This window comes from Trichosurus vulpecula, chromosome 3, assembly GCF_011100635.1.
Source record: "Trichosurus vulpecula isolate mTriVul1 chromosome 3, mTriVul1.pri, whole genome shotgun sequence".
Taxonomy (NCBI): Eukaryota; Metazoa; Chordata; class Mammalia; order Diprotodontia; family Phalangeridae; genus Trichosurus; species Trichosurus vulpecula.
Genome location: NC_050575.1, coordinates 261,766,885 through 261,911,063, shown reverse-complemented (window position 1 = coordinate 261,911,063; position 144,179 = coordinate 261,766,885). Strand labels below are relative to the sequence as shown.

Below are 144,179 nucleotides of genomic sequence, written 5' to 3'. Positions count from 1 at the left end.
TAAAAAAGTACCAATTAAACAACAAAATATAGATCCTTAGAAGTCAGAGATCGACAAAATCGAATGTGAAACAAAACTGAAAAAGTAAAATTAAAATGTTTTAAATAGATCAATCATATGCTAATTTGATTTTTTGAAAGAAAAACATTTATAGTATAAAGAACTTAAAAGGTAAATTCATAACAAATGAAGTTGTTAAAAAGTATTTTGCACAGTCGTATGACAACCAAACAGACAATATAAATGAATCAGATGAATAGTCAAAAAATGTAAAATGTTTAGATTGAGAAAGCAACAAATAGAGGACTTAAATTACCCAATCTCAGCAGGAAAAAAACCTGAAGACACATGAATGAATTTCTGAAAGAGGAAAAATAGAACCAGAAGGTTTTATAAGTAAGTTCTATCAATAATTAAAGAAAAAATGATTCTAATACTCTATCAGCTGTTTGGAAAAATATGAAAAGAAGGGATTCCAACAAATTCATTCTATGATAGGTATAGTACCATGACACCTAAACCAGGGATAGTCAAAACAGAGGAAAAAAAAACTATTTGGAACAATATATTTAATGAATATTATTTCAAAAATTTTAAATGAATTTTTAGCATGGAGACTACAGCGCCATAACATGAAGATTATATATTGTGACCAATTTGGGTTTATACAAGAAATGAAAGATTGGTTAAATACTAAGAGAACTTTCAACATAATAAACCAGAATCATAACAAGAACAAAAATCAAATAATTATATCAAAATCAAATTATATCAAAAATCAAATAATTAGATAAATGTAATAGGTTAAAAAAAACTTTTGCTGAGTATAACACCTATGTCTCTTTCTACCAAAAACTACATGAGATACTAACAAAGCTACAAGAGATAGAAAGAGAAATTCCATTTAAAGTTACTGTAGACACTATAAAATATTTGGGGGTCTACCTGCCAAGACAAATCCAGGGCCTATATGAACATAATTATGAAACACTTTTCACACAAATAAGGTCAGATCTAAATAAATGGAAAGCCATCAGTTGCTCATGGTTAGGTCAAGCTAATATAATAAAAATGACAGTTTTACCTAAATTAATTTACTTATTCAGTGCCATACCAATTGAACTACCAAAAAATTATTTTACAGAGTTAGATAAAATAATAACAAAATTTATCTGGAAGAATAAGAGGTCCAGAATATCTAGGAAATTAATGAAAAAAATGCCAGGGAAGGTGGCCTAGCCATACCAGATATTAAACTGTACTATAAAGCAGCAGTCATCAAAGTACTTAGTACTGGCTAAGAAACAGAGTGGTGGATCAGTGGAATAGGTTAGGTACCCAAGACACAGTAGTCAATGACTATAGCAATCTACTCTTCGATAAACCCAAAGAGGCCAGCTTCTGGGCTAAGAATTCAGTATTTCACAAAAATTTCTGGGAAAATTGGAAAATGGTAGGGCAGAAACTGAGCATATACCAATATCTTACACCATATACCAAAATGAAGTCAAAATGGGTTCTTGATTTAGGAATAAAGTCTGATGCTATAAGCAATTTGGGAGAGCAAGGAATAGTTTACCTATCAGATTTATGGAAAAGCAAAGAATTCATGACACAACAGGAGATAGCATTACAAAATACAAAATGGATAATTTTGATTATGTTAAATTGAAAAGTTTTGGTATAAACAAAGCCAATGCAACAAAGATTAGAAGGGAAGCAGAAAATTGGGAGAAAATCTTTACAACCAGTGTCTCTGATAAAGGCCTCATCTCTAAAATATACAGGGAACTGCTGCCAGCTGCTGTGGTGTTGAAATGGCCGGAGATGGCCAAATGCCGTGGAGAGTAAAAAGAAAAACACAAAACATGGGCCAGGCAGAAGAGTAAAGAACAGCTCCATTTATTAATATGAGGGACAGGGCTTATGTACCTTTTAGGCAAGCAGAATCAACAAATCCACGTGCGAGGCATTTGCATAATACATGACTTCCTCCTACTTTTGCTCCCCTTTTGCCCTAAACAATATTGTGTTAATAGCCCACAGGTGGTATTTAGCACATGTGTGCCTTGGGGGTTTTGGAGAAAGCAGGTGTGTACTGAGGAGGCTTGAAGAGCCTTCATCCTGGGCAGCACATGCCTGTATCTTATCCCAGAATGGACTTTCTCAGAGCTGGCCCTCTACAGGGAACTGAGCAAAATTTATAGGAATACAAGTCATTCCCCAATTGAGAAATGATCAAAGAATATGAACAGCAGTTTTCAGAAGAAGAAATTAAAGATATATATATAGGCATATGAAAAAATGTTCTAAATCACTATTAATTAAAGAAACAAAACAACTCTTAGGTGCCACATCTCTCTTGCCAGATTGGCTAACATGACAAAACAGGAAAATGATAAATGTTGGAGAGGATGTAGGAAAATTGAAACACTGTTACATTATTGGTGGAGTTGTGAACTGATCCAGCCATTTTGGAGTACAATTTGGAACTATGCCCAAACTGCTATAAAAATGTGCATACCCTTTGACCCAGCAATGCCACTTCTAGGGCTGTATGCCAGCGAGATCACACAAACAGGAAAGGGACCCGTATGTGTGAAAATATTTATAGCCACTCTTTTTGTGATAGCAAACAATTGGAAATCAAGGGGATGCCCTTCAATTGGGGAATGACTAAACAACTTGTGGTAGATGAATATGATGGAATACTATTGTGCTATAAGAAATGGGGAAGATATGGACTTCATAATAACCTGGAAAGACCTACATGATATAATGCTGAGTGAGCAGAGCAGAACCAGGAGAACATTATACACAACCACAGATATACTGATTCTGTGATGACTAACTTCAATAGACTTGGCTCTTCTCAGCAATACAAGGTTCAAAGACAACTCCAAAGGACTCATGATGGAGAGAACTATCTACATCTAGAGAAAGAACAATGGCGTCTGAATGCAGATTGAGGCAAACTATTTGCTCTCCTTTTTTTTCTCTTTTGTTTTTGTTTTAGTTTTTTTTTGGTTTTATTTATTCTTTCTCATGATTCATTCCATTGGACATAATTCTTCTTTACAACTTGACTATTGTGTAAATAGGTTTAATGCGAAGTTACATGTAGAAGATATATCAGATTCCATGCCATCTTGGGGAGGAGTGGGGGGGGTGCGGAGAAAATCTGGAACTCAAAATCATGCAGAACTGAGTGTTATAAACCAAAAACAAAGCAATCTTAATTTAAAAAAAAAGTTAGGACAAGCTTATATGAAAACATTCTAAGTGGAAAATTTAAAATAAATATAAGGTGACTCATAAAAAACTGCATGAGAAAAAACAGATCTTTTCTTAACAGAGTCAGTATAAAACCAACAGGCAACATTAAATATAATAAGAATAAAGTAAGTAAATTGGCCTTTCAAATAAGATCAGGGGTAAAGCAAGGATGTCCACGATCACTTTTAGTGTCTAATATAGTACTAGGAACTCTAGGTAAAATGATAATACAAGAAAAAGAAACTGAGAGAATAAGCATAGGCAAAGACGAAACAAAATCATTACATTTGTAGATGACATGATGGTTTTCTTAGGGAACCCTTAGGTCAACTAAAAAACAATTGAAATAATAACTTCAGCAAAGTTATAGGATATAAAATAAACCTAGATAAATCATCAGGATTTCTGTATATAACCAATAAAACCCATAATAAAAAGGCTGAAAAATAAATTAAATGTATATAACTACGGGATATATAAAACTATCTATCTATCAAGACTGTCTACCTATCAAGACAAATAAAGGCATTGTATGAGTACAACTAGAAAACATTCTTCATATAAAGATGTATAAATAATTGGCAAAATATTACTTGCTCATGGGGAGACTGAGTCAATATAATAAAAATAACATTATCTAAATTAACTTACTCATTCAAAGCCATATCAATCAAATTAACAAAGGATTGCTTAAGAGAACTAGAAAAATAATAATGAAATTCATTTGGAGGAACAGAAGGTCAAGAATTTCAAAGGAAATAATGAAAAAAGTGGAAATTAAGGGGCTTCAGTAGTACTAAATCTCAAGCTATATGACAAAGTAGTAATCATCAAAATAATTTGGCATTGATTAGGACATAGAGAGCACAATTAGTGAAATAGATGGGAAGCACAACAGACAAATGAAAAAAAAACAAACAAACAAACCATAGCGTGGGGTTTGATAAGCCCAAAGAGCCTAGCTATTGAGATAATCAGTAGAACAGTGGTTGAACCAAAAAAAATATATCCTTAGAAAATAACATCTGGCAGAAACATGGTATAGACCAATATTTCATTCCATATTCTAGGAAAAGCTACAAATGGGTTCATATCTTAAAAACAAAAGGTAATAGCTTAATCAAATCAGAGGAAAAAGAAATTATCCTTCAGATATCTTATAGGAGAAGAATTCATGAAAAGTCATGGAATAGAAAATCAAGGAATGTAAAATAGACAATTTTTAATAAAGGGTTTTTTTGCACAAACAAAACTGATGAAGCTAAAATTGGAAGAGTAACAGATGACTGGAGAAAATTCTTCTTCTATCAAGTTTTTCTGATAAAGTTTCATATAAACATATAGAAGGAATTGATTCAAATTTGTAAGTAAAAAATCCACTCCCTGACTGAAAAAAAAGATCAAAGTACATGAAGAGGCAGTTTCCAGAGGAGGAAGTACAAATTATAAAAAGCCATGCAAAAATATGTTCCAAATCACTAAAAATTAAAGAAATGAAAAATAAAGGAATTCTGAGTTTTTACTTAAAACTCATAGTATTTGTAAATTAAATAAAATAAAATTGATAAATTCTGGAGGGGATATGGGAAAACTGGCATATTAATGCACTATTGTGATGCCAATGAACTGGTCCAAGTATTCTTCCCCCCAAAATTAAACTGTTAATACCCTTTGACATAATGATATCACTACTACTTGTCAACCCAAAATAGATCAAATAAAGAGGAAAGAGACTCATCTGTTGTTCAGTCATGTCCAACTCTTCATGATTGCATGAACCATAGCACATCAGGCCTTTTTATTGTTTACTATCTCTCAAAGTCTGTCAAAGTTTATTTTCATTATTTACATGATCCTATCCATACCTCATCCTCTGCCATCTCCTTTTCCTATTGCCTTCAGTCCTTCCCAATGTACAGGCATTTTTTCAATGAGTCTTTTCATTATGTGGCCAAAGTATTTAAGCTTTGACTTTAGTATTTGGACTTTCAGTGAATAGCCTGAAATAATTTAAATATTGACTGATTTGACCTCCTTCTTGTCCAAAGGACACTCAAAAGTCTTCTCCAGCACCACAATTTGAAAGCATCAATTCTGAGGGGCTCAGTTTTCCTTATATTCTAACACTCACAGTCATACATTGCTACTAGAAAAACCATAGTTTTGACTATATGAACCTTTGTCAGCAAGGAGGTATCTCTGCTTTTTAGTACGCTGTTGAGATTTGCCATAGCTTTCCTTCAAAGGAGCAAGGGTTTTTGAATTTCATGGCTGCAGTAATCATCTGGAGTGCTCTTTAAGCCCAAGAATGTAAAATCTGATGCTGCTTCCATTTCTTCTCCCTGTATTTGCCAGGAAATGATGGGACAAGTTGGCAAAATCTTAATTTTTTTAATGTTAAGCTTCAAGCCAGCTGTTATATTTTCCTCTTTCATCCTCAACAAAAAGGTTTCTTCCTCTTCACTTTCTGCCATCAGAGTGGTAATGTCTGTATATCAGAGATTGTTGATGTTTCTCCCAGCAACCTTAATTCCAGCTTTTCATGCATCCTGCCTGGCATTTTGCATCATGTACCCTGCATATAAGTTAAATAAACAGAGTAACGAAATACAGCTTTGTAGTACTTCTTTTCCAATCTTAAACAAATTGGGTTTTTCATGTTTAGTGCTAACTATTGCTTCTTGGCACACATACAGGTTCCTCAGAAAAGTAAGATGATATGGTACTTCCATGTCTTTGAGGACTTATCACAATTTTCTGTGATCCACGCAGTGAAAGGCTTTAATGTTCTCAATGAAGTGGAAGTGGATGTTTTTCTGGAACTCCCTCGCTTTATCCATAATCCAGTGAATGTTGGCAATTTGGTCTCTAATTCCTCTGCCTCTTCAAAAACCAGCATGCTCTTCTGTTAATTCTTGGTTCATGCCTTGTTTGCAGACTCTTAAGCATAACCTTTCTGGTATATGAAATGAACATAATTTGTTCAGTAATTTCAACATTTCTTGGCATTGTCCTTCTTCAGGATTGGATGTAAACTGATGTTTTCCAATCCAGTGGCCAATGTTGTATTTTCCAAATATTGAGTGCAGCACTTTAACAGTATCATCTTTTAGGATTTTAAATAGCTCAGATGGAATTCCATCACTTCTACTATCCTTATTGTTAGCAATGCTTCCTAAGGCCCACTTGACTTCATTCTCAAGGATATCTGGTTTTAGATTAGTTACCACACCATCACGGTTTTCAGTGATGTTAAGATCTTGTATAGTTTTTTGTGTCTTATTTCCATCTCTTCTGAATCTTTTCTGCTTCTGTTAAATCCCTATCATTTTTGTCTTTTTATGCCAATTTTTTTCATGAAACTTGCCCTTGATATCTTTAGTTTTCTTGATGAGATATCTTGTCTTTCCCAATCCATTATTTTCTTCTATTTCTTTGCATTGCTCATTTAAGAAAACCTTATCTCTCCTTGCTATTCTCTGTAGTTCTGCATTCAGTTCTTTCCTTTTCTCCTTTCCCTTTCTCTTTACTTCTTTCTTCAGCTATTTGTAAAAGCTCATCAGATAGCCATTTTGTTTACTTGCTCTTCTTTATCTCTGAATTTCTTGTTGTTGTTGTTGCTGCTTCCTATACAATATTAAAAACCTCTGTCCATAGTTCTTCAAGCACTCTATCTACCAGATCTAATCCTTTAAATCTATTCATCATCTGTACTTTGTATTCATAAGGGATGTTATTTAGGTCATACCTATATGGTGTGATGGTTTTCTCTACTTTCTTCAGTTTAAGCCTGAAATTTACAATAAGAAACCCATGATCTGAGCCATGTACAAAATACTCAAGCCACTTCTTGTTTTAACTGACTGTATAGAGCTCCACCTTTTGCCTGCAAAGAATGTAATTAACATGATATCTATATTGACCATCTGGTGATGTCCACGTATAGAGTCACCTTTTGAGGGGTTGAAATACAGTGTTTGTTATAACCAGTAAGTTATCTTGACAAGCCTCTGTTAGTCTCTGCCCTTCTTTTTGTATTCCAAGGTTAAACTTGCCTCTTATTCCAATTATCTTTTGATTTCCTACTTTAGTATCCCAATCTCCCATGATAAATGTGACATTTTGGGGTGTAATTTCTAGAAGATTTTGTAGGTCTTCATAGAACTGATTAACTTTGTCCTCTGATATGAGTGGTCAGAGCATAGAATTGTATTAGGTCATACTGGAGACTTCTGACAAAAGATGATCCACTGGAGAAGAAAATGGCAAACCACTCCAGTATCTTTGCAAAGAAAACCCCATGAACAGTATTAAAATGATAAAAGAGATGCCATCAGAAGATAAGTCCCTCATATCAGGAGGTGTCCAATATGCTACTGGGGAAGAATGGAAGATAACTTTAAGTATCTCTGGTGGCTGAGCCAAAGCTGAAAGGAAGATCAGCTGCAGATGCATCTAGTGATGAAAGGAAATTCCAGTGCTATAAAGATCAATATTGTAGAGGAAGCTGAAATGTAAGATCTATGAACCAAAGTAAGCTATATGAAGCCAAACAGGAGATAGAAAGATTAAACATCAACATCTTGGGTGTCATTGAACTTAAATGTATGGGAATGGGTGAATTTAATTCAGATGATATATCATTAAGGCAGAATTCATGACTTCAAAGATAACCATGAATATGCCTGAATGGTCCAGAATCACAGGATATAAGGAATTCTCTAAGTATAAGGCAGAGGAGTTAAAGCATTTATTGAAACTCAAAAGTAGCAGACCCACAGACCAGTGTCCCCAATTCAACATCCTGGCGAGAACCTTCCAAAACCAGTATGCCCATCTCACAATAGTGACCAGGAGGCTACAGAAAAACATTATGGCAGCAAGCCAAGCCATACTGGTGCTTCCCCCCAATGCTAGGGCCCTCCAGCATCAAGACCACCCACTGGCCTCAAGCCCCTGCTCAGCACTCTCCGGTCTCCATGAAGGTCAGTCCTGCTTTTTTGTAGCATCTGTTGCCATTGCTGCTGCTTCTGCTGCAATCTCCAAGCTGTGTTCCAGCTAGCTGACTGCTTCCTCTCTCCTTCAGCTCTTAACTGCTCTCACCAACTGCCTCTTAGCTCTGCTCCAACCGTTCAGCAAGCCCCTCCCACCACAGGCTTCATGTCATCATGTGGACCAGAACTCAGGTGCCTACCATTGGTCCTAGCCACTCCCCCCAGGACCCTGAGAGCCCCAATGCCAGAGCCCAGTGAATGGGCGGGAAAGACCTTCCCGTTCACTGATTGCCTTTACAGATGATCATTACATATGTTACTGTGAGTAATACCTTAGAAGAAATGGAATAGCATTCATAGTCAATAAAAGAGCAAGAAAAGCAATACTGAAATATAATCTTTAAAAAGAACTAATACATATAAAATAATTTATAAGTAGCTTTTTTGTGATGGCAGAGAATTAGAAAATAATGCTCATCAATCAGAGTAATGGATGAACAAAGTCAGGTATGTGAATGTGGTGAGATAATACTGTGCTTATAAGAAATGACGAAGTGGTTGGTTTAAGAAAAAACTTGAGAAGACTTATATGAACTGATGCAGAATGGAGGGAGTTAAACCAGAACAAATTGCATGATAACAAAATCTTTAAAAGATTAGGAACTCTGATTAACACAATGACTAACCACAGTATCAGATGACTCATAATGAAACATACTACCCAACTCCTAAAGGAGAGGTAATGGTAGGGTTCAGAGTGAGACATATATTTTGAGGGCATTACTAATGTGGGAAATTGTTTTGCTTGACTTAACTACTATGATGATTTTATTTTTCTTTCTCTTTCAGTTGAAGGTTGTATATGAGAGAGAGAAGGTAAATTTTTATTAATTGAAAAAAAATGAAGTGGAATTTTCAAAAGAATACATCTCTTACCCATCCTTTGCTCTGTTTCTCTTCTAAATTTTATGGTATGATCTTTAATGTTAATTTAATATATTTATTTTGACTTTATTGTGGATTATGCCATAAAATATTGACCTAAATGTGATTTCTGCAGTTTCCAGAACTGCTCTCCAGTTTTTCCCCACAGCTCTTCTCAGATAGGTGGTTCTTTCCCAAGTAATTTGTGTTTTGAGATTCATGGAACAATAGGCCAAGTTCCATTGTTTTGGAGTCCTTCTTGTTTGGTCTGTTATATCCATTTACTTCTGTACTTTTTGACTGGTTGTGATGAGTGATGCTTTGTATTATAGTTTGAGATCTAGTTGTGATATTCCCCCGTCAGATTTTTTTTTGGTTGTTATTTCCACTCATATGCTAGATCTTTTGCTCTTTCAAATGACTTGGGTTATTATTCTATACATATTTATAAAGTATCTCTGCTAATTTGTTATAGCATTAAGAATCTTCATTAGCAATGGGAGCATTGTCATTTTTATTATATTATATTTTTATTACATTCATATTACATTTTTATTATATTTTCAATATGATTACTAGTAGGCTATGACTCCTGAATATTCTACCATCTATTTAAGTTGTTCTTCATTCCTTTTTGTTTTTTTGTTTTGAAAGTGACTTTCCCTATTTTGTCCTGGCTGGAAGATTAGTGATGAATTAAGGTCCAGATCTCAATATTGAATGAGATTGAAGCTTTAACCAACTCTGTTTTTCTTACCTGGGTTGCTTCATCCTTACGCAGGCAGCTTAGTGTTTCTCTGTGCTTGACTTAGTGTAGAGTCCCAAATGACTTTTGCCCTACTGTACTTCAAAATTCCCAAACTCAAGCAATTCATCAGATTAAGTCTCCCCAGCAGACTATTATTTCTTCATAACTGGATAAATTTTTAAAGCATTTTGTGTGTTTTGGTTGAATGGCTCTCAAATATTATATGCATTTTATAACTAATTTTATTGAAAGTGCTTTTTTAACTTTGCTATTTGGGTTTTTTTCTTATCCTAAAGAAATGCCTTTGATTTTTGTGGTTTATTTTGTAGCCTACAACTGGGCTGAAGCTATTGTCTCAAACAGTTTTTGTTGTTCATGTTGTTGTTTTGGGGGATTTTTTGTTTATGGTTTGTTTTTGTTTGTTTGGAAATACCATAGGATTTAATGGGAAGTTGATTTTTCAAACCCTGTTGTAGAACTGTTTGTCTCTAAGGAAGCTAGGTGGTAGACAGAGCGCAAAGCCTAGAATCAACAAAGACCTGAGTTCAAGTCCACCTTCAAACACTTCCTAGCTATGTGACTCTGAGCAAGTCATTTAATCCTGTTTGTCTCAGCTGCTCCTTGTAAAATGATCCGGGGAAGGAAATGACTAATCACTCTGATATCTTCGCCAAGTAAATTCCAAATGGGATCACAAAGAGTTATGCTCAACTGAAACGACTCAACAATAATGACAAGAATGCTTTCTGCTTAGAATTATAATGGTTGATTATGTCATTTCTTTTGCTTATTCCCCCTTTTCATTTTTAATAGCTTTAATACCTTTGCATAACTCAGAGTTAAATTTTAATCTCATAATATATTCTTTCTCCTTTATTATAATTTCTGATCTTAGTTCTAATGAATGAAAGTATTCATAGTGCGTAGATGTCTAAACCAGGGATGATTCCCTTATTCTTATTAAGGCTTTTCCTATTTGTTAAAATATAATTACTAACTAAATTATTGAACTACCCAGTTTTGCTCTTATTCTAATTGTTTGGTGTTTACCATATCGAGGACCTTGCCAAATTTTACTTTTTAAAAATGAAGTGTTCAAAATAGGTGTAAGCCTTCTGTATAATCTATATGTCTTTGGTTTGTCTCATTTTTCCCATCCTCACTTTTTTCCTGCCTTAGTGTAGAAGTTAGAAAGTACCTACCTGGACATTATTATCAAATCTTTCATAGAATTTCTCTACTACTTTGTTCTCAGCAATTGATATTGGTGTATAATCTGCAATTATTTTCATGGTGATCCTTTTGCAAAGACTTATCATTAGTGTGAAATATATGATGATCAAATGTCAGCAAAATGATAGTTCTTGTACATTTTGGGTGTATGATAAAACCCACTCCTCCAACTCTTGTCATTGTCTATCCAAGGAGTACATCTGAGTTATCCTTCCATTTAGCTAGAAATTCCTTCTTTCTTGTGGTTTCATTTATAACAAGAGTCTCAAGATTGATATAATTCAGCTCCTCCAACAATGTATCCACTCAAGGAGTAGCCTCAGATTGTAGGAGTGAAAAGAAGCAGCACAATCTAACTCCTCACTATTACTTCAATGCACCAATTTATCAAACACACAGACCAAAATCTGATCATAAAAACCAAGAACAATTCACAGTCAGAAATCTTTCAAGCACTTGTGAGTTAGAAAGGCAGACAGGTCCGTTTCCTATTCCAGTGAATAGGGTCTGGCCAGGAGCACTCACATATCCATGGCAGTGATGAGTCCCAGCGTCCACAGGCTGAAAAGAGGCTGAGAAAAGACACAAGGGCAGAAAGAGATCCCAGGGTGTCCCTCATTAGTATCAGATGCCAGAATAAACACTCTCTGGCAGATCTGTCACCCACTAAACAGCTCCTGGTGAGAGGTCAAGGGAAGAGCAATGGTTAACATGGGCCCTAGCTGTGGACTGAAGAAGGAACAAGTTCCAAAAAACATAGTTATGTGGCTCTGATCCCAGGAGCAGAGAGGTGACACAGTTCTAGCCTTTAGCTAACTGTCTAAGCCTAGAGTGGAATAACAAGAGGCGTCCCAGACCAAAGTGGAAGCTAGCAGCTCATCACTCTGAATGTGCAAAACCTCCCAGCAGATTAACAATGCCTAAGTCTAGCAGCAATCTACTGAAACTCTCAGGCAATAACAGATGCAAACCTGGGTAGGAACCGATATAGATCAGACCAGAAGGACAGTAAACAGACTCTACCGACCACTTTTGAAGCATTGAAAATTTTCAGAGCCTCAGTTGGAGCTTAGAAAACAGCAGAAGAATGTAAAAGGACAGAAGTTTGGGGCAGACACCCTTCCTCCTCCCCCATCCACAATTGCTCAACACCTAGCAACAACATAAAATCAAAATTAAGAAGTAGCCTGGAATAATGAGCAAACAAAAAGAATAGCATTATTAAGAGATTTTATGGCAACAGAAAATCTCAAGTCACAAACACAGAAGAGAATGACACAAAAATGTCTATAAGAATGATGCAAAAATGTCAAAGAAAAATGTAGATAGGACACAGTTACAATAAGAATTTTAGGAAGAGTTTAAAAAAGAGAGCTAACATAACTCTTAAAATCAGTGAGAATAGTAGACAAAAATGGGACAGGAAGTGAGAGCTAGGATAAAAAGATATGAAAAGCTTGCGGAAATAGGCACAAAATCTTACTGAAGAAAATAACTCTGAAAATTAGAATTGGCTAAATGGAAATTACTGATTTCATGAAACATAAAAAAGAGTCAAAAGGCTAAAACAATTGAAGAAAATGTGAAATAACTCATAGGAAAAACAACAGACATTGAAAACAGATCAAGGAGAGATAATTTAATAATCACCAGACTACTTGAAAGCCATGAATAAATAAAAAAGATATATTTCCAGAAATCATATGCCCAGATATCTTAGGCAAAAAAGGGCAAAATAGATATAGAAAGAATCCCCCAGTCATTACCTGAAAGAAAGCCTAGAATGAAAACTCCCAAAACTATTATAGTCAATATCAAGAACTCTTAGGTAAAAGAAATACTACAAATAGCTAGAAAGAAAGAATTCAAGTACCAAAGAGTCACGTAAGATACCAAAGAGATCACCAGAGATTTAGCAGTTACTTCTATAAAGATAGAGACCTTAGAATATGATATTCTAGAAGACAAAGAATGTAGACTTACAACCAAGAATAATCTACTCAACAAAACTTAATATAATACTATAGGAGAAAAAATGGATCTTTAATGGAATAGAGGACTCCCCAATATTATTGAAAAAAAGGACAGAGCTAAGTAAAAAAAACTGACATGCAAGCATAAAGAGAAGCATAAAAAGATAAACAAAGTGAGAAATGATAAGGAACAAAATAACATTAACTATTCTTATGTGATGAGATTACACATGTAGCTCTATAAAACTTTATCATCACCAGAGGTCATAGAGGGAGTCTAATTTGACAGATGACCTGGATGTGACTCAGTTCTTTTGGTTTATCTTAAAAGAGGAATGGAAAGGGTGACAAAGAGGTATGCACTGGGAACATGGGAAAGGAGAGGAAGAATGGGGAAAATTATCTCATGTAAGGAGTGCATGAGGAGGAATGTATCCAACAAAGACAGGACCCAGAGAGGAACCTCCCTTTCATCTGAATTGATTAAAGGAGGGAAGAATGCATATACGCACAATTGAGTAAAGAAACACATCTTACTCAACAGGGAAACTAGAAGAAAAGAGAATAAGGGAAAGGGGAGGAATAATTAAGAAATTATTACTGTTATAAACAACAATGTTTTTAAAAAATTAGGGACACATCTGAAACAGAAAAATACACACAGAGATAAATAAAAGGATAGAGCAGAATCTATTATGCTTCAGCTAAAGTGAAAAAAAAGGCAAGGGGTAGTAATTATGATCTAAGACAAAGCAAAAGCAAAAACAGACTTAACTGAAAGAGATAAACAGGGAAACTATATTTTGCTAAAATGTACCGTAGACAATGAATTAATATTAATCATATACCCACCAAATAGCACGCCACCTAATTTTTAAAAGAAAAAGTTAAATAAATTACAAGAAAAAATAGACTACAAAACTATAATAGTTTAAATTACAATACTACAACAGGACCTCAATGTACCACTCTCAGACCTAGATAAAACTAACGAAAAAATAAACAAGAAAGAAGTTAAGGACCTAATAGAATTTTAGAAAAGTTAGATAAGATAGAGTTCTAGAAAATAATGAATGGGAATGGGAAGGAGTGTAATTATTCATCAACTGTGCAAGGTACCTTCAAAAACCTCACAAGGAATTAAGACATTAAAAACCTCACAAAGAAAAGAAGAAATGTTAAATGGATCTTTTACCAACCATAATATGATAAAAAAAAAATTTCTTCAGTAAAGGACCTTGGAAGCAAATGACAAAATTAATTAGGAACTAGATACTTTTAATCCTAACCAATAGGCAGGTCAAAGGACAAAATCTAGAAACAATAAATAATTCCATTAATGGTAGTGACAATGAGACAACATACCAAATTTGGGTGATGCAGTCAAAGCAGTATATGGGGGGGGGGGGGAGAAATTACTACATCTAAATGGTTTCATCAATAAAAGGAGCAGCTAGGTGGTGCAGTGAATGATGATGTATAGGGCTGGGAGTCAGGAAGATCTGAGTTCAAATCTAACATCAGACACTTAGTAGCTATCTGTGTGACCCTGGGCAAGTCACTCCCTATTTGCCTCAGTTTCTTCATCTACAAAGTGGGGTTGTTATGAGTATCATATGAGATAAAAATTTTAAAGAACTTTTAAAAGCAGCTCAATGAATTGGGCATACAACTAAAAGAAAAAAACTAGAAACCTAACAAATTTAAAACTGTCCAGTAAAACACCAAAATAAAAATCCTGAAAATCAAAAGAGAAATTTACAAAATTGAAAGTTAAAAAAGCCATAGAACTAATAAATAAAAGTAGTAGTTTCTTTTTTAAATAAAAGCCTAATAAAATTGATAAGCAATTAGCTAATTTGATTTTTAATAAAGAAAAATTCAAATTATAAGCATCAAATAAGAAAAATAAATGAGTCCACAAAAAATGGAGAAGAAATAGAAGTGATTATTTGGAGCTATTTTGGACAATTACAAACCAAGATAACTTACATTCTAAATAATTAGATAAATATTTACCAGAATATAGTAGTAGTCTTGGTAGTAGCACTAGAACTAGTACTAGTAGTACTAGCAGAAGCAGCAGATAACATTTATATAGCACTTCCTATTTGTACTTTATTATTATTAACTTGCCCAGATTAACAGAAAAAGAAATAAAATATTAAAAACCTCTGTCTTAGAAAAAAGAAATTGCAAATGCCATAAATAAACTGACAAATGAAAAAAAAAGACCACCCAGAACCAGATGAATTCACAAGCTAATTATATCAAACACTTAAAGAAAAATTAATTTTAATACTAAATAAACTGTGGGGGCAGCTATGTGGCAGAGTGAGTAGAACACCGGCCCTGGAGTCAGGAGGACCTGAGTTCAAATCTGGCCTCAGACACTTGACACACTTACTAACTGTGTGACCTTGGGAAAGTCACTTAGCCCCAATTGCCTTGCCTTCCCCCCCCTGCAACAATAAATAAATAAATAAACTGAGAAAATTAGGTAAAGGGATCATAGCATACTCCTTTTGTTATGCGAATATGGTCATGATATCTAAATGAGTAAGTCAAAAAACAGAAAGAAAACTATTGATCAGTTTCCCTAATGAATATTGACACAAACCTTCTAAATAAAATACTAGTATGGAGTCTACAAAGTGCATGATCACAAAGATGATACACTAAAACAAGGCTGGATTTATGCCAGGAATGCAGGACTGGTTCAATATTAGGAAAATTATAAAGAATTGACCAAATTAAAAAAAAAAACAAAACAAAAATGGCAATTCGAATAGATGCAGAAAAACTTTGAACAAAACAAAATACCCATCCCTATTAAAAATCACTGGAAAGTATAGGAATTAATGGAGCTTTCCTCAAAATGATAAATAGAATCTAACTAAAATTGCCAACTTTATCTGTAATGGTGACAAGCTAGAAGTATTTCCAACAAAAACAAGAATGAAACTAGGATGTCAATTTTCACAATTATTATTTAGTTTTTATTAGAAATAATAGTTATAGTAGTAACAGAAGAAAAAATAGATTAAAGAATAAGTAAAGACCAAAAGGAAACAAAATTATCATATTTTTGCGGATGATATTATAGTGTACTTAGAGAATTCTAGGCACAACTGAAAAAACTCATCAAAACAATGAACAACATCAACAACGTTGTAGGACATAAAACAAACCCACACAAATTGTCAACATTTCTGTATGTTATGAACAGAATCCAAGAGAAATAGATAGAAAAATTCCATTTAAATTAACTACAAACAGATTTTATATTTGGGAATCTACCCGCCAAAAGACACAGAAGAACTCTGTGAATGCAATTACAAAATATTCTTCATAAAAATAAATACAAGACACTCCTTATACAGAACTAAATAATTGGAGAAGGATTCATTGCTCAAGGGCAGGCCAAATTAATATAATAATGATGATAATACCATTTAAATTAATTTACTCATTCACTGGCAAACTACCAAAGGATTACTTTGTAGACCAAAAAAAAATCATCCGGAGAAAAAAAAGTTGATGATATCAAGAGAATCAACGGAAAACAATGGGAAGGAAGTATTTTAGCAACATCTGATTTTAAACAATACTACAAAGATGTAATCATCAAATGATTTGGTACTGGATAAGAAATAGTGGTTAACCTGTGGAATATATGAAGTCCCTACGATATAAGAACAAAAAAGGTCAGTAATATACCTTTCAATAAGCCCAAAGATTGAAATAAGAACTCACTATTTGACAAAAACTGTTGGGAAAACTAGAAAGTACTCTGTCAGAAACTAGAAATAGACTAACCTCATAAAATATACCAAGGTAAATTCCAAGTAGGTATTTATGTACATATGAAAAGTGACATTATAAGTAAATTAGAGGATCATGCAAGAAATCTATAGATGGGGAATCAGATCTATAGATGGGGAAGACTTCATGTCCACAGAAAAGATAGAAAGGTTCATGGGAAATAAAATAGACAATTTTGATTTTAAAAGTTTTTGCACAAACAAAACCAATGCAGCCAGAATTAGAAGAAAATTAGAAAATTGGAGGGAAATTTGTAGGAAATGTCTCTGATGAAGGTCTCATTTCTAAAATATGAAGGGAATAGAGTCAAATTTCTAAGAATAAAAGTCATTCCCCAATTGATAAGTGGTCAAAGGATTAGAATACAAAGTTTTCAGAGAAACAAATTCAAGCTATCAATAGCCATATAAAAATACTATAAATCACAAATAATTGGAGGAATGCAAATTAAAACAATTATGACATATTATCTCATGCCTATCATATTAGCTAATGTAACAAAAAAATGGAAAATAAAAAAAAAATCTGAATGGGTGGCAGGAAAGAAGGTACTTGAATGCTCTCTGTTTGTAGACCTGTGCATTAGGCCAAAGATTCTGGAAAGCAAACTGGACTTATCCTCCTAAAGTTATTCAGCTTTTCATAATCTTTAACATAGTGATACCTCTACTAGGTCTATAGCTCAAAGACATCAAAAGAGAGAGGACTGGGAGAAAACCTATATGTCCAAATATATTTATAGCAACTCTTTTTGTGGTAGCAAAACATTGGAAACTGAGAAGATGCCCAATGAGGAAAGGCCAAACAAGTTGTAGCCTATTAATGTGATGGAATACTATTGCGTTGTAAGAAATGATGAAGAGGATGGTTTCAGAAAAAATCGGAGAAGATTCGTATGAATGGATGCAATGTGAAGTGAGCAGAACTAAGAGAACAATGCAAAAGCAACAATATCATAAAGATAATCAACTTCAAAAGACTTGGGAACTCTGATCAGTGCAATGATCAGCTACAACTCCAAAGGATTCATGTTAAAACCCCTTATTCACCTCCAGATAGAGAGCTGATAGAATCAGAGTGCAGACTGAGTCATATTATTTTCTTTCTTTTCTTTCATTCTCTTTTTTGGATATAGCTAATGTGGGAATGTGTTTTGCATGATCATATGTATTTGTAATGTGTTTTGTTTTTCTTACCTTCTCAATGGGTAAGTGAGAGTTTGGGGGGAGGGAAAGAATAGATAAAATTGAATTTAAAAAGAAAAATATCAACTCATTGATCACTAATCAAGGATCTCATATTTTCGAGTACCAACGCTCAAATTCAAGTTTGTTGATATTCTAAAAGCTAAGTGATCCCAAGCATCCTCTACTCCCTTCCCTTCACTTCTGCCACTAACACTGCAGAAATAGGAAGTGCCTGCATTTCTGTGACCAACAGAAGGTGAATCCTGGGTCATTTAAACATTTTCCTGTTTCATGGATTGCTATTATCAAAAAAAAATTGTCATCAAATGAGCAGCCTACTGGTAATAGGCCTCTCTGGGATTAGTTTAACCTGCTGTCAGAAAACAGACTGCATCTATTTCTGGTCTGTACTTGAAATCTTTTCCAGTATGGTTGAACCTTTCAGAGTTTATGCATTGCTGGCATGGCCTTCAAGCACCAAGGGCCACCTCCACACCATGATGAGGCATTGGAAAATGAGATCTCAGGAGTTTTAAGATATCACAAATAGCAGAATTAATATCTTTGAAAATAAAATGGTTTTTATTTATTAACAAAGATCTTTAATAAAACAAGACCCTCTTGTTGAATCTATTAGATTATGTAACAAGCATCTAAGTGCAAATAAGTCAGCTTTCTAATTCTTCTTCTTGCCTTTAATCATCAGTCGCTATCCAATACTCCAGCATGGCATATACATAATTGTATCCATAGATTCATTTTGTGACCTTGGGGGTATCGTCGATTCTTCTTTATTACCCTTTATATACAATCAGTTACAAATCCTACAGATTCCATCTTGACAAAACCTTTTTAATTCATCCCTCTTTTTTCTCTAGTCCCAATGACACCATGCTAAACCAGGTCCTCATTGATACATGAGTGAAATATTACAGAATACTGGATACACAAGGGACCTTAAAGGCAATCTAGTCCACCCAATACATCAATAAGTAAAGGCAGCTAGGTGGCACAGTAGAGAGAGTGCTAGGCCGGGAGTCAAAAAGACCTGAGATCATCAAATCTGCTCTCAGACACTTATTAGCTATGTGACTCTGGGCAAATCCTTTAACCTGTATTTATCTAGAAGTCCTCAAATATAAAAGGGGAATAATTAGCATCTAAAGGCAGCTATGTGGCACAATGGATAGAGTATAGAGCCTGGACTCAGGAAGACATCTTCCTGAGTTCAAATCTGGTCTCAGACACCGTGTGACCCTGAGCAAGTCTCTTAACCTTATTTGCCTCAGTTTTCTCATCTGTAAAATGAATTGTACCCTAGCACTAGAAGTCAGCAGGCAAGGGATGCTCTATAGGAATTCTCTTTTACATTAAATTAGTCAATGTCCCTCTCTCTTTGAGCTCCCCTCTCTGAATGTCCTCACCAGGGAACTAGATTCACAATAAAAAAATCTGAGAAGTTGTTCATAGTTGACGGATAATTCAGTCATGAGCTAATGAAATAGATTAAATGAATTAAAAAAATTTATTAAGCACCAACTATCTACTATGACCTGTGCTAAGCACTGGGAATTCAAAAACAAGAAGCAAGCAAGATAGTTCCTGTGATTGTGGGCCAGGATATTGGTAGAATAAGGAGGCATAAGTTAAACCCCCACTTTCCCATAACATCAGTGGGGAATGTTGAAAGCAAGGAAATTGTGGTTCAGACAGGGGCAATTTGGTTTAGCTTTGCTGCCAGGGCAATTGGTTTGGGACCTAGTTGTAGGCCCTTTGGGCAAGAAGGGCGTAAAAGCAGTTTTAGAATTTTGATGGAGAGCTTCTAAGAGTTGTGGAAACTTACATGTCAATTGCTTTTTATCACCGTGCCTACGGCTACTATTTGTTTTTATTTTCCTGAAATGCTTTTTAATGCCTAGATAACTGCTTCTACCTGAGGGTGTTAAAATACATTTTTGATAAATAAATATTTGACATAATAAACAAATAGATAGATAGATATGGGAAATTGTTTGAACCATTTGGTTCTGAATGAGCCATTGCACCAGACTCAGAACAGCTACCAGGAAACCACCTAATGGAAAGAGGCAACATGCGAACAAGGGAGTATGCTTTTGAAATGGCCAGGCAATTAATCTGGCTTCCAGCAAGGGGGAAGAAAAGTGAAAGCTCATCTACCAGTGCATGCCCAGCCTGTGTATGAAGACAAGTCGAAGATAAACTCTCTTCCCAGAGCAACAGTTAAATGTCAGCAGGATGGAAGTGTTACCAAGGTCTTGGCAGAGACAGATTCATCTCCTCCAAGGTAGAATAGCAGAATAAGGCTGGGCAAGAGACCCTTTCCACCACAGCTCAAGTTTTCAGCAATGAACTTAGAACTAGGTCTTCAAATCATAGTATCTATAATGTGTTAAACCAAGGTTTTCCTAAGTAAGGAAGTTTATTCAATTATATAGCTCTCACATATAAAAACTTTTTAAAAGTGCAAAAAAATTTTGCAACTTTAAATATTATTTAATTTATCTTTATCTCATCCTTTAAAATATGTGTGTGCTTTATCATTGGCAGACTAACCTAGTATAGTAGTACATGCATAGGAACTGGACCTATCATTTCATTGATCCAGGGTACTCTTAGTTAAGAAATTTCTTTTAAAAAATTTATTTATTTCATTAAACATTTCCTAGTTACATGTAAAAAATTAATATTCCTTCCTTTTAAATTTTGAGTTCCAAATTCTCTCCCTCCTTCTTTCCACCTCCTTCACCCTTTGAGAAAGCAAGCAATATGATAGTGATTATTCTTGTGAAATCGTGCAAAAAATTCTATATTAATGTATTATTATATTAATATATTTATTATATCATAATTATATGTAGCATACAATTTATTAGTATATAATATCATCTATATATGTTGTAGATAATACTATATATAAATTATGTAATATTAAGAAAACAAACACAAAATTAAAAACCAAGTAAAATAAAGTTTTAAAAGTGTATGGTTCATTCTGCCCCAGAGTTCATCAGCTCTCTCTCTGGAGGCAGATAGCGCTTTTCATCATTGTTCCTTTGGAATTGTCTTGGGTCATTTTCTTGATCAAAGTGTCTAAGTCTTTCACAATAGAATACCATTACAATATTACTTTTACGGTGTGCAATGTTCTCCTGTTTCTGCTCGCTTCACTTTGCATCAGTTCATACAAGTTTTCCCAGGTTTTTCTGAAACCATCCTGCATGTTATTTCTTATAGACCAATAGTATTCCATAACAATTGTACACCAAAATTTGTTCAGCCATTTCCCAATTGATAAGCATCCCTTAAACTTCTAATTTTGCCACCACAAAAAGAGCTGCTATAAATATTTTTTGCTGCAAAAAAGTCCTTTTCCCTTTTCTTTGATGTCTTTGGGATACTGACCTAGTAATGGTATTTCAGGGTCAAAGGGTATGCACAGTTTTATAGCCCTTTGGGCAAAGTTCACTGGCTCCTTGTTTATTAACTCCACCCTCTTCCTTTATTTTGAAATTCTCCCATGCTATAGCACCATCTTTCAAAGTTCAGTACCCTGCCTAGTTCATTTGGGCCTTATGACTTGAACTCATCAGGGATAACTAAGCACTCTCTTACAATCTCCCTACTTATCTTGGTTTTAATCCCCTATTAACTTTTTTTTAGCCTCAGCATAAAGATTGTTCTTCCTGCCAGAGAAAATAGATATAAAGTAAGAGTTAATCAATTCCTGAAGATTCCAGCTTGGCCTTCTCTCTGGTATCTCTTATCATCATCCTGTCCCTCAGTCATGATCCTATGCCTCCTTTGATCCTCCTTTTGTTCCCTTATATAGGTTAAAAAAAACCAACTTTTTTTTGGTCCCTCACTTTCCTTACTAGCCTCAGCTCATTCTGAGCTTTAGTTCATCTGACATTTAATTTAATTTGCTAAAAGTAGTACTTATTAAGCACCCATGTTGGGCGGAGCACTGTGCTAGGCACTTGGGGGTGCAAAGGCAAAGAGTAAATAGCTCTTTCTCTCAAAGAGTTTCCATTTTACTGGAAGGAAAATCATAAAAACCTACTAACAACAACAACCAATATAACTATACACAAGCCTGGTCCTTGAAGGTAGTTAGCAGTTCCACGATGTAGCAATGAGGCTGTAGAACAAACCAAGAATGCAAAGGCATAAATGAAAATAGGACATTCAGTGCCATGCAGGGGGATCCACAAATAGTTCAGTTTGGCTCAAACTAGCCTTTGGTATATTTTATGCACACAGAAGGGAATAATGTGAAATCAATCTGGAAAAATATAGACAGACAGATTGGGAAGGCCTTTGAGTTCTATAGAGAGGTTATATTTTTATCATAGGAATAATAGATGTTTCTTGAGCAGAAAACAACATCACTAGACTTGTGCTTTAGGAGTATCAATGTGGTATCTTTGAGGATAGGTTTTTGAAGAAGACAGACTAGAGTCTAGCAGACTTATTAGATAGATATAATCTGGGCAAAGAATGATGAGGGCTTAGAGAATGAAACTTAAATAGAAGGGAGAGGATGGAGAGGAGAGAAAGAGTAGAGGTAGAATCAGTAAGAATTGGCAAGTCATTGGCTATGGGCTCGGCTGGGGCCAGGGGCTGGGGGGTGGGGGGGGGGGAGTCCAGAAAGAGTCATAGAGGACCTTATTCTTACAGGATATTGCCATGCTTTTATATTCATCCTCTTTCACCTGCCCATGCTTTCATCTTTTATACATGAGTTTTTAAAATCTAAGTGGTGTGAAGAGCTCCTAGTGTTTGAGCAGCCTGTGGGCCTTCTTTTCCCCCTCAAGGCTGTAATTCTTTCATACCTCAGCTTCACCTCTTAAAATCTCTAGCTTCCTTTAAGATTTTGCACACATGCCTCCTGTAGGCGGCCTTTTGCAGTTCTCCTGTGGGGTCACCTTCTGATTGATCTCTGTGTGCCCTGTATATAACTATTTAGATGCTTATTGTCTCCCCTCATTAGAATGGAAACTCCTTAAAGGCTGGGGCTGTCTTTGTTTTTTGTTTTTTGATCATTTGGCTTTTTTTTCTGTGAATCACCAACCTTAGCATGGTACCTGACACAGAGTAAGCATTTAATAAATGCTTGTTGATTATCTTTGTTAGGTAACTCCCCACTTTATTCTTTGAAATTTTCAAAATTCTAATTGTTATTGCCTCCTAAGAGATCTTGCTGCCTTGCTGACCTCTTCTCTTTCCAACCTGTCCTACATATTGCTTTCATAATAAGCCTTTCACGTGCATAGATCTGGTCATGTCTATGTCTGTGCAAAAGTCTCGAGGGATTCTCTATTGCTTCCTATATAAAATTCAAACTCTTCAGCTTGGCAATCTGTCGATGATAAATGCCAGACACTGTACAAAGTACTGAAGATACAAAGAAAGACAAAAACATAATCTCTGCCCTCAAGGAGAATACATTTCAATAGGGGAGAGAGCATGCAACAAGTTATACAAACTATATACAATGGAAAAGAAAGGTTAGTCAGAAGTTTTAAGTCAAAAGGAACTAGTGTGGGGGAGGTGGTAAATGCCTTCCTCAATCTGGCACCACCCTACCTTTCTAGACCTATCTAATGTAATTCCTCTACATGCAACCTATGACCCTTACAGAGAGGACTACCCTCTGTCATCTCTAAATATGCTTTACACTCTCCCACCTTCACGTTTTCATTAATGTGGTTCTCCAGGCCTGGAATGTCCTCATTATTGAATCACTACCTACCTTTCAAGCTCAACTTAGATTCTGCTTTCTCCACAAAGCCCTTTGTGTTCCTCTTACCTGGTAATTAATCTTTCTCCTCAGATCTCATATAACTGCTTGTTTTTCAGCTCTCTAATAAAGTTACCAGTTATATTATATGTTATAGTTATCTATGTGTTTCTGTCTTATCCTCCCTCCCCCCCGCCAAATCCTAAGCTGCATGAACACAGGGACTACATTATCTAACTTTGTCTCTCTTCTAGAAACTAGCACTGTGTGGCACTCAATGTTTGTTGACTCAGATGGATGAATGAAGGAATAGAGATAATTACATGTATTGTTATGAAATGGAAATATTTTTAACTTAAAATATTTCTGTCAATGGGCCATCTAATCTCTTTGTCCAAACCATTTTTCACATCAACTGCCTCATTTTTCAACAACCTGCCTGGCCTTCATGATATTAAACTTCCTTCTTATTCTAGTTTGAACCTGCTACTTCTAATACAACCTGCAGTAATTATACTGGATAAAGGATCTCTCACTAGCTTCCCCACATCTCACTTCTCTTTTTTTTCCTATTCTTGCTTCTTGGGAACAGACCAAATGACAGGAAGTGTGATCCTTGCTTATCTATAGTCATAAATCTTGGAAAGTTCAGATAGGATTTGTTTTTAAGAGAACTCTTGAATTTTCTCTGGGCCTCTTTACAATAGGCTAAAGTCTTATTTTCTCTTCTTTATGGCTCAATGAATATGCCATCTCTCTGGGAAGCCCCAGTCCAGGAAGATCCTGAATGCATCTCTTGGATAGCACCTTCCCATTCCTCTCTTTATCTGTCTTTCTGTCTCTCTGTCTCTTGTCTGTCTCTGTCTCTCTCTGTCTCTATTTCTCCCTCTCTCTTTGTCTCTTCCTCTCTGACTGTCTCTCTATGTGTCTGTCTCTGTCTGTCAGTCTCTGTCTCTATGTATCTCTGTCTCTGTCGGTCCCTGTCTCTATGTATCTCTGTCTCTGTCGGTCTCTGTCTCTATGTATCTCTGTCTCTGTCTCACTCTGTCTCTGTCTCTCTCTGTCTCTCTGTCTCTCTCTCTCTGTCTCTCTCTCTCTCTCTTTCCCTCTCTCTCTCTGTCTCTCTCTCTCTCTCTCTCTCTCTCTCACACACACACACACACACACACACACACACACACACATAAAATCTGTGCTAGGAGAGGGTTTTCCATTCTGTTTCCATGTGCTGTAGAATCTCTCTGTCCTGACTTATAGACTACATTTTTACACGTTAAGGAATCCAGAGCACAATATCATTCACTTGCCTAAACTCACCCCCACCAAAGTTAAAGGGGTGGTGGGAGGAAGGCTGTGATGAGCTTCCTTCCATTTGGTGGAAGGTATTTAATCATTTTCCCCAAGATATCTTCAAGATATGAATGGTAACAGGATGTTTATAGCAGAGATAAGACTGGGCTGAAATCCTATTCTACTCTGGGAGCTAATAAAAGTAAAGATTGGGACTTAAGTATCACTTTCTCCTAGAAGCACACGAACAAGGAAATGGGGGTCAAAAGGGCAAGTTACAACATTGTAGGCACTTTATCTGAAACATAAACATTACTAGAGTGCATTTTGGACCAAATTAACTCTCTCAGATCTGAGATGTTAGCATTCCTGAAGTATTTAGGCATGCCAATTTTACTACTGCTTTGACTGAGGGGACTGCCTTCTCAGTGGGCTAGGGTGGACACTTGAGAAAAAGGCCCTTACCTCAAGAGCTAGGAGACCGCAGGCAATTAAAAGGCAACCCACAGAGAAGAACCTCATAAAGCCAAAATCATTGGAGCAGAGGCCCCCATAAATATTATAGGAGTAAGGAACAGGTATTAGTTTCCTTTTGAAGGCACATCCATCTTTCTCTTTTAAGAAGGTACAGATTATGCATATGGTGCACACTGGAACGCTAGGGGAGGGGAAGAAGGTAGAAAGAGAGCCCACAAAGACCTGAATATGTCTCTCTAGAACACACACACACACACACACACACACAAACACACACGAGTGCACACATGCATACACACAAAAATCAGTGTTTGTTGCTTCACTAGGTATGGAAGCTTTCTAAACTCTGTTAGCTGTTTTAAATCCCAAGAAATATCTCCTTGAAAGAGTTTTTGTTTTGTTTTGTTTGGTTCTTTTTAAAGAATGAAGCATGAGGTAGCCACCTGAAAGAAGAGGAAATCTGTTTGATTTTGAGTTTTCCAGTAATGATTCTTACACCAAAGACTCATATCTCTGGTTGCAACATGAATGTATCTGGATCCTGGTTCAGTGCTGGAATTTTCTACCCTCCCCCCAGATTCACAATGAAATCCTGTGGTCAAAACAACAGTCTCTTTTTCTCCTGAAATCAACTCAAATCTGAAATCATAATTTTCTAGTCTAGTTTGGGGTTCAGAAGATTGTATTTTCCCTCCTCCATCATCAAAAAGAAACCCCAAAACTTTTAATGCTAAGGTTTCCCCCCACCCCTAGTCTACAAAATAACCTCTCCTTGCAGACTAAGCTTCCATACGCTTTCTATTAGAATGTCATTGACCAAGAGAGCAGACAAGGGGCATTTACAAATTAGGCAGAAGCAATTAAAAGAGTTTAAAATTCCTTTTAAATGTTGTGCTAATCTAAGATTTCAGCACCTTATATTCTTACTGCCTGGACTCCCTAATTTGTGCATTGAAGTTCAGTTGCAAGCCTTCCTAATAGGCCGGGAAGGGGGCAATTGCCTTGAAACCTGAACTTTGTGAAGCCGTAAATTAAGTGTGAGTGCTGCTTCCAACATGAGCAGCCAAAAGGTTGCTCAGCCAGTTGTCTCTTTTCCTCATTTTGTCTTTTTTTTCTGACCCAGTCTGGAAATGCTTCCTATTGGAGCTATGCCTCTTGGACTAAGAGTGTTGGTTAACCAGGCTATTACTTGCTACAAAATATAGGAATTCTAGGAAATGAAGACTTTGCAAACAAACACAGATTTTAGTGGGGGAAGTAAGTGCAAGTGCCTATCTACAAAAGCATCGACTGGAACTTGTGCATTTTTTAAAGCAAAGACAAGATTATTCTGTTAATATTTCAGACACTGAAAATAACCATGGAGCTCTTTAATTTTGATCTATTTACTTTAAAATAAGGAACCTTTTTGTTTCTACTGCTTTCCCTTATACCTTATAGAATTATAGATTGCAGAGCTGAAAGGTGCTTCAGTGGTCATTGATCTCTCATTTTAAAGATGAAATTGAGGCTCAGAGAGCTTAAGACTTGGTCAAGGTCATACAGCCAGGACTGGAACTCAGGTCTTTCTATTTCTAATCTAGTGCCCTATTTACTCTCTTTAGCTGCCTTTTAAACCTCATACTGCTTCCTTTGAGCATTCTACAACTTATTTTGTTGTTGTTTTTAAATATTAGAATTATGTTTATACTGTCACAACAATAAGCTGACTTGGAAAACATAAATAGGCAACCCTCATCTTCATGGAGAAGCAGCTACATAGTTCAGTGGATATATCACTGGGCCCGGATTTGGGAAGACTTGAGTTCAAATTCGGCCTCAGATACTCGCTAACTGTATGACCGTGTGCAAGTTCCCTACCCTCTCCCTGCATAAAACTGGAAATGAAAAAATACTCCAGTATCTTTGCCAAGAGAATCCCATACAGGGTCATGAGTCAGATACAGCTGAACAACAACCATAAACATCTTCATTCTGATTTTCTTTTGGGTAAATACCTATATTCACACATTAGTTATTTCTTTGATCTGCAAGCTGATTACCTATGAAATCCTATAGGAATGCTGTGTTTAGCACAGAAAAATCTGGATCTGTGCCTTCTAGTACACCTATGTACTTTTCTATTGTTTCCACCCAATATTTTCTCCATCAGAACAAGTGGCCAGTCCTTTGCACAGTTTCACTTTGTCCTGTCTGAGTGGCAGCCCTTGGCCTCTGTGCTTAGCTCTATATATCTTGTGTCCCACCCTGGGGCAGGTAGAGAGGAGAATGCTTGGGGGATGCAGGTCACACACATTAGACTTGCCTTCTGGAATTCATTGTCGTGATGGAAAATCCCATTCCCTGTCAGTCAACACCGTTTATTGAAGCAGCCCCTCCTGCGTACAGAGTCTGGTACTAGGTGCTGAGAGGAGATACCAAAGCCCCCGAGGAGTTTACAACTTAATGAGAGAGACAGGACAAACACGTATAAAAATGGCCTAAGAACACTTACAAGGAAGCATAAACAAGTTCAAATTAATACCTTGCCTAGTATCTAAATAAATTCTGAGAAGTTACAGAGTAATGGGAAGTAGGAAATTAAAGAGTGGGGGGTTGGGGAGAATGGAGAAAATAATTTTAGACTGATCAAGTTTGGGGCAGATTTAGTTTATATGTCAAAGAGCCTTCTATCAGTCTTGAAAGATTAAGCCACAAAAAAACAATGGGGAAACCCCCTGGGAGAAGCTCTTTTGTCTAGTTCAGTGATAAAAATAATCAATATACAGGATCTGTTCTAACAGCGTAAAATATAAATGTTGTTATGATCTAGGATAGAAAGATGGGGCAGTGGCTAGGGAAGGAATGATAGTGGCAGCAATGAGTTCATTCTAAGTGTTTTGTACATTGCCTTGCTAGAGATCTTTAGATGGAAATTCTGCACAGGGAAATATTTGGAAACAATAAACATATTCATAAATAGACATACATATATGTGTATATAATATATCTGTTCATATTTATGTACATGAGTATAAAGATACACATGTGTATAGGTGCATATCGTATACATATGTTAGAACCTAGCTACGTATCTGTGTGTATGATTGTGTGTGTATATATTAGAAAAGCTTAGGAGCAAACAAGCCAGTACACCTAGGGTAATTATCCAATATAAACAGTTAAATGATGTGGCATTGAAAAAAAACACATGAAATAGCTATCTACCTGAATATACTCTGTTGACATCTCTAAATATCCTTCTGTTTATCCTTATTTTCCTTGCCCCTGTCATTTATGTGGCTACGAAAAAAGAAACGGAAAAGGAAAGGAAAAAAAAACGAAAAGGAACAGGAAAAGGAAAAGGAAAGGAAAGGAAAGGAAAATGATTAGGATGCAAAGCCCAAACTATAGTAGCACTGCAGGCCCTGAACCCTGTTATTTGATCCTTAGCCTTTTAAACTAATTTCCCCTTAAATAACTAACTTGCTTCTTTGCCTCAGCTGGAGAGGATCAGACCCTGGTCATTTCTCTGACTTTATTTTTTAAAAAATGGGAGCTGGGGGCAGGGTGCACTTTCCCCACCTCCCCACACACAAAAAAGAATGTTTGCAAAACCAGACAGCTACAACAAAGTGCTCTAATGGTCCAGGAAATTGAGGAAGAAGGAATGACTAGTTTGGTTTGACCAACTCAAGTGATTCATACAAAAGCAATGGATTTAGAATCCTAAATAGAGCTAAAAGCAACCTTTGGAATCCTTATTTTATAGATGAGGAAACAAAACCACAGATAAAAATATAATAAAAATTTAAAAATTAAAAATAACACCACTTTATGGCTTACACCCAAAGTGAACTGGCAAGCAACAGAAGTGGGATTTGAACCTAGGACTTCTGGAGACAAGTTCGAGGCACTTTCCAAGGTGTTAAAAACTCTGTTACATAATCAAATAATAATCTGTGCATCAAGCCAAGAACTCCAAAATCATCCACCCATTTTAACGATGACAAGTGGAATGGTCCAATGAGAATCAGAAGCAATTCAACAAAGTGACTTGGCAGCCACCAAACCAAAGTGCATAAACTATTGGGATAAGGACTCCTTTCTTCACAAAAAACAAAACAAAACAAAAAACCTTTGCTGCAAACAGAAAGTATCCTGCCAGAAATTAGGTTTACATCAATACCTTATAAAAGGAGACTTTGCCCAGACTACCCCATTCATGGTGACCAATCATCTCACAAGCACTTTCTGTATTAAACTTCTGTGTTAAAATTGTTATATGCAACAGAAGAGTCTGAAAAGGTGGCACCTCTAATCCGTGGAAGAATGCTGACTCTTAAAGGGGGAATACTTTTTTTGATGTTTAACTATAAGATAATATGCATTTTAAATAAACATTTCTTCTGGACAATCAGTTCCAAACCTCGCTGCCTCTGTTCTGTCCATCATTCAAACAGGAACTCAGACTTTAGCCAGAGACCAAACTCACTTCTGATAGATGAGTTTTTCCCTTATCTTTCCAGGAACCAGAATTCCATTTCATTCTCTGACCTCCAACTCCAAACAATGCTTGAGATTCAAGCACCCCTTCCCTTTCAGACTGCCCTTCATCTTTTGTCTGCCTCTCCCACCCCACTAGACTAGAATGTTATCTCATTTTATTCTCACAAAAACCTTGGGAGATGGGTGCAGTTATTATCCCAATTTTACAGATGAGAAAACTGAGGCAAACAAAAGTTAAGTGACTTGCCCAGGTTTACACAGCCAGTAAATGTCTGAGGCCATATTCAAACTCAAGTTTTCCTGATTCCAATCCTAATTAGATCCTTACAGGCAGGATCTATCTTACTTGTATTTGTATTTTCAGCAGCTAGCACAATGCCTGACGCACACCAAGCACTTAAGGCATGATTCATCTACCTATGTATCTTAGAGCAGTATCTCTAATAATTGAGCTTACCAAACCAGTTTCATTTACTCAGGTGAAAGCAATCAACATTTGCTGTGGATAAAAGTGACTCTTGAAAGACTTGACAAACTACATGTGCATCATGAAAGTACAGTGGGAATATTTTGAACATTCTGTTAAATAAATATTTATTGATGGCTAAATAGGTAGATAAAGCATCGATTAAGTACTTGCTATTTGTCAGGTACTGGGTTAAGCTAAAGATACAAAAACAAGAAGACAAGATGGTCACCAATCACAAGGAGCATACATGGAGGGAAGGAGGGTCCATGCCTGGCAGCCAATGCAGGGTAATAAAGCACCTGGGTGATAATGGAGCAGCCCAGAAGCTGAGTTGGAAGTGAGGGGTGAGCAATGTGGCTAGGCCCTCTAATAAGACAACAAATCCAGACGGAATCACCAGTCACTAGGCTGCCCAAGGGGTGGAGTTGTCTTTAGGGGAACAGACAGCTTTGTGAAGGCTGAACAGACCCCAGACCTGTGCTAGCAGCCCTCTTGCGTGCTGATGTTGTCAGTCTTTTTCCACAACAGTTGCTAGCAACATTGTTGTTACAAAGTGTTATTTTGATACCTCATTTTGATGTAAAAGTGACTTTGTTTATTTTTTATTTATAGGTTTTAAGTGATGAGAATAAGTTCTAGAAGGTTTTTTTGTTTGTTTTACCAAAAATGGGAATAGTTACTGATTTTACTTCTTTCTAATGACCCACCTAAGTATAGAAAGCTACTGTTGTAAATTGGGTAATAGGTTGGGTTTTTTTGTTATTTTTTTTACTTTGGCAATCCATAAAGCAATTAAAAATTTAAAGTGATGTAATGTATGGTCCCCTTCCATTTTCACTGTGAAAAAGAATGAAGGAAAAGGGATAGAAGGTACTAAATTCTTAGATCACTGGCAAACTTTAATTGTAGATACTCTTCACATGCATTCTTTGTCCAACATCTAATTAGTTTATAACACTATTGGAACAGATTAAAGTATTCATATTGAAATTTTTCTATACTATACAAGGAGGAAAGAAGAAGTTATAGATAAATGGAAGAATCAATTAAAAATAAACAAATAATATAATAATTAATAGTTTTTTAAAGTTATTTGATGAAATCCCATTTTTTGCTCAAAGACAATAAGAAACATATCTATAGAAACTTGATCAACTTTCACAGTTAAAAATGAGTAGACACTGTGGAGATAACTGAAGCTCACTTTTCATCTTTGCACATATAGGAATTGGATGAAATGCATCCTGAATTCATCGTTATTAGAATAGTTGGATTAAGTCAGATTAATGTCAATGCTTTATATCTCTCAAATACTTTAGAGTTCAAAATTAATAAAGAATTTGTAAGATCCTCTAAACTAAGTTCATAGTTAGCTTAATACCCAGATACTTCAAGTCAAAGGGAAACACAGGGTAGGGCAACAGAAACTCACTGTTTGAAAAAGTCTCAGAGTTTAGAGGTTCTCCAGAAGCCTCAGGCCTGCACACCATCAACTCCTTCTCAAAAATGAAAAGTCAGACTCTGTGGGTTGTGACAGGAACTGCATGACTTCAAGACTTCGATGGTACTATAGGTTCATTGCTATGGCCACTCCCTTCAGCAAAGGAGATTGCAACCCATTCCTGTTTATTCACTGTCTGAGGTTTGTCCATGTCCTTTCTACATTGTCTTTCTCTATAGAATTTATGTGATATAATAGCTGCCTTCCTCTAGATTTTTTTTTAGTTCTATGGGAATCACTGGAACCTTCCACCTGGCCACCTACAACTCCTTGTTTTGCTTTCCCAAGCATATATATGTCATGTATGATGTCTTTGATAGCATATTGAAACTTATGCATTGCTGCTTATGCCCAACATATATCTCTCCATTGCCTTTTGGGTCATCATAATTTTTTATTCTCCCAAGACAAGACTGTAAACATACATGTCTGACTCTTCATGACCCCAATTGGGATTTTCTTGGCAGAGATACTGGAGTATTTCACCATTTCCTTCTCCAGCTCATTTTATAGATGAGAAAACTGAGGCAAGCAGGCTTGTTACTTGCCTGGGGTCACACACCTAGTAAGTGTCTAAGGCTGGATTTGAACTCAGGAAGATAAGTCTTCCTTACTGCAGGCCTGCACTTTAGCTGCTCTGCCACCTAGCTATTCCAACTGAAGCAGACAGGGCTAAGTGACTTACCCAAGATCCCACAGCTAGTAAATACCTGAGGCCAGATTTGAGTTTAGGTCTTCCTGATCCCAGGCCCAGCATTCTATCCACTGAGCTATAACCATATAGTAGCATCAAGAGAATACTGATTGTAAAAAAGTGAATTTTTTGAGGAAGGAAACAGCTTATAATCGGTGAAATTGCCAGACAATTTCCCAAAAGCAACCTAGCTGTCTCTCTTTCAGTTGTTAAATTCTTGTCTCAAAACAGTGTCCATCTACAGCATCTGATACATGCTGTGAAATTAACTCAAGTGGATGCCATTCCAACTTCGTTTCACAGACTGCTAAATCTTTATGAAACTTTTCCCCCATATGAATTGTTAGCAGATTGTTTTTTTTAAATAATCTTGGATCTCATTGAGAAAACTCATAATAATATAAGATTTCATGTAATAAATACAATACATGTTGATTTGATCAGATATTTATAGGCCTAGAGTATTCAGAGAAGGGTAATAAGAATAGTAATAGTACCAATAATAATGGTGATAGCTTGACTTTACATAGTGCTTTAAGGTTTGCAAAGCATTTTGCCTATATTAACTCAAAGCATCCTCCAACAACCCTATGAAGTAGGTACCATAATTATTCCTGACTGACAGATGAGGAAGTTAAGGCCCAGAGAGCTTAGATGAGCTGTCCAGTCACTCTTCTAGGGAATGTTTGCGGTGGTCTATGAACTCAGATCTTCCTGACTCCCAGTCCTCTGTCCTGAAAACTTGGCCAATTGGCTGCCTAACTTCACCATGAGGAGGGCAACCCCTATGGAACAGGATCCTGAATTCAAGTCACAGAAAATTGATTGAAGTAGCTAGGGATACTTTTCCTGCAGGAGAGAAGACTTGGGTGAGGGTGATAGTTGATTTCAAGTATCTGAAGGTTTATTATTGGTATAAAAAAAAGAGAGAGAGATTATATTTGTCTTCTTTTGCTCCAGAAGGGGAAAAAGCTAGGAACATGAATCAATCACCCCACCCCACCTAGTGAAACTAATTTAATTATATCTCTGTTGAATCAATCACTCCATCAAAAGCATTAAACTAGATATGAAAAACCCATAGTCATTTTGGAAGGAGTGAAAACCATGGGTTGAAATGAAATGTTATTACATAGAAAGTGTATTAATATTATCTGAAGAAACAGCCACACCCTGTGAGGGTTTTATAAAGTAGCAGGCCAAATCAGAACCTAGGATTTAAATAGTAGGCCAGCTTAGTGGTAAAAGCCATTCTAGCCATGCCCTGACAATGAATTGCTTGGAAAGAGGTAAAAAGTCTGTCTCCTCCCCACCACTTGACCAGGGGAAGATGTTGAGAACTGAGAGACTTGGACTTCTCCTTTTTACCCTATCAGTGTCCCTGGAACAGTGATGACTTAAGGCAGTGTCTAAATCATGAGCCAATGGCAAATGGGTGACACTAAAGAAAGGCAGTATTAGAATTCTACAAGGCTCTAAACCTTGGGCCCAAAAGAAAGCTATAGCATACCAAAGAGGGACATCATAAGGATTCCATCATCAGGAAGGGAGGAACTTCCAACAAAAGGACTTCAACGACTATGAATTATCCTCTTTCTATTGTGTTTTCTATCTGACCTTGAACCCATTTTCTCCTTGATTTTGAATGTACTTGTGTGAGAGAGTATAATACCCTTAGTTTGTGAAGAGTTTTGGACTAACTGCTCTAATTATGCTACCTTAGTAAATATTAATTTCTAAAAGCCAATTAAATACATTTGGCTAATTAATATAAATGAATAATCAGGGGGAAGCATATCAGTGGGAGCCCATGAGCTGTAGTACTAGAAAACCCTCTCCTGTGCCTCCATATTACCCTTAAAATGCTGAGGGGAGAGGTAGCTTTTTCTGGGGACCCAAACTGTCACTGCATATGGAGTTTTGGAACTTGAGCCCCATGAGGAAGTGGCAAAAGAGGCTCCATAAAGAGATAATTCCCAACAATTAAAGGCATCCCAAAGTTGAGTAAACTGCATGGTAAACAATGGCTTTTCTCTCATTTGAGGTCTTCAGATAAAGGCTAGATGACCACTTGTTAGGCTTGTTGTAGTGGCAAGTCTTTTTTCAGGTACAGGTTGGAATAAATGACTACTGAAGTTCCTTCCCACTCTGAAATTCTGTGATTCTGTAATGCCACCTGCATACAGAAGCATCAGTAGGTTATCACCATGCTTAGGGAATCCCTTTTCCACTTGACTTCTGAACATGAAATCCTTCTTGACAGTGGTAGACACTTAAAACAAGCATTCTTCTCCCTTTTTACATCTCATTTCATACCAAGGCAGGATTATTAAGCAAGTAATGTTTGTGACTGCAACTATCAAGAATTTTTCATGTAGGAACCTAGACATATAAACATTCATGGAACACCTTGTTGAAAAGAGAAATTAAGTGTGATTTCTTTTAACAAACCTAATGCTTATTAAAATTAATAAACAGTAACATTAAGTCATAGAATCTTGTATTCTCTACACCTTTCTTTCATTGAACTGTAATACTGAAATTGGGTCGACTGCAAAAAAAATGATTTGCAAAAACCTGCCTATCTCTTTCTCATATTTTCAGGAATCATATCTGATATATGTTTATCCATTTTTATAAGTACTTTATAGAGATTAGTACATAAGTATATGTTTCTGTTCATAAAAAAGTTGCTAACAGTTTGCAGATTAGACATCCCTTCAACAGATTATGTCTGTTTCATTGCTCAAAAAATCTTTTATTTTTATGGAACTCAATTTGTACTTATAGTTGACATAAATCATAGATTTCTTGATAGGTAAAACCATTGTTATATTAATTGAGCATTTTCTTCCTTATTCCTCCTTCTATGGCAGTAACACACAAAAGACCTGATGATTTTGTGGATTTATTTTCTATCCTGCTACTCTAATGAAGCTCTCATTTGTCTTGATTTCATTGATATTCTAAGATTTGTAAAAAATTAAGTTAGATCAATTTGACAAATATATGCAGAGTCAATAAGTCAGTAAGCATTTATTAAGTACATGCCATGTTCCAAGCACTGAGGATTTTTAAAATTACCAAATATGTAGGCTCTGGGGAGAAAAAAAACCACAAAAACAAAACAATTCCTGCCCTCAAGTAGCTCCCATTCTATTTGGAGGGGAAAAATGCATATCCACCTACAATAGTGACTACTACTACTATCACTAAATAACTAACATTTATGTAGCCCTTTAAAATTTGCAAAGAACTTTTATAATATTATCTCATTTTACCCTCACAGCAATTCTGGGAGGTAAGAGCTATTATTATTCCCCTTTTCAGGTAAGGAAGTAGATGGACACAGTGTTTAATTACCCTGCTCAGAGTCATACAGCTAATAAGCAACTGAAGCCAAATTCAAGCTAAGGTTTTCTGATTTCAGGTCTAACACTCTATCCATTGTGCCACCTAACTGCTTGTATATACTATATTACATATAGTCTTCCTATGGGAGGTGGAAGAGGATATGTGCTTTGAAGGAAACTAAAGATGCTGTGAGGCAAAGAGTGTTCCTAACAGATATGAGGGACAGGTTTTTCACCAGCATGGAAGTAAGAGGGGAGAAATGTTGGGTACAGAGAATGGTAAGTAAGCCAGTTTGTCTGGAATATCGGGTAGATAAGGAAGAGTGATATGATAAGTAATTCTTCATTGTTTATGTTGATGTTTATTCTAGTAATTTCCCTTTTGGTCTTATTGTTCTAGCTAGCATGCATAGCAACATTTCTAATAAGAGCGGAAACAATGGGAATTCTTGCTTCATCCTCCAAACATATTGGAAAAAAACTTCAGAGTTTCTTGATGATGAATACTCTTCCTTAGTAATTTTATACTATTTTATCATATATTTTATTCTTATGAATAGTTTTAACTTTAGTGAGTGACATATTTTGTTCTAAATCACATAATTACAGTCAAAACTATATAATCATAAGTCAGCATTGTCACTTTGTCAAAGTAAAGCAGCTACCTGATAGAGTGGATGGAGGACTAGACATGGAGTTGGGAAGACCTGAGTCCAAATTCTATGTGACCCTGGGCAAATAGTCTATTAACCTCCCTCAGCCTTAGTTTCTTAATTTCTAAAGTGGAGATAATAACAGCACCTATCTCCCAAGGTTATTGTGAGGAAAAAAAAAACAAGAAAAAAAAATTATAAAGTCCTTGGCAAACCTTAAAGCTCTACATAGAAGCTAGCTTTTATTATCATTATTTTAAAAGTCCTGCATCAAGATTCAGGGAACCTGAGCTCCAGGCTTAAATTAGCTGCTGGCCACATCAATGAAAAGTAAGTGCTGACAAATATCAATATTACATGTGTGTCATATAAATATAAAATACAGTATAATGTAAACATTCATAATATATTTATAAATCATATGTTAGTTTCTCAATAGAAAACCTATATTTATTTTTCCCATTTTTCACACAAAATTCTGTATTTACTCACAGGTATAGATATATAAACATGTATACACATACACATATATGGGAAACTATATCAAAAATGTTTCTATTCAGAAAATGAATAAATTTCTCATTGTAATCAGCAGCTGTTCATCCTACAGTAAATGACTCCCACTCCATGTAGCAATAATGGACACCATTATTTTAGCTGGCTTGAACTAAAGTTACCCTCCCTGGTGGGAGGTTAGTGCCTCATTTGTTTTACTCTTCAGTAGTTTGAATATATTTTTTAAACAACAAAACAAAATATCTCCTTTTATTGGCTGGAAGGGAGTAGTTCATCTTTTTAAATATTACTGTAAAACCAGAATTGGTTTTGATACTCAGAAGCTGAGGGTGGAAGAAAAGGGAAAGAAAAAAAAGCAACCAAAAATATGCAAACAGGTCTGGAACCTAGTGACTAAAAGTAGAATCCTTCTCCTTACTAAGATTTCCCTGAATTCTACTGTAACTGAGTTGATTTTTATCTATGAACATATATTGCTTTAAATATTCTATTCCATTCCAGTCTATCCCAGACGCAACTTTTGACCCTTTTCTAACCTAGTCCATGAGAACAAGAATATTGGAGGGAAAGACCATTAAATTCATGAAGCAAAATAATACCTGAAGGTACTATATTTCTCTTGCTGATACCAGCACACTGAATCAGAGGAGTCAGCTCAAGGTTTTGCTTGGCATCTCTGGCTGGTTTGCTATGAGAAATAAAAGTCTGGCCTGGAGGCGGCTGCAGCAAGACCCTCAGAAATTACATCACTTAACAGTGGTGTTCCCAGAAAAGGGAAACATGGCATGAAAATATAATTGACCTGTCTTAATAACATATGTAGAAATTAGAGCCAAGAAATTCATTCTGGCTGTACTTAAGACATCAACCATTGCTTCCATCATCTCTGATCACTTGATTGACTTTGCAAAGGAATACAATTTCCACTTCACAGTAGAATGGGGTGGGGGGAGGAAATCCAAGTGAGACTAGGAGTTAGGTCCCCTCAAAGTGGAAGAATATATTTACTATGTGCTGGTAAAATTACCCATCAGCATCTAGGTTCCACATCTTTATGCCAAATTTGGGAGAATTAACATAGTATTCTGTAGACCTGGGCTTTCTGTTAGCTTCTTGCTGAGTGTTGAAACTGCTTTTCTTCAGTCTATCATCAGTGTAGGTAACTCACAGTTAGGAGAACACCTTCCACTAGCACAGATTACAACTCTAGATATTGAGGTTACATACTGCCAGAGAAGATATGCAAAATCAGTTTTTCCTGAGTCTGTGTTCTACAATGGATCTATTCCTTGTTGCCTCTACATTGGCTTGAAGTAAATGTTAAATAAATGTTTGGTAATTAACTGACCTAGACCTAGGGCATGGTCTAATCACCAAGTCAGTTATAAGTTTCTCAGTTTGTAGGTGTCTACTCTTTCAAGACACTAAGGTATTATTTCTTTATTTTATTTTATTTTTAATTTATGGAGTAAACAAACATTTCCATAACAGTACAACAAAAAAGATGATTGCACATGAAACTGCAAATCTACTATGCACAACTTGCTATTCCTTTCAAATCTCCAAATTATCATCTAAATTTCTTTTTTTCTTCCCTGCCCCCTACTTCCCACCCTAGAGATGGCTACCATTAGACACAAATATATATATATATATATATATATATATATATATATATATATATATACACACACATATATATGTAAAATTATTCTATACATACTTCTATTTATCAGTTCTTTCTCTGGATGCAGATAATATCTTTGTTCATATGTCCTTTATAGTTAATTTGGGTATTTATAATAGTCAAAATAAAGGATATTATTTCCACATCAGCACAGGGACTATACATGATAAATCACTATTGAAGCTAATTAACAATATTAATGTGATGCACTTAAAGATGGTGAAATTGAGTCCCCCAGGGGGTCTTGATAGGTTCTGGGAAACAATTCTGAATGACTTTCCAACCCATGGGTCAGCCAGGAGATTTCATCACTTTTTTCATACAAATTCAATACTATATTAGACTATTAATTGCATTGAAAGTAAATACACTGAAATATAAAGATCAGAAGCAATGTCTTAAAGAATATAGCTTAAGCTCTTTTTTAATAAAATGTTCTTTAGAAACAATTAGCTAATTAATCACTCCAAGGGCTGCAGGAGGAAACAACGACTAATTATCCTCATTATATGAATTTGAATATGAGCAAAGGAGTTTGTTCAAGACTACAGAGGAAGTCTGTGTTGGCTCTAGGATTAGAACTCCCATCTTCTAGCCTTTGAGCCTCATGGCTAAGTGATTTCAAAATAGGTTTATATCTGCTATTTTGGCTTTCCTCCCACATTAAAGGATAACTGGATGACATTATGCAGGTCCCTCATTCATTTTCACTGTTTGAGCTTTCCATTTGGGGAATGTCTAGTTCTTTCAGAAGAAAGCCGGACTACTTTCTGGAGTTGATAAATCTTTATTTTGACAAGCCATATCTTAGGACAAATGTTAGTTCCCCAAAGACCAATTTAATAAAGCCTAAATTTACCCCAGTGAAGATGAGGAAACTGAGTACTTTTAATAACTTTATTGCTATGTGTGTCTTTTCTCCTCAAAAATGATCCATTTAGAGGACAAATCAATTAAACCTCATTTTTCAAGTGATAAAATCCTTTTGTGGCACTTTGTAAAATGAGAAATATGCTAACTATCCTTGGTCCTAGTTTAGGGAGAGAGAGAGAGAAAGAGAGAGAGAGAGAGAGAGAGAGAGAGAGAGAGAGAGAGAGAGAGAGAGATTAGTGAAGCATTAATTATAGGTGATTAATAGTATGTCAATCCATCAGCAAACATTTATTAAGCACCTGCTATGTGTTAGACACCATACTAAATTCTGAGGATACAAAAAGAGGCAAAAAGACAGTTCCTGCCCTCAAGGAGCTTAAAATCCAATAGGGGAAGACAACAAACATATATGTACAAGCAAGCTATATACAAGATAAATAGGAAATAATTAACAGGAAAGTCACTTGAATTAAAAAGGGTCAGGAAAGGCATCTGTAAAAGGTAGGATCTTAGCTGGAACTTGGAAGAAGCCAGACGGTAGCGGTGGAGAGAGGCGAGCATTGCATGGAAAGGGTGGAAATATCTTGAACTGAGTCATGAGATCTGAGTTCTAGTCCCTGCTTTGTCATCAACACATTATGATGTTGGGCAAGTCACTTCTATAGCACTCCAAATTATTGGGTTTTTTTAAATTTCCAAAATGCAGGATTTTTATCACATGACTCCTACCTATAGGAGTTCTAACTTTAACACTCTATGTTTCTGTGAACTAGATTTATGGCTTTTGGTAAGTTACCACTTTCTAGGGACTCAATTTCTTCATCCTTGAATAGGTTTTAGACTTACATGATATCTCAGATTATTTCTATAACTATATCATTTTTACACTATTTAGGAAGTCACAGATTAATATATCTCAAAAATTTCTAAGAAAGAAATTTCAAAAGTATGCAAATAATAAACCAGATGTCTCAGATCAAAATTATTAATTTTGTAAATCTAGCCCTGTAAGTTTTAGTAAACTAACTTCTATTTTTTTTTTTGGCACTATTCCTTTCTGACAGATATTCCTAACCTTACAAAGAATTCTCACTGAGAAAAGTGCCTCTACATGAATGAATTATGAGCAGTATCTTTGGGAAGGCAGAATACAGGTAATTTGTTAATGGTGAGAGAGGGGGAAAATGGATTTTCCATCTGCTAGTTTTAGAACATGTCCTCCCATGTGGACGGAAGTAGGGGCATGCACTCCACTTGGGGTTTTATTTCATAACATGAAATAGAGTACAATGGCCATCTCAGTAATCATGGACAGGCAATCAAGCACCATTGTCTCGAAATTGCAAAGAATGTTTGCAGAGAAGAATATGCTGGTGAGTCAGCTCCTGATAAAGCCAGATGCCAACCTTGCAAAGCTTCCAGCCTTCTCAAATACTGTGACTTTGCAGCGTTCCATTTTCACCATTATAACACTGATACAGATAGAACAAAGTACAAAGTGTAACTTGTATTCTATCTGAGTATTATTCCAGCTAGGTCATAGCATTTGCAATAGACCTCATGAAATCTTACAAAAAAAAGTAAAATGAGATTCCATTTCTTTATATAATCTTCCAAATACTTGATTGTAGCAAAAGGGACTCTGGAATCTCCAAGCCTTAATTGCTCTCTGGTATTAGGTTGGGTGTTTCAAGAGACTATGATACATACTGCAGGATAATATGGCTCCTCGGGTCCCTTTCTAACCCTAAATCTAAGAATCTATGGTTTCTGAGTCTATAGAAAATCTAAATTGAACATATAGAGATGTTGCCAATATTCTTCTAGTGGTTGGGGGTTGTTACAGAGACACCATAATCATCTATGTTATGGCCAAGGAACTAACTACCTGGAATTTTAGCCCTGGTAAAAATCAAAATCCTTCAACAACTCTTCCTCTCTGAATTCAGAATTTGCTCAGTACATTAGACTCAAACCCATTGTTTCCAGATGCCCATGAGTTTCCCTCTTTTCCCTTCGTACATTCCCCAATCGAAAGCCTCTTTAGGCTAGACCAGTGATCCTTTTCAACTGAACTTGACCCGGCAGGATGCCTAAAAGTGGTATGTTGGAAAGCATTTTAGGTAATTAGAGATCTAGACCTGTATGGTTTGAACAGGGAATTCAACTGGCTGTTAAATAATCATCTAATTGTCTCTGTGGAGAGGACATTGAGAAGTCAAACAGAAACAAATGTCCCCCATTTAGAATCGAGATGAATTATATGTCCATAAACTCTGAAGTTCATATCAAGTTACTCATTAAGATACTTAAAGAATCAAGGAAACTGAATGAGCATTGCAGAAACTTAGGAGAATTCATAAAATTAAGGCTCATCTGTTTGAAAAACAACTCTGAGCAGACATTGAATACCTGTTATTATGCCTGCAGTAGGATAATTCTGATTTGAGTGGAATGCTTTTGTATACAGTGTTAGCTGATATAATGTCTTTTCTTAAATTTTCACAAATTAGGTTTTCTAAACAAGCTTGATTTAGATCTATCCTCTGTCATTATCACAGTGTCCTAGCAGAATAAGATGGATTTAAGAAAGAAAGGAATATGCAGAGTAGGGGAAAGGGGAAGGAGAGGGAGAGCAAGCAAAACCACCAATAAGACATGGAGAACACTGGAGTTTGGGTATGGTAAATGATAGAGATCTGTCTCTATTTTGTAAATTCCCAGATTTAAGAATATGACTGTTAAGGGTCAAAGCAGAATTCTTCAAAGGGTATCCAAATGAACCTGATTTTTTTATTCCAACTTGAAGTGAGGAGGCCTTTTGTTATTTTGTGTGTTTGGTTGTTTCTTACACTCCTAAAACAAAAGAAAAGCCTCAGTTACTTCTTGTTTGGGCATGCTATGGCACTTTTTAGTATTTGTCAGGTGTAGAAATAGAAATCTGGCCCCTTTCTCCTGTGATTTTCATACTAACTCCTACCTAATCCAATTTAGAGCACATAAACAACTCAAATTTTCAGACATGCAACAGGATCTATCATTTCTCACAGGATTGAGGGAGTCCTGCAATAGAAGTTACAAGCTTGAAAACTTTTTGGCCCCAAAGTCAACTTCACTTGAGACTGGTACTAAAGTTGAATCTAGTCTGTTAAAGTGATAATAACTATACTTTTGAAAAAGGAACCGGTGGCTATTTGCTGTTGAGATGTATGCAAAAATTTTAACAAAGGAGTCGACTGTAACTTTTTATCAAATTATCTATCTCAAGACATTATGAGTAGATTTCAAATCAAAGTAGTCTAATTTACTGGCCAGCCTGGATAAATTCCAATTTGTCTTGAATATTTCTCTAGGCTCCCTACAGATAAGCAACATTGAAGGAGATTTAAAATTAGAGAACTATACTTAGTACTATATCTAAATGGTTAAATCCTTGAAGTACTATAGGAACAATTCAATCCAAAATGGTGTTCATTACTAGTTATAGTTTCCATTTAATCTACCAATGAGGATAGACCACAAACCAAAGTCGAAAGATATTAATAATGATAATTAATGATAATGGTAGAAAGCAGTTACATAACTCTTTAAAATTTGCAAAGCACTTTGCTTACATTACCTCGTTTGTTTATGTGAAAGATGGGATATACATACACGTTTACATGTATATGTGTATATATATGCATATATACATATACGTACATGCATAAACACACACCTACACAAACAGAAGAGGGAGAGTTGTACAGACTTAGATTCTTTTGGTGATGGAGTCAGGAGATCTGCTTATTCACACAGTCCCCACCACCATCCCTACAACCTCCCAGCCTCAGCATAGAAGGAGTTGAGACACAAGAGCAGAGGGAAGGAGTTCCTAGAAGAGGAATATACCTTGAAGAAGGAGCCACATGGCTTGAGGGAAAGAAGTGACTGAAAGCAGAGATCCAGCAGTGAAAAGTCTTAAAACAAGACTCCAGGAGAGAGAAAAGGTCTTTCTGGACAACCCAATACAAGGAAAAGATCATTAATAAATGATAAGCGAAAGCAAGGCTCTATGCTAGGTGCTAGAGATAAAAGGATAAAATGGAAAAGTCACTGCCTGTGTTATACCTGAGAGTACAATATGTATGTAAGAACTGTCAAATTTGTGGACACACCTGCCTGAAGAAAAAAGGAGGTTTTTTCAGGAACTCTTGGCCATACCCTCTACATAAAATCATCTGTGCTTGATTCTTACCCTCTACTGGGTTGCAAGTTCCATGAAGGCAAGGACTTGGTTTTACCTAAATTTGAATTCTTTTTATTTGGAAGCAAATTGGCCATTCTAGTCTTTCTTTGCTTCCCATCATCCCTATCCTTAATCTACTCTGCTTTTCCAATTACCATGGTTTTACTTATCTATTAACATGATAATGATAAGTTCATAGATGAAATAAAATGTCTCCCTTGTTTCTTTGTTACCACCAGTACTTAACATTCTGCTTTGCATATAGTAGGTGCTTAATAATTTTTGAATTTATTTTTGAATTTAAATGTTTTTTTCAACTATCAAAAAAGAAAATTACATTAAAAAATAAGTGCTTAACATAAATTTGTTGTGCTGTTAAATGGCCATTTTCCTGATTAAGGCAAAATCTAAAATGGAATTTGTTAAAAAAAAATAAAGACCTGGCAATATAGAAACAAACAAATTTAGTTTAATCATCAATCTATCTGCAAATATAACTTAGCAGGTCAGGCATTCAGCTTTGTTTGCTGAGATAAATCTATTAATGAAGCAATATATAATTTGAAAGAAAAATCAAGTATTATTTCATTATTGCTAAGTTCATCTTATTAACAACTAGCTTCACAATTACCTGAAATATCTATCTTCATTTAGGAAGCCACAAAGGAATCTAAGGGAATGGTGCATGGATAAGAAAATAGCATTTTCAAAATACTAATGATTTACTGATCAGTGATACAAATGCATATGTAAAGAATAGCTAGGACATTCATAAGACCAAAAATCAGTCTCATTACATTACAATCACTCACTGTGTATAAAAGGGAATGGATCAAGGACAGGACAAAACACATTTGGGAAGAGAAATAAATTAGAATATGAAGAAGAAAGGAGATATAAGTGAAGGTGTGATGGAGTTGGGGAGGGTGATGAAAAGAGGTCTTCAAAGCTTCAGCCTTTCTCTTCCTCAGAAGTACAATTAGGTGTGCTAGGCTGTGGATGAATAGCTGGCTTCAGGTGAAAATATATTATATATGATGGAATAGGGCCTTTTGATACCCTTGCCCTTGATGCATTGCCAATTACCTGGCAACATTAAATTGCCTGGCTTGTTTCAAGGCAGTAGTCTGACTCTTAGGGGGTGGAGGGCTTTTGACTAGTAAAGGAAAGCCCTGGTTTTTCTCACAAAGGGAAGGGCCCTTAAAGCAACACTTGGCAAAAAGGTGAGACGGAGGAAAACATGTCTGCCAACCTCTTTTTTTCTGAGTGCCCCCACTACTTTGACTTCATTTCTCAGGTAGCAAGGGAAATAGAAGTGGCAGATGCCAAACAACACATGCTCTTAAGAAGTCAGATATAATAAGAGCAAGGTTTATTGGGAGTCCATCAATCAGATCTCCCTACTGGGGGACAGTTATTCACATCTATAGGATAACAATAACCAAGGTGTATTATGATAACCAGTTGACCTGCAGAGTCCTGACGTGCTCTCCTGAATCAGCAAAGAAAAATTACATTCTTTCCAGCTGAGTATATTGAATTCTAAAGAGGGATCCACATATGGTTTACATAGTTGCACGATTAATTAGAATATCACCCCATTCCTCTTTACATTCACCAACCAGGCTGAATAATAGACAATTTCCTTTTATGCTGATCAAGGCTGCAATTGATGTATCAGCATTGGACTAATGCTCCAGATTCTGTCTTCCATTTCTTTATTAAGGCATTTGTATGCTTCTCATGAAAAGCCATAACGAAGAATGAAATATATTCTCTTTCCCTGATGATTAATGTGAGCTTAACACAATCCGAGGTCTGCTTCCATCACTGCCACCTGGGACCTCTAGAGCTTGACAGCGAAAACATGCTCCAGCTGTGCCACTGCTGTCAAAGTAGACCACTCTCCAGCAATTGTTTACATATTTTTGTGGCTCAAGGATCTTTAATGTTTCTCATATTTTCTATTGGCTTTGTCATAAGAACCCAGAGAGATTATGGGTAAAGTTACCATTTTATTTAGAAAGGACTGTTATCTTGAGTAGTAGAAATACCAAGCCTTTACAAGTGGGGTGCAAAATGCTATGGGCTCCTCCTGCCCTTCTAAGTCTTCTCTTGAGTCAATCAACAAACTTTTATATGTCAGGAAGTGTGCTAATTTTTGAAGACATACATACAAAAAAGGGAACAATCTTTACTCTCAAAGAACTTACATTATATCAAGAGTTTGCATTCTCTCAGGCACCCCTTTCCTACACATACAATTTAATACAGAGGAAATCAGGTTAAAATGAACAGAGGTACATCGTGCAAAGAAGAAACAAGTCACAGAAAAGCAACCTGTATAACATGGGGCTTAACAGCCCCTTCTATGTCTTCTTAATGATATAACAGGATGATAGGTTTCAAGGTGTGAGATCCTTTTGATATCATATAGTCTAACCTCCTTCTTTTAAAACCTAGGAAACTGAGGCACTTCGGGATGGTAAAGTGAGTTGCCCAAGGTCACACAAGCCTTGTGTATAAGAGTCAGGATTCTAATGTAAGTGCTATGACTCCAAGTTCAGTTTTCTTTGCACTGAATAATATAATCTATAAGACTAAGTTCTGTCCTCTGCCCTCGTCAGACTACACCTGGTATAACTGAGTTCTTTGGTGGGTGCTTCATTTCCAGAAAAATGCTGAAAGTATCAAAAGGTGGTCAGCCTGGTTTGGAGAAGGGCTTTGAAATTATGACACATGAGGCTTGGTTGAAGAAACTTAGTATGTTTAGCTTAGGAAAGAGAAGAATTTGTAGGAGCATAATTGATGTCTTCAAGTATTTGAAAGAATGCTTTGTGGAAGGGGGGACAGTTAAATTTATTCTGCTTTGTCCCAAAGGGTAAGACAAGAGCAATAATTGGAAGATGCAAAAAGATAAATTTAGAGCTCTCTGAAATTGGAAGGGTCCTTCTAGCAGATAATGGATTCTCTCTACCTGTTAGTCTTCAAGCAAAAGCTGCATTACTACATTTGAGTTATGGTGTAGAAGACAATGTTAGGGTTTATAAGGTGTTAAGAAGGACAAACACCTCTAGTGCGAAGGCCTCACCATTTTCCGGCCTGCTCATCCATCTCTGGTGTCCACTTCTTACCCAACTATCACCTGTGGCTCCAAGAAACAGTGACATGTGCAGTGGCCACACCCTGGTAAGACTGTCTTAGCAGACAAACTAAACCAGGTTGAGGGTGACCGAACTGGTCAGTGAGTTAGGAGAGTATCTACCCCAAGTATGTGAAGACTTCCCCCAATGGAAAGAATGGATGAGAATTATTTGTTCCAACTGTCATGAAGAGCCTGAAGCAGGAGCTGTGGAGCTCTTAGAGCCTGATCAGACTTTGAAAATGCCAAGGACATCCACCACACCCTTGGCCATTGCCAGTCTTACCACTTTTGTCTTACCACTGCAATTTTATGACTCTGGAAGAATGAGGCTGAAGACTGTGCCATTCCACCTCACTTAAATCCAATTTACATACAAGACATCAGCCCATGAAGTTATTGGTCCTCTCTGAAAACAAATGATGAACAACAGAAAGAGAATGTTATTGTCAGGCAGTTTCTGGGCTCAATTCCTATCCTGAATTTCTGATTCTCTGTTCCACTTTTCCTTCTCTTGTTTTAAATGGGGATAGCCAGGATGCTCTTTGGAAGCCTTTAACAGCTCATTACAATGCTAAACAGTATAAAAAGTACTTAGTAGGTCAAGTTGGTCTTTGACATCTAGTTTTTATATTCCTTTCATAGGCCACATCTCCACCCTGGCTTCTTGAAGTTCCCCATTGTGGTACCTCCCATAGTCTGCTATATATCTGAAAACTGTGCCAGATTAAAACTTCAAAAAAAAGTGCTTTCCACACATCAATTGACTACAGAAAAAAACACACTGTATTTCTTCCAGCTTGATATCTGTACACTTTAGCCTAGCATTAAACACCATCCACAATCTGATCTTTGTCTGCTTGACAATTTTCTCTCTCCTAATCCTCTTTAGGAATTTCTTTAGGAATCGTCTGGTTAGGCTAAACAGGCCTATTTGTTATTTCCAGATCATACCATTAGCATTCCAACCTAATCATTTTTCCTTGTCCAATTCTCCCTGTCTTAAATGTCTCTCCTCTTTCCTTCTTCTCATCTAAGTATTATCCTTACTTCAATACCTGCCTTCAGTCCCAGCCTCTCTGTGATATCTGTCCTAATTGCCACAAACCACAGTGATCTCTCGTCTCTGAACTATTATAGCAGGGCTTATAGCTCTCACTTGGCATAAAGCCCTGATATCTTTTCATGTTATTAATCTCTTTTCGCATACATCCTGTGTCCCCAGTTGTCTTGTAAGCTCTTATAAGACAGGGTCTATGTCTTATATCTCATTGTAACCCTCAGTCATTTATGAGGATACCTATTTCCCATGCTCCAAATACCAAAACCTACCTTTCTATTGTTTCATTCAACTCAGGGTCCAACTTTTTATCTTCCAGGGTAATAGCAAACTCTTTCAATAAATTAAAAATTCAAAGTGCTAATGACAAGGATAATTAGTAGAATCTTCCTCCTAGAAGTATTTGCATTTTAATGGAAGATTTCTGGAGATGTAATACAATAACTAAAAAATACATGGTATAAATTCTAGGCCAGTGAAGAAATTACATAGTCACACCTTCATACACACGGTAACTGGAAAAAGGAGTGCCAACTCAAATTCTATATTAATCCTCCTCTGCTCTTACCCACATGTTACTGAACAGTGCAGAAAAAATTCACACAATTGTTCTGAGTTCACTACAAATTTATGTTGTGTAATCTCAGTTGGGTTCTCATTACAGCAAGGCAATCTTTTCAGTTCTCCATAATTAATTCTCTATCCCACTCATTAAAGGCTATTCTAAACTTTCTCTCCTCAAGTCTATTATATACCCCTTCCCAGCCATCAAAAGATCATAGATTCACTACTGAAAGGGACCTCAATTGAAGGTCACTGAGACCAACTCCCTCATTTAACACATGAGGAAACTGAGATAGGGTAAATGGTAAGTGACCTGCCCAGGAGCATGTACTGATACATGTCACATAGTTGTATATGTCTGAAGGAGAGTTTGAACTTAGGTCTTCCTGATTCTAAGAACAGCATTCTACTCACTATGTAACCAAAATGACTTCAGTTTATTCTTTAGCTGATAAAATAGAAGGTGTTCAGTTAGGGCTCCCTCTTCTTCCCTCTTCTAAATTTTTTTAAAATAAATTTATTTATTTATTTTTAGTTTTCAACGTTTGCTTCTCTGAAATTTTGAGTTGCAAATTTTCTCCCCATCTCTCCCCTCCTCCCACCCCAAGATGGCTTGCAATTTGATATAGGCTTTACATATACATTCATATTAAACCTATTTTCACATTAGTTATGTTGTAAAGAAGAATTAGACCCAATAGAAGAAACCACAAGAAAGAAGGGGGAGAGAGAGAGAGAGAGAGAGAGAGAGAGAGAGAGAGAGAGAGAGAGAGAGAGAGAATGCAAATAATATGCTTCAATCTGCATTCAGACTCCATAGTTCTTTTTCCAGATGTGGATAGCATTTTCCATCATGTGTCTTTTGGAGTTGTCTTAGATTCTTGCATTGCTAAGAAGAGGTAAGTCAATCAAAGTTAGTCTGCATGATATGGCTGTTATTGTGTACAATGTTCTCCTGGTTCTGCTCACTTCACTCAGCAGCAGTTCATAAAAGCCTTTCCAGGTTTTTCTGAAGTCTGCCTGCTCATCATTTCTTATAGCACAATAGTATTTCATTACATACATATACCTCCCCTTGTTCAGCCATTCCCCAACTGAAGGGCATCACTTCCCCTCTTCTAAATCTTAAACTCCTTTTTGACAGCAGCACCAAAATCTTTTCCTTTTCTCTAATCCTTCTCTTGACCAAGTCAATTCTTCTACTTCTACCAATGCTGCCATGCCCTATGTAGTTTCCAGCAGATTTCCCCTCCAATTATTCCCACTCTTTATTCTTCAATTTCTCATTATGTACTGGATTTTTGTCATTTGCCTACAAAAATAACAAAGTTTCCTCCACCTAAACAAAAACAAAATAACAACAAACTTGATTAAATGTTATTATCCTCTTAAGTTATTATCTTCCATCTCTCCTCCCTTTCACAGCTAATAATCTAGAAAGTTTACATTCATTGCCTCCACTTCTGCTCTCAATCTATTTTTGCATTGCTGTTTTCAATCAGTCAATGAGAATTTTATTAAATGTCTACTAAGTGCCAAGGCTTCCAAACTCATTTTCTCAATTGAAACTTCTTTTTCTAAAAGTGACTGATAATATTGTAATACTCTCTTTAAAATTAGCTCATTTTTAGCCTGCAGCGGCAATGTAATGGCCTCCAAAGTTCTCTTGGTTTCCTTCCCTTTAACTTTTGAAAATTTATTTTAGATGAAAAGTTGTGAGTTACTCACAACTGCTCAGAGTCCCAAGTTGGGTTCTCTGCCTACCTTTGCATTTACATCTATCTTTAGTAAACCCTCCTTTATGGCTGAGGTAAAATTCAGTTTCCAGGAAACATTTAGGTAATGAAACAGTGGATTATATTGTAGTGTGTGCAAATGGACAGACATCAGGAGAAGTTTAGGAAAGAACTAACCTTCTCTTCAGACTTCTATCAGCCTGGATCCTCCACTTCTATACTACCCTTAGAACCAAAGACCCTGTTTGACATCCCCCTTCTCTTCCATAATTCAATTCTTCTTTTGTTCCATGCTTACTCTTCTCTCTCTCTCTCTCTCTCTCTCTCTCTCTCTCTCTCTCTCTCTCTCTCTGTCTCTCTCTCTCTCTCTCTCTCTCTCTCTCTCTCTCTGTCTCTCTCTCTCTCTTGTCTCTCTCTCTCTGTGTCTCTCTCTGTGTCTCTCTCTCTGTCTCTCTCTCTCTCTCTCTCTCTCTCTCTCTCTCTCTCACACACACACACACACACACATACACAAAAACCACAGGAGCCAAATGGGGATGGGTTTTGACTGTTTCATTACACCATAACTGTCTCTGTCATTCTTGACTTTCCTGCATCATCTTCTCCTACATACTCTCTCCTTTCTGGGTTTTTATGACACTTCTCTCTCTCTCTCTGAGATCTTCTACTGACTGAATGTTTCTTTACCCTTTCTTTTGTAACATCACATCCGTACATCACACTCTGAATGTAAGTGTTTCCAAGGATATGCCCCAGGATTTCTTTTCTTTTCTCTCTACACTCTTCCTACAGGTAAGCTCATAAGCTCTTATATATTCAATCTTTGTTTCAAAATCTATATATTCAGCCCAGCTCTCTTCTCTGTAGTTCAGTATATCACCAACCATCTACTGGACCTTTCAAATAGAGGTACCCTGTATATCCCAAACAGAACAAATTACAAACCTAGCTGACTGGTAGGATAGTGCTGCCTTCAGCACAATAGTATCACGTAGGTTTGCTGGCCTATCTCCAATTGTCCGGCCACTAGACCCAGATGACTCTGGAGGAGAAAGTGAGGCTGGTAACTTTGCACAGCCCTCCCTAATTATAATCCAATTCCCTTGTTAGTCATGGCATCATCTTCCGGATTTCATGGTCCTCTCGGAGAACAACACATTACCTAGGTTTGCAACCTTGAAATCATCCTTCATTCCCAACCCTTCCTTACCCTTCAAAATCAGTTGCCAAATTTTATTGATTCTACATGTGTAAAATTCTTACCTTTGTCCCCTTGTCCATTCACAAAGCTCATACCTTAATTCGGTCTTTATCTTTCTCTTCTTGACTATTCCATTAACCTGCTGTTTGGTACCCTCATCTCAAGTCTCTTCCATTAACCCTATGTAGAGCTGCCAAAGTAAGATTTCTAAAGAACAGGTTTAGAAACACCTCCATTGTGTGTATTATAATCCAGTGTGCTCATATTACCTCTAGAACCAAATATAATCTCCTTCTTTTGTCATTTAAAGGGATTTTGCACATTATTATGCTTCATACACTCTTCGGTCCAGCCAATCTGGCATTCTTACCATTGTCGCTTTACAAAAAAAAACCCATTTCCCATTTCTGTGCCTTTATTGACTCTTTCACCCCCACCCCATGCCTGAAATCCATTCCTTCCTCACTTGTGCCTCTCAGAATTCCTAGTTTCCTTCAAAGCTCAGCTCAAATGTCATTTCCTGCATAAGGCTTGTGCTAATCCCTCCACTGTTGGCACACCCAAAAAATTGCTACTTATTTTGTTCATGTTTTGCATACTTTGCATGCACATATATGTGTACATATTTTCTTCTCCAGTGGAAGGTAGGGTCCACTTATAAAATATAAGCAATAATTTTAATTTTTGCCTTGTATTCTCAGAACCCAGTGCAGTACCAGTCATACTGTCATGGAGTAGGCACCTAATAAGTGCTTATTGCCTGCTTGATTGGGAAGGAAAGAAGGGGAGAATTGTGTGACTAATTTACTGATTCATAGAATCACCTCAGTTAGGGCCAATGCTTCCTCATATCTACCTTAAATAGATCAGACTGCAATTTAAGTTCAGCCATGAGTCTGAGCTGTGGTGAAAGAGGTATACAGGCATTACTCATTCTTACAGAGGGCTAGCCCTTTTTTGTGGTAGCAAAATATTGTAAATAGAATAGGTGCCTATCAGTTGGGGAATGACTAAACAAATTGTGGTATATGAATGTAATGGAATATCATTGTGCCACAAGAAACCAAAAATATGGGGAATTCATAGAAAGACTTGTTTGAAGTAATAGAATGAAGAAAGCAGACTCTAGAGAACTATTTATACAATGATTACAGTAATATAAATGAAAACAACACTAAGAGACATCCAACCTCTGATTCATTGTAGTGACCAATCAGAGTTCCAAAAAGCTAATGATGAAACATACCTTTTTTTTCCTGCCTATAGATAGGTAGACAACTGTATGTATGGAGTAGGCTATATGCTGTCAGACAGTAACTATATCTCTTGGTTTTGCCAAAATATTTTTATTTGTTACAGAAGGTGGCTTAAGGGCAGGAGAGGGAGTATTCAAGGATAAATGATTGTGGGGTGAAAACTAAAAGTAAAGAGAAAGGAGACAACATTTGAGAGTTCATTCACATAAACAATCCCAGAAGAATATAATCCTTCTACCCATGTAAGTAATCACTTTCTCTCTTATTTCTCTTCTTAGAGAATGGCCTAGAATGGAGGTGTTAAATATGAGGCCCATAAAATTTCCAAGTGTGGCCCTGTAATGGTAATCAGGGCAGGACTTCTTTGCTATTCTTCTCTTTTGGGATGCTAAAGCTATCAAATACCTTTAATGAGTGTCACCTTCCTTTGAATGGGGCAGGTAAAGTGGGATCTTTTTGTTTTAGAGTGTTTCTCAGCACTTGGTGAGTCATTTATTTGTATATGATGTAGTACTAGGGATTGAAGAACTTTCCTGTACCCTAAATGACAAGTTGGCCCCAGCCCTAAGGGTCCTGAACAGGGTATAAGAGCTCTGAGGTTGGTGTTTTGCCTTTGGGGGTACAATCATTGAAAGTATGATAAGACTCTGAGCAAGTCATTGAAACAGCACTGCCCCCCATCTTTGATAACCCGGATACTGGTGCCTCTCTGGTAACTATGTATTGCTATGGATAGACTGGTTTGTGTTATTTGCTTTGTTTATATAATGTATGCTTGTAATTTCTGTTTGTATTTGCCCTGAAGTTCAGGGGGCTGATCTGTTCCCCCTGAACTAAGTGAATGACATATGTATGTTTAATTAAACTGAGATTGTTAACCCCTTAAAGTTGCTTTCCTTAGAAAAGCAGATCAAAGAACCTGTGCTGTCAGCCCTTCTGTGTGTTGGTGTTGTTGGTCTTACACAGCCACAGTAGCTGCTAGCAACATTGTTGTTACAGGCCCCAACCAGATTAAAATTTAATTGGAAAATAAATAATAATAAAATAAATAAAAATACAATGAAACATAGATAATATTACATTTTAAAATGAGAAATATATGACCCCCAGGGATCCTTATGTATAGACTGGTAACCCCCATTTCTATTTGAGATTGACACAAAGGGCTTGGTGTACTGAGAGGTTAAATGATTTGTCCAGGGTCACACACCCAGGGTATGCTACAGGTGGTATTTGAATTCAGATCTTCTTGGTTCTGAGCCCAGCTTTTTTATTTATTATACGCCCTGAAGGGCATCATAATTTTTTGGAGAAATTTGGAGGATTAAATTCTTGGGAAAAAAGTTTATAAATCTAGATGATAAAAATTGAACATGATTTTCTCAAAGAAATAATACTATATTAGGAAACCATTTGCCTGATGTCCAGCATTTTTTTAATGTATGATGAAAAAAAAAGAAAAACAATTTTTAATCCATAGTATATATTATACCCATACACTGTGTATGGAAATGAGCACTAACTTAACTCTAGACAAGTCATTTGATGCTGTAGTCTCATTTCCCTTAATTGTAAATGTGGATGCTGATGCTTCCTGTCTCTCAAGGAACAAAGGAGATCATCATATAATGAACCTGATAACTACATCATATTGTTTAACCTAATGCAGTAACAAAACACATGGAATCTCACATGACACGTTGTCATTGTGTGCTGTTCAAGTATTTTGTTTGGCTTTGTAACTCATACGTTATTTTTGCTACGACAAATCAAAAGGTGAAGGAACATCTCCCTCGAGGTCCCACAATTTAGAAGGCTTCTTTGTGTGTATTTCCAGTATATCTTTGAAAAAACATTTGAACAGAACTGGAGTCATTTCATAGGTTTTTGAGAAATTGATCCAGGAATGTTCTCCACCCCACCACTTGTCCCCCTCTTTATTAGTTGCGAATTACCAAACAGCAAGTATCTCTATCTGGTTCTTAGTCTTTTTTTGCTGTGTTTGACATGGAAAGTCATTTCTTCAAGTTGATTGGTTAATGAATCTCATATATCATTATAAGAATACATACACACACACACACACACACACACACACACACACACACACACACACCAATATTGTAAGACAGAATGAACTGAAGTCAAAAATTGTCTGTTGAACTGTTAAAGTACCATTGAGTTATATGTCCTCATCAAGGTATCTAACTTTTAAGCATATCCCTGGAAGTCCACTCACAGATGAATATGAAATGTTCAGTTAGAGACAAAATTCTGGTAACTGATATGATGTAGAGCAACCACTAGGAAATCACAGATTTATACTGAACAGATAAAATGTCATTGTTTTGGGGAATAAGAAAGAAAATACCAATCCACATGAATTTATTAAGGGCCTGTTATGTCCTGGGTACTGTACTACATATCGTGAACACAAAAACAAAAGTGAAAACATTCTATCTCTGTTCTCAAGGAACTTCACACCTTCTACATTACACATTAACTACTTGAATACTCTATTTTTACTCTGTGCTGATGTATTGGTTTGTAAGTTACGATACCAATAAGGCCTTGGGTTCAGATAGCTGTGATCAATATTCATGCCTTCCAGATTTAAATGAAGAATAAATTTAGATGTCTATTGGGAAGGGAACCTCTCCTTAATTACAATGCTTGACAGAAAACTGTTGATAAGCTCATTTTTTTTGGTTGGTCCAACTAAAATACTGGTAAACCCCAATCTTTGAAAACTGAGATGTATTAAGGGGAAAAAATCAAGCACCAATGATTTTCTATAGAAAATTATTCATCTTAAGACCACATAGTAAGCTGCAATAATAATATTAAATGGTTACATTTCCAAATAAATTGTATTTTGCACAGAGCTTCTTAGAAATCATGATTATATAAGGTGAAGCGTACCTGTATAACTAAGAAACATCCCATCTGCATGAAATATAAAGTGTGTCAAGCGTGTCATTAAGCAGTTAAATATGGTCTAAGCCATTTGATTATGTTTACCACAAGTCCAAGTGAAGAAGCCAAGTAATAGGGGAAAATATGCTATTTTTCCAGGAAGACTGATTGCTATATTAAACTCTTTTGAGAAAAGTTTTAACACGTTATTTGTGGCTTGGCAAAATAATCCTTTGAAGCCTTTTCATATAAAACTCCAGTCAAAATCATTTTAGGTGATTCCCTGAAGGAAGCAACAAAAACATGTTGCAGAAACTGAAAGGTTGGGGTTACACCTCTCCAAAGCTTATATAAGGCAAATGACTGATGGTTGCTGATTCACATCTTACATTCTTCACTGTCATACTCATTTGAAGTGTGACCCTGGGCAAATCACTTAACTTCTCTAGACCTCCTGTATAAAAGCTAAATGAATTCAGCAAACACTTACTGGGTGCTGATTATATGTAAGAAAGGAAGTGTGGAGTAATGGATAGAAAATCAGCCTCAGAATCAAAAAGACTCTGGGTTCAAGCACTTTTGAAACATATAGGCTGGATAACCCTGAGTGAGTCTTAATCTCTTAGTATTCCTGTCAATTCTTTATAACTAAGAACTACATGACTTTGTTGGTAGAGGGAAATTCCTCAAGCAAATTTCTTGTTCCTGCAAAATCTTAGGTGGGCATGTAAATAAAATGTATAAGAGACTGTGCTAAAAAGGTAAATTTGATCAATGTCAGATCTCCTACCTAGGCCTCAAGTTCTATTAATTCTACATCATTATGAATACCCACTTTGTTTCCCTTTGAACAATGGTAGCAAATGTTTAGACATGTTTAGAAATTTAGAAATGTTTAGATAGATATCTGGTCTCGATCTATGATTTATTCAGGGTAGGAAAATCCTCATGCAGAAATTCCTTCTCCCAATGCAGATCTGACTATCTGTAACTTATGATGTTACAGAGTTGTTTGGGCCACTAAAAGGTTATTTTTTTTTTGTTCACTGGCACACAGGTTAGTGGCATACATATGTTAGAGGCATGATATGAACCTAGGTCTCCCTCACTCCAACACTAGTCCTTTAATCATTATACAACTCTACTTCTCAGAGTAAATATGATATACATTATATATGTATATATTTGTATTAGTATATACATACACATATGTTTAAGTATATGTACAGCCTCACCATGGCAGCTTAATGTCATCTGTGACAAGACTCAAAGGATATGCTCTCCCACCAGTTTCCTAGTAAAATCAGCAGAGGATATAGTAATTGTCCTATAATTTAGGAGTTTCGGTCTTGAAATTAGTACCATTCATGATTTTATGTAATCTGAATTAAAGGTTAACCCTCTTTTAATGAGAGCCACAGAAAGCGGGTTAACAACTAAATTTTGACAAATCTTTTTCATTGAATATTTAAGGCATTTTATTTTCAAAAGAATGAAAGCTCTTTTAGAAAAATATATACTCTTGAGGGAAAGGACAGTTGTGTTTTTCTCTTTATGCCTCTCACATTTAGAATAGTGTCTTGAACAGAACAGGTGCTTAATAAATCCATGTTTAGACCAATATGTGATGATGGAAGACGTTTTCTCTTTGGCCCATTCGCTACCAGAATGAACACCATTCTAAGCAACCAGACGGTTGACATCCCAGAAAATGTTGACATCTCTCTTAAGGGTCGGACAGTTATTGTAAAGGGGCCCATAGGAATCCTCCATAGGGATTTCAACCATATCAATGTTGAGCTCAGTTTCCTTGAAAAGAGGAAGAAGAGGCTCCGGGTGGACAAATGGTGGGGAAATCGAAAAGAACTTGCAACCATGTGCACAATCTGTAGTCATGTACAAAACATGATCAAAGGCATTACCCTGGGTTTTTGTTACAAGATGAGGTGTGTGTACGCTCACTTCCCCATCAATGTTGTTATTCAAGAGAATGTCTCACTTGTTGAAATTAGAAATTTCTTGGGTGAAAGATATATCCCAATAGTGCTCATGAGACCAGGTGTTGCTTGTGCTGTTTCTCAAGCCCAAAAAGATGAGTTAATTCTTGAAGCAAATGATGTTGAACTTGTTTCAAACTCAGCTGCCCTGATCCAACAGGCCACAACAGTCAAAAACAAGTTTATCAGAAAATTTTTGGATGGCATCTGTGTTTCTGAAAAAGACACAGTGCAACAAACTAATGAATAAGTTGGAAAAGATGCCAAAGGCCTGTCCTAAGGAGTCAACACTTATTCAGATGTCAAAATAAAAATACTTTTTGTCATTTGAAAAATAAATAAATAAATAGATAAATAGATAAATCCATGTTTAATTGAAATTCTGTGGGCCTCAGTTTCCTCACAATGAGACATTGGGATGAAACTCAAATTCTGGATTTGGTTCCTGGCTTAATCACTTACTACCTGTGTGACCCTGGGCAAGTCAATTCATGTGTTTCAGTCTATGTTTTCTCTTTTATAAAATTAAGGGATTGGAATAGATGGTTCCTAAGGTCCTAAGGATGGCCTCCATATCAAAATCTCTGACCCAATGATTTGTAAAACCTTTTCTGATTATGACAGGCAATTCTGTAAATTATTACATATTCTTCTATTTGATTTTTGTAAATCATATTTGAATATTTAAAGGGAGGGTTGTGGGTTCCCTGCTGCTGTCCTTTTTTCTTTTCTTTTTAAGGAATTTAACCATCAATTTGAAGAACTGAACTCTTAACATGGTCTGACATTAGCCAAGTTTTACATATAGCTAGATAGGTGGATAGATAGGTAGAGATATCTATATGTTTATATGTGTATGTATATGCGTATATGTATACATATATGTGTGTATATCTATCTATATATCTATAATGTTTTAGATATCTACAACAAATTTTATGTTTGATGGCTATTGGAAATAAGAATACTACTTAGACAACCAATGTTGAAGGGTCTTGAATTCATGTCATATGAGGATCAATTGAAAGAACTGACATATTTAGCTTAGCAAAGACAAGACTTGGTGGGGTGTATGAGGAGACAGGTACATGATAACTGTCTTCAAGTATTTGAAATGAAATGATGTAGAGAAGAGATTTCCTTAGTCAGCTTGCCTCCAGAGAGCAAAACCAGGAACAATGGGCAGAAGTTGCAAACACTTCAATTCAGGCGTAATGTTAGGAAAAGAAGTTCCTAAAAATTAGAGTTGTCCAAAAGCAGCTGCTTTGAGAGAAAGGGAGTGGATTCTCCCTTTTTGGAGGTCTTCAAGCAACGACAGAATAACTAGCTGTTTGGTATGTTACAGTAGAAATTCCTTGCATGTATGGCTTGGACTGGATGGTTGCTGAGATTCCTTCCAACTCTAAAATTCCATAATTCTGTGATCAGGTTTTTAAGGCTCTAATGATGACTCATGGAGACATATGCATGTGATCAGGACTTAAAAGAAGTTAGAAACCAAAGAACTCTAAGAAATCATCTGAAAAACAAGAGAAACATTGAAATTTGCTTTCTAAAAATACTAGTTTAGGAAAGTAGCATGTTGTATTAGGAAGACCAAGGTATTTGACATGAAAAGACATAGATTTGAATCCAGACCTCCACTTGCCTTCATGCAACTTTGGACAAGTTATTTCCTCTCTCTAGGGCTTGTCTTCCTCCCCTGTAAAATGAATGATTCGAGCTAGGATGAGCTCTAAGGTCTCTTTTAGCTCCCTTAATTTTGTGATCTTAATCTAGGTAACCATTTTCTGTCACAATTTAAAAAGTTACTTGTGGTGCACAGAGGACAGAGTGCTGGGCCTGGAGTCCAGAAGACTCTTCTTTTTGAATTCAAATCTAGCATCACATACTTACCAGCTACATGGCCCTGGGCAAATCACTTAACTCTTCTTGCCTCAGTTTTCTCATATGTAAAATAAGTTGGAGAAGGAAATGATAAACCACTCCAATACCCTTGCCGAGAAAACCCCAGATGGGGCCACAAAGAGTCAGACGTGACTGAACAACAACAACAATGGCGGAGGAGGAATAATTCTTCGTTACTTGAATTATTTCAACAAATATTTAATGTGTAATTGTTATGTGCCTAACACTGTGTAAGTGGGTAGAACAGAACTATATATTCGGTTCTCTGTCTTTGAGGAGTTTTTAATCTCATTGGGTAGATTGTCTATAAGTAAGTACTAAAATATAAGAGGCAATGTGGTACAGGAGAGAGAAACTCTGGTTCTAAAATCTGAAGTCTTGGGTTCCAATCGTATCTCTGCCACTGTGACCTTGGGAAAATCACTTAATTTTCTTGGGCCTAAATTTTCTCATTAATAAGACAAGAACATTGGTTCAGATGTCCTTTGAGATCTCTCTAAATTTGGGATCAGTCAACAAACATTTATTCAGTACCTACTATATGCTGGGCTCTAAGGATAAAAAGATTGAAATGAAACAAATAGTGCCTCGCTTGAAGAAGCCTATGCTCAGGGCAGATGGCATGAGCATAAATATATTCAAAATAAGCAAATACAAAGGAATGGGAGTGGGGAGAGAATGGGGAGGAAGGTCCTAGCACTGTGGAGAAAAAAGAAAGGATTCCTTGTAGAAATTGCCAGTTGAATAAAATATGAAGGAAACAAATAATTCTAAAAAGTACAGGTGAGACAAGAGTGCATTCTAAGCAAGAGAGCTAGCCAGCATACAAAGGCAAGGAAATAGATGGAATGTTATTTGAGGAACCCCGGGGCCATCTTCATTAAAATATTGTGTACAGAAAGGAAAATGATATGGAGCTTAGTTTATATCAGTTTCCTCATCTAAAAATGAGCTGGAGAAGAAAATGGCAAACCACTCCAATATCCTTATCAATTAAACCCCAAATGGGGGGACAAAAATTCAGAACTGAATCTGAAACTGATCAACCTCTGACTTCTAATCCAGCATTCCTTCCACTAAGCACACAAGGTTAGCCTCTACATATGAAATCTGGCCATAAGTATATTCCCAACAAATCTACTCCTCTGTATCTCTACTTTGGCTACATCTGTTCCTACATGTTCCTACACCTATATTTATCCTGTTCCACATCTTTTTCTTACCATATTCCATTGAATGTCTTTGCTTTTAATGAACTATGTCCTCTGGTTGATTGAAGAAATTTAAAACACCAATACAAGTTTGTGAGCTATGCTTTGAGTAGATGTAGACCCACAGAGTGCCTTGAGTTTGGGCTAGTATGCGTGGATACCAATGCCAGTTGAATGGTACCTCCAGGTTTTTTATTATGCTGGCATTTTATCTTTTCTCTGTTCCTCTACATCATTTGATCCCTGGAACAATGATTTACCATGCTGCATCAGTGGTAGTCCGAAAACAAATTCTTTTTCAAAGGAGAACCTTCTGCCCTCAGGAAGTAGCTTCTTCATTAAAGGTTAACAACTAGATTACCAAGGTTGGGAAAATGTAGGAAGTACTTTAAGCCTCAACCATCTCACAGTTGAAAAAAAAAATGAAGACCATACTACCATCAGAATAGCTTCATGTAACAGGCCTTCTATCAAAAGCCAAAGTAAAGCAGATTGTTGAGGTAATTATCTAGATACTTTAGGCCAAGAAATCTTTCTCTCAGAATTTTCTGGCAATTCTATTAAGGTACTGTTTTACTTTGGTCAAGAAAGCCTATGGCTAGTATGCTGGTAAATATTTAACAGGTGGCATCCTAGGGGGCAGAAAATGTTTCATAGCACACACTTTTAAAATTTAATCTATATTATTAACATTTTCAGCATCACTTTCTTAAATGTAAAAAAATCAAGAATTCAAGTCCTGATTTGTAGTGTTTGAGAATGCCCAAGGTATAAATGCTCATATTGAAAATTTAACAATCAGCTTTCCCAGCCAGCTGGACTTGGCTCCAACCCTAGACTGTGGATCACGATAAGGATTTAATCTTCACCACAAATCATAAATCAATTCAAAGGACTTCAGAAAGGGACTATGAAGTTACAACCATGCACTCTGACCTCTTTACAATGACAAACAGAGCATATTGGTCTTGGTTAATGATGCCCCACCTTCCCAAGGAGATTCTTAATACAGTTGAATGAATTTTCCTAAAGGAAAAGTACCTTACTTCAATGTTTTATGTCTTTAGACACCTGACATACAAAATAAACAAATCATTTCACCTCTGCAGAGCAAGGCTGCTCAGAGAAAATCCTGGACTCTTTTTACAAATAGAAAAAGTCATTACATATGGAGCTCTTTACACTCATCTGGCCTACAGGGTATTATTCTCTCTACAGATCAAGTAACAATAGTCTGACAAGGTGAATTTCCTTAGGGGGCAGAATGAACAAGAACATTCCCCTTTAGAAGTTTGCCTAGAAATGTTTGTGTGCCTAAGAACCCAATGCAAATTTGTTTCCAGTAGCCTGAGGAGGGATACTGGAGTTTTTGTTTCTGAAACAAAATTTTCTGATGAAAATCAGGAGTGAGTTCATCTTTTTTTATAGGATTATTTGGTGAGCCTTTCCAAAATGATCTAATCTTGCCCTGGAAAATAAAATAAAAGTTCACTGCTTATTACGAATGAGTTCACTAGCCCTACTCCACAGCCATCAAAACTGACGTCCTCACTGAAGACTATAGACTGCTACTGTCCAGCTGTGTACAGGAAACTCCCTGTGACTTCAGTGGGACTTCCCTGTGCAGTACAGAAGCGAGGTTCCATCCAAAGCTTTAATATTTTAAGTATGCCTTCGTTTCCATTACCTATTCCTATTTCCAAGTCAGTACGATCAAATTTCCCAAATTGAGGCCAGGTTCAAACCCAATAACTCCAGCGTGGTCCCAGAATAAGTTCCTTATTGATGATTTTTTTAAAAATTTATTGTGCTGCCATCAAATTTAAATAGATGGGTGAATGTAGAGCTCTTAGAACAGTTCCTAATCCCCCTATCTCCAATACCACAACACAAACCCCGCTTTTTAAGGAAAAAGCATTAGCCATCTGATAAAATTAATTAATCCCAACATCTAAGGAAAACTGAAAAAAAATTGTCTTTGGAGTACCTTTAGAGCTGACCACTGTGTTTAAACTCCTTCAACTACTCAAATATATTTCCCAGGCACTTTATAGGGCCTTTTCCCCTACAGTCCTCCTCCCATGTCCTAATGTGGTATGTGACTAACCTTGGATTCTCCAAAGCTAAATAAGTATGGCACATGTTTTGCAGTTCCTATCAAACTAGACAGACATTGTGATCTCCTGTGATATGAGGCCCAAACTACATTGATTCCAAGGAGCTTATCAAGAGAAAGATGGCCACAATGACTTATTAAAACATCTGTTAAGGGGCGAAGGAACTGAGGTCTGTAATAATGGGCGAAGTATCAGCTCTGATAAAAATCAATGATCTTTTGAAGAAGTTGAAGTATCATACAACCTATCCCATGATACCATCGAGTGATTGATAACAATAATTAATAATAATAGTTGTTATTGTGTCTATCATTTTATAACATTTATTTACTAAGAATGTTTTATGAATTGAATGTTTTTGAATTGAAAGCAAGTAGACTTAATTCTAATCCGTTATAGGAATGAAGGTGTGAGCAGAGGAAAGTAAGGTTAATCAGAAAATATCACAGGACCAGGGGAGTTTTCACCTGTGGTTTAAAGGAGAAAAGGAAAACAAATTTCTGATTCCCAAACTATTATTTCATAAAATGCCAAGCCAAGAGAAAACATGGTCATCTTTATGAATTGGTCATCCTTGTGAATTTCCCTCAGCATATGCTTATGCCAGTTATAATCATTATTTACAAAAAAGGACAAAATGGTCTGTCATCATCATGATTGTTATATTCATTTTGTAGATATTTGGCATTTACTTATCATGCTAGATCCTCCAATTAGAATGGTAGAGTATAAGCTCCTTAAGGGCAGGAACTTTCATTTTTTCTGCGTAAACCAAATGATTAGCATGGTGCTGGTACAATGTAAATGCTTATGGCATGGTTGTTGAATTAAATGGCTTAAGTGTTAGAAGATAAAAGTTGGGATCTGAGTGCAGGATGGCCCATTCCATAGAATCCTAGAACTGGAAAGGCCATTTGAGATCATCTACTCCAACCCAACATTTTATAGAAAAAGAAATGAAGCCCATTACTTTCCTAAAGTTACCCAATCTTTTTATTGTAACAGTTAATAGTTCTAGACTCTGCTGCTTAATTTGGGAAAGTCAGTTCACCAATTAAGGCCTCATTTTCCTTCTCTGTGCAATGAGATTGTACTGTGACCCCTGTGGTGTCAGAGCCCTAATCATAGGATACTCTGAACCTAGAGAGGGAAAGACATTCAGAACTAAAAGCCATGACCTATGTTATACTTCCTTTAATAAGGAAACAAAGTCCTACATATGAAAGCTTAGAGGTAGGCCAGCCACAAGTAATATTTAAAGACCTTTCAAGAACAAAGCATATTTCAAAATTGAAAACCAATACCTAGGATCCTTTTGGCACTTCAAACAACCATTGCTCAAATTTAGTGCTGAAATATACTTAGGACGGAAAGAAGTGAGGAAAAGACCCTTTCAACACAGAACTCATATTTTCCCTAGTTAGCCATTAGCAAGAGATAATAAACTGCATTGTTAGTCTGATATTCTAAGCCAATTGGTCCTTAACCAACCCAGCTGCGAATTATAGCAGAGATTAATACAGTGATGACTTATGTTAGGCTATGTTCATGTGTGTCTATACATACTATATATGTATACATATAAACGTGTATTGATTTATTGTTTGCATATGGTTGCATAGGTGTATTGCACATGTATACATACACACACACGTAAGTGTGTGTGTGCATTTTTAAATGAGTCCACATTTTATTGTGTTTTAAAGAAGACTGCATGCATTAGGGAAATAGTAGAGGAGAAGGAATGGCAAGTTCATATACTATTTGATTGTAAAATCCTGGAGGTGAAAGATTAAATCTTCTCTATCTTTCTACAAGAACTGACTTTACACTGATGAATATTTCACAGAGATTTGACAACACACTCATTTTCTATTTTTTATATATACCCCATCACTCCTTGTGATGCTATTCCCCGTTTCTCAGAATAGAATGTTTTATGTTTTTTTTTTTCTTTTCTTCAGTCAGTTCAGTCATTTTTTCAGTTATGTTCAACTAACTATTCAGGGCCCCATTTGGGGATTTCTTGGCAAAGATACTGGAGTGGTTTGCCACTTCCTTCCTTAGCTCATTTTACAGATGAGGAAACTGAGGCAAACAGGTTAAGTGACTTACCCAGGATCACATAGCTAGTAAGTGTCTGAGGCCAGATTTGAACTCATGAAAAGGAGTTTTCCTGACTCCAGGCCCAGCATTCTTTCCACTGTACCATCCATAAAATTTATTATAAACATCCCATGTTAACCGTACAGCTGTCAAAGTTAACTTTGTTCACCTGTAAGGTCTAAAACTGTAATGAAATCAGCTGTCATTGTTCCTGGTAGGTATGTGTCAGTCTACTTCCTTATGGCTCCATTTACCATCCCTGTAACTTTCAAAATCAGTACATCCTTTCCCGGCCTCATATTAAACATTTAATGAATGTCTTTTCATTCATTTATTCCGTATTTCTGAGCACTGATATATCGAATACTCTGAGGGAAAAAATTATATTTCTGGTTCCTTATAAATTAAAAAAAAGAGATTTCAGTTAGGGTCAACAAGTTTACTATACCAGTTTCTATATATGGATAGAGTCATTGGTAAGAGAAAGGAGGCATCCTGGTTCAGTACAAAACATACTAAAAGGGATCTGGATTTATATCCTAGTTCTGCTACTTACTGCCTATATAACCTTGGGCAGATACTTAAACTAACCAAGGCACAGTTTCCTCATCTGTAAAATGAAAATGTTGGACTGGATGGCTTCTAAGGTCCTTTTCATTTCCAAATCTGTGCTCCTTTGATTAAACTGCAAATAAAATCAATAGTCAACCAGATGTTTCTTGATTTGATATCAAAATTTAGAAGCCTCAGAGTATCTGGCATAGTGTTTTTGTACAGTGTTGGGATGTCAAGATTAGATTTTTAATATACTGAAAGAGCCGTCCACATGACCTATCAGCTGAGGACAGCAGCCGTTTCTTTTTTCTGACTGTTCCATTTTACCAGGTCACAATTATAATATGAAGTGTTTTGTTTTTTTGTTTTTTGTTTTTTTGCCAAACATTCCATATGTTCAGAATAGGTGGTAGTTCAGGTCAATGGCAAGCAATGAGATCATTTGATGAGGAGGAAATATCTGGATAAACTTAGGGTATTGTGCCATTTTTCTAATGTTTAGATTTAGTATTCTATTCATAAATTCCTTGAATCAGAGGTTGGGTAGATAATAGGAAGACTTGAGTAGCATTCAATCCAAGTCTCCTCCACGCCTAGTACATTAATTAACATGAAAAAGTTACCATGGAGGAGGTTGCCAGGTTCTGAATGGCTATTCTATTTCTTCAAAGAGTAGGCCTATGACATTGAGTTTTCCTACCTGAGCATCTTCACAGAAGAGTATTTAGTTCTTTAATGAGGAAAAGGCAATGTTCTTTTTCTCTTTTTAACTTTTGTACAATTAGCATTTACCTAAGTCCTTCTGGAGACTGAATCATAGGTCTTCCTGGATTTGATGCAAACCACCAAAGTGCTAACAAATAGTCAGCTAATTACCATTATGATTCTTAATCTACATTTTAACTCCAAAAAGAAACTGGGAGGGGGTGGTGTGTGAAGATTTGATTCAACTGAATGCTTCAGTGACTTGTTTATTCTGCAGCTTTTTGAAGGAGTCATTGAGTGTACTCAGTGTCCATAGTCTGCTTGAGTAACCCTATATTTAATTCCTTTGTGATTTAGCCACAGTTGAATAATGATACCTGAGAAAGCTGTGACATTTTCTAGATGAATGTCTTCCTATATATCTTGATATGACCATTAGGAATACTTCAGTAAATGATATCCATCAGATAGTTTGTGCTGTTAATTTCTCTTTTTTACTGGCATTTGTCCATGAGACTTTGGAAAATGAAACTGGGAGAGAACATAGATAAAGAAATGTAGAATATCTCAGGTTTCACTTGACAAAGCAACTCATGTCTTCTCATTTTTAAACAGGTGATTCCCCTTTGATGACTTCTGTTAGAACATCTATTTTCATATGTTTCCCATGACTATGATGTGAATCATGACCACTGGCGGACAGCGTTGGCACCAGGTGGTCAAATTCTTAAATAAGGACAGGTTGGGAAGGTTTAAGTTACATGTTTCTAGAGAGAGGGAATAGCTGGAGGGTTTAGCACCTGAGGAGAGCAAGGATGGGTTGATTACAGATCTGCCATCCTCTCTGATTCACAAAGAAGCAATCAGAAATAATCTTTTGATAGGCCCTTTGAGGTGTTTAAAGGGTCACCTGGTGCTGCCTAGAGTAAGAAGATCCCCTCACCCACCTACCCAATAAAGCTAGAGGTCATTCTTTCCCTTTACTCCAAACTGACAGCAAGACTTAAAACTTGTTATTAGATTTATTTATGGAGTGAGATCACCAACTTACACCAGGTCAGTGGCTGACAGAAGCCCCAGGTGTCCAGCTGCAGGCAAGGGTGTAGTCAAACAGCTGAACTGAAACCTGAACAGGCCACACACATCATTAAGTTAAGACTTAGGGTCTGTGAGATTTCCATAATGACCACCATACCCTCTGGGACCCAAATAATTTGGAACAGAATAGGTGGTAGTTCAGGTCAATGGCAAGCAGTGAGATCATTTGACAAAGATCCCTGTGAGGGTGCTGTTGATGTTTCAACATTCAATAGACCATGTGTTAAAGGCAATGAAAGATGCTATCAGTAGTTGGCTGATTTTCTGTTTCAACCTGGATGATCTGTAAGGTCACTTTAGCTCCCAAGTGCTATGATTCTATGATTTTTAAGGAATAATTATCATTCCCCTGTTGAATAAAAATCTAGTGACTCCTTATAGGCTCTAGAATAAAATCCAAATTTCTCTAGTTAGGTTTCTAAAGCAACACAACCTGGCCACAGCCATCTTTCCAAGATGATTGTGCATTAATGTATTGTTATCCAGCCAATATGGACTTCTCTGTTCTTCACACACAACACTCCCATCTCCCAATTCTGTGTCATTGTACCAGCCATTCCCCAACTTGGAGTGCACTCCCCCTCATCTCCACCTCATTATAATTCTTCTTTCTCGAGCAATACCTTCTACATGAAGCCTGTCCTGATTTCTTCAAATTCTAGCGCCCACCCCCCACCAAGTAATTAATATTTATTAAAATTTACAATGTTATGGATTCAATGACATCACTATATACTTGAAAGTGTGAAAGAATATTAATTTATTGATTTTGAGTTGTTCCACAAATACTTTTCCTAGGTCTCCTGTTACAAGTAAGTGGGGAAGACATTTTAAAAAGGATAGTACTGAGCTTTTCCAACACAATAGAGAGGTATTCAGGTTTTGGGGTCTATGGGCTTTGGCAAACACACTCCAGTTGAGCTGATCAGAACAGACAGGGGTGTGCTGGAGCCAGCTCCAGGTCCAGGGAGCCAATTGTTAAATTTTCAGGGTGATCATTTATCCTTCAGAAATTGGCAAACACTACAAAATAAGGGCTTAACTTACTGTTTTGTTGATTGTCTAGAAGTAAGAAAGTGATGGAGAGAATGGTAGTAATGCAGATTAAACTTAAAAGTACATGATGCCAACTTTTTTTCCTGGAGAGCTGGTTATTAAATATGTATCAACACAACCCTGAGAACAATAAATGTTAAATTAGGTGAGGGGAGTTTGATTAAATTATAGAATCAATCAAAGGTGTAAGCCGGGCTTACAAGTTCTTAATCAGTCTGGGAAAAGGGAAGTACTTGGATCCTTGAATGAAATCATGTGACATGATATAGGAAGCCTCTTCTGCCTTGTTGAAGAGAGTGAGTTGTGACCTTTGGAGTTTTAGATATTATCTAAATAGCAAGCCAGTTTGGAGTCCATTATTTAAATATAAGTCCAGATTAATATTAGAACAGCACAATCTAAGATACGGAGAGAGAATTACTTGAAGAAAGTAGACGCCATTCTCTTCCCACCACTCCAAAGTCAGAGGATGACCTTAGGAAATTTGACAGGTCAGAAGATATGGGCTTGCCATTTGCATCATTAGCAGTATTCCCAGAATAACAGATGGTGATTATAGCATCTGGATCAAGAGCAAAGGACACACTAGACAAAGAGAGGACAGGTAGCTTCAGGACTGTACAAGAGCATTGACTGATGGAGACCACAGAGGCCTATAAATATACTGAAGGAGGCCATGGGGAAAAAAGGAATTCCAGTAAAAAAGGAGCAAGCTATCAGTTACCCTTTTAATACTTGTGGTCTCTAAATTTGTGTGTGCCAGAAGAAAGTATATCCTATATTTTGGGGGTGGGGTGGGGCAGGGTGTATGCCTGGTTTATAATTCTTCCACATCAATAAATTCCCTTTCCTAAAGAGCTAATTAATTCTGGTCATCAATGGGGAGAATACTGGATGGGGACCTGTAAAGGACAACACTAGAAAATTTGTCCCCACTTCAACCCTTCAGGGTTACCTCTAGTACTCTAAGGGAGATGTACTTAATCATACTCTGGGGACACAGAACAACATTATGAGTAGGAGTGGGATGAGTAGCCCTAGAGAGTAAGTTATATAAATAGTATTACTTTGTGTATGCATATATAGATATACACATATATGCACACTCATACATACATACATACACATTTATCTATACACATACAATGAAAATGCACAGTAATTTCAGGAGAAGGAAGACCCTAGAAGTTATATGGTAGATCAGGGAAGGCTTCTTGTAGAAGGTGGCATTATTTGTCCTGACTTTTTAAGTCAACCAAGGTAACTGTGATTTACCTCACTATGGGATGATCTCAATGGTTTTCTAACAGATCATTGCTACCACAAGGGTTAGATTACTACCAAACATATTTGGCCATGTGCCTATATGCATGTGAAGAGATCTACACCACACCAGTTCGTATCTGTTCTGTGCCCAATACATCATAATTAGCTTGGGATACTCCACTGAATAAACCTTACTCAGAGGGGGAGTTTTATGCTTCTCTTCCCACCACAGGTATATATAGGAATATAAAGGGCAAGAACGTTTAAGTTACTTTTTCCTGATGACCGTGAAAATCATTTACAGAGTGAGTATAAATTATTCTCAGTTAACAGTTAAACATGAGAATAAGTTTCTAAGATAGATAATGCCACACACATATCAAATTTGCTTATTAAAACAACACCCTTTTACCTCGATCCCTGCTGTCATTAGGTTGGGAGTACACAAGAATCTGACTGCAGTTCATACATTCAAAAATGTTCATGTGACAAAGAATCTCATGAAATCTATAAGAAGATGGAATGGAAAAGAGTGATGAAACATATTCAATCTCTGCCATACCCATTATCTTTGGCATTCATCAACCCCAAGGAATCTACTGCCACCTGGTGGCAGCGTAACTTGATTCTCTCAGGTTTCTTTTTCCCCCTCTGGACCTCAGGGTCAAGGCTTATTTTCATGGCTGTTTTACATCAGATCATTCAAGGACCTTGTAGGATATAGGCACAAGGTGTTTCCTTAAAAAAAGTGATCAAAAGTTAAGTAAGTTACATAGTATTTACTTTGGCTAATGCACATATATTTTCCCTGTTTAGAAAAATAACATTTTCAACAAATGTGTTTTCCTTTGAAGTAAAAAAAAAAAGTTCATTTAGGAAGTTTGTGTAAATGTCTGTATCATAATTTTTAATTACAAAAATAAAATTATGAATTTACTCATGAGAAGAAACAAGACTTGTTTACCATACATTCTATCACACTTGGAGAGGACAACTTGTTCAGGATCCTATCAAGTCAAATTTTTATTTTCCTGCCTTAGAAAATGATTTTTAAAATGTTTTATGCAAGCTAAAAGACAAGTCTTACTGTTATAAGTGAAAGTTGCATCATATGGTGAACAACATGATTCTGGCTTGGCATAAGGAAGACCTCGATTCAAATTCTACCTCAGTCCATAGTAATTGTAACCCTATGCAAATCAATTAACCTCTCTCAAAGTCAAGTTCTTCATAATAGCATCTACTACACTGGTCAGGAGGATTGAAGGAGAAAATGTATATAAAGCACTTTCAAACCTTCATTTGCTTTGCAAACACCATCTATTTTAATTGTTGCAATGCTGAATGAAGCAAAATATTAATTCCAATAAGGATCCTTTAGAAACAGAAAGCAAACTTATTTCTCAGCAAGTTTTACGTTGTGCCTCTCTGGATAGTATTGGTAAAATGTAATATAGTATTTGTGAATTCAAATGGAGGCACACACTTTTTTATTGTTGAAAATAAAAATTAAAATGATCTTTTGTCACCCTAATTTCCCATTACATCCTTCCATTCTTGTTCCTTCCGCCACCCAGAAAGCTGTTTCTTATGAATTTAAAAAGAGAAAACAAAAGCATTTCAACCAAAGTAGCCAACATATTAATCAAGTACAAAAATATACTCTTATGTTTGATACTTCCCACCTTTGTCAGGAAGGAAGGTGTATGTTTATGCCTCTTCTTTGGGACCAACCTAGGTAATTATGATTATGCAGAATTAAGTTTCTATGTTTTAGTTGTCATTTTCACTAATATTGTTGTAATAATATTATATGTCCTTTTCTTGGTTCTACTTACTCAATGTTGCATCAGTTCATATAAATCTTCCCATATTTCTATGATTCTTTGAATTCATTATTTCTCACAATAAAGTATAAACTACAGTTATTTGTTTAGTCATTCCTGAACTTACGGGTAACTATTTTGTTTCTAGTTTTTTGCTACTGCCGAAGTTCTGAGATAGATAGATATAAACATACATGCATGTGTGTATGTACATATACACACATGTGTATTATATATATATATATACATATATACATAATCATGTGCACATGTCTGTGTGTGCATATGTATGTATGCATTATCTTTCTTTCCTTGGTCTTCTTGGGGTGGTGGGATATCAGAGTCAATGGGTATGGTCACTTTAGTCACTATCTTGGTATAATTCCAAAGTGCTCTCCAGAAGGGTTGGACCAATTCATAAGTATCCTTATGAAGATTTTTATAAAGATTTTTATTGACCTCTTTAAAAAGAATGTTAAAATATTTAATTTAGTTGAATATGAGCTATGCAAAGGAAAACTATGACTTCTAGTCTGTTGGCATTCTGTATAAAAGGTGAATCATTTGAAGGATCAGTGATTCCCTAAAACAGAACCATTTTCAACATGTTTATTAGGAAGAAAAAATTATTATTAGTCTTGGTATCAAAGATTTTTTGAGTGGGAAGGGACATTAATGATCTTTCTAAGCCAACCCTTTCATTTTACAAGTAAGAAAATGAGCTGCAGAGAAGTAAAGAGAATTATCTAATATTCCAATATTAGTAATATATGGAAGAGACAAAATTTAAACCCAGAACTTATGACTTGTGTATGTTCATGAACATGTGTGAGAGAGAAGAAAATATGAATTATTCATATAAATCATTAATGATCTATTCATTTCTAATATTCATTTTAATTATTCATAATGGTGGAACCTAACTCCTTAAATTGCTGTATAACTCAATTTTTCTATCAATAAAATAGGTATCATAACATTTTAAAACATTTATTGAATATTATGCGTAAGGGACTATGTTAAACATTGGGAAATCATGTCACCAGTACATCCTTCCCAGTAGGGTTTCCAGAAGCTTTGCCTGGTCCAGTAATTAGTAAATTATTCTCTGGGTGCAAGTGGGCCACCTTTGGGAGGTGATTCAATAGGCAACAAAAGTGTACGAAAAAGATATATTAATTCACCTCCTACAAAGGACCAAATTCCCTCACGGGCCAGAAGTGACTCAGAAACACTTCAGTCATATAGACAAGAAGAAATCTGGCCTTGCAAATTATTAAAATTAACAACTAAGTGATGGATTAGACCTTCGTGAGCACATGCCTTTCACAATAGCTAGCTTAGCTCTTCTGTTTTAGTCTCCAGATCATTCTCTGCCAGGGGATATTTCAATGATCCTAGCACCAGAAACTCCAGATTACATCCTTATATGGCATTCGACTCCAAATTCATTAAATAAACGTTACACCCTTGCACATGTGTTGGCTGCCTGTGAAGCATGGAGCTTCACAACATTTAAAGGTGGGACAGAGAGCCCGCTCTGCAAGGTGCATTGGAACACACATAAACCACTCGGCTAATATTGGCTCGGGTGTTTTATAGGAAAATCACTGAGGATCAAGGCAGCTGTAAGTCCATCCTGTGATTTCTGTGGTCTGAGGCTTGGCAACCTTTCTTTGCAGAATGCAGTTTTATGACTTTTATCCATCTATATTTCTACCAAGGAATGGGCTTGGCTGGTGTTTTTTTTTTAATTTTTGTTAATGTCCTTCCCCCAGAACAAATGAATGCACCTATGTTTCAATGCAATGTGTAAGCAATGACCCTGACTGTTCTTAGCTTCCTTCTTCCATCTGTGATTGCCATAGATATATCTCTGTGGTGTGGAGTTAGGGCCAAGAGTTACGTAAATTGGAGAAGACAAGTGATGGGAGGGAGGCCTGTTCTTAAAATAAATTCTAAAGAAAAAAGGGAGACTGAGGGTGATCTACCTTTTACCCCAATGGTGGCCTGTAAGGGAGAGGAGTATTGTGTTGGGAAGTTATTTGATTACACAAAGCTTATCAAGCAAAGCTGAGGCCATTTTGGGTACCACATTTTATAAAGAGTGGGTCCAAAGTAAATATGCAGAACAGCTGTGGGGCAGGAGGCCTCCTGTGAAAATTATTTTCATGTGTGTGGCTTTTTAATGAATTTCCATCAATCTTTCCATGGTTTTTTTGGTCCACGTTAGTACTGACTATAACTATTTTTTCCGGAAATTTAAGGGAGGAGACTATCTATCAAGGAACATCTCTATTATGGTCCTTTTTTTTGGTTTTGGGGGTTTGGTTTGAGGCCTGCCACAGATTGACTCGATGTTCTTAATATGTGGCAGAAGCCATGCATGGGATTTAATGAGAAAAATTTCTTCTTTTTTTTTCTTCTCTCACTTCTTGGCTTTGCATATTTATAGCTCACAGGGCAGTTCTTGCTTCTCCCACCCACAATTCCACTCCTTTGAAACACACATGGAGAAAGAAGGAGAGGGAGGTGAAGAGAGGTGAGGTAAGCATTGACCTATTTCACCCTGTCTTCATTTGGTATGGTGAACAGAAAGCTATTTCACTGGGACTTATTACAATACTTCCCTGCATCCTATACCCCAGTCTGAATCAACATAAGCTGAGCTCTCCTTTTGTCTGACTCATTTAACTTTGGCATAAATCAGGTTTTCAGTAATGATAGACTAAAAGCCCTATAAAGGGAAATGTCCTGGAGTCAAAACCCCTAGTTCATTGGGAAGAGAGCAAGAACAAGAGAGAGGGGGGAATACAAAACACAACTTGTGTTCTCATCATTTTTTAAAGGAATTATCACATTTTCAAATTTCTGTGCCTGGTCTTATTAAAGTCTAATCCCAATGGGTCATACAGCACAGTACACAGCACACTCTGGGAAAAGAGAAGCAAGTCAGGTGCTATATGCTTAAAGTCTGCTTCACCTTTTTTTTCTGGAGGGTGAGAAGGTAAGAACTCTAAACTCAAAGCAAGTTGTAATAGGATTTTGGCAAACATCCCATACTATAAACTCTGTCCATAGGCAACCACCATTTGTGCCAAAATTGCTTAGCTGAAAATGACTCGAACTAAATTTTAAAAGTGGATGTTTGGCAACGGCTCAGCCAACATTATTTTTATCTTTTTAAGAAAGTGTCATACTAAAGGATACAGAAATCTCTCACTTTGCTCTTCTGTTGAAGGAATTCTATGATTCCTATTGATTCCTTCACTTTTTTGTTTGTTTGTTTGTTTTCCTGAAGCTGAGTCTTCACACTTTTGCCAATATAGGCACTATTATGGACAGAATGATAGAGGAATGAAACCACTTGCACTTGAGTTAAGGAAAGACAGAGCACTACCAATGCAAGAGGTGACTGGCTAACATTTGGAAGAAGAGCTTTCTTGTCACTAAGGGTTAATTCGATATCTCTTCTAAAGCAGCAGGGAATCCAGTTTTAACCCCAGGGGCATAAATGCCAATGAGGGTCAGTGCTGATGACATAATTCTCTAAACCAGTCCTCCAACACTCTTCAAGAAAAAAGGAAGGATTTGGATCAGCATGGTCATTTGAATTGCCATTTGAATAAATCTCCACATCAGGTTGATGAGTCCCCAGTACCTATTCTGCAAAGTAAAAAAAAAAATAAATGAATTAATTATTACCGCCCGTTACCATTGGATCCAAACCCAAAATTATGGGCTTGACACAGCTGGATATACATAAACACTGTTTAACCACATCCAAGAATAGGAAAGACAGGAACATAGCTCTAAATGTATGTTCCTTAGTCCCTGCTGTTGTGAAGCAGATAGCAAGCTAAAGTCTTTCCCAAAGCAGGCCAGGTAATTCCTTCAATGTCGAGTTACTGGCCTGTTTCCTGTGTTGGACAGCCTCTGCTGCTACCTAGATTTAACCTAAAAGAAGATAAGAAATGTACAGGGTACCTGTCAGACCATGTAGCCTTGCTCAGTTGTCTTATGGTCTGGTCCCAACTCACATTAGACTCTCTCCTCCCTTAGCTAGAAGACTGGATTCTGGTGTCTTAGTCTATTTGCAACCCACAAGACTGGCAGTTTCACAGTAGGAGCCAATGCCTCTCAATTTGACACGCAGAATTTCTTAAGCTCCAATAGTAGTGACCCACTAAGCAAAAATGCTCAAGTCCTGCAGTTTCTTCCTTTGAAAAAGAATTTCACATTTCATCCTTCCTTCTCCATTTCACCTGTCTCCACCCTAATCCAGGCCCTATTTTCTCAAGCTTCTAAGCAGTCTTTTAATCAGTCTCCTTGACTTGAACCCCTCCTTGAGAGGTAGCATGAGGTGATGGATAATGTGACCTTGAACAAGTCAATTAATGTCTTTTGCCTCAGTTTCTTCATGTTAAAATGAGTGGGGTGAACTCAATGGACTTTAAAGCCCCTTCAAGCTCTAATCCGTGATCTTTCCATTTCTTCCTACATACTGAAGACACTCACTGCTTAAAACACTCATTTCTTAATGTTATTCCCCAGCTCAAGAATCTACAATTTCCTGTTGCATCACATTCAGAGTTTTTTGACCAGTTTTCAAGGTCCTTTACAACTTGCCTCTGGCTGTTCCTCTGACCTTTCTTCCCACTGCTCCTCAGTACAAAATCTCTGTTCCATCAAGGTAGGTCAATTCGCTGTGCCCTGGATGGTCTGTACATATTTTTGTCCCATTTACTTTGGTCATGGCATTTCTACTCTTACTTCTCTCAATCTAAATCCTATTAATCGTTTAAGATTTACCTCAAACCCCACCTCTTCCTTCTGGGCTTCCTTGTGGCCTTCTCCAACTAGTGTACCATATAATGATATGCATTTTTATTGGACTGAGACAGAGTAGCACCATTTGTTAATGATCACTTAATTGTCCTCTAATTGACTTGTATGTGATTTTGCTATTTCTTGCATCCTTAAAAAGATAAAAATCCCCACGATTGCTCATATCCCCCAAAAAGATGAGCCTTATCCATGGCAGATGGCAATAAAAGCAAATATTATATAGTGATTTAAGGTTTGCAAAGGGCTTTGCATATGATGTTTCATTTGATCCTTGCAAAAACCCTTTGAGATAGACAATATTTTCCTCATTTACAGGTGAAGAAACTGAGGTTAAAAGAGTTTAAGTGACTTGCACAGGATCACACAATTAGTAAATGCCTACAGGAGGATTCAAACTCATGTCTTCCTGACTCCAAACCCAGTTCTATATCCACTATGCTACCCAGCTGCCTCCTAACAAATACTTATAAAATGTTTATTGATTGAGAAATGACATACATAGAACAACTTATGCAAAGAAATATATACTTATATATTTTTAAAAATTCATTAGCCATTTTAAAGCACATTAACAATTCATAACCCTATGCCCTTAAATTCTCTGAGTTTCAGTGTACTTATGGTAAAAATGCTTATAAAAACACATTACTATCTTTTTCATGGAGTTAACTTAAGAAAAGCACTTCTAAAATGATAAAGTTCTATACAAGCATGAAATTATTATTATCGTTAATAATTTTTATTGTTTTCTCCTCACATTGGTGGTATTGTCTGAATCCCTTCCAGGCTCTTCCAAGTTAGACAAATAAAGAAGCATATACACTAATACTCAAGAAGCCACTGGTAGGGGACCAAAAAAGGGAGATCTCAAAGAAGGAAGGTGACCAATTTCCAATAAAAGGGTAACATATTATATATTAGATAATGTTATCACAAAAACAACACTGAGTGCTGAGTTAAAAAGGGCAGAGAAATCTGCAAAATATAGGCAAATGAACTACACTGTTTCTTGGAAAAATCATGGAATATATTATTAAAGGGACTATTAGTCAATATCTGGAAAGGAAGCAATGATAACAAAGAGTCAGCATAGCTTCATCAAGAACAGGTAATGCTAGACTAACTTCATTTCCTTTTTTAATGGGGTTCCTAAACTGGTAGGTCAAGGGAATGTTGTGGGTATATTTGCCTAGATTTAAAGGAATTAGCAAAGCATTTGTTAAACTCTCATTCTATTCCTATGGAAAAATACGTTAGACAATAATAGGTGAATTCAGAAACATAATGCTTTTCTAGACCTGTAGGCATCTCAGACTTAACATCTCCAAAAGGAGATCACCACCAGTCCCCAAGAACCCCCCTAAAGCAGCCCTCTTCCTGACTTTCCCATGTTCCTAAATTTCTGCAGTTACCTAATTAGGGATCTTGGAATTATATTCAACTCTTCCCTTTCTCTATCCCCCCTGCCATAACCCATCAGTTGACAAGATTCGTCAACTCTTGCCTCCACAGCATTTTTAACATATGTTCTCTTCTCACCACTCAAAGGACCACCACCTTCACCTTAATTCAGGCACTCAACACCTGTTGCTTGTTGTTGAATTATGCTCCTAATTTGCCTCCCTTCCTCCAGTTATTTTCCCTTCTCCAGTATATTCTCCACAAATTGGAAAAGTGTTAGTATTACTAAAGGACAAGTCTAACCATTTCATTCCTCTGCTCAAAAAGCTTCAATACCTCCCACTTGCCTATTTCCTCTCTGCTTCGCAATCTGGATCCAGACTTTTATTACCCATTACTCCTCTTAATGCACTCTACTATCCAGCAAAATTGAGCTACTTGCTGCAATATTACATCTCTGGTCTCTATATCTTTGCACTCTTGTTTCATCTCCACTTTGCACTCTTGCAAGTCTTAACTTCCTTCAAATGTTAGCTCAAATACACCATCCCACATGAAGTCTTTTCTGATGCCCTCTGCCACCAGATGCTAATACATTGTATTTAATTTTTGTATATTCTGTATTTTCTTATGTTCACACATATTGTATCCCCTGATAGAAGATGAGTTCCTTGAGGACAATAATGTTTATATATTTGTTTTTGTATCCCTAGTGCAAGGCACATAATAGGGGCTTAATAAATGTTTATTGCTTGATTGACTAAATGGGACATCTAGGTAGTACAGTGGATAGATACTATAGGTGCAGTTAAGAAGACCTGAGTGAAAATCCTGCCTCAGAAACTTACTAGCTATGTAACCCTAGGCAACTCACGTGATCTCCTTAGCCTCGATTTCTTCATCTGAATAATGGGAATAATAGTAGCACCTACCTCACAGGGTTGTTGTGAAAATCTAATGAGGTAACATAGCCCTTCGCAAACCTTAAAGTACTATATAGTATAATGTTTGCATATACACATATATGAGGCAACTAGGTGGCAAAATGGATAGAAGCCTGGAATCAGGAAGACTCATATGCCTAAGTTCAAATATGGCCTCAGACACTTACTAGCTTTGTGAACCTGGGCAAGTCACTTAACCTTATTTGTCTCTGCTCCCTCGTCTGTAAAATGAGATGGAAAAGGAAATGGCAAGCCATTCTAGCGTCTTTGTTAGGAGAACCCCAAATGGGGTCATGAAGAATTGGACACAATTGAAATGACTGAAGGCCAACAACTGCATGTATGTGTGTGTGTGTGTGTGTGTGTGTGTGTGTGTGTGTGTAAAACAGAATGATTGATTGATTGACCCAAAGAATATTTAGTACTGTCTTTATGACATCGGAAAGGGGTCTCTAATGTAGTGCCCTATGGATCTGAGATATGCCCCACTTTACATTTTGTATTAATGGACTGGGTAAAGATATAGATCATGTTTTCACCACATTTACAAAGAATAGTCGATATGTTAGATTATAGCTTAACTTAATACGAATTCATATAAAGTATTGTACTTTGGTTCAAAAATTCAATGTCACAAGCCTAAGATGAAGAAAGTGTGGAAAAACTAAAAGTCAATTTAAAAATAGAGGAAATTGGGCTTAGCAGATTACAAATTCAATCTGCCCATGTGACCTTAGACTGCATTAAGAGAGGCATGACATTTAGCATTAAGGAAGTGACAGGATCACTGCACCTGGAACATTGTACTGAATTCTGGGCACCATGGTTTAAGAGGGACATCAATAAGCAATAAATAGAAATTCCAGAGGCAGTGAAGATGCTAGAAATCTTCTCATATGCTCAGTTAAAGGTACAAAGGATGTTTTGCCTGGAGCAGAAATCTGATCAGTCATCAAACATTTGAAAGAACAAAGTGGAAGAGTAGAAACATATTGTCCTCTGCTTCTAATGGTTGAACTAAGAGTAGTAGAAGTTGCATAGAAGCATATTAAAGCTTGATACATAGAAAATCTCCCTGATAATTAGAGGTTTCCCAAAGTGGAAGGTGCTGCTTTAAGAAGCAGTTGATTCACACTCAGTGGAGATCTTTAAATAAAGGCTAGATGACTACTCATCAGGCATATTGTAGAAAGGCTCCTTGTTTAGATAATGGTTTGGACTACATGCCCCTTGAGTTCTCTTCCTATTCTTACAGTCTATATTTTTGTCTCAGGACAGTACTGGGTTCAGATCATATCTCAATCATCACATATGTGAGGTTGGCAAATAACTTCATTAGTATCTCACAGAGTTATAAAGACCAAATGAGGAAATATAGCAAAACCTTTAAGTGCTCTGTAAATGTCGGTTGCCCTTTCTGAAATGCTTGTTTGGAGCCTAGAAATTAAGTGTATTCCATCAATAGAAGGTCATTCCAGTAAGATTCATGTGACTTTTCTCAAATACACAGGGGATAATCATTCAACCATAGAGTTGTAAGGGTCCTTGGAAAGTCATTTAACTCATTTTGCCTGTGTATAAAAAGGACTACACTTAACCATCCCCAGGAAGACACCTGGGACTTAGTGCTGGCACCCAAGGAGAGACAGCTGTTATCCTGATGAGAAATAACTGGTAGGACTATTTCAATAACAGGAAGCTTGAAACCAAATCGATGGTTTACCAAATTTATGTTTCTTAAGCAACCGCACATCTGGTATTTTGCCTTAGTGTCCAGATTTTCCTGTCTGGATCTAACAAGAAGCTTGTGGAGAGCAGTAGAGATTCCTTTGCTTCCAGAAAACCCACACTTATCATTTGTGTTGGTCATTGCAGGACAGGCCAAAAAAGACCATAACTGACAACCCCATCTTCCAGAAATTAACCTAAAAACCAGCATGGATTCTTGAGAGCATTGTAGAAATGACTAAAATACAGGATTTTACTTGAAAGTATAAGTAATTTAAAATAATGTTTAAAAGTGCACAGTATTCTCATAATGCAATTCCATCATGTATGTCCTTTGTTGCTAACAACAACCAATGAAGTGGGTAGAGCAGATTTTAGTAACTTCATTTACAGGTGGGTAAATAGAGACACAAAGAGTTTAAGCATCATCCCCAAGGCCATGGGGCCAACTGAAAACCAATCTAAGTTGAGAATCCAATGCTCTTTTGACAACTTGCCTCTATCTTGACAATTTTAATCTTACAGTCTCTGATAGGGGAGACTAGATCTACCCAGACATCTAGCCCATTCCTGCTTCTAAACAGAACTAAAGGGTCTAGACAAGCAACAGACCTATACCTAAAAGTTCCCTTTTCTTGACTCCTAAAACATATCAGTGAAAATTGTGTTTGACCCTTTGTCTGGGACTGAATCCATTCATTGCTTATTTATTTGAATGTCACAATGTGAGATTTTCATCAGTCAAGTATACCTGTCCCATATGGTCACACTCTAAAATTTGTCTATTTGGTTATTACTAGATTCCCAATATACATTTCAAATAGAGTCAAAGGGTCACTGAAAAGCATGGTTAACATTAAAAAGTTTTGAGGAAACAATTAATTAAATGGAATTTCTTGGCAAAGCTCTCTGCCCTGTTGAAGGATATGCAGGAGCACGCCTAGGTGAATAAACATGTTCCAAGTAGACAGGAGCTCCCTTACAATTTAATGCTTAATTAAAAAGGCTGTAATTAAGATATATACAACATGTCTAGTGCTTTGAAATACATTAATTTGGGAAGAAAAGTCTGCAAGCATTCCAAGTTTGAAAAGATATTGTCACTGATGATGGCAGTTCCAAGACATGAATTATTGTAAAATCTCAGAACAAAAAGAGGCTATCTGGTTGCATCTGTACCTAAACTATAAATCCTTTCTGCAACACACATGAAAAGAGGCCATCCAGCCTCCACTTTAAAGACCTGCAGTGACAATGAGCTCAGTACCTCATTCAGAAGCTCACTCCATGATGGGTAGTTTTAATCCACCTTCTTGTAATTCCACAGAATCATGGAGTTGAATGGTAACTCAGATGTCATCTAATCCAATCTTAACCTGAACAAGAACCCCTTCTACAACACAGTCTATGAATGGCTATCCAGCCTTTGTTTCAGGTCCTCTAGTAATAGAGACTCTGTTACCTCCTAAGGTAGCACATTTCATTTTGGAATAACCCTTATTGTTGGGAAGTTTCTTCATTATATTGACTTTAATTATCTCTCTGAAACTGCTTCTAATTCTGCCTTCTGGGAGTCAGCAGAACCAGTCTAATGTTCTTCCTCATTACAATCATTAAAATACTTGAAGATATCTACTGAGATCCCAATAACTTTTGTTTTCCTTTTTCCACCCTAAAATCCTCAGTTGCTTCAGCTCATCTTTATATAGTTAGATCTTGATGACTTTCATTATTTTTCTTGCCTTCCTTGGATATTATCTAGTCAATCCATGTCTTTTTTCTCAAAATGTGGTGCCAAAATTGACCACAATACTCAAGATGTAGTCTCACCAGAATAGTCTTCAGGAGAACTATTGTCTCCCTTTATCTATGCATTATTCCTGTCTTAGTCACATTGGTTTTGCTGGCTAATATATCACACTTTTGACTCATATTGAGTTGTAAAACCCTAAGATAATTTTTATATAAACTACTCTCCAGACACAACTCACCCATCATATACATATGAATTTTATTTTTAACCCAAATATAAGACTTTACATTATCTTTGTTCATTGTCATTGTATTAGATCCGGCCTAATGTTCAAGTCTGTTTCTATTATCCAACACTTATTCTACCTCTCTATGAGTTTCCACTCATTGGTTCAGTTCCCAGCCTTGTAAGCAATAGAAAAGAAAAATAATTCCATTCCACATGAAAACCATTCAGTTATTTGGTGAAAGTTGTAGTGTGTTTCCTAAGTCTTCACTTCCCTAGGCCAAACTGTCCCAGCTCCCAGTTCCTTTATCTAATTCTTGGATGACACAGCTTATAGTGAAATAGAAAGGAAAGGAAAGAAATTGTTTCTAAATTGAAAGCTAACATTTTTGGGGCAGGGAAAGCTCAAATTACTATCTGCAGAAATCTGAAATTAGAAAATTCAGCAGAAGAATGAACATGAAATAGAAATGTTTCAATTAATTAGTAACACAAATGCACACTCTCCAAAGTAATTATGTTTGTTTTTCAGGATACCAGCTTCATAGATCACAAGACCATACTTTTCAAGCTAAAAAGGACCTTAGAATCCCTTCTATAGTTTAACCTCAATTCACAGATGAGAAAACTGAGGCCCAAGGAGATTAAGTGATTTGCTCAAACTTACACAAATAGTAAGCAATAGAAGAGACATTTGAACCTAGGCCATCTTGACTCCATGTACAGTTAATATGCACACATATATGTATGTGTGTTTGTATGCATGTATACCCTGTCATCTTAGAGATTAAGATAATAAAATCTTTGGATCAAATTCTTTCCTAAGAGATTTATGAGCATCTCCTAGTAAATTCCATTGTAATGTGAGTGTTAATGGCACACATCTGAAACACAGTATGTGTCTGGAGTTGGGCTTGAATGCTCCAGGCAAGCATTTCATCCAAGTGGCATCTTCTTAACTGTTATAATTTTGTGTTTGTGACATATACCCCCTAAATAGCCTTTGAAAATCTCACATAACTATATAACATATACTCTTCCATAATTGTATTATAACTGAGTTTTGGCTCTTCCTTTAAAAATATTTATGGATACATAATTGATCAGATATAATAGCTTATTGTTACCTATATATAAAATGTAAATTCTAGCTTCAGATATATGGTTTGTATAGTTATCCCTGATGCCTGGAAAATAGCTAAGATGAAAAGTCAATAAATTTTAGTGTTTATTTATGTATAATATATGAATCTGAGAATATTGAATTGGTAAACTAAGCTGAAGGTAGTTATGACATTGCCATAGTCTTGTTTTCCTAATCTAATACACCAACTAGCACTAGAGTAGTTTAAAATTGCAAGTGTGTTAAAAAAGAGTTACTTAAGCAATGAAAAGAACCAGTTTCAATAAGTATGTCTAGAAAGCCTATAGGTGACTCAGAAGGTTTTAAGTCTTTAAGATTCCCCTTTAACCAAATCAATTCAATTCAATGCATGTGTATTTATTATTTGAAATCAGATTTTGTTATCAATTTTAACATCACTTATCTCTCCTATATGTTCCAGCCATATAATAAAAAAGGAGGAAAGTTAAGCAAAACTAACCAATGTCGAAAAAAAAGTTGAAGTTATATTCAGTGTTCCACAATCTTGTTAACATACCTTTCAATGAACTAGAATGAAAATGTCTTTTCAGATCTCTTCTTTAGGGTCAAGATTTACATAACAATTTTTAGCACTAACTTTCAATTTTTGTTGCTGTACATTGTTAGAGTTATTGGGCATATATCATGATTGTATTTGCTTCAATTTTCATGAGTTGAACACATTTATTTAAAAACAACAACAGCAGCGACAACAAAAGACCTTCTATCCGTGAGGCACTGTAGATGCCAAGATGTAAAACTGTCTGATCCCCTGACTTCAGGGAGTTTATAATCTAAAGGGTGTGGAAGTAGGAATTATATGTGCATAAAAAGGTGATCAATGGATTTCTCTATTTTCCGATTACCTTCTTGTTCTTATATCTGGGTAATTTTTCTTTAATGACTTTTTTAAACATGATATCTAGTTTCTTTTACTCGTGGATTTAAGATAATACCTATGATTGTTATGTGATCTTTCCAAGAAACATCCTCGAAACATAAGACCTACACAGAAATAACATATTGGGTTGGAGCAAAATCTATTATCCCTCAGCTGAACACACACACACAAAAAAAGGAAGAGTAGCAATTATGCTTTCAGGCAAGGCAACCACAAAAATGGACTTACTTTAAAAGAGATGAAGAGGAAAACTACATTTTACTGAAAAGTAACAAATAATATCAATTTATTAATATATACATACCTAACATAGCTTCCAAATACATGGAGGAAAAATTAAGTTGATTATAAGGAGAAATGGAGAATAAATCCATAATAATCAAGTATTCAAACTGCCTCATCAGCTCTAGATAAATCTAACATCTCCAGAATAAGGAAGTAGTTATAGAACTATACAGAATTGTAGGAAAACTGTACTATATATTAGACCACTGGTAATTTTTGAATGGAAACAGAAAGAAGTGTACATATTGTTCAGTTATATCTGACATTATTCATGTCTTGTGACATAAATGTCTTAAGAACCAATGCCCCAAAACACATCCTTTTTTCATCACAATGCATAAGATTATATTTTAAAAAAAGATGACCAAAAATATTAAAATCAGGCAGAAATGTAAATCAATCCTAAAGAATTGTTGGGCCAAAGAAGAAATCATACAAATTATGGGGAAAAAATGAATAAAGATAATAACAAGAATGAGATAAAATCCCAAAATTTGAGTCATTCAGCCTTAGGGTAGGGAGGAAATTGCTTTAGAAAATAAACAGATTAAACCTCTAACTAACTTGATTAAAAAGAGGAGGAAAGAATTACCAAGGGGGCGGATCCAAGATGGTGGCTGGAAAGCAGGGACTTGATTAAGCTCTCCCCCAAATCCCTCCAAACACCTGTAAAAAATGGCTCTGAACATGTTTTAGAGCTTCAGAACCCACAAACTATCAGAGGGAAGCAGGTTTCCAGCCTAGGACAGCCTGGATGGTCGCTGGGAAGGGTCTATTGCACGGTGCTGGGAGCAGAGCACAGCCCAGCTTTGTTCGCACCAGGACAGACCAGACTGGGAGTCAGCCCAGAGCAGGCCTTAGGACCCTGAATCACTGAGATGTGGTAGTTACCAGACTTCTCAACCCCCAAAAGCCAAAGACCACAGAGCAGTTTAGTGGGAAAACTGCTAGATCAGGTTAGAAAGTGGTCTGGGCCCCAGCCCTGGAGGTGGCGGAGGTGGTGCACAGTGGTGACAGCAGCAGCAGGAAGCTCCTGAGGCTGCTTCCAGAGCTCCAGTGTCAGATGCTTCCAGAGTCCCTGGCTCACATGGTGGGAGGAATCAAGCGGCATACCAGAGCAGGAGTGCAGGGCTTGCTTTGCCCTGCTTGGATCTGGGTCACAATCTTGGTTGGCAGTTCTTGGTGGAGGAGAAGCACTGCTGTGGCAGAGCTTGCAGTGACAGTGGAGTAGAAGTAGCTCTGAAAACAGCAGTGCAGCCCCTAAAGCTTGGGACAAAGTACTCTCTACTCTACAAGCAGTCATATCCTGACAAAAATCTCAAAGGTCAAGTAGTCGGCTTGGAAAACGGCCAGGCAGTGAAAAAGGATGCAGACTGAGACTCAGACTCAGACTCCAGAATCTTTTTTGGTGACAAAGAAGATCAAAACACACAGCCAGAAAAAATCAACAAAGTCAAAGAGCCTACATCCAAAGCCTCCAAGAAAAATATGAATTTGTCTTAGGCCATGGAAGACCAAAAAAAGGATTTGGAAAAGCAAGTAAGAGAAGTAGAGGAAAAATTGGAAAGAGAAATGAGATAGATGCAAGAAAACCTTGAAAAACAAGTCAATGACTTGCTAAAGGAGACCCAAAAAATACTAAAGAAAATAACACCTTAAAGAACAGACTAATGCAAATGGCAAAAGAGCTCCAAAAAGCCAATGAGGAGAAGAATGCCTTGAAAGGCAGAATTAGCCAAATGGAAAAGGAGGTCCAAAAGACCACTGAAGAAAATACCACCTTAAAAATTAGATTGGAGCAAGTGAAAGCTAGTGACTTTGTGAGAAATCAAGATATTATAAAACAAAAACAAAGGTACAAATGGAAGACAATATGAAATATCTCATTGGAAAAACCACTGACCTGGAAAATAGATCCAGGAGAGATAATTTACAAATTATTGGACTGCCTCAAAGCCATGATCAAAAAAAGAGCCTAGACATCGTCTTTCAAGAAATTATCAAGGAAAACTGCCCTGATATTCTAGAGCCAGAGGGTAAAATAGAAATTGAAAGAATCCACAGATCACCTCCTCAAAAAGATCCCAAAAAGAAAACTCCTAGGAATATTATCACCTAATTCCAGAGTTCCAAGGTCAAGGAGAAAATACTGCAAGCAGCCAGAAAGAAGCAATTTCAGTATTGTGGAACCACAATCAGGATAACACAAGATCTAGCAGCTTCTACATTAAGGGATCGAAGGACTTAGAATATGATATTCTGGAGGTCAATGGAGCTAGGATTAAAACCAAGAATCACCTACCCAGAAAAACTGAGTATCATGCTCCAAGGCAAAATATGGATTTTCAATAAAATAGAGGACTTTCAAGCTTTCTTAGTGAAAAGACCAGAGCTGAATAGAAAATTTGACTTTCAAATACAAGAATCAGGAGAAGCATGAAAAGGTAAATAAGAAAGAGAAATCATAAGAGACTTACTAAAGTTGAACTGTTTTGTTTACATTCCTACATGGAAAGATGATGTGTATAATTCATGAGACCGTTCTCAGTATTATTGAAGGTAATACATATATATATATATATATATATATATACACACACACACACACACACACACACACACACACACACACAGAGGGCACAGGGTGAGTTGAATATGAAGGGATGATAACTAAAAATAAAGTAAAATTAAGGGATGAGAGAGGAATATATTGAGAGAGGGAGAAAGGGAGAGATAGAATGGAGTAAATTATCTCACATAAAAGTGTCAAGAAAAAGCAGTTCTGTTGGAAGGGAAGAGGGGGCAGGTGAGGGGGAATAAGTGAATCTTGCTCTCATCAGATTTGACTTGAGGAGGGAATAACCTACACACTCAATTGGGCATGCTACCCTACAAGAAAGTAGAGGGAAGGGGATAAAAAGGGGGGAGGATAGAAGGGAGGGAAGATAGGGAGAGAAGGTAATCAAAAGCAAACACTTTTGAAAAGAGACAGGGTCAAAGGAGAAAATTGAATAAAGGGGGACAGGATAGGATGGATGGAAATATAGTTAGTCTTTTACAACATGCATATTGTGGAAGTGTTTTAAATAATGATACATGTGTGGCCTATGTTGGATTGCTTATCTTCTTAGGGAGGGTGGGTGGGAAGGGAAGAGGGGAGAGAATTTGGAACTCAAAGTTTTAAAAACAGATGTTCAATAGAAAAAGTTGTTTTTGCATGCAACTGAGAAATAAGATATATAGGGAATGGGGCATAGAAATCTATCCTGCCCTACAAGAAAGTAAGGGGAAAGGGGATGGGGGGACAGTGGGGTGACAGAAGTGATGGCTGAGTGGGGAATGGGGCAATCAGAATATATGCCATCTTGGAGTGAGGGGGTGTAGAAATGGGGAGAAAATTTGTGACTCAAAATCTTGTGTAAATCAATGTTGAAAACTAAAATATTAAATAAATAATAAAATAAATTATAAAATGCTAATTATCCTATTAAAAAAAGAGAAAGAAAGCTGAATTGCTAGCATCCAAAATGAAAGAAAATGAGAATTTACAATAAACAAAGAAAAAGAGTAAAATATGTTATTGGAAATTATTTTGCCCAACTATATGCCAGCAAAAGCCAACTTGAACTTAATGAATTGCTACAAAATATAAAATAATCAAATAAACCGAACAAACAAAATACAGAATTTTAAAATACACTTTCAGAGGAAGAAAATAAGCAAGTCATAAATGAACTTCCAAAAACAAATCAGTACCATATGGATTCACAAGCAAATTCTATCAAACATGCAAAGAATAATTAATTGCAGTATTACATAAATTGTTTGCAAAAATAGAAAAAGGAGATATCATATTCAATTTCTTTCAAGACAGAAATATAGCCTTAATTCATAAACTAAGAAAAAAACTTTTAAAAAATTATGGACCAATATACATAATGACCATATCACAAAGCTTGTACATTATGGGTAGATTGGATTTATACCAGGAATGCAAAATTAATCTAGCTTAAGGAATATATATGTATATATATGTATATATATCTATACCTATATATATACACACATATGTATGTATGTATACATACACACATATATGCATACATACATATATATATAAGCTGTAAACTTAGTTGACCATTTTTATAACAAAATCAACAAATATCATACAATTCTATCTATAAATGCAGAAAAAGGTTTTGAGAAAACAAAATGCCCATTTCTGTGAAAAAGAAAAACACTAGAAAATATAAGAATAAATGAAGTTTTCATTAAAAGACTATCTAAAATTAAAACTAATACTAATTAGTTGTAGAGAAGATAAACTAGAATTCATTCCAATGAATGCAGAAGTGAAACATGGATATCCATTGTCACTTCTTCTATTTGACACAGTACTACAAATGCTCACTGTAGCAATGACAAGAAAAAATAATTGAGAAATTAAACATAGATAAAAAGAATCAAAATAATCACTTTTTGCAGGTGATATGATAAGATACTTAAAAATCTAAAGAATCAAATAAAATTAATTAAAGTAATGAATAACTTTAGTAAACTTTCAAAATATAAAATAAGTCCTAAAAAGTCATCACTATTTCTATATTAAAAAAACCAACAATGTAAGAACTAATAAGAGAAATTCCATTCAAAATTGCTACAGAATGCATAAAATACTTGAGACTTTATCTTCCAAGATACAAAATATCTGTACAAATACAACTATGAAAAAATAGCTATTTACAGAAGCAAAGACCTGTATGATTAGGAAAAGATAATAGCTGCTCATGGATAAGACAAGCCAATTTAACAAAAATGACAATGTTACAAAAATTAATTTACTTACCAGTCAAATTACCAAAGGATTCTTGTACAGAACTAGGGGAAAAATATATGGAGGGGAGAAAAAGGTAAAGAATCCCAAGAGAAATAATAAAAATAAGTAGGAATTAAGGAGACCTATCTCACAATGCTAGATCTCAAACTACACTACAAAGCAGTTATTATTAATACAACCTGTTATTGGTTAATAAATAGAGAGATCTGTTGAGTACAACATAAAGAAATCTAATACTATACTAAATACAAAAATCCCAGTTACTGGGATAAAGACTCACTATTTGACAAAAATTGCTAGGAAAATTGGATAACAGTATGGGAGAAATTAGATTTAAACTACTACATGATACTTTATACAAAGTTAACCTACTATTCATAATTTCAGAAGACCAATGATGGAAACATACTATCTATTAAAGCCAGATAGTTAATTTGAAATATAAAATGACATATATTTTTGTGTACCACCATGAGGGGAAATTATTCTGTATGAGTATGCATATTCATTACAATAATTTTTGTATCTTTTTCAATGGAGGTGGTGTGGGAGAGAGAAAAAATAGATAACTATTATTTATTTTTTAATAGAGAAGAGGTAGTCCATAAATATAAAATGTTGTATGAACTTCTGATGAGATCACTATGTTATTACTTTTACTTAATTGTTTTACATTGCTATAAGAAACCTCTCACAACTTGAAATAATCTGTAAATGTATGTAATACAAATATGAAATACATAAATATAACACTAAACAACAACAAAATGGATGATGTGAGGTTGAATTAAGAATGAAGTGATATAAAGTGAAATAAGGAGAAAACACTCTAGAAAACTTTAAGGAGGGAAATATCAATTTAAATTGGGGTGGGGAAAATCTTAAGAAAAGAAATGTGAATTGCTACCTAATCTGCAAATATCCCTTGTGTGCTTTACTAGCTCAGTCCTTTAGACTCTTGGAGGTGGGGAGAAAGCAAATGAAATAAAAGACAGGAGAGAAGAGAGGAGAGAAAAGGAGAGAAAGGGAAAAAAAGAGGAAGAAAGGGACTGTTTTCGTAAGAGTGTGTGTATTCCTATGTGTCACTCTACACCATCCCACCCCCCAAAAAGAATCACAAGTAATTTTTGAAATCATACAAATTTAACCCAGACTTTTTGCCTTTCAAGGTGCAACAGAAACTACCTTAGTATTAACTCTTTAATTCTCCTCCTTTTTACTTGAAATAGCTTGCCTTTTAGTATGGCTACTAAAGAAGTTGGATAATTTGCTTTCATATTAACAAAACTATGGGTAGTTTTTCCAAATCAAAGTTCTTTAGTTCAGATCAAATAGCTATCATGAATACAGAATTCATAGGGCGATGCTGATCCCCTTATCCTCATATTTGTCTTTGAGTATACATTATACACACACACACACACACACACACACACACACACACACACACACATGTCCCTGTGATTGCTCCCCTCTAAGGAATTTCTGGAGAAATCTCTTCCACAGGCACAAATTAGCAACTGTGCTCAGATTTTTGGTCTTAGAGAGAGTTCCTAGAGCATTGAAAAGTTAAGTGATTTGCCCATATCACAGAGCAAATATCTATCAGAGGCAGAAACTGAACACATTCCAGGCTACCTGACCCTCGGGCCAGCCAGCCTTCTGAACAAAACCAAACACAGAGACATGCCCATGTTTGTGTGAATGTACTTATACACACTTTATTTCCAGCATTCATTGGATTGCTTAAAGGAGCCATGGTTTCGTGGATGCAGCAACCTGGCAGATGGTCTTTGAAAATTATGGCAGTTGAAAAATTTGCTAACCTGTGGCCAAACCTGATGCTAAGCTTCTCTGAAGTGATTATTGAGCAACAGATATGAAGCCCAGTTACAGGACTATATTCAAAATACTTCAAGTTTGATAGGGACTGGTTAGTATTTCACTCTGTTGGCATAGCCTTCAAGAACCCAAAGTCACCTCCTTGCCCCAGTAAAAAAAATCAGAGCAGGAGTTTCCTGGAGAATTCATTAGATATTTTATGCATAAAAATTCCATCAGAGTTTCAAGTATCAATTTATGATTTCTAATCAACTGTTCGGGGACTAGTATAAATTCACAGCCTGGGGTCTATCAGGATTAAAATAGGCTTATCATAGTTCTGTTAGACTTCATTCTTCAGATCACTTAGTTGTCTTTCAACTTAATATCATTCTAACAATGATAAATCATTTCATCATCTCCTTGAGTAATTGATCATAATGTTAAAAAAGTGAACAAAGACAGAGAAACAGAGATTGAGAGAGAGAGAGAGAGAAAGAGGGAGGGAGAGAGAGAGAGAGAGAGAGAGAGAGAGAGAGAGAGAGAGAGAGAGAGAGAGAGAGAGAGAATCTGGCTGAGCTTAAGTTATCCTATAGCAGATCACTGAGTTAAATCTAATGAAAAACATATCCCAGGAACTGGTGAGCACTAATCAGTCACCTCCATTTATATAAATAATCCAAAGAGCACACAAGCTTCACTGAGAAATTTAAAAACATCAACATTCAGCAAGTGACACTAGAAAGTGGAGTATAAAGAAACTGAGTTGGGCAGGGAGTGAGTACTGCCATCAAATAACTTGTGAGCTGGTAATATGGCATTGCTCCCTCCATACTGAAGTGGTGCTATAATAAACCTAGAACCATTATTATCAGCCTTTATGGTTGCTAGTTTGAAAAAAAAGTCTCCATGGAACCATTATGAGAACACTTCTGCTGATGCTTCCTCTCGGCATCTTGCCAAGGTTATGCTTCCACTCACTGGACATTTAAATTAATGGGCAGCAGTGGATCTCTATTCTGTCTCTTTGGCCTCAGTTGACTTTTCACAATTGACTTCAGAAAACAGCAACTTCTACTCTTCGATACAAATTCTTAGAGGACTATAGGGAAAAATATACCATGCACTTCAAGGCAATGGTGGAAGCCTAGGAGTCACTGGAGAATTCCAAGTCGTTAATAAGAAGAAAACAACTTCCCTGTTTGGTGAAACAAGCCATGTTTGTCTTTGATACTTTGCAAAGTCCAATTATAACAACTCAGACTACTACTACTACTGCTACTACAAGGATAATGAAGATAATAACAAGTACTACTGCTATTACTGCTAACATTAATGACGATGATGGTGATGATTATATAAATATTATTACTACACATGGATATAGCACTGAAAAGTTTGCAAAATGTTTTACATAACATTAGTAACCAACCTCAGCTTAATTAAACAAAAACTTATAAAGCACCAACTATGGAGAAGAGCCAGGGGATACCATGACAAAAACGAAAAATATCTTCCTCCAGAGACTAAGCATTTTCCTGGGGTGCTTGTATGCCGTTCCACAAACATAATGCTCTTCAAGCTCCCTAAAATTTTTTCCTCAAACTCTATACCTACTTTCAGCTAGATTTGATAAACTATTTCAACTCTTAAGATGGAATGTTTGTTTCCTCCTTAAGTACTTAGTCCATAAGTAGGGTAAGCTGTTAGCCTGATATAAATGACTGATAAGGCTTAATGCAATATACTGCCGAGAGATATTTACTTTTTATCAGGGAACCATACCTTAACGTGAAGGGATGATTTCTATTGATAGAGTTTTAGGTTTAATTTAATAACATTTGTCAGCAATATTTTACTCAAGTCAACAAGCATTTATTAAACACCGACTATGCATCAAGCACTGTCTTAAGTACTAGAGAAACAAAAAAAAGACAAAAAATAAAATAAGTCCCTGCTCTTAAGAAGATCATAGTTAAATGTGGGAGACTATATGCAAACAACTATATATGAACAAGGTATAGATAGGATTAATTGGAGATAATCTTAAATTTTAGGGCAGGGGTGACCTTGCTGGCAAATCATAAACAGTACTGCATAGGATAGCGATGGTACTGTCCATCTGCCCACAAAGCTAGCAATACACGTATGCACATACATGCATATTTATGTAAGGCTCGAAGCTTTTCAAAGAAAATTTGCTGGGGAAAACTGAAATATACCTTTTGTTGACTAAAGTAAAAAGCTCTTTGGAAACTCACTTGGGTACCCAGAAATCAGAATATTTGAGCCAGAAGGGACCTTAGGGATAAGTTAGTCCTTACAGTTAGATAAATCAAGTCATAGAGACATGAAGCATTTTATTCAAGTTCTCCTGACTTCTAGTCCCAAGCAACTTTTACTACCTCAGAAGGCAGATAATAGAAAAATATCCTTTAAATAATTAATTGGGGACAAGAGAAAAACAATTTCAATTAGAAGTAGTCTACATTAAAGAATACTATATAAATCAGTTTAGTGGTTGTTGAAGAGGACCAAAATGACATCACTATGTTGGGGTCAGGGTACAGCGTGTGCAACCGTAGTTGATTAATATGAGCTTAAAAAGTTCTACCACAGGTCAGGCACAAATAGTCCATGGGAACATTTGGAGTGGAGATGTCTATAAATTTGCATGTCTTACATTTTTTGAGCTACTGCAATTTTGCTCTTGCTCATAGAGTACAGCACTTTCTTTGATGTGGGCATGCAATGCTGGGCAGTAGCCTGTGCCAGCATCTTCCATCTCTCACAATTGATTCCAAAGTTCTTCAGAGACATTTTGAATGTCCTTGTATTGCTTCTTTTGACCTCTGTGTGAATGGTTGCCTTGTGTGAGTTAGCCGTAAAATATTCTTTTAGGCAAGGTATGTTTGACCTTTAAACAATGTGGCCAGACCATTGGAATGCGTCTCTGCAGTAAAGTTTGAATACTTGGCAGTTCAGCTTGAGACAGAACCTCATTTTCTGGTACCCTATTTTGCCAGGTAATCTTCAGAATCTTTCTAAGACAATTCAAATGGAAACAATTCAGTTTCCTGGCATAGCGCTGGTAATACTGTCCAGGTTTCACAGGCATACAACATTGAGGTCAGCACAAAAACTCTGTAGACCTTCAATTTGGTAGGCAGTCTAATACGTCTTCTCTCCCACACTTTCCTTTGGAGTCTTTCAAACACTGAGCTAGCTCTGCCAATGCATGCATCAACCTCATCATCTATATGTATATGCCTGGAAAGTATAATGCCAAGGGAAGTGAACTTATTCACAGCATTCAGAATTTCTCCATTTGCTGTAATCAATGGTTCTATGTATAGCTGGTGCAGTGCTGGCTGATTAGAGAACCTCTGTTTTCTTGGTGGTAATTGTTGAGCCAAAATTAACAGAAGCAGCCAAGAAGTGATCCAAACTTTGTTGCATCTAAACCTCAGAGGCTGAATTGAGTACACAATCATCTGCAAACAAAAAGTCACATACCAACTGTCCCTCCACTTTAGTCTTGGCTTATAGCTTTTACAAGTTAAGTAATTTACCGTCAGTGTGGTAACTGACCTTGATGTCACTTTTTTTCTCATTGAAGGCATCAAACAATGTCCCTGAAAATATCATGTTAAAAAGCTTGAGAGCAAAGATGCAACCCTGCTTCACACCATTGGTGACTGGGAAAGCTTGAGAGCATCATCCATTTATCTATAACATTTGCAAGCATGCTTTCATGAAATTCATGTACAATACTGATGAACTTCTCTGGGCAACCAAAGTTTGCCAAGAAACTTTGCCATTATCAAAGGCCTCAGTCAGATAGATGAATGTCGTTTACAAACTTTTGTTCTGCTATGTCCAGAGGGCAATCAAACTGTGTATACCCTTTGATCCAGCTATACCACTACCAGGTCTGTATCCCAGACATAATAAAAAAGAGAAAAAGACCCGCATGTACAAAAATATTTATAGCAGCTCCTTTTGTGGTGGCAAAGAATTGGAAATTGAACTAATGCCCATCAACTGGGGAATGGCTGAACAAGTTATGGCATATGAATGTAATGGAATACTAATGTGATATAAGAAAAGATGAACAGGCAGATTTCAGAAAAACCTAGAATGACTTACATGAACTCATGATGAGTGAAATGAACAGAACCAGGAGAACATTGTACACAGTAACAGCAATATTGTGCAATGAGCAACTACAATTGATTTAGATCTCAGCAATACAATGATACAAGACAATTCCAAAAGACCCATGATGGAAAATGCTATCCACACTGAGAGAAAGTACTATGGAGTCTGAATGCAGATCAAAGCATATTATTTTCACTTTGTGTGTGTGGGGGGGGAGAAGTTTGTGGCTTTTCCCTTTTGTTCTGTTTCTTCTTTCACAACCTGACTGATGTGGAAATATGTTTACATGATTGCACATGTTTGACCTATATCAGATTGCTTGCTGTCTTGGGGAGAGGGAATGGGTGGGAAAGAGGGAGAAATAATTTGGAACTCAAATCTTGTAAAACATGAATGTCAAAAATTATCTTTACATATCATTGGAAAAAATAAAATACTATTTTAGAAAAGCCTCTGTTCTGCTCCTAGCATCTCTCCTGGAGTTGTCAGGTAGTAAACACTGTATCAACCATTCTTTGGTCTTTTATGAAGCCATACTGGCTCTCAGATAGATGACCATCTTCCAGTAACAAATAAATTTAATATATAACTAAAAATAAATTTAATATTTATTAACTGCCTACTAAGTATATGAAAGAGTGCTATGTACTCGGAGATACAAAGATAAAAAGGAAATGCCCTTACCTTTGAGGAGTTTACAACTACTAAAGAGTTTAATGTTACAACAATATGTATGATGTCTGTACTGTTGTACTAGCCTTCAAGTTATTCTTTCCTCCCACACAAGTCTCTTCCTCCTCCAGGCTATCCTCTATTCATCTATCAAAGTGATCTTCCTAAAACATGGGATTCACTATGCCACTTAAGTGGTTCCCTATTATGACTATGATCACATATAAAATCCTCTGTTTGGCTTTTGCATCCCTTCATAATCTGAATTCTTCCTACCTTTCCAGTTTTCTTACACCTTACTCATGCCCACATAATCTCTTATCTAGTCATGCTAGCCTCCTTTTCCTTGTACAGGATCCTCCATCACACAAATCAAGTCATTTTCACTGGTTTTCCCCATGCCTGGAATGCTTTTCCTCCCTCTTCTCTTACTCATAGCATTTCTGGATTCCTTTAAATCCCAGCTAAAATCCCACCTTTTTCAAAAATCCTTTCCCAATCTTCCTTAATGCTTGTTTTTATTACTCCTTAATACTTCAATTGGTTGATAATCTCTAATTTGTCTTGTATCTAGCTATCTTGGAGGTATAAAATTATTTGTCACTCCATTAGATGGTGAGCTTCTTGAGGTCAAGGGCTAGTTTTAGCTTTCTTTGTGTCCTCAGTACTTAATACAGGTCCTAGCACGTGGTAAATGATGGTTGATAGTAAATAAATTAAATAAAATTCTGCTGCTTTCATGTGCCTACAAGTGGAACATGACCAGAAAAAAAATATCTCCTAATTATATTATTGGAATGACTTTAATGACCAGAAAAGAATAATGTATTATCTATTTAAAATAATTGAAGATGCTTGAAAGTCATTTTCTTTGTCCCCTTTAGATTTAAACAGTCACCCTTGGATCTAGATTACCCTTCTTTAATAAACCATCATTAAATAGGCCAAGTTAGAGTTGAAGAAGAGGTAGTGTGGTACAGAGGAAAGAACATTGGATTGGGAGTTATTGGACCTGGGTCCAAACTCACGGCTCTGCACTATAACCTTGGATGAGTCCCTTAATTGCTCTAAGACCCAGTTTCTGCATCTGTGAAATGAGAGGGAACTGGACTAGCATCGTTCCAGTTCTGAATCTTATGACCAAACAAAACCCCTGGCCAGATTACTAAAATCTGAAGTGAACTTTTACTGGATTTCCAATTTAGGTTATTATAAGGACTTATTAAATCTTTGTTGAGTGATTGATTGAAAGATTCCAAAAAACAGTGATGAAAGAAAGGACATTTTAAGCATCTGCTCGTAGGCATTGACCCATGGCTAAGCCAATAGGTTCTACAATTGGGCAGTTTGGCAAAGTGTTTACTGAACACATATTATAATATAATAATAATATGTATATATATATATATATATTGTATATAACTATATATAATATATATCATATATTATATATAACTATATATAATATATATCATATATCATATATACACATATGTATACACACACACATACATTTAAAAAGTTTGAACTAGGAAAATTGATCATTGTTTTCCTTTATGGTAAAATCGATCTTCCAACATTACATCCCACTTTTAAATAATTTGATAGATCTCTGATCTCATCAGCATGGATGTTTTCTCCAATGATCCATGTCAGAGCCCATGCATGCCTATTTATTCTATGTGATTCTGTTTATAACATCCCATAAGTTCTCACAGGGCATCTTCCTTTACCAAACGAGACAATATTTGTAAAGGCACAGTGCCTGGCAACTAGTAAGTGCTTAACAAAGACTTCTTCCCTTCCTCCCCTTACTTACCTAATATGCTGGAGGCCTCCCTTACTTTCACCTGAAATCAGAAGGATATAAGTAGAATCCTGAGATTGGTCACCTGTCATTGCTCGCCCTTACCATATCACCAATCTATCTTCTTGTACTATTAAGAAGATACAACAAGGGGCAGCTAGGTGGCACAGTGAGTAGAGCACAGGCCCTGGAGACAGGAGGACCTGAGTTCAAATACAGCCTCAGAAACTTGACACACTTACTAGCTGTGTGACCTTGGGCAAGTCACTTAACCCCGATTGCCCTGCCTTCTCCCCTGCAAAAAATAAGATAAAGTACTTTTTAAAAAAGATACAACAGTAGCTACATGGTGCTTATAGAATACTGAATTTGGAGTCAGGAAGATCCAAGTTTAAATCTAGCCTCAGACACTGTCATCCTAGACAAGTCACTTAACCTAAGTTGGCATCAGTTTCCTCATATGTAAAATGGTAGTAATAACACCTAGCTCTCTGGATTTTTGTGAAAACAAAAACTCATATTTATAAAAATATTTGGAAAACATTGAAGTAAAATAAATGCCATATTATCAATGTTATTATTATTACTAATAGTATCATCCATTTTCCCAAACACATCTTTTATGCCAGGACTTTTATTTAAGTTGCTCATTTGCTATATGTTGCATCCTGCTCAATCCTACCACATGACTCTTTTTTGTTTTCTGGATGAATATCATTTCCAGTTCTTCTGCTGAGGCTTTTGTGTTCCATGTCTTGTATCCATACAAAACAACACAATCTATATCTATATATATATATATATATATATATATATGTATATATATATATATGCCAAAGTATATCTTCACTCAATGAACTTTGGTCCTCCAATGAATATCCAACATCAAGCTATCATCATCACCATCATCCTCATCATGATCCTCATCATGCATTTATTAATATCATATCACACTGTGCTAAGTGGTGGAGATACAAATAAAAATCTGTTAGAAGGCAGGTAGAGAGTTTTCAGAGAAAGAAATCCAAACTGTCATCAATAGCCATATAAAAAAAGTTCTAAATCACAAATAAAGAAATGTAAGTTAAAACAACTCTGAGTTGCCACCTCATACCCATAAGGTTTGGCTATAATAACTAACTAAATAAATAAAAGTGACAAACGCTGGAAGGGCTGTGGGGAAATAGCTACTTCAATGGACTGTTGGTGGACCTGTGAACTAGTCCAGCCATTCTGTAAAGCTATTTGGAGCTGTGCCCAAAAATCTATTAAAGTCAGCATACCCTTTGGCCTAGTGACACAATTATTAGGTCTATGCCCCAAAGAGATCAAAGAAAGAGAAAATTACTCATATGTACAAAAACATTTTTAACAATTTTTTCTTATGCAAAGAATTGGAAACTTGAGGAGATTTTCATCAGTTAGTGGATGACTGAAAAAGTTATGGTATATAAATATGATGGAATATTATGCTGTAAGGAATGATGAATGGGATAATTACAGGGAAGAAAAAAACCCTAGGAAGACTTGGATTAGCTTTTTCCAAGTGAAGTGAGCAGAACCAGGAAAACAATTTATGCAATAACAACACTATTGTAAAGACAACTCTGAAAGACTTAGTAATTCTGATCCACATAGTGACCACATACAACTTCACAAGGATTCATGACAAAGTATACTCTTCACCTTCCAAATAGAGAACTGATATGCTCAATGTACAGATGGAAGTATCTCTTCTTTTCCCTTCTCTTCTCTTCTTTTCATTTCTTTCCTCTCCTTCCCTCATTCATCTGCCTTCCCCTCCCCTCTTTCATCCTCTCTTCTTCTCTCTTTCTTTTCCCTCTCCTCTCCACTTCCCTTTTCTTCCCTTCTCTTCTTTTTTTGTCTTATTTCCTTCCTTTCCTTTCCTCTTCTTTTTTTAGGGCATGGCATGACTAATGGGGGAGCTTGTTTTACATGTCTAAACATGTTTGTAATGGGGTTTGTTTTTCTTGCCTTCTCAGTAGGTAGAGAATAGGGAGCCAGAAGGAGAGACTTTGGAACTGAAAAATAAAATAAGCCTGAATTTAAAAAAGAATACAGGTGCAAGGGTGTCAGTGTGAATATCTCAGTTGTACCAAGGGGACACATAACACTAGGAGATGAAATTATTTTTCTCCTGGAGATCAAAAGATATTCTCTAAAAGAATAAAGAGAAGAAAGAAGCAAAACAAGAGAAGCAGCATGGTACATGTAGTGAGAAGAGTCAAGAACACCTGGGTTCTAATGCAACTGGCCACCTTGGTTCGCATGAGCTAGTCACTTGACTCTGTGACTCTGTTTCCTCATCTGCAAAATGAGGAGATTAGACCAGATGGTATCTACGGTGTGCTGATTCTAACTGGGTCTCATTGCATAAAGCCTCCTCCTTCTCTAGGGCACTGCTGGTCATCGTATGCTTCATGGAATCCAGCAGTCCTTCAACTCTTTGTATAAGAGTAGATGAACTTAAAGTTTTCCAAGCAGAAATTAGTCTTGACAGGCATTGGGTTAGTCTGTGAGAGGAAAAGGTCTGTTAAAAATAAATGGTCTAGGGAACATTTTCCCCCCATAATCGGTTGCATGAGTTTAATAGTTAGAAATGGTTTCAATGTTACATTTGCAACTTAAATAATAAAACCATCTGTTACCAGCAGAGTATCATAAGGAGATAATTCAGTACAGGGACTATTACTTTGTTTTGGAATTAGTTTAAGCCATAAATAAATACTACTTTGTCTTTAAGTTAGAAAAAGTGGTTCCATCCAACATGTACTTAAGACATTTTCCACCTGTTAAAGGTACACAGGACTGGGAGTCTTTCTTAGCAGTGGGAAAAGGACCCAAACTTTCAAAAAATAAATCAATGCCAATTTTTGATTTGCACGATGACAGAGAACATGTAAGCAAATAAAAACAATGAGCTAGGGGAAAAGCAAATATACTATTGATTTGGCACCATATGAATCATCTGTGAGAGACTACGAGGGGCAAGAGAGTAGAGGTTGGGAAGTGATTGATTGAGACTTGAGATCTGATCCTGAGGTAATGAAATTTGAGGGGTCTTGCCTCATGCTATTGACCTAAGGGTAGCTTTGGGAAAAAGTGATTCCTTCTGACTCAATGGTGTTAGTTTAAAGAATCCCCTGGGCTCAAATATCAGCCATTAAAATAAATTCAGGAGACAGAGGAAGTGATGTTTATGAGTTGGAAGTCTGAGCTGCTTTTTAAACAATCATGGGTATACAGATCTCAAAATAGAAACCTGATATATTGGGAAGAAAGCAGGAGGAAATGACATGGGGGTACTCTTGGGAGGAGGTGTGAGAGATTCTGAAATCTAGTCTTTTCAACAGAAAAAAAAGGTTTACTTTTTCCCTCCTATGGCCAAATTGAGAGAATTTTCACCTAGAAAAAAGTTTTAGGTGTATTGTTGAATAAATGAAGTTTCCAGCAAAGTATTTTTGGGAGGTTCTATTGATTTTTCTTAGCTAACTCTAGGTTACATTCATTTATTCATGTATATAAAGGATATCTGGATAATCCCAAAGGGTATCCCAGAACTTAGCATGGTACTCTCAATGCTTAACATAGTGCCCAGCATGTAATAGGCATTTAATAAATGTTTATCTACTGACTGGTTATCAGGTAAGAATTTTTTAATCCATTTAATAGGAAACTTAATTACATATTTTATTTAAAAATAACAATATTAACAAAATGTAGGGCAGACCACTCCAAGACATCTTTTAAAAATTATCACTTCCCCAAGAACAAGGAGAAAAAACTGATTAACATTCTCATATGGTATGATAAAAAAGTTAAAACATAATGGAAATACTTCCTAAACACACAAATACCACTTCTCAGGGCAATAGTGAAGGCTGATACGCCTATAATATGCATATGCCTCTGTATCTATCAAATGTAGCTATTATTGGTTTACCACCAGATAGAAACAGTGGAATGTGTGTGTACATGCATGTGTGTGTGCACGTGTGTGCATACGTGTGTGTGTGTGTGTGTGTAAAATTAATTCATTAGGGTGTACACCCAGGGAATATTATTTAATTTTTAAGAAGAACATAATTTTTATTCATCAAACTAAAGAAAGTAAAACTTAACTGAGGTTAATGTCTCTACATTAAAAATGAAGTTTTACATTATAAACGCCAAAAACAATGCACAAAATACTACTTTTATTAGGGCATTAGTGAAAACATCCAGTAAACTCTGCATGCATGCCTTACAGAAACAGCTAAGATGCAAGAATGGAGCCAAAAGGCCCTTCATGAGCAACATCTGTGGAAACTAAACGAAAAATTGTATCCACAAAGTGTTGATCAAATGACTGAGTCAAGAGATTTGTTTAGAGGAAGGAAAGGAATTGTGACAGTTCTATGAGGTCAAGGCATTGCTTCCAGAAACTATTTTTTAAAAGTAGATTTTTAAAGGGGCTGTAGTATAAGTGGTGGCAACCAGGTTGAGTAGTGGCTTGAGTTCAAGGTATAGAGTCAGGAAGACTCATCTTCCTGAGTTAAATGCAGCCTCAGACACTTTTAGCTGTATGATCCTGGACAAGTCCTTTAACCCTGTTTGCCTCAGTTTCCTCACATGTAAAATGAGCTGGAGAAGAAAATGATAAACCACTCCAGTATCTCTGCCAAGAAAACCCCAAATGGTGTCACAAAGAGTTGGACATAACTAAAAAACAACTGAACAACAAAGTCTAAGTATGTGTCAATTCTGCAAGGATGTAGCAGAAACATCTCAATGCAATTTGCAAAAGAAATTTATTACCTACTGGATACCTGAATACCTAGAGACCATCAATGACTAGAATTATACATTAGATATTGGTTATTCTTCATAAACTGACATTCCCATACTACAAACACATATCTTAATATGTTCTGGAGGATGCAACAAATAAACTGTATTAGGATTAAAGTATCGTTGCAGACAAAATTGTTGTCCACAGTTGCCCTCAATATAATGCCAAGTCACAACAAAGAAGAATAATATTTTAATTGATGTTACCATATTGATCACTCATAGCATCTATGCTGTGCAGAATGAAAAGCTATCAAAATATAGAAACCAAGTGGAAACAATCAAAATCATATATAATAAGAAGTAAGTGTCTTCTCCATTGTCTTGTCTGCTGCTAGAGTTGTACCAAGGACAGCAGTGAAACTGCTGAAGACAAGCTTACATACCAAAATTTTCATTCAATTAGTCTAGTCAATTAGCAGTTCTTATGTGCTGGGGAGTGTTTGTTCAATACCGGAGACAGAATCCTTTCTCTCAAAGAGCTCACAGGCTAATGGCGATGAAAACAGCTATGTACAAACAAGGTATATGCAGGATAAATTATGGGGAGTTTCAGAGGGAAAACATTGAGATTGATGAGTCCTGAGGCTTCTTGAAACACATGGAATTTTAGATGAGATTTGAAGGAAGCCAGGGAAGCTCGGACGCAAGATGAGAAGGGAAAGCATTCCAAGGACAGGGAAAATCCAGTGAAAATGCTTAGAGTTAGGAAGACTGTCATGTTCTAAGAACAGCAAGGAAGACAGTATTCCTTGATCACAGGATATATGAAAGGGAGTAAAATGTAAGAAGATTGGAAATGTAGGAAGAGACCAAGTTATGAAGGCCTTTAAAAGTCAGAGATTTTTATCTTTGATCTGGAAGGTAACAAAAAAAAATGTATTTAATCCACCTGAACAAACTTTTTCTCTGCTCAAAACTAAAAGTAGAACAACAACAGGCCAAGCCTACAATCATTTCTATCAGAACTCCATCAAAAATAAAGATGACAAGAGTTAAAGCCATGATAGGAATAATAACCATAACAACCTTTATACTGTTTTTGATGATTATCACAAAACTTTTGACTTATTTCTACATTAATGGTTTATTCACATACTACAAACATATAAAGTGGACCCAAGTATAGTGAGAACATTAAGCTATTTGATGTCCACGTGGAAAGACATTCTCTATTTAAAACATGCCACCAAATAATAATATCAAGAAAAATAGATAGAAAATGTGTAATTTTTTTCCAAAAAAGATAGTTTAAGACCACTACAGTTCTGCCTAGGTCCAAGGTCATTATTCTCTCTCCTAAATAGAACTGTGGTTTCAAAATTAAAGAGAGTCTATTATTTGACTTACTTGCATGATATTAACCTATATGATTCTACCAAGAGATTCATTAAAGAACCTTTTCATCCTGTGGAGTCTTTTTCCAAATGATATTAATATATCATTTGGATTCAACAAGTGCAAAAGTCTCAACATATTACAAGGAGACTGAAGGCTTTGAATTTGGATATCAAGGTCACATTGAATTAGTAAATGAAGGCATTACCTACAAGTACTATACCTTGCTCTCCTCTAGATATCCTCTAGATAAAACATATTAAGTATACTAATGAGAAAGAGATAGTTGTGACCAAATATGTTAATAGATTTGCTATTCAGAATAAAAAAATCATCCAAAAATAAAGCTGAATGGAAAAGTTATATGTAGAACAATTAATAACTACATAATGTGAATTTTACTCTAAACTGTTAGAACTCAAGGCCATAGGAGATGTAGAAAGTATCCTACCAAAAACCCAATAATTAATAACATAGGGTTTATCACTCTAAAGTAGCTATAGAAAGATAAGCACTTTATCATCAAGGAAGAGGAGAAAGACTAATTGATATTAGAGAACATTAATAGGAGGACAAAACCTGTAGAAATATTGTTGGAAGAAATAATCATCACTTGGCCAAGTGATAGTCAAATCTGATAATCAGCATATGTCAATGGATTGGCAAAAATATCTGAAAGTGGTTGTGTTGGTAAGCAAAATGGGCTCTTAGCACTCAGTTCAAGCAAGTGCCCTTGAAGAGTTTGGCTTTTGTTTCCTTTGATTAATTCAGTGTATTTCATTGAGTCTTCCTAGGTGCTAACCCCCAGGCCTTAACCCCTATTAGGTGCTAAACCTATGTGGGTGTGAAGCTCCCAGGGTCCTACGGGGAGGTGCTAACTCCAGAGCCTATCATAGCAACCTAAGTTCTGATCATTCAGATGACGTTTGATGATGTCTGAAACGGTATAAGAGGAGAAGACAGAGCTATTTTGCTCAGGGCTCTCACTCATGCTGGTGTGCTGATGTGGAGACTCCAGGCAGCTGTAGCTAAGAGCCCTCCAGCTCGTAATCCAGATGTTGGGACTTTATTAAACTCTGGCAACTACGTATTGGGATTTGAATAGGACAAGGTCTGTCTGTCGATGTTCGTATTTCGTTTGTATTTTGCTCTGAAGTTCAGGGTGCTGACTTTTTCCCCTGAACTAAGTGACTGATATTTGTATGCTGGATTAAAATAAGCTTGTTAACCCCTTAATGTTGCTTTCCTTAGTAAAGCAGATCAAAAGAATCTGGGCTTTTGCAGTGTGCTGGTAGCGTTCTTGTTGTTGGACTTGTGTTGGTCTTTCACCCCCACAACAGCTGCTAGCCAGATTGTTGAAACAGTGGTTCACCTCCACAGTGAAGATCCAAGAATAGAATAAACAGTTCCTTCATTAATAACAGCCACATGAGCTCAGTCAAAGATAAATTGATAAAATCATCAAATAAATGGCTGAATCATGTGGATATGTGGAAACTGAGAAGTTTCAGATGGCAATACAGGACCATCTCATTTACTCCAATAACTAGAGAAGATATCTTTGAAGATCCTGGATGTTGGTGGTTACTGTAGATCATGCAAGGAAATGATAGAAAGTGTAACAAATAACTATAGGCTAAAAAAAAATTATCATCTGAATACCTAACAAGACATGATCTAGGGCTGGAATTATATATCAGAACTTTCATGAACTGACAGAAAAAAGTCCTATATGACAAGTATACACCTTAAAATACCTTTGAGAACTCAACCAACTATGTGTCCTGGAACTGGATTGCCTGCAGTCACTCAGACATAATATTTATACATAAAAATTTAGGAATAATATTTAAATAGCTGTTGCCATACTAAAATATTCAATCTCCAATTTACATAAAATGGGAAAGCTTCAAAAGATAGAGAGGTAGGAGAAATCAAAGTCAAGTAGGAATAAGAAGAGATATGTTTCAATCATGTTATTATCTACTACTAGAGTCATGCTGAGGATATTTTTCAGGTAATGTACAGAAAATAAATTTACACCCTAATTTTTTTTATTAAACTACAGAAAGCAAATATTTTACTTACCTATAAAATAACACTTCAGAACTTTAAATATATAAGAATAATGGCAGAATAGTGATTTGTCCTCTGGCTATTTCTATTTGAACCTTGCAGAACAGATGAGAATGATATAATAATGTTTGTATAACACTTAAAATTTGGAAAGCACATTGTGTAGTTTATTTCATTTGAGATTCATAACATCCTTATGAGATATTATTGTCTTTTATATGTAAGGAAACTGAAGCTCACAGAGAATAAAGATTTGTCCGTATTCAGAAAGATAACATGTGTCAGAGGCTATAATGTTAATGGGATGTAAGATCTTCCCTGCCCATTAATAGACCCATTAAGGGATGCTTGCTTAGGGGAGGCTTGCTTGTAGGAAGGCTTTCACACCTTTTGCTAATTTCTAATTAGGCACTGAGTCACAAGGGCTGTGATGCCTTCTGACTCTGAGAAGTATATATGTACTCTGAGTTGGTAGTTTGCTTTGGGGCCTCTTATGAGAAGGACCTTGTGATTTCCTGGTCGAGACTCTGAGTGGCTATATGTTCAGAGCTTCCCTACTGCTCAAAGTTAACTTGGTTTCAAGTGCAGAACTCTATGCTTTTCTTTTGTAATTATGATTTGCTTGGGCCTGCATTAGCGTTAGTGTTTCATATATATATATATATATATATACACACACATACCAATGGAGAAACAAGGTGATCATTGAATTCTAATCTATCTGAAACCTAATCTTGCCTCTCCCTGTCATTTTAAACACTTCTAAACTGGAATCCCCAGAATCATATATACTGTCAAGGGAAATTTCACCTGAGATTCAAAATGTGCTGTTGTCAATTTATTTAGTGAATAATTCATAGGACACTAATAAAAGGATGACGATAGTATCAATGGTCCCATGATGACCCTGATTCTGTTCCAATTTGCAAGGAAGTATTTTTTATTTTAAGAAATAAAATAAAATAAAATAATGGTTTGGCAATTACAAAATAAGGTGGATCTCCTGAGGCTTTTGCTGACCATGCCAGTATTCCTATGATTTCCATTCAATTAATTCATTTGCTTCTGCCATCTATAAAATTCAAGTAATCATTGCCATCTGTCTTGCAAAAATGAATAGGAAGCACACTGTGGATATGGTCAGAAGAATATTTTGAGAACTTCATAAGAAAGGATATTCATAGAAATCTACTTTGTGCAATTGAATAAACAAATCGCTTAGTTCTCTTGATAGTTTCCTTACTTTTAAAATGAGGGGATTGGACTAGATCAAGGATTTTTAACTTCTTTGTGTCATGGACATTTTTGGCAATGTGATAAAACCTTTGGACCCCTTCTCAGTAAATTTTAAAAAATCATAATGGAAGAAATGCTAAATTTCAGTTAGAGGTTAGTGAAAATACAGATGTATTTTTTTCTTTCATCCAAGTTCATAGACCCCCTGAGATCTATTGATCCCAGGCTAGGAAACCTTGATCTAGTTCCTGAACTCCAGTTCTGTTTCTCTGCTTCATTTGTACCTCTCACTTGGATGATCTGATATCAATTCAAACTCAATGTAACCAAAATTAAATTCATATTTCCCCTTTCATCCACTCATCCTCTGGACTTAACCTATTTCTGAAAATATTGCTACTCATCCAAGCTGGAAACCTGGGAACCATACTCAATACAAAGCTTTAATTTGGGTAAGGAGGGTGAAAGAAAAGTTTTCTTCAAGTAAAGGAAAATAGATTGAGGAGAGATAATTTAAGAATTATTGAACTCCTTGAAGCCATGATCAAAAAGAGCCTAGACACCATGTTTCACAAAATTATAAAAGAAAACCACCCTGATATCTTAGATCCAGAGGGTAAAATAGAAATTGAAAGAATCCACTGATCACCTTATGGAAACTCCCAGCAATATTACAACCAAATTCCAGAGCTCCCAGGTCAAGGAGAAAATATTGCAAGTAACTGGAAAGAATTTAAATATCGTGGGGTCAGACTCACGTAAGATTTAGCAATTTCCACATTAAAGGAAGGGAAGGCTTGGAATATTATATTCCAGAGTGAAAAGAGTGAAAAGTATTACAACCAAGAATATACCTACCTAGGAAAAACTGAGTGTAATCCTTTAGGGGAAAAAAAGAGTATATTAAATAAAATAGAGAACTTCCAAGCATTCCTGATAAAAAGGCCAGAGCTAAAAAGAAAATTTGATGTTCAAACAGAAGACAAAAGAAGAGCATAAAAAGTAAACACAAAAGAGTAATCAAAAGGAATTCAATGGAGTTAAACTATTTACATTCCTAGATGGGAAGATGATATTAACTGCTAAGAACTTTATCATTCCTAGGGCAGTTTGAAGGAGTCTGTATAGACAGAGGGCATTGATGTGAGTCAATTATGTTGGGATGATCTCCAGAAAAGAATGTGGGGGAAAGAAAGAGGAGAAAGGAGAAGGGAGAGGTGGAATAGGGCAAATTTTTCTCACATAAAGGAGGTACACAACAAAGAGCTTTTATAGTACAGGTGATAATGGGAGTGGCAAGCAATGTTTGAACCTCACTCTTCTCAGAATTGATTTCAAGAGAGAAGAATATATAAACATACTTAGTTGAGTACAGAAATCTATCTTACCAAATAAGGAGGTAGGGGAGGAAGGGAATAAGATATATGGGAGGGGGTAGTTGGGGAAGGAGGATTGTGAAGAGGTAGTGTTTATAAGCAACACAGACTTTTAAGGGAGGGATGGGATAAAAAGAGAGAGAAAAGGATAAACAGAGGGAAAGGGGATGGAGGGAAATAGCAGTTAGTTGTCATAACTACGAATGTGAATGGGATGAGCTAAGTCATAGAAAAGAAGTGGATAGCAGATTGGATGGGAAACCAGAACACAAAATGCGTTGTGTACCAGAGACACACTTGGGACAGAAAGCTACAAAAAGAGTTGAAATGAAGGGCTGAAGCAAAGTCTGTTTTGCTTCAGCTGAAGTGAAGATGGCAGGGGTAGCAATCATGATCTCAGACAAAGCAAAAGCAAAAAGATGCCTAATGGAGAGAGATAAGGAAACTACATTTTGCTAAAACAATGAAGTAATGGTAAAAAAAAAAATCATAACAAATTTCTCCAGCAAATCCCTCATTTCACAAATATAAAAGGAATTGAGTCAAAGTTTTAAAATTAATAGCCATTCCCCAGTTGATAAATAATCAAAGGATAAGAAGAAGAAACCAAAGTTATTTATGGATCTAGCTATCTTTAGGGGAAAAAAGCAATTAGTTATTTCCAGAAGAAAATGTGAGATATGTAGTGTTTGCTCCAGGATCTAGAAAGCAGAATTTGGGAGGAAGAATAATTGAATATGTAATAATATGATATCAAGTATGTCTAATAACAAAAGAAACAACTTATGTTGCTAAGTAATATTCAAATTGCCTCTAGTTCAGCATTCTGTTTTTGAAAACAAAACCCATTAGTGTCTTCCTGGGATGGAGTGGGAGGAGGGGTCTAGTGTAAACTTCAAGATATGGAAATTTATGTTACGTTACATTAAAAAAGGACTAGGGAGGTGATAGTCCTACTTTACTCTATCCTGGTTGGACCATACCTGCAATGTTCCATTCACTCCTGAAAGCCCTATTTTAGGAGGGATATTAAAAGGTCGGCAGCTGTTCTGGAGAGGGAAACAGAGATGCCAAAGGGTCTTAAAGGAGGGTGATGCCATCAGCAATGATAGGAGAGTTCAAAAGGAGAGATAGTGAAGTAGGGAAGATAATTCTTTTTGAGCGTGTCAAGTTTGAGACGCCGATGGGACGCCAGGTTTTGAAAGTCCGTTAAGTAATTGGTGATGTGGCGCTGGAGCCCAGGAGAGAGAGAGGCTGGGCATATTGATCTAGGAATCATCTGCATAGTGGTAGTAAATGATCCCATGGGAGTTAAAGAAATCAACAAGTGGGAGAAAATTTGGCAATTGAGAGTTCATTGGTTACTTTGGAGAAAGCAGTTTCAGTTTAATGATAAGGTCAGAAAGCAGCCTATAGGTGGTTTAGACTAGAGTAAAAGGAAAGGAAATACAGGTATTGGGTACAGGCAGTTTTTTCGTTGGGTTTAGCTGAAGAGTGGTAACATATTGACAAAAACTAATGGGACTATTAGTTTCTAATGGGCAGCATGGGCAGGAATAGGTGATTATGACAAGAAAATGGTCATGCTTACCAGATGTTCAGTGGTAAGGAAAAGTGAGAAAGTGAGGGCATTAGTACACATGGCAATTTTAGGTTATTCATTTGTACAGTAAACTTTTATGAAGTGTATATCACAGAGCCCTGTGGAAGAAGCTGAGATTAATTAAATCTGGTGACAACTGTTAAGGGATTCACAACCTAATCAACTCAAATGAATTTATAACTGGACATCCCAAATAAAGTTCGAAATGAGATTAAGAGATGGTCACTAAGCTCTAAATCCTAGGATGCTATGAAACAAGAGACAATCAGATATCTTGAAGATTTGCTAACTCTGTCGCCAAATGTTCTGGAGAGCAAATTTCCTGGTGCCAGTGATTGAGGGGAGATCTCACTAGGATAATTCAACAAAGATTCTTACTTTACTTTACCACAGAAAAGGGTTTTGTTTTGTTTTGATTTGGTGTTTTTGAGCAGGGAAGTGATGTGATTTGAGCTGTATTTTGGGGATTTTAAATTGGCAGTGTTGTTGTAAGATGGATCAGTGATGTTCTGAAGATGGCTTATACCATGTTGAGAGAGCTGATTGTTAAATTTCCAGGGTGAGCATTTATACTTTGGAAATTAGCAAATGCAACAAACCAGATCTTAAAGTATTGTTTTCTTGATTGTCTAGACTGAAGAAAGTGATAGAGAAAACATCAAAAATTCAATTAAACTTAAAAGTATGTCATATACATATATCTATATCTATATCTATATATGTTTTGGAAAGCCAGGTGTTAAACACTTACCAGCACACTCCTGGATATGTTCCATTTGGGAGAGATCACTTACAAGGGCATAGGCAATGATAGATATAGTAATACTTTTTTGTCACATATTTGTATGCCCTATGGCCACATATATTGTAGTCTAATTAGAAAGAGCAGTTGGACTTATGTTGTTTTATATATGCACAAAACAGCATAGATTAATATAAATCACTTAAATGAAAACTATTATACTTTGACATTTGCTATTTGGGAGAGGCAAGCATAGTGCAATTGAAAGAGCCTTGGACTTAGCATCCAAGTACCTGGGTTTAAACCTCCATGGACCTCAGTTTTCTCATCCATAAAATGAATGGATAAGACTAAATAATTTCTTGGGTCTTGGCTAGCTGTAAATATTTGGTTCTACAAATTATAAACTAATAACTATATCTCATAATATGGGAGAGAGGAAGAAGGACTTTTGTCTTCAAAGTAACTTGTGTACACTAGACTAGTTTCTTGAATGGGGGAAGGGGAAGAAACGACAGCCTAAGCTGGAGTGGTGGTAGTGCAAATAGGAATGATGGGGCTTTTATAAGAGATATTAACACTAGGACAACTTATTGAGTGTGGAAAGTAAAGGAGACAGAATAGTCAAAAATAATTCCAAGCTCTTAAGCACTGGTAACTATTAGAATGGTGGTACCATTAAGAGATATAAGGAAATCGGGAGGAATAGGTTTGGGGAGGAAGATGATGAGTTCTATTTTGAACGTATCAAATTTTAAGTGTTGATAGGACATTATCAAAGAATGAATACTACTGCAGGCATTTGGTAATGTGGGACTGGAACATAGAAGACAGATAAGAGATATAGATTTTGGATGATCTGTATACAGGGGATTGTTGAGGCCAAAGGAGTAGATAAGATTATCTTAATGCACAATAGCGAGGGATTATTTTCAACAAGAGAAAGACAAGAGAGAAGAGGCAGAACCAAAATACATTGATATAGATTGTGATCACACATATCTGACTAGGCAAAAGGTTGTAATTTGGGGTAAGTGGAAAGGGAGCAAAAACGTGTTACCACAAAGCAGCAATACATTGCTCTTTTTCCCTCCAGTTCTTTAAGGGAAAAAACCTTGTTCACAGTATGAAATATTCAATACTGTGGTAAAAACCATATGGTAAAGCATTTTCATTCCCTGGTATAATGTTATTATGCATCATAATTCATCAATGCAACTTTGACATCCTGCCAGCAAAAGTAAATCTCCTCAAGGGTGTTCTTGACTGTTTTATTCCATAATCTGCCATAGGTAAAACAAAAGTATGGTGAAGTGCACCATAGGGTAAATGGATGTCTAATCTGCCAGGGTGGAATGAAAGAGAATATCGGTCTTTAATGTTATAACTCCTTTCCATCATGCTGAGAATACTAGAAATGTAGAGACCATTAAGTTCAATCTCCTTTTGTGGATAAGGATACAGAGGCAAGAGAGAGGAAATATTTTGCCTAAGGTCAAATAGCTGGAACTAGAACCCGGAGCTCCTGATCTGTGTACCGTAATGTGCTTTCTTCATGTCTCATAGTATATTGGGTAGGATATAATGTTTGTTATTTTGATCTATATACTGCTTTTATTTTTCATCTGCACATTGCATCAAGATGCCTGAATTTTAGTACACCTGATGCAATGTAATTCATATTGGAAATGTTCAATAAGCATTTGTTAAAAGAAGGTTTCCCTGTTTTCCCTACTTCCTAGCAATTTTCTCATCACTCCAGAGAAACTTCTTCCCTGCCCCTCATGATTGGCTATTTTCTCCACCTGACTACTATTTCAAGAAGGCCCCAGCCACTACCATGCTTAAGCTACCACTTCTCTCCCAATCCCTGGCCATCTCTTCCTTGCCAACCACTTTGCCACTGCCATGTGTCCTTTCCTCCTCTCTCCCCAGTTCTGGAACCAGGAGCCATGGTCAAATCCACTCTGACATTATCTCTGGATTAGATTTGTCAACATACTGACCTGTGGCCTCATTTCCAACATCTGTAATTTTGTGGACCAAAATGCTACTCCCTGAGCACTGTTACCCTTTTTGGTTTTCTCTTCCCTAGAATATAAGCTCCGTGAGGGTAGGGACTGACTTTGTGTTTTCTTTTCTACCTCTAGCCCATAGCACAGTGCTTTGCTTATTAAAAAATGCTTTTTTTACTTCATCCATTTCATTTCATCCTTTCAATATATAATCTAACCAGAGCTATCTGTGCAATTAAGAACTATAGACTGTCCCAGTAATAAGCTACTTCTTGGATCTAAATTTATAGCTCAGGAAACTGTATTAATCTTTCTAAGAATGATTGGGCCTTCATTTAGACAAAGTAGACCACCTACTAACTCCATGAAATAATTTCAGGACCTATCTTATTGTGCATGTATCTCTAACTTGCTACATGAAAATTCTATCATCATTAGTCATAACTTTAGAGACTCTTCAAAACATGCACTTCAACTGAGTTAAAGTTAACTTGCAATTTGCATTCTTCTGAGTTTGTGGGGTTCTGTGGTTCACAGACATGTAACATAACTAGGATCATGTTGTTGTTAATAATATGAACTTTTATGGCATCAATTAGCTTGAGTATTGAGAGTTCTGTGAACTTTTCTAAATTCAATCCAACCTGATCTCTATTTATTCAATTCAGCATCCAGTTCATTGATATAGATTGTGATCGCACATATGTCTAAGGAATGGATTAGATCAATGAGTCTAGATGAGTCAATGAGATTAGATCAATAGGTATTCAAGGGAATGTCATTAGCTGGGCAAATGTCTTTTCATTCACTTTGTTTTTCCATTGTGCATGGCTAGACTGATGTGTTTTAAATGGACTTAGATCTTATTAAGGATGACCAATCATATACCTGAGCTTGATGTGAGCAGCATAATATTATTCATGAACCAATGTATCTGGAGAAGATTTTTTGGGGAATCCTTTTTCTATTTGAACTTCATATAGCACATGGTTACTCTATAACAATGGTTTACCCCTTTTATGTGCACTGCAAGTGACTCAAACTACAAGTAAAAAGACTCTTGAGGACTCTGAATAAGTAGAAGACTATTAGTTGTGATGCTTTATATTCAAAAATAGCATAAAATTTAGCATCTAGGACAGATATGTCAAATCTATAGCCCATGGCATGCATTGCAGTCTGTGACACTTCCAAGTGCAGCCTGAACCAGTAAAATATAATTAGGAAATATATATATATACATATATATATACATATACATATATGTATGTGTATATGTGTATATATGTATATGTGTATACAGGTATTTAGGTATATATTATACATAATATGTAATAGAACATAGATAATGTTAATATGAGTTTTCCTAAATCAACAAGAATCCTTATTTACATAGTGCCCCCCAATTTCTATTTGAGTTTGACACCATTGATCTAGGATGTGTATAACCAGAAAATGTGTTGTCAGTAAGGTAGCAAGAATTAGAGATAGTAGTTAGATAGCTATACTGGAACCACAAAATATGAAAAGAACTAAAGGAATGTTTCTAGTGCAGTCAGTAAATCCTCTCAAAATGATTCACAGAAGGGAATCGGACAAGATAAAAATGCGTGGGTGGGTTTCAATCTGCACTAGAGGATAGAGTAACCTAATTTATGAGATCACAGAGCCATCAAAATATATCTACATGGATGTTATTCAAATTGACCTATTATGTACCTATTATCACATAGGGAGAGCAGAGCCCCAAAGCAATGGTATGCAAGGATGGGGAGCCTGTGGCCTCAAAGCCCATGTGGTCCTCTAAGTCCTCAAGTGTGTCCCTTTGACTGAATCCAAACTTCACAGAACAAATCTCCTTAATAACAGGATTTGTTCTGTAAAATTTGGACTCAGTCTAAAGGCTGCACCAAAGGACCTAGAAGGCCACAGTTTCTGCACCCCTGGTAAAGGATGGATAAGTTTCAATAGGATTAGGGGAAGAAGTGTGATGTATTTTCTATACTCTGGTATAGCCTGTACTGACTGACTCAGGGAGCCATACTAATGGACTGAACATCTAGGGAAAAACCAAAAAGATAGTTGAAATTGTGCTAACGACAGACCACTTCCATTCAAAGCTTGTCTAGGTATTATCTAGTGAGTCTTTACCATCCCTACGATGCATTTGTTAAACTGGGGTTTTTTTTTTGGAAGAGACAATTTTGAAATCCTTTCTGACCAACAAAATTAGCAAAAACCTTCACTTGTGATCATAGTAAAGGAAAATTGCTACTGGACTATTGCCTTGAGAGGCAGTATGGTGTAGTACTTCGAATGCTAGATTTGGAATCAGGCAAAACCTGGATTCAAATCTCACCTCTGGTATTTACTAGCAGTATGACTCTAGGCAAATTAACCTTTCTAAGCTGCAGTTCCTTCATCAAAACCATAGAGACAATAATACCTACCGTACCTAATTCAATGGGTGGTTGTAAGTTTTGGCTAAGGTGATGTATGTAAAACATTTTATAGGCTGTAAGGAGCTATACAGATTTAAAAACACACACACATTTATTCTTAAAGTGCCCCCCAAACCAAATAGAAGCCCAAGCTTCAGACTCCAGAAAATATTTACTAAAAATGCTATTGCTTTTATGCTAAGGGATAGGGTTACCTGAAACAGAGATGTTGGTGGTGGCTAATATCCCCTCCTACCTCAGCTTAAGGACTAAATGAATAAATAAAAACACAACCTTCATTCGATAGACACATGTCAGAGCTTAACCTATAATTAAGAAAATTATATGTGACTAATTGCCCAACAGAACAACTGTGAGCTGCTCTGTAAGGATTCTGAGATCCAAGTGTGGGAAGGAAAGCTCTAGGAGGAGAAGTTGGAACATGAATCCATTTACAACCACGGGTGGGAAGAACATTTTGGGGGACAGTGCAGGGGAGAGGGTACAGAGGTGACTCTATGTGTCCAGGGGGAACAACACCGAAGGCTGCAAAGAAAACATTGCCATAAGCCCTAAGTTAAGACTGTGTAAACAACTATCCCAAGGCAACATCCTTTTTCTAATCTTAGACTTCCTTGGTTTATATATAATATACAAAAAATACTAACTGCAAGCCACTTACTAACCTAACTGAGGGCTGACAGACTATTCTAGGATTTATACCTGCCAGTGATAAATGTGGTGTTAGTCTGGCTGCAGAATTTGGTTTCAATAGATATCAAGTGAATTCTTACTCAAAAAGCAGAAAACTGGAGTTACATCTGGAATTGATGCATGGGGAGCAGTATCATTGGGAAGCATTGGAGTTTCCTGAAGTCTTTTAGCTCAAGGAACTTTATCTTTGGGCCCAATGACTTAACCTTTCAGTGGTGAGACTATTTTCAAAAGAAAAATCAGTAGGTTATTGTGACTTTTTGGGTGTACATTTTTGCCAATAAAATGAAAAAGTATATAACAAAGTCCCCCTAAAGATTTATATAGCAGGACTTCCTGAAATTGTTTTCCTTTCAACATTTATGAAAAGAAGGTTAAAAATAACTAGAAATTTCTAAGATTTTAATATCAAACCTGAAAAGTACAACCTCTACAATTCACTGGGCTTGGCCTTCAGCTTACCAGATTTACTGTTTACAATTTCTTTGACGTGTTTGGTCTTAAACAAAAAGAAAAAAAGGAGGGAGGGAATAAATAAAAGAAAACTAAATGCAGCCCCTTCTTGATGACAGGGCTTGGCAGAAAACATCTGTGCAAATAAAGCTATGAAAAGAGTGTGGAAATATTGGCCAAAGTCACCTCATCTCTCTCTCTCTCTCTCTCTCTCTCTCTCTCTCTCTCTCTCTCTCTCTCAGAAAGAAAGGAATAAAATAACATCTACTCCTCTTGCTACTTTGGAAGGTCTCCACAATCTAATTGTTGAGGTAGAAGGAAGAGAAGGTCTGTATGCTCAGCGTGGGTGGGGACTGCTGGTGTGCAGCCTCCCAGCCAGCTCACAGATGGGCTCTTGCTTTTATCCCTGCCGAAACCCTCTGCTTGACAGGCGTGCTCCTTATGACAAGCCCTGGGTTAGGAATTTTGAGTCAAGAGTTCAAGGGGTTGGAGTGAACTCCTATATGTATCCCCCTTGGTAGCAAAATGGATGGAAAAGACTCACCAAAGGTTCTGTGTAGAAGTGTTTGATGCTAACAAAAGCTTTGCTAAATTGTACTGACTTAGATTTCTGTAATGAGGAGAGAACTGATTTATGCATAAAATGGGGTTACAAATTGTGTCTTAAAAAAATATAGTTGTATCACTTTCAGACATAGACTATGCTGATGTGTTGTTGTTTTTTAGTAGAAGCCCTAATATAATAGATTCTATTTGTAAAAAGTGTATTAAAAGCAGAGGATCAGGCAGTAATCACATGCTTACGTTCGCTTCTCATATGCCTTGAAACTTAGTCTTGCCCCCAGCATGAGTTAAGACTACATGTTCCAAGACTCTGCTGGGAAGAACACATTCATGGAGGTATACTTGTAATTCTAATTTTCAAATTGTGGAGTTCAAAAGTGAAGCGATTCACCTGCCTGACGCATGATTTGCCCAAAAGTATAATGAGATCTGTAAGGAAGCAGTAAGTTCCCCTTCATCAGAGAATTTTGGGTGGTTTCTGGATGAATACAAGGAAGGGATAGTTTGGCCATCTAACTAAAAAGAAAAAAAAAACTAAAAAGGAAAAAAGGGAAAAATAAAATAAAAGAAAACCAAATTCCTCCTAACTGTGGAATTCAGTGATTGGGTTACAAATGCAATATTGTGGTAGGACCAGCACTCCCCTGGCAACTTATCTCCTCCCACCCAAAACATGAAAAGGCTTTATTTACCTAAAAGGAGACAACGCTGTCCCTGCTACTTCATTGGCCCCAGCTTTCTTGTCAGTTTTCTAGTCATCTAGGTGCATAAAATGTTCCAGCCACATGAAGTCTATTCCTCTCAGGCTTGGTTGGCTGCTTAAGACTTCATGAGTCACCATACTCTGAAGATCTACTGATCAGATACATTTCCCGATGGAAACAAAGAGGTCCTGTCCAGAGAAACTAAGTGTCACTGAATCTTTGTTGTATGTTCTGGTTAGGTCAAAGTTAGTTATAGTTTAGGGTAAAGTATAGTTATATAGTTACAGTTACAGTTATAGTTAGTTATAGTAAAGTAAACATCCCTTTGTAAATGTCTGATGACTTGTGAGTACTTCATTTCATTCCAATGTGGGTAAAACTAAATAAATACTTTGGTCCTATCTACCTCTGTCTTTGATTCTATGAATTGTAAACTAAGCACTATGTCACATAAGGGAAGAGGAAGAAGGATCTTTGTTTTCAAAGGACCTTTCATACATTAGATATTTAATACTTGTTTGTTTGTTGTTTTTTAATTGAGAGGAAGGGGAGAAGAAATGGCAGCCTGAATTGGTGTGAAGGCAGTGGAAATGGAAATGATGGGGCTACTATATAAGATACATTAATCATCATGACCACTGACTGAGTGGGAAAAGCAAAGGAGATCGATAGTACAACAAAACAAAACAAAATAAAACAAAACTCCAAGTTTTGAAGTCCTCATAGATAGAAGAATAGTGGTCTGTGGGAGAAGATACTGAGTTCTCTTTTGAACATAACAAATTTTAAATGCTGACAGGACATTGTAGAAGGATAAATACTACTGCAAGCATCTGTCTGTATATGTAGGACTGGCATGTAAGAGACAGATTAAAGATTATAGATATAGGACTCCTCTGCATAAAAGGGATTGTTGAGGTCAAGGAAATAAATAAGATTATCTTAATGCACAATAGGGAGAGATTGTTTTTCATTGGGGGGGGGAGACAGAGACAGAGAGAGGAGGCATACTATGATAATATACATCTCAGCAGGCAAAAGGTTGCGGCAGGGGCAGCTAGGTGGTGTAGTGAGTAGAACATCTCCCCTGGAGTCAGGAGGACCTGAGTTCACATCCAACCTCAGACACTTGACAAGCTTACTAGCTGTGTGACCTGGGGCAAGTCACTTAACCCCAATTGCCCTGCCTTCACCCCTGCAAAAACAAACAAAAAAAGGTTGTGGTTTTCTTGGAAAGTAGAAAAATAACCTGTTAGCAGAGAGTAACACTAGATTATTATTCTTTTCCCCTTGAATTTGTCAGAGGTATCATAGAAAATTCATTTTTCAAATGAGACTAGGTGACCTCTAATATTATAATTCTATTATATCTCGATAGCCACTCTCTCTTTTATTACTGGAAAAATAATTTTAAAAAGAAAATCTTTATTTTCAGTCATTCCTTTTTTTCTTCTCTCTTCTCTTGTGATAGGCAGCTAAGTAAATAGAGTGAACAGAGTTCTGGACCTAGAGTCACGAAAACATCAGACATTTATTGCCTGTGTGACCCTAAGCAAGTCATGTAACTTTCATCTGTCTCAGTTTCCTCGACTACAAAATGGGGATAATAGAGATAGACAATGACACACAGACATAGATATATGCCTATATATGTCTAGCTTTATATCTCTAGCTTCTTATTTATATATCCATATTTATGTATATACTGATGCTATACATAAATATATATTTCACATATATACATACACATATAGAAATATATTAATTTATGTCAATTTCTATTTCCACATCTGTATTCAGATCTATATCTATAGACATATAAAGAGATGGTTACACACATATGTGTGTAGCTATAGATATATATGTGCACATATGTATATGGACATGTATATAGACATGTGTCTGCATATCTATCTCTATATAAATGTCTATCCATATTGAAATCTATATCAATACTGATATAGAGATAGACTATGCCTGTGTCTAAATAAATACATTTATGTAACTATATATCTAAGTCTATCTCTATATCTATATGTATACATAAATATATATAGATATGCAAACTAATAGTATTTATAAATATATGTTTCATATATCTATAGATAGAATAGTTGGATTTGGAGAAGAAAGGCAGTAGAAATAATCTAGTCCTCTCCTCTCTTTAAGAAGAATAATGACTGACATTTCTATAGTACTTAAATGTTTACAAAGTGCTTTCTTTACACCCAGGATATTTTCATCCTGATCCTAAGCAGTAAATGCTAAGCATCTACCCCTCACCCTGCACTATCTCTTTTTTTATCTTTTCCTCTGAGAATTGTAATTAAATCAACCGTATCTCTGAAAGGGGCATATCAATAGTTTATTTTATTGTTCTACTCACCCTGATTTCACAGGCCAAAATACCTTCCTCTTACCTGTTTACCCTACCCCCACCCAAAGGAAGGATATGTGTCTCCTCTATTAGAATTTAAGCTTTTCCAAGTCACAGATTGATTCATGTTTGTGTTAGTATCACCAGGGCTTAGCATAATACATAAGTGGTAAATAAATGGTTTTCATTCATTCAAATATATAGGTTGAAATACTTGCTTTTGGTTTGTTCTCCCTGTCTCAAGATTCTCCTTACACAAGTCTATCCTTCACTGAGTTGCCAAGGTGATCTCCCTGAAGTTCAGGCCTGACAATGTTGCTCACCTCCACAGTAATTTTGTTGGCTCTTTATTACCTCCAGGATCTACTTGGCTTTTAAAGGTCTTCACAAGGTGGCCTCTTCCTACCTTTGCAGTTTTCCTTTTACTTCACTACATAATCTATGATGTGGCAATACTAACCTTATTCTATTTCTCCAAAATGACATACCATCTCCCAATTTCAATAGCTAACCTCCATGCCTGGAGTGCTCTCCCTTTGCTCTCCTCTTCCACCTGATTTCCCTAAGTCCCTTCAGTTCAAATTCTCTTTTCTGAGAACTTTTTCCTGGTCCCTTCAATGCTAGTGCCTTTCCTCTGAGATTGCTTCCAATTTATCCATCTTATGTGTACGTAGTTGATCGCATAGTCTTCCCCATTAAAATGTAAGCTCCTTGAGGGCAGAGTCTATTTTTGCCTTTGTGTCCAAAGTGCTTAGCACCTTTGCCTGGCAGAGATTAAGTGCTTAATAAGTGCTTGTCAATTTAACCAAATCTACAAAATGAAATTTAATGTAGAAAACTGAAAAGTCAAATCTTTAAAAAATTAACACACCAGCAAATACAGTGGGTTGTCATGTAGGGAAACGACATTCATATGTTTATTGACTATGAGTGCAATGTGAATCAAAAATGGGATATAGTTACCTCCAAAATCAAACCACTTCCATGCTACATTCATAGAAATAATAATGTGCAGAATAAGGAAGATGATAATAGGATTGTACTCCACCCTGGAAAGCCCGAATATGGAGTATTTATAACTTCAGCTATGAGTACCACAATAGGAAAGGTAAGGAGCAATTGCCTCTGAGAGTCTACTGTAGGTATATACTCTTGTGAGTTCAATGACATAAAGAAATGTCCCACACCCACCAATATATTTATATAAGCATTTTTGTACTAGCCAAAAAACTGAAAATGAAGCATATACCATCAGATAGGGAATGACTAGTGCACATGAATGTAATGGAATATTACTATGTTGTAAGAAATTATGAATGTGCTGGCTACAGAAAATTATGAGTACTTATGTGAACTGATACAAAGTGATATAAGCAGAACCAGGAAAACAACATACACAGTGACCACAATATTATAAGTAGAAAGATCAACAATGGTGAACGAATCAAAACTGAATCCTGCAAAATTATAATAGTGAAGTTTGGCCTCAAAGAAGAAATATGAGAAAGCTCTTCCATTTTTTTACAGAGGTGGGGTGACTATGGGTCAGGAAAACTGCATATAGAGTTTTTAATACAATTTTTATCATAATTTTTTAAAACAATCTGAAATTGTTTTAAAATTATTTTTGTCTTTTTTTTCAGTGGGTGCCTAAGACTTCATGAGTTATAATACCCTGAAGACCTACCATTTTCAGATGGAGAAGGTCATATCCAGAGAAACTTAGTGCCACTGAAATTGTTATATGTTCTTAGGTTTAAGGCAAAGATAGTTCTTTGGGAGGAGAAATGGGATGGCTACGTTGGGAAATGAGGATGTGATAAAACTGATGATATAAATAAAAATGTATTGCTTTTAAAAAAGAAAAGTAAGGAATCCACAAATCGTGGCTTGTGGGAAATAGGTTGAAACATTAGCTTGGAATGGAGGAGACTCTGTGTGTGTGTGTGTGTGTGTGTGTGTGTGTGTGTGTGTGTGTGTGTGTGTGTGTAAAAAGACATTAGCTGCCATCTTGAAGCAACTATTTGAAGATTTAGACAAATAAGGATTTATTCTTCCTCTCTTCAGTTCCAGAGGACAGAATGAAGACAGTGGATGAAAAATAGATTGAAACATATTTCCAGCTCAGTCCAAGCAATGATTTCGTAAGAATTGTACCTGTCTAAAAATAAAATGGGCTGCCTTGTTAGAGAAGGACCTCTCTGTTACTGGAGGTACCTTACACTAAGTCTGGATGACTATTTGTCCAAACTATTCTTGGAATACTGGCTATTATGGAGGGGATTTGTGAATCAGGTAGATCTCTATCAGGCAATCTCTTTTATTTCTAGAATGATTTCTAGCTGCCTAGTGAATATCCTCACCTAAATGTCCTATTATCCCTCAGATCTAGTATGCCTTAACCCAAACTCACCATCTTTCTCTCAAAACCATTTCTTATTTCAGATGTTCCTTTTTGTGACTGCCAATATGTTTTTCACATTGCTGAGTTTGAAACCTTAGAGTCATCTTGGATGCATCTCTTGCTAATATATTTAATCAATTACAAAATCCTATTGATCCTCCATTCATAATGTTTTCCCATTCAACTCTTCCTTTCCATTCCTACTTTTTAAATTCTAGAATGTGGCTCTTACAATAGTCCAGGTGTGGCAATTCTCCAAGTTAGAAGTGATTCTTCCATTCTTGAATACCTAATGCCACTCTGGCTTCTCCAATGTCATTAATCATTGTTTAATTTCTCTTATAGCTATTTGTGTATATTCCCTCTTCTGACCTTGCCACCACCCTGGTATAATTCTAGTGTGGCAGACACTCACCTCTTCATACCCAGACTATTTCAATAATATCCTAGCTTTTCTTCCAATCTCTAGTTTCTTCTATCTCCAAAACATACACTGCTGACAAATTACGTATTTTGAAACTTTGAAAGATCCATGATTTCCTCAGTGGAGACACACAACCACTGAAGCAGGTCACAATAACTCCATATCTTACAAATGGTCCTCATGAATTCCTGTGGTGAAAAAAAAATTCTCACAAAGTAATAAATCTCCTTGAATTGAATTAGTCTAACAGTTAGAAAGCCTGATAGAGCCCTAAAGCTTCTTTTCAGCTCGGTAAGACCTTGGTAAGTTGCAAAGAGACAAATTTAGGCTTAGTGTCAGGAAATCTTCCTAATATTTTAAATTAGCTAAAAGGTGGACACTTTGGGCTGCTCTACAAGGTAGTGGGTTCTCTTTCATTCAAGTTGACTCTGAGTGATGGATTGTATTTTATGTTACAATGGGGATTCCTTTCATATATGACTTGGACTAGATAGTCACTGAAGTCCCTTTGAACTTTCAAATTCTATAGGTTTTTGACTTTTAAGAGCTTGCCTTCTGCAGCTTAGTCTTTGAGAACCCATAATCAACTCCACATCACAATGAGGTGGTAAAGGAGGCCTTCAGTGTAGGACTTTCAGACTAATCTTCCTCAAATACCCCTTTGCACACATTATTCTTTCTCAAAAAACTTCAATACCTATATAGATAGGCTATAGAGGCTATAGGCTATAGAGCCTAAAGAATAGTAGGTCCACCCTCCTTCATTTGGACATTCTGGACTTTCTAAACCAAAGAGTTTAGTTTTTATTTAGGGCTCTCCTCAGAACTTCCTCTTCCATCTCAAATTAAATTAGTTCCCTTAATGAACTTCCCAGTTTTAACTAGGCCTACTCATTGATTGTGAACTGGCTATGTTTAATCAGTTGCCAAAAATCCTTCATAATGTTGCTTAAGTAATCTTCCTGATGTTCAGGTCATTCCCTTGATCAAAAAATGTTCTGTGGCTCCTTGCTGTTTCCTGAATACAAATTTGCATTAAAGAGCCTTCCATCCTTATTTTACAGAATTCTCTTTTCTGTACTCTGTGTTCCAGACCAACTAGAATACTAAACATTTCTGGATCTCTCTCTGTCCTCTGATGACTCTTCTCCTTGCCTGAAATGAACCATCCCTACCTCATCACTTCTTCAGTTGACATACATTCCTTGCCCCAAGGCCAAGCTTAGAAGCTACCTTTTACATAAATTCTCCAATATCCTTAATCATTATTTAATTTCTCTTATATCTATTTGTGTATATTCCCTCTTCTGACCTTGCCAACATCCTGGTATAAGTCCTCATTACTTCACACCTGGACTATTGTAAGAGCCTTCTGGTTGGCTTCCTTTCATACGTTTATCAAAGTGATCTTCCTAAGCATAGATCTGACTTCAATAAGCACCAGTGGCCCCTTATTTCCTCTACAATCAAGTGAAAAATCTTATGTTTTACATTTAAAACCCTTCACAAATGACTCCTTTCTACCTTTCCAGTCTTCTTACACTTCACTCTCCTCCAGATACTCACAGATGCTATGATTGCCCTGCTTGCTGTCCCTCACACAAGATACTCCATCTCTTTCATTTTCACTAATGGTCCCCCATACCTGAAATTTTCTCCCTCCTCATCATTACCTCTTGGCTTCCCTAACTTCCTTCAAGTCTCAACTAAAATTCCACCTTCTACATGTACTGTGTATGTACATAGCTGCTTAAATATTATCTCTTCCTATTAGAATGTGAGTTCTTTGAGGGAAGGGACTGTTTATTTGCCTTTCTTTATAACCCTAACATTTATCACAGTCCCTGGTACACAGTAGGCACTTAATAAATACTTGTTGACTTGCTTGTGAACATATATCATCCCTCTTACTAAGTTTTAAACCCCTTGATGGTAGGGACTGTTTTTCGCATTTTCCCCTAGCACCTAGGTAGTTATATGTTCTATAGACATAGAATCAGATCTGTAATCAGAAAGACCCGAGTTCAAATATGGCCTCAGAAACTTGATAACTGTGAGACCTTGAGGAAATTGCTTAGCCATCATCTGCCTCAGTTTCCTCAATTGAAAATGGGGATAATAATAGCATCTCATTCCTCTTTTTGTTGTGGAAATAAAATTTTTAAAATGATGTATTCATAAAGAACTTTGCAAAGCTTAAAATGCTACTATTACTATTAACCATTATCATTATTATTTTAAGCCTTGTACATACCCAAATGCTCACAAAGATTTGTGATCTTATCAATATAGATATTCCCTCCACTGATGCAGGATATAACCCATTCATCCCTATCCATCCTGTGTAACTTTGTTCTATGTCCTACCACATGAGATATCACTCATTTTGCTCTGGGCCTTCTTTGCTTTATCTTGACATCCTGAGGGCACCAGTGGGGTTTTCATTGGCCCTCACTCTAGCCACAAGACTAGGCCACTTTCTTTTATGCTCAAACATTTCATTGATAATATCTTTTATTAGGATTCATCTTCATAATCCCTTGCCTGTCATATGTTGTAGGCAAATAAAATTCAATACTGCATGGAGCATTACTTAATAAAGATTTGTTTAATTATTCAATTAAATTGGATTTCGTACTAATTTATTCCTCTGTGTTCTATGAACAACGACTCATAAAATAAAATGTCCATTTCTTCCTGTTTCCTCACTCCAATTTTCTAAGACCTATACAGGCTAAAACGTCCAAATCTCTTCCATTTCATTAGAGAAGCCTTTCCGGATTACTTCAACCCACAAGGATCTCTCCTTCCTCTTCCTTGCTATCGTACATATCTATAGCACCCATTTTGTGTTTAATATATTCTATAGTGAATTATGCTGTATTGTTCTGTATAAATGATGTCTATTAATGATATTTTAATCCCCTGGAAGGCAAATTCATGTGTCATCATGTCTTTTCATACTTCCTGAGTTTAGCACAGAATCTTATACATTGAAATACTAAATAAATATTGGCTGATAATGGTTAATACATGAACATAAAAGAAGAAAAGGATTTTTATTTCATCATCTTAATGGATCAAAATGAGAATTTCTATGTAATTAGATTTTACAAATATCCTCAGGTTATTTCTCTTACACCATGTATTGCAGCAAGAATAAGTACTAGTGACAACCCAGCGAGAAACAATTCCAACCATAACTAGCCATCAACACAGTCTAGAGCTGTGGTTAAACTAAATCTTTTACATTTTCTTGCTAATAAATGCTCCTAAATATTTTTAGTTTCTCCAAAGTCACTAAGGCTTAGAGAGGCTATTTGTCATAAGTCAAGCAGGATTCAACAAAGCATGACTTCCAGAAGAGCGCAGCTGCCTAAAATTGGCCAGCAAATGGAAAGAGAGTATTGCTTGCAGTAACCCTGCCTGCTGTCAACAAGCAAGTCTGCGACCAGCCTAGTAAATGTTTTATTGATTTAATATTAAATTAACTACCCCAGCATAAGGAGTGCATTATGTTTAATGGCATTCTGATATTTGTAACTGTAGTTTGCTATAATGCACCTGTAAAATTAGTATTTCATAATATTCCACAAAAAGCTATAAAATCTAATTATTTTTATGTGGAGTTTTGAAAAAGCTTGACATGGCACTGGTACATGGATTTGAAATGCATCAGAGAGCAAGATTCTTTTTAACAACCGATCTGGAAGTGTCCTGCCCTCTCCCAAATGCACTTCATAATGTTTAGCTGATAAAGATATTGTTTATCTTAAAATATTTGTGAGTTGTTCATGTATTATAGTTACCTTTCTGTTTTCTTAAAGACTATGGTGGTAAGATCTATAGTTATAAGTTTACAAAAATCAGATAGATAGATAGATACACATACATACTATATATACATATATGTACATATCTATATGTGTGTGTATGTATCTATATCTATGTATGATTCTGGCTACTCCTGGTGGAAAGTAATAGGTGCTGTTATACCATAGTTAAGGAGTTATTATTGATGATGATGATATCATTTCCCTTACCTTTAAAAGCAAGAACATTATTTACAAATACTGGATATTTCACAGCAAATATTTACCTATTAGTGAAACGTTTTAGAAAAAGCACACCTTAAAATAAAGCGTTCAAACTCACTTCCTCTGTTGATCAATTCAATTTAAATGCTTATGGTCCATGACAATGTGATTCCTATAAAGGAATTCAATCAATTTGAGTAAATAAGTTTTAATCTCAAGTTCTTTCTTTATTAAATAATTGAAATTTGCTAGGACTGGTACTCAAGACAAAAATTATATTTCTGAAAGGAGTCACAGACTACCAGAGGTAGAAGTGATTTCAGTGGCTGTTTGTAGATTATAGAGACACAGGTGCTGTCCTTCCAACTTCTACTCCCACTAACAGGACTATGTATGGCTGCTATACCTCCCTCCAGGATACTAGATGTAACACTTAGGGTTTGGTGATGCTAGTGCTATAGTTTATAAACTCCTACCTATGTTCTTCCACCATGTTTACCAGTTGATATCAATTCATCAGATAGAATTAACTTTTACAGAAGGGTATTTACCAAGATGGTATAATAAGAATAGTGACAGGCTCTCAGTATAAATGAAGTCCAGGGGAAAATGGCTTCAAACTTAAATGACATGTGCAAAGCTCCTTTGCACAGAGCTCCTTGTTGCTGAATTTTTTTTTCTTTGTGGGATACTTCCATTTAGGCATGGTATAGCTTCATTGGTTCTCTTCGTAGAGTCTTGAAGCTTCCTTTCCTCAGTTTATCTACTTTGTCCTTGGTTCGCAATTCACATAACACATCAGCTATTCTGAGGATACTACTAATACAAGGATTTTAGCGGAAAGTCCAAAATCTTTCAAAGCTCTGAAATTTATAAGGTCCTTCTCTGTTCAAAGTGAAGCAGGAAGGAAACTGAAGCTGAAGTTGAATCTGGAGCTCTACTTCCCCTTCCCATACCCTACTCCCACCAAATAATTCCTTGGAGCCTTGACTGGAGGCTTCCACCTAAATCTCATACCCCTAGGTTCTGAACTGGAGGTGAATGTGTTTCTTAGCCAACACTAAATAAACTTTCCATGTAACTCTTTTCATCCAGTGACTTTCAGGGACCAATGAAATGATCAAGGATTTTCCAAACTTAATCTAAAGCCATAGATTGATTGCTTGTTCTTCCTTGACAAAGGTATCAAGGTTTAGCATCTTGTCACTTCCTTGAAGTGGATTTGGGTAACTGATTGACTCAATCAGCCGTCACCCTTACATACTATAACTGACATCTAAAAAATAACTCTTTGGTCCACCTCAGTCTTTACTTAAATACTTCTAATAAGAAGCAACCCACCACCTTTTAAAGCAACACTTTGGGAGAATTCTAATGGTTAGAATATATTCCCTTACATCAAGCCTGTATTTTTTCTGTATAACCCCTACCCTTTACTCCTAGTTCTAGTCCTACCACAAAGAAAAGTCTAATCTCTTCTTCATAAAACATACCTAAGTCTTCCTGTGTTGGTTAAATTGCCTTATTTCCTATAACCAATACTCATATAACACAAATTTGAGGCCTTTCAGTATCTTTGCTACATTTATCTGAGTGTTATCTCAGCTTATCAATGTCCTTTTTAAGTGGCTCCCAAAACCAAGCATGATGTTTCAGGTTCAGTCTGACTAGGGTGTATTACAAGGAGACTCTCATATCCTCCATCCTTCAAGCTAGGCCTCCTTTTTTCATATATTTTCATTTGTTTTATTAAATATTTCCAAATTATATGTAAAAATTTTTTAACATTCATTTTTTAAAATTTTGAATTCTAAATTCTCTTCTTCCCTCATTCCCATGCCCCCTTAAGAAAACAGATAATTTAATATTGCTTATACATGTGAAGTCAAGTAAAACATATTTCCATAATAGTCATGTTGCCAAAAAGAGACACAAGAAAAATAAAATAAAAAAGTATGCTTCTATCTGCATTCACAGTTCATCAATTCTCTCAGTGGAGGTAAATCACATCTTTCAACATAGATCCTTTGAGTTGTCCTGGACTGTCGTCTTGATGAGAGTAGCTAAGTCTTTCACAGTTGATCATCCTTACAATATTGCTGTTATCATGTACTATGTTCTTCTGGTTCTACTCACTTTACTTTGCATGAGTTCATGTAAGTCTTCCAAAGTTTTTCTGAAACTATTCTGCTCATCATTTCTTTCTTATAGCACAATTTTATTCCATCCTCATGCACAGCTTTTATGGGGGAGAGAAAGAGAGAGAGAGAGAGAGTCATTTTTCCACCTTCAATTGCATGGAGTATAAGTGAGGTTCACAAAGCCTATGCTAGGTTTAAACTCTCTTAGTTTCTATCATGCCGAAAAGGCATTGAATATGGCCCTGAGTCAGCTTTTTGAGTAACAACCTAGTAAAACACAGAAAGGCTCATCAGTAGTAGTTTGTCCATGGGGCAGCTAGGTGGCATAGTAAATGGAGCACCAGCCCTGGAGTCAGGAGGACCTGAGTTCAAATCCAAACTCAGATGCTTGACACTTACTAGCTGCGTGACCTTGAGCAAGTCACTTAATACTAATTGCTTTGCCTGCCCCCCCCCCCAAAAATAGTAGTTTGTCCAATTTGTGAAATAAACAAACTAGATAGGTCATTCCTGGGTGTTCCTCACTGTATAACTCCCTTTCTGAGCAACAGTGGCCCAATGACATAAAAATGCAGTAGAATATAAGAAGAATCACACATTTTTAAACTATCTATCAACTTTAATATCTGTGCCAACACCCAAGTTACTCTAAATGTGAGATACTGGCTTCTAGGTGACATATTGAGTAGAGTACTGGACTTGTTATCAAAAAGAGCAGAGTTCAAATCCAACCTCAGTCAGGGCAAGTCACTTAATTTCTGTCAAGCTCAGTTTTCTCCTCTGTAAAATAGGGATTATAATAGCACCTGCCTTATAGTGTTGTGAGGGCTAACTGAGATAACAAATGTGAAATATTTTGAATACCTTGAAGAATATATACTAGCTATCTATATGATTAATGAATAGATCTATTATTGGAGGGACTAGATTACATAAATTTTGATATTCTTGCTCTAAACAAAGTCAGAGGAATGAACTAAATGGAGGAATGGTTCACAGATACTCATTAGAAATGCAAAGCAAGTAGCTAGCAGAGTGGGCTTTATCACTTTCCCAATATTAACATGAAAAATCTTTTTTTTTCTTCTTTTGTGGTACATTAGGTCATCTCATATTGAGGGCTAATTATAAATATATGCAAAAAGCCCATATGAAAATAATTGTAGCTCATGCACCAACAGAGGATGAAGTACAGAAAGTCTTTTGAAAAGTGAGTGCAACACTCCAAATTAAATCAGCATATGCATTAATAGTCTGTAATTTCAGTGAAATGATGGGACTATTTAAGGACAGTGGTGACATGTATGTTTGAAAGCATGAATCAGTAATAAGAAATCACAAAGGATAAAAATGTGTAAACTACATAGAAGCTTCATGCTTCTTCATGAATACTACCTTTAAAATAATGTATAGGCACTTTATATGGCAAGTACCAAATAAAGCAAAAATAATGAAATTAATCACTTTTGTAGCAGTAGAACAACTTCCCATTGAATTGGGCATTCACACTTTGCCTCTACTGAGAGGGTCACATACACTCTGGCCCTTGCTAAAAAATAGGCTTGCAAAGAAAATGTATGATAAGGTACCTCCTTCTTCTTTGCAGAGGTAGGGAATTATGGGCATGGATTATTATATATAATGTTGGATTTTTAATATATTGGTTAGTTCTACTCAACTGCCAATTCTCTTTCCTTTTTGTTCTTTGTTATAAAAGTTGCTTCTATGGGAGGAAAAATGGAAACAGAAAATGTAAATTACATAAAAATAAACATATCAATAAAAAATAAATTAATGATGAGCATTACCAGAGAGTATTAGTTGGTTCCCTGGTTCCCATAAAAGAAAAGGCTAATGTCAAAAAGGATTTACACCTGAGCTAGCAAGAGTTGCCTACTTATTAGGTTGAAAAAAAAGAAAACAAAATCTTTGTCTTCCTCTATTGTTTTCCTCCAAATCATTTGAATACATGCCTTCAGATCCTGCCAGACTCCACATTCCAGCAAATATCATGTATCTATATCTATCAATAGCTATATCTTTCTTTCTATATTTAATCTATCTATATGTATCTATCTGCACAGGACAGCAAAAATATGTATGCATTTATTTAAGTGAGCCTGAGTGGGAACTCACATCTCTGGAGGCTTTTGCTGCTTTTACTTTCACTGAATAAAGGTAACCAAACAGTAATCCTGAAAGATGGACTTTTGCAGCCTTCATGACTGGTCACCTTGTGAATCTGAGTTCTTGGATTGAATGTTAGCTTTCCAGCGGTATGTGCTTCTGCAATTCTACCCTTTTCAAATGAGAACATGACCACCACGGGGAGGATGAGCCTTTCATACATGGTTGATCAGAAAATGTAGACCTTGAGTTTCTGCTTGGACATTACAAATCTGAGGTGAATGTGAAATATCTGTTAAACAGTCTCTGAAATCTCCCAGGGGTCTTTACCTCTCCAGAGAGTACAATATAGGTAATGGGTCATAGTTCACGCTCTCTAAGTATTTGTCAAAGCACACTTTGTTTTTTTTTTTCCTATGCATTTCTTTTATGGTAAAGGAAATAAATTGCTGCCATATCAGATAACTATTACTTTCCATATTGGAGGAGGTCTGTGCAAGGGAGCTTTGCACATGTCATTTAAGTTTGAAGCCATTTTCCCCTTCCTAGAAGGGATCCTGATCATCTCTTTTAGGTAGACCTTAAATGAGAGCCATCCCTAAGTTTTTTTAAAGAATTTTCTTGGTTTTGGAGGTAAAGGAATAATGAGCAAAAAAGTAAGGCATCTTTTTTTAAAAGCTTGACCCCCTTCCCTCTACCTTCTTTCTAGAGGTCAGAGTAATTCATGACTGAACTTAAATCTTCATGAATCCATAAATGTACTAGGAATAGGTCCCCTGGACTACAGATAATATAGTTTTCTGGCAGGAAAAGACTCATTATTGATGTGGGATTCATCCCTGAATCAGCTGTCTATTTATAGTCAAACCACCATCTTGTTAAAGCAAAGATACTAATTTGTATAAAACAAGAAAAAAGGATGATGAGAAAAATAAAGCATATAATTAAAATAATTAAATCTGGACCTATTTAAACAAGATACTGATAATGAGAAAAAGGGTAATGGATGGCAAAAACCACTGTCAATTACAATACAATCATGCAGATGTTTAAGGGATATATCAGTTGTCATAGAAGAGGAGAAAAGCACTAAAAAAGTACCTTAGAAAATAATTCATTAACTTGCAAAGAAGAAAGAAATATCAGCCAAAGGCAATATAGAATATAAACTTATTGGTTAAATCTTAAGAAGGATGATAGAAGTTTGTTAGAGTTATCAGCTTATAAACAAGAGGGGGGCAGTGGAAGATGAAGGCCTTTTTGAGTAAAGTTTGGAGAAAGACCCAGCTAAGTAAAGTTAGCACAAGACATGTAATGATCAACATCAAAAAGAGCTAGGAGAATCAAATAAATCATATTTATAAAGTGCCTGGCACATAGTAGGTACTTAATATGCTTGTTCTCTCTCTGATCTTTTAAAGATCAAAATGGAAACCAACAAAAGAAGAAAAATGGAAAACATCTGCAGTGAATTTTATAACAAATTGATTTTGTTATCAAGGTCAGTAGAGAAAAACATTTAGACACTAGCATCACCATTCCATATATGCTTACATGTGACTTAGAAATGGTACCTCAAAGAACAAAGAAGGGAAACAAAGCCATATCAAAGCAAATGGAATGCTGGAGATCTGGGCTGGAGATAAAATAAGCGTAATGGAGGAGATCTGGGCTGCTGGCAAAATAAACATGAAGGCAATGTGAGATTGATTCACAAGGCATCAGATGGAGGAAAAAAACTTGATTGTATTAATACTGAAAATAGTGACCAAGAGAACAAAGACACCTTCCAAAACTATAAGGCTACTTTCTCATCATTATAAATTTCTGGATAAACCATCTCTACATGCATCAAGGATGTTTCCAGTGAAGGTATTAATAACTAATAATCTCTCATAAAGCAATATTCCATGATGGGTGACATCTTTACCATGATACAAATGACTGAAAGATTTAGAGACTCTGAGATCCCATTGGGATAATTATATTTGTTGATCATTAAAAAAACCAATTCAAGTATGTAAATCAAAACTGTTATCAAAGGCTCTCTTCTGTAGGCCAAGATTATTCAAAATCTCTTGAAAGATAAAACAATAGAGAAAACTGTCCACTGACATAAACATTAGGTGAAGCACAAAACATGGAGACATATGCTTGTCAAAGTTGTTCAGTACTATGATATAGGAAATTCAGAACTGAGGGTAAGTTGAAGAGGGATTCCTTGTGGATGGTGAGATCTTTCAAATGCTCCTATTTACAGAAAATATTGTGTTCCCTTTATGCAACCTCAGAGCATTGTGAAACATCTTGCAAAAAATTTCATTCAAAAGAGTTTGTCCTGACCATCTACACAAACCAATTAAGATTAAGAATGGCAATTGCCTAGATTATGACATGCAATTTGATGGATAGCTTGTATTACTTATTCATCAGTATGTATATCTATGAGAGATAGTACAATTGGACAGCAAGCCCCAGAATTAAACTGGAGACAGGGAACAAGCTAGATTGCTTTTAGGAAATTATTTTTTTAAAAAACCAGCACTTTGCCTCAAATTTCTCCTAGAAACAAAGGCCATCTTTCAAAAAAAAGTCTGTCAGTATTGTGATAGGGCTGTGAGACATGGAACATAACCGTCTCCAAAGAAATGAAAAATAATATCCAAGAAGCCTTTGCAAATGGGTGTCTTTTCCACCTTTCACTCATTCTGCTGTCTGCTATCTTCACCTGTGCTATATCGAACAGCTATTCCAAGAAGTGTATTTTTGGTCTCCTCCCTCCTCTCCAAATTATTCCTGGGCCTCCATACTCCTCAGCTGCCACCTTTCCTTATTCTTGAGCATCAAGTGTAGTCTGATTCAGGGTTTTCATTACAACGTACCTTGAGTGCGGCGTGGAATTGCACAGTGACCTTACCCCCAATATAGCTAAAGAATTAATTGTAAATGTCTTTGACAAAACTGTAGGTAGCCACAGTGAGAAAAAGCGGGCCCTACAAATACCACTCTAGTGTCTCAGGCCAGTGGGCTAGGTATGGGAAGGAAGAACCAGGAGAGTCCAATCAACGTACCTCAACCTGCTCTGAGTAGAGGGACTCCCCTGAAAGGGAACTATAGAGTACCTAGGAATTGTGCTAAGAGCTTTACAAACAAGGTAGGTACTGTTATTATCACCATTTAACAGTTAAGGAAACTAAGACAGATAGTAGTTAAGTGACGCGGCTAAATTTGAACTCAGGAAATGCTGATTCCAGGCCCAGCCTTCTGTCCCCTGTGCCTCCTAGCTACCTTAGTAAGTAGTACCTGGAACACTGCCAGAGGGTTAATTAGGAAAGCCTATGCAGTTTTATACTTATTCCTTTTTTCTGTGAGAGCTACCTTGCGGAAGCTTCTTTAAATTATCCAATTCCTGCCACTGCTGATTTTGTTTTAGCAAGACTACTCACTTGTTTATTTAGGATGGTAGGGGAAGAGGTCCTCCTAGGTTATTTCACATTCTACCATCTTCTCAGGGTAAATTATTTTTTTAAGGGAGTCTGTCTTTCAGAATTCCGACTACCAATGTTATCAGTCAAAGATATTCAGGATTTAAAATAGTACTGATTAATGTACTTTGTTCACAAATCCTTTTAGCTTTAACCAATGCTATGCAGGCATACAACTAGAAATGAATGAGGTTATTTCCTTTCCAAGCTTTCATGTCTGGGAATATATTCATTAGTATTGTAATTTTATCCAAGTTACCCACCCATAGGAATATCTGTTGCATCTTACTTACATCACAGGACTAAGTAAAAATCTAAATGGAAAAACATAGTTTAAAAGGAAAACAAATAAAGATTTTATTCACTGAACCCAGCCCTTGAATTATTTAGGCTTGACAGTTTGTTTTATGTGAAAAACTAGGCTTTGGTCTCACAATGAGTTCACAGCAGGTACTAATAAAGAATGTCCTTAAAAATAATAAAAAATGCAGAATTATGTACTAGCCCCAAATAAGAGAGAAAGAAGTTCAAAATAAAATGTATCATTTAGCATATGTAGTAAGAAGGGTGCTGGGCTAGGAGTCAAGGTGTTGGATTGGAAACTGATTCACTTCTAACTAGCTATGTGATCTTAGGCAAGCCACTTAACTTTGGCCTCAGTCTGTCTAATTAATCAACAGATCATTAATCTAGAGCTGTAAGAAACTTAAGAAATTGTCTATTCTAGCCCTTACATTTTGAAAAATTCATTTAAAATTTAATTTTTTGTATTAATGTTCTTAGAACCCTCCTCCTCTTGGGTCGGGTTTAGTCATAAAAGACATTTGTCTAGTATTGATATGATTCATACTTACCCCTACTCAGAAGTTATGTCTGCTAAGATCTGAAATTGATCCTTTTCTCCTTCTCTCTCACAGGCATTTTCATTCTCCCCTTTACAAATGAAAAAAGGGCTGTTAATTTACCCTGAGACTTTTGATCATTTATTCTACTTTAGATAGATTCATAAAGCCCAAACACTTCAAGTTATATTGTTTTCACAGGTCAAAAAAGCTGTACTGAATGTGAGAGTAGGCTATGTACTTAGTCACTTATTAAAATGGTTTCAAGGAATGGGAGTCCAGATGGTTTGATGGTAATATGATTAAAGATCTCCCCTGCCAATTAATCCCATTAATAGGTCTCAGGTAGAGCTAGTAAGGGAAGCTTGATTAAGGAAGGCTTGTTTGTAGGAAGGCCCACACCCTTTTGCTCATTAGGTCAGGAGGATTGTGAAGCCCTCAGGCTCTAAAAAGAGTGTATATATATATATATATACACTCTTTTTAGAGCCTGTGTGTGTGTGTGTATATATATATGTGTGTGTATATATATATGTGTGTGTGTGTGTGTGTGTGTATGTACTCTGAGGGTAGCCCTTAAGCTCTCTCTCAGAACTTCGAGGGGAAGGGGTGGAGAGGACACAGACAAGCAGACAGCTAGGATTTGTCAGTGAGTGCTTATATGAAGGCCTCAGCAGAGGGGAAGGTTATGGGATGGCCTGACTCCCTGCTGCGATATTGTGTCTTAAGTTCGTTGTTGTTATAATGAAGGAAACTTGCAGGTTTGGGGATATAATTGCTGCTAGGTTGAATTGGAGTTACTGGTTTGGGGATTTGGTTCTCTGGTGTCTGAATAAATGTTTTACTTCTTCTGCCTTCTATATGGAGAGTCTCTTATATTCTGTGATACAGAACCACACAGGCATATTCATGGTCACCATCAATATTGTGACATTTGCGTTACTGATACAGATGACCTAGCAAATGGCCTCTACTAGCCAGAATTCAGATGAAGTTAAAAGAAATTAAAAACATCGTAAGACTTAATGAGAGAATGTTTAAAAAACTAGGACTATTCAGTATAGATAAAGGAAGAGTGAGGAAATAATAATGGTCTTATGAAATGAATCTGGATGTAGCAAATAAAGACAATGGATCATAACAGAAAGAGCACAGACTAGAGAGTTATAGCCCTGCTGCTGGATTCTGGATCAGACATGTCCTCTCTGTGTTACCTTGGATAAATGAATAAAAAAAAATGTGGTTAATAATGTTATTGTTGTTCAGTTGTTTCAGTTGTGTCTGTCTCTTTGCGACCTCATTTTTGGGAGATGATTGAGTGGTTTGGCAAACAGGGTTAAGTGATTTGCCGGCGGGGGGGGGGGGGGGGGGGGGGGGAGGAGCGAGGGTGGAACAGCTACTAAGTGGCCATATTTGAACTCAGGAAGATGAATCTTCCTACCTCCAGGACTGGAATGCTATCATTTACAAGTGATTTGCAAGTGTAAAGAACATAAGTTTTAACTATTATTATTATTATCCATAGGCAATATCATAGGACCATAGACTTATAGCTGGAAGGGATCTCAAAAGACCTCATTTTACAGATAAGGAAATTAAGGCCAAGGAAGCAAAATAGAATGTAAGCTTCTAGGTGTCAGGGACTGTTTTTGACTTTCTTTGGATTCCCAGGAATTAGTACAGTGTCTGGCAGATAGTAAAAAACTTCATAAAGGCTTGTCAATTGATTGACCAAGTGACTTGCTCACGGTCACCTAGATAGTAAGCACTAGAGACAGGATCTGAATTCAGGTGCCTAGAATCCAAGGTGATTTTTCCACTGCACCATGCTGCCTCTACAAACCTAATGACTATGAGCAGGAAATTATTAAAACAATATACATAGTCTTTTGCCCAACTCCAGTATTGTAAAGAGGTTAAAACTCCATAATTGTAAAGAAGCTAAATGAAATTTTCATTTTATCACTGCCTTAGAGTTGGTATAACATTTAACAGAAAAGACATTCAAAAACTTAATCCAAACATTCACAGACAATGAGTGTTTATGATGCAATTTTGAAAGCATAGAGATTGTGGTTTTGAAGCTATCTTCTGGAGTACCTCATTGTCTATTGGGAATCCTTCCTCCATTTGAACTCTGTACAGGGCAGCCTCTATAAGATTGGTAAATACCATTGGTAAACATATATCTCTTGGTCCTAGGCTTTGTTTGTTACTGATAATCAGTTATTAAGCAATATTACTCTGTGGTTGTATGCATCAAGGAATCTTTTTTGATCTGAATACATGCTTTTACCTCATTCGAAGTGTATTTTTAAGGCTGTATTTTGCTCTACTAAGAAAAAAAGAACAAGAAATCCATAACAAGACTATATTCTCTGTACCTCTCAGTCAATTGTATCACTAAAAATTTCATCTGATGAAGAAAATAATTTCCTGTTTTTATAATATTTTTATTAAGACTATCCCCAATGGTATCTCATTTTATAGAGATGATAAAGTAAGTATATCTTAATAGTTATTTTGTTTTATAAATTTATTTTAAGTTTAACAAATATTTATTGTCCTACTACGTGCAAAGAATTGATCTGAGTGCTGAGCCTACAAAGACAAAAATGGAATAGTTCCTGTCCTCGAGGAGTTTATACTCTATTGGGGGTGAGCATTATGTGAATATAAGTAAGTACATAGCACATGCAAAATCATACATAGTAATTTCTTTTTTTTTAAACTTTAATTTACTTTTTATTTTGAGTTCCAAATTCTCTCCCCGCTTCTAGCCTTTTCCTCAACCATTGAGAAGGCAAGCAATTTGATACTTATTTTACATGTGAAGTCACATAAAACCTGTTCCCAAATTAGCCAATGTTGCAAAAAGAAAAGAAACAAAAACAAGAAAAACAAAGTGAAAAAAATGTGCTTCAAAGTTCATCAGTTCTCCCTGGAGGTTGATGGGTCATTTGGAATTGCTGGGGATCATTGTATTGATCAGAGAAGTTTGTCACAGTTGTTCATCATTACAATATTGTTGTTATTGTATACAACGTTCTCCTTGTTTGCTCACTTTCTTTTGCATCAGGCCATATAAGTCTTCCCAAGTTTTTCTTGAAACGTTCCTCCTCATCATTTCTTTTAGTGCATTAATATTCTGTCATAATTACACTACAATTTGTTCAGCCATTCTCCAACTTGTGGTCATTCCCTCAATTTTCAAATTTTTTGCCATCACTAAAAGAGCTGTTACAAATATTTTTGTACATATTGTTTCTTTCCCTTTTCTTTCATATCTTGGGGATATAGACCTATTAGTGGTATTGCTGGGCCAAAGGATATACACAGTATTAGCCCTTTGGGCTTAGTTCTAAATTGTTCTTTAGAATGGTTGGAACAGTGACAACAATCCACTAGTGTGCCAATTTTTCGACATCCTCTCCAGCATTTGTCATTTTCCTTTTCTGACATGTTAACTAATCTGATAGGTATGAGGTGGTACCTCAGATCTATTTAAATTTGCATTTCTCTAATTATTAGTGATTTTGAATAATTTTCATATGACTATTGATTAGCTTAGCAGTTTTTAATGTTCTCTAGATCATCTTTTCTTGGTAAAATACTGTCAGTGATTTCTTAAGTCATTCAATATATTTCCCTCTTTAAAATGCCTTCAAAAGTATATCCTCATTGTTTTTAAACCTGTATCACATCTATGCATTATCTGTCTCCCTACATTCTAGACCACTATATGCCTAGAAGCATGATAATAATTCATTATTAAAATATGTTCTTTACTACCACAATATAACAATAATAATCTTTATAATATACTAAGTAAAATTATTTAATGGGCCTGGCACATAATAAATGCTTAATAAATGTTTTACTTAATTTACTGTAATATTTTAATTATTATATACATTTTCTTTCCTCTAGTGAAGTAATTTTGATGAATATATGAAAACATATCAAAGCAAAGATCTAAGTTATTATTGTGATGATAATGGTGAAGACTTCATGAAAAAGCTACCAGGTATTTCCTATTTCCCCAGAACACAGAAGAAAGAATAAAAAGAAATGAGCTTGCCACATGGCATAGAAATAGGGAAATATTGCTGGCACTATTTGTTGTTAAATATGGAAACTAGTAAAAATGTAAAGCTATAGAAACCTTTCCCCACAGAATGTAAGTGCACTGAGGTCAAGGAATCTTTTCCTTTTAATCTTTGGGTCCATAACATCTTACACAGTGCTTTGCACTAGCAGGCATTCAAAAATGCTTGTGAAATTTACCAGCACTGAATTCTGGTGACTTATAACAACAAGAAAGATTCTCTTCAGGGTGAGAAAATTTAGCATGGGAAAAACAAAGGATCTTCTAGCACTAATATACTACATACCTACAGCAACTTCTATTCCTTTCTTTTTTCTCCAGGGAGTCAGTAATATTTTTGAGAGGAAGGGAGTTCATAGTGCCTTCAGGGTTGTGTAGACTACTAATAAGAAGTGGGAAGTGATCCAATTGGCCTTCAAACCTGTTATTACTGTTGCAGTTGTTGTTAATATTATTATGAATGTTATTACTGCCTCACATTTATATAGTGTGCTGAGGTTTACAAAGCATTTTCCCCACAGCGCTGCCAAACAGATAATACAAGTATTATTATACATATGAGGAAACCAAGATTTGCTGTATGGTTATGTAGCTTGTCCAAAGTGTGAGAGCAAGGAATAAAGCATAGTTTTCCTTGATCCCGAATATGGTACTTGTACCCGCAACACAGTGACTACCACATCCTACACTACTGCCTAAAGGCCAGGTAGATTATATTGCACTCTTCCCTTAGGGTTCTCTGGTACCTTTAAGGGCATGAAGTGTCTAGGCTCTCTGCCAATGACCCTAGCCCCAACTGATAGTGTTCCCTCAAATGTAGGGGGATGTCCCCTGCCCCCTAGTTCCATTTAACTACTGATAATCACATTAGCTTTTACAAGTGAATATTTACTGCAGAAGGTATAATCACAAATATACAAATTTATTCCCCCCAAACATGAACATAATCCTCCTGCCTTTGTACCAATTCCATCTCTAGTGAGGGGAAGGGGATTAGTTTGGTAACCTTGCTCATTTTCCATAGAGCACAGTCCCAGTTCCAAGTCCAAAATCCCCTTTGGGCTCAAGTCATAGGTACCCTGGCTTCTCCAGGCTTCCATGCTGGGTGGGCTGGCTAGCTGTATCATCCCACCCGTTAATTCTGGCTCCGAGGTCACCATGGCTCAAACTCTTGGATCCTAGAGGAATCACCTTGGGCGACTAAAACTAAAGAGAATAAAGAACACAGAACACAAATACCCCCAGGCCCATTATTCAGAACTGGGGTAATAAAAAGGGTAGAGGGGCAAGAAATCCTTCCCTCTTACCAGTTCATGGCATCTTCACTGGGGGTGAACTGGGATCTTCACCCTCTAGACGTAGCCAATAACAGAACAGTAGAAAGAAGGTGACAGAAGAGAGAGAAAAAAAGTCTCGCTAGTTTTAAAGACACAGACAGCTAATCAAAGGAGGCTACCCCACCCAAACATAGGGGATGGAGAGGCTTCCATTTCAGATAATCTGGAAATGCTCCCCAAACCCCTTCAATGGACACCTCCATTAGTTGAACTGGACACACCCATATGCTCCCAAGTTACACCTTTCCACCTGTTTGAAATTTGCCATCCCTGACAAATAGGCCCAGGTATTTTTTAACAATCTTCATCCTGAATTCAGAACAGCTCTCTATGGTCTCTGAGGAGGCATAAGCAAAGTCCTTTCATTTGCTTCCCTAGTGCCATATAAATGGTCTCCAAACAGCCAGTGTTACATTATCGCAGGTAATATGACTTGTGCAGATGAATATCACAATTATCTCCAAATACAAATTTATGAAGATCCAAATAATAAAGAACATTTCACAGAGTTTCCTAAGTCAATAAAATGAGAAACATTTTACAAAGCTTACCAAATATCTCTGCTTTCTTGTTATTTAGTCATTTTCAGTTGCATCTGCATATGACCACCTTTAGGGTTTTCTTGGCAAAGATGCTGGAGTGCTTTGCCATTTTCTTCTCTAGCTCATTTTACAGATGAGGAAACTGAGGTAAATAGGGTTAAGTGAATTGCCTAGGGTCACATAGCTACTAAGTGTCTGAGGTCAGATTTGAACTTAGTTCTTCCTGATTCCAGGCCAGTGCTCTATCCACAGTGCCACCAAACTCCTTTCTCAATGCACGAGCAGAAGAAAAAACAGCAAAGATAAAGTTGGCTTCCATCTGGAATAGAAACCTGGTCCACACTGAGTTTCCCAAGTCACATAGAGCTTTCCCTAGAGGAATTTGGGACCTGGTGTCAACTTGGCCCTGACAGACTCTAAAGGCCCCTCAATTGTGCCTCCATTAGTCAAATTGGGCATGCCCAGACTAGCCCAGGTTATATACCAACATACCTCATTATCACCTATAAATTCTTGGGAAATATAGAAAACTAGGGGAAAAAAACTAGGGAACTTTTATTATATAGTTATCTTATTCTTCTGCTTTGTTTTCCCACTGAAAGAGTAATGAGTGGTAATTTTTCAAAAGAGAGCTTTATGACTTCAATCCAAGTGTCCTTAGGACACTTATAGTGCTTTCCAAGATGCTCCTTAAAAGGGTTTTTCAAAAGTCAATTTGAGTGACAAAAGGAAACGCAAACCAGATGAGGGTGTGAGAATAGGACAGGCTTAGTAATTCAGTAATGAAGAAAAAAAATAGGGTCTATTTTGTCAGGTAGGGCAAAAGTCATATCTAGAGCAGAACTCTAAGAAAGGGAGGAACAGGTTTTTAAAGGGGCGCTATAGTAGATAAAAACACTGGGTTGTGTGTTAAGGCCTAGTTCCATGGTTCTCTACTTGTGATGATTCTGCAGCTTCCTATGGCTTTAATTATCGCTTCCATATAGATGTCTCCCAAGTATCTATCTGCCGCACAGGGCCAGAGATATATTTCTGCACTTCCAACTTCCTGATGAATATTTCTACTTGGATATGTAACCAATACTTCCAATATACATACATACACACATATACATAGATATATGTGTATATGTGTGTATATGTACACACATATATATGTATGTATTATACACACCTATAGATATACATATATTATATTCACACACATATATAATCACTTAAATCATATTATTTCTCAAGCTTATCTCTACTTCCCAGTTTCTGTTGATGACATTACAATTCTCCTAATCAAGGAAGCATGAAATTTCCCTCATCCTGACTATTGTCTTCCCTACCCCACATCCCTGCCAAACCCTTTCAGTTGTAAAGTCTTCCTGATGCGATCATCTCTGCAGTAACTTAGCCTCTGTCTCTTCCTTTGTATGGCCCACTTTCACCACCATAGCTCAGGCTCCCCATTACCTCTTTCCTAGATGACAGCATTGTTGTGATTGTTGTTGTTCAGTCATTTCAGTTGTGCACAACTCTACATGACCCCCATTTGTGGTTTTCTTGGTGAAAATGCTAGAGTGGTCTGCCATTTCCTTCACCAGTTCACTTTACAGATAAGGAAACTGAGACAGAGTGAAGTGACTTGCCCAGGGTCACACAGCTAGTAAGTATCTGAGGCCAAATTTGAACTCAAGTCTTCCTGATTTTAGGTTTGGCACTATATCCACTGTGCCACCTACCTTCCAAGACTACAGTACTAGCCCCTTAATTTATCTACCTACTTCTACTTTCTTGCCTCTGCAATCCATCCTTCATACCATCGCTACTGACATTTTCTTTTTTTTTTGCTTTTTT

The 144,179-nt window shown here is 36.3% G+C and overlaps 1 protein-coding gene across 1 annotated transcript; it reads left to right on the top strand.

Annotated features, from left to right (window-relative positions):
* The first annotated feature begins 57,693 nt into the window (after positions 1 to 57,693).
* On the top strand, positions 57,694 to 58,272 carry LOC118844224 (60S ribosomal protein L9-like). The gene has a single exon (XM_036752070.1). The coding sequence runs from the start codon at positions 57,694 to 57,696 to the stop codon at positions 58,270 to 58,272; it is 579 nt and encodes a 192-aa protein (XP_036607965.1).
* Positions 58,273 to 144,179: the final 85,907 nt, after the last annotated feature.

Coding starts and splice junctions, on each gene's coding strand:
- LOC118844224 (XM_036752070.1), top strand. CDS start 57,694: ATGAACACCATTCTAAGCAACCAGACGGTTGACATCCCAGAAAATGTT.